At 38.7% G+C, this 144179-nt stretch overlaps 7 long non-coding RNA genes and 2 pseudogenes across 8 annotated transcripts; 4 read left to right on the top strand and 5 right to left on the bottom strand.

The window, feature by feature from the left end:
• The first annotated feature begins 14142 nt into the window (after positions 1 to 14142).
• LOC141547325 (olfactory receptor 5p57-like) lies at positions 14143 to 15935 on the top strand (annotated as a pseudogene).
• A 6312-nt stretch (positions 15936 to 22247) lies between these two features.
• LOC141546033 (creatine kinase B-type pseudogene) lies at positions 22248 to 23485 on the bottom strand (annotated as a pseudogene).
• Positions 23486 to 41489: 18004 nt separating this feature from the next.
• Positions 41490 to 45818, top strand: LOC141545582 (uncharacterized). Its single transcript, XR_012483077.1, has 3 exons — positions 41490 to 41512; positions 44457 to 44564; positions 45250 to 45818. It is a non-coding gene; the product is annotated as an uncharacterized LOC141545582 (long non-coding RNA).
• LOC141545583 (uncharacterized) lies at positions 43663 to 67318 on the bottom strand. 2 transcript variants are annotated; one of them, XR_012483079.1, is made up of 5 exons: positions 66758 to 67318; positions 46683 to 46806; positions 45240 to 45400; positions 43858 to 43979; positions 43663 to 43776 (listed from the first exon to the last, which is right to left on the bottom strand). It is a non-coding gene; the product is annotated as an uncharacterized LOC141545583 (long non-coding RNA). The 2 variants fall into 2 exon arrangements; XR_012483078.1 differs by lacking the exon at positions 46683 to 46806 and adding an exon at positions 66444 to 66567 and having other exon boundaries at positions 66758 to 67285.
• An 8643-nt stretch (positions 67319 to 75961) lies between these two features.
• On the bottom strand, positions 75962 to 79830 carry LOC141545581 (uncharacterized). Its single transcript, XR_012483076.1, has 4 exons — positions 79301 to 79830; positions 78974 to 79097; positions 77533 to 77693; positions 75962 to 76278 (listed from the first exon to the last, which is right to left on the bottom strand). It is a non-coding gene; the product is annotated as an uncharacterized LOC141545581 (long non-coding RNA).
• A 73-nt stretch (positions 79831 to 79903) lies between these two features.
• Positions 79904 to 87249, top strand: LOC141545578 (uncharacterized). Its single transcript, XR_012483073.1, has 4 exons — positions 79904 to 79929; positions 82875 to 82982; positions 84430 to 84537; positions 86445 to 87249. It is a non-coding gene; the product is annotated as an uncharacterized LOC141545578 (long non-coding RNA).
• Positions 87250 to 97373: 10124 nt separating this feature from the next.
• LOC141545580 (uncharacterized) lies at positions 97374 to 111999 on the bottom strand. Its single transcript, XR_012483075.1, has 3 exons — positions 111470 to 111999; positions 111143 to 111266; positions 97374 to 97677 (listed from the first exon to the last, which is right to left on the bottom strand). It is a non-coding gene; the product is annotated as an uncharacterized LOC141545580 (long non-coding RNA).
• A 2250-nt stretch (positions 112000 to 114249) lies between these two features.
• LOC141545577 (uncharacterized) lies at positions 114250 to 118119 on the bottom strand. Its single transcript, XR_012483072.1, has 4 exons — positions 117584 to 118119; positions 117257 to 117380; positions 115817 to 115977; positions 114250 to 114567 (listed from the first exon to the last, which is right to left on the bottom strand). It is a non-coding gene; the product is annotated as an uncharacterized LOC141545577 (long non-coding RNA).
• Positions 118120 to 124308: 6189 nt separating this feature from the next.
• On the top strand, positions 124309 to 128632 carry LOC141545579 (uncharacterized). The gene is made up of 3 exons (XR_012483074.1): positions 124309 to 124331; positions 127277 to 127384; positions 128064 to 128632. It is a non-coding gene; the product is annotated as an uncharacterized LOC141545579 (long non-coding RNA).
• The last annotated feature ends 15547 nt before the right edge of the window (positions 128633 to 144179 follow it).

Genomic DNA, 144179 nt, shown 5'->3' with positions numbered 1-144179 from the left:
CAGTGTCCCAGTTTTCCCACATCCCCTCCAACATTCATCATGATTTGTTCCTGTCATCTTAGCCAATCTGACAGGTGTGTAGTGGTATCTCAGAGTTGTCTTAATTTTCACCTCTCTGATCAGTAGTGATTTAGAACACTCTTTCATATGAGTGGATATAATTTCAATTTTATCATCTGAGAATTGTCTATTCATATCCTTTGACCATTTATCAATTGGAGAATGGTTTGATTTCTTATAAATTAGGGTCAGTTCTCTATATATTTTGGAAATGAGACCTTTATCAGAACCTTTAACTGTAAAATATTTTCCCAATTTGTTACTTCTCTTCTAATCTTGTTTGCATTAGTATTGTTTGTACAGAAACTTTTTAGTTTGATGTAATCACAATCTTCTATTTTGTAGTCAATAATGATCTCTAGTTTTCCTCTGATGATAAATTCCTTCCTCCTCCACAGGTCTGAGAGGTAGACTATTCTCTGTTTCTCTAATCTATTTATGATCTCATTCTTTATGCCTAAATCATGGACCCATTTTGATCTTATCTTGGTATATGGTGTTAAGTGTGGATCCATATCTAATTTCTGCCATACTAATTTCCAGTTTTCCCAACAGTTTTTTTCAAATAATGAATTTGTATCCCTAATGTTGGTATCTTTGGGTTTGTCAAAGACTAGATTGCTATAGGTGTATCCTTTTTTGTCCTTTGTACCTAATCTGTTCCACTGATCTACTAGTCTATTTCGTAGCCAATACCAAATGGTTTTGGTGATTGCTGCTATATAATATAGCTTTAGATCAGGTACACCTAGACCACCTTCATCTGACTTTTTTTCATTACTTCCCTAGCAATTCTCGGCCTTTTATTCTTCCATATGAATTTTTTTATTTTTTTCTAGGTCATTAAAATAGTTCCTTGGGAGTCTGATTTGTATAGAACTAAATAAATAGATTAGTTTGGGGAGTATTGTCATCTTCATTATATTCGCTCAGCCTATCCAAGAGCACTGAATGTCTTTCCAATTATTTAAATCTGACTTTATTTTTGTGGCAAGTGTTTCGTAATTTTGCTCAATTAATTCCTAACTATTATTTTGTAGATGGATTCCCAAATATTTTATACTCTCAACATTTGTTTGGAATGGAATTTCTCTTTGTATTTCTTGTGGTTGGATTGTGTTGGTGATATATAAAAATGCTAAGGATTTATGTGGATTTATTTTATATCCTGCAACTTTGTTAAAATTCTGAATTATTTCTAAGAGCTTTTTAGCAGAGTCTTTGGGGTTCTCTAAGTATACCATCGTGTCATCTGCAAAGAGTGATAGTTTGATTTCCTCATTTCCTACTCTAATTCCTTGAATCTCTTTCTTGGCTCTTATTGCCGAGGCTAGAGTTGCTAGTACTATATTAAACAGTAATGGTGATAGTGGGCAACCTTGTTTCCCTCCTGATCTTACTGGGAAAGGTTCCAGTTTATCTCTATTGCATATTATGCTTACTGACGGTTGTAAATATATGCTCCTGATCATTCTAAGGCATAGTCCATTTATTCCTATACTCTCAAGCGTTTTTAGTAGGAATAGATGTTGGATTTTATCAAATGCTTTTTCTGCATCTATTGAGATGATCTTATGGTTTTTATTAATTTGATTATTGATATGGACAATTATACTAATAGTTTTCCTAATATTAAACCAGCCCTGCATTCCTGGTATAAATCCTACTTGATCATAGTGCATTATCCTGGGTATGATTTTCTGAATTCTTTTTGCTAATATCTTATTTAAAATTTTAGCATTAATATTCATTAAGGAAATTGGTCTATAATTTTCTTTCTCAGTTTTCGATCTACCTAGTTTAGGTATCAGTACCATGTCTGTGTCATAAAAAGAGTTTGGTAGGACTCCTTCATCCCCTATTTTTTCAAATAATTTATATAACATTGGAGTTAGTTGTTCTTTAAATTTTTGGTAGAATTCACATGTAAATCCATTTAGTCCTGGGGATTTTTTCCTGGGGAGTTGATTGTTCTATTTCTTTTTCTGAAATGGGACTATTTAAGCAATTTATCTCCTCCTCTGTTAATCTAGGAAGCCTATATTTTTGGAGGAAGTCATCCATTTCACTTAAGTTATCAAATTTATTGGCATAAAGTTGGGGAAAGTAACTCATTATTTCTCTAATTTACTCTTCATTGGTGGAAAGATCTCCATTTTCTTTTGTAAGAATAACAATTTGATTTTCCTCTTTCCTTTTTCTGGTCAGATTTACCAAAGGTTTATCTATTTTATTGGCTTTTTCATAAAACCAACTCTTGGTTTTATTTATTAATTCAATTGTTTTTTACTTTCAATATTATTGATTTCTCCTTTTAATTTTTGTATTTCAAGTTTGATTTTTGGTTGGGGGTTTTTAATTTGGTCTTTTTCTAGCTTTTTAAGTTGCAGGCCCAATTCATTAATCTTCTCTTTCTCTATTTTGTTCAAATAAGCCTCTAAAGATATAAAATTTCCCCTTATTACTTCTTTAGCTGCATCCCATAGATTTTGGTATGATGTCTCATCATTGTCATTATTTTGGGTGAAATTATTGTTTCTATAATTTGCTGTTTCACCCAGTCATTCTTTAAGATGAGATTATTCAGTTTCCAATTACTTTTTGGTCTGTTTACCCCTAACTTCTTTCTGAATGTAGCTTTTATTGCATTGTGATCTGAGAAGAAGGCATTTATTATTTCTGCCTTCCTGCATTTAATTTTGAGATCTTTTATGTTTTAATATATGGTCAATTTTTGTATAGGATCCATGAACTGCTGAGAAGAAAGTATATTCCTATCGCCGTTCAGTTTTCTCCAAAGGTCTATCATACCTAGTTTTTCTAATGTTCTATTTACTTTTTAAATTTCTTTCTTATTTGTTTTGTGATTTGATTTGTCTAAATCTGAGAGTGCAAGGTTGAGATCTCCCACTATTATAGTTTTACTGTCTATTTCTTCTTGCAACTCTCTTAACTTTTCCTTTAGAAAGTTAGATGCTATACCACTTGGTGCATATGTGTTTAGTATTGATATGGTTTCATTGTTTATGCTACCTTTTAGCAGGATATAGTTTCCTTCCTTATCTCTTTTAATTAGATCAACTTCTGCTTTTACTTGATCTGAGATAAGGATGGCTACCCCTGCTTTTTTGGCTTTACCTGAAGCATAATAGATTCTGCTCCAAACTTTTCCTTTTACCTTTACTCTGTATGTATCTCCCTGCTTTATGTGTGTTTCCTGTAAACAACATATTGTAGGTTCTGACTTTTGATCCAGTCTGCTATCCATCTCCGTTTGATGGGAGAGGTCATCCCATTCACATTTACAGTTAAAATTACTAATTCTGTATTTCCTGCCATCATATTATCCCCAGATTATGCTTTTTCCCTTGACCCCCCTGAAACCTTTCCCCAATATTTAATTTATAGACCCCACTTGTGATGCACAGTCCTCCCTCTCTTAGTATCCTTCCTCCCTCCTTCCAAGTCCCTTCCCTTATTCCCCTTTTCTTTTTCTCTTTTCCTCTCCCCCCTTTTAATGAGGTGAGAGAGAATTCTCTGAAAAACAAATATGTCAATTATTTACTCTTTGAGCCTATTCTGATGAGAGTAAGATTCACAAAATGTTTCTCCCCCTCTCTAAATTCTCTCAGATATGGTATATTTTCTATGCCTCTTCCTGGGATGTAGTTTCACTCTTTTTATCACTCCTTCCCCTTTTTCTGATACTACCCCCTTCCCTTTACTATTCTCCCTTTTTTATGTCAGTAAAATCAAATTATCCACGTGGACTTTCTATATATCCACAACAGAGATACAGTTCTCAAGAGTTATTTTTACTTTTTTCTGTTTCTCTTCAGTCTTGTGGATGTAGATCAAATTTTTTGTTTAAGTCTGTTTTTTTTTCTTAGAAACAAATGGAATTCCTCTGTTTCATTGAATGACCATCTTCTTCCATGGAAAAAACTGCTAAACTTAGCTGGGTAGTTTATTCTTGGTTGCAATCCTTGATCTTTTGCCTTTCGGAATATCAGGTTCCAGGCTCTTCGATCTTTTAATGTGGAGGTAGCCAGATCTTGAGTGACCCTTATTGTGGCCCCTTGATATTTGAATTGCTTTTTTCTAGCTGCTTGCAATATTTTTTTCCTTTGTGTGGTAATTCTGCAGCTTAGCCACAATATTCTGTGGAGTTCTTTTTTTAGGGTCTTTTTCAGAAGGTGTTCAATGAATTCTTTCCATGCCTATTTTCCCTTCTGTTTCTATTATCTCTGGACAGTTCTCTTTGATGATTTCCTATAAAATCGAATTGAGGCTCTTTTTTTGGTCATAGTTTTCGGGAAGTCCACAGATTATCTCTCCTAGATCTATTTTCCAGGTCTATAGATTTTCCCAGTAAGTATTTGACGTTATTCTCCAGCTTTTCATTTTTTTGGATTTTTTTGTTTTGTTTGACTGATTCTTGGGTTCTCAATGAATCATTTCTATTTGTTCCATCCTGATTTTTAATGAGTTATTTTCTTCATTCACATTTTTTAGTTCTTTTTGTATATGCCCAATTGAGTTTTTAAATGAATTATTTTGCTCTATTGATTTTTTTTTCCATTTCCCTAATTTTTAGAGAATTATTTTCTTTTTCCAATTCAGAAATCCTACTTTCTTGAGACTTTTTTATCTTTTCCAATTCAGGAATCCTACTTTCCTGTGATTTTTTAACCTTTTCTAATTCACAAATTTTTCCCCCCTGCATCTCCTGTGAATTCTTTATTTTTTCCAACTCAAATTTCAGAACGTTGTTTTTCTCTATCATAGCTTCTCTTTCCTTTCCCCATTTTTCTTCAAAGTCTCTTAATTTTTTAATAGTCTTTTCTAGGAGAGAGTTATGTGATGGGGGGCAGGTATCATTCCCCTTTAGGCTGTTATCTGCTGACTCTCTGCTGTTAACTTCCTCGGGGTTGGATACCTGTTCTTTCTCTGTATAGAAGGTATCAATAGTTCTCTTTAGCTTTTTACTCATGGTTAAAAATCTTTTGTGGTCTGCCCTTGGGGTAAGAAGTTTAATTATTTATTTCTTTACCAGATTCCTCCCAGACCGGATGGATGCAGCGGCTCCTGTGCCTGAGCTAAGAGAGAGCTCTGGGACAGAGTCCCCCTCCCCCTCCCAGGAAGTGCCTTAGAGGCAATTAGTATGACTGCAACTTCGCTTTGAGGGTTGCCCAGTGAAGGATCCCTCTGTGTCCTAGAGACTTCCCTGAGGTTTAAGACTGAACAGTAAAGGCAACACAAAGCCCAGCCAATGCATTCCATGGGAAGTAGATGTCAGCAGCTGATGTGAAAAGCCCCTGCGCTCAAACTGGAAGTGTCTGTCCAGAAACAGTGGTCCCTATTTCAAAGGTTCTGATTCTCTGGGACTTCTGTGGCTGAGTTCCACAGCCTCCAGCCAAGCCCAGCACTATGTGAATTAGATGTCCCCATTGTTCAAGCTGTCCTTGGGCTGTGTCCCCACTGTTCAAGCTCTTAACTACCCCCAGGTGAAGCCGGGCAGCAGAAAGCGGCTGCACAGCCTTGCCAACATCTGTTAGCTCACTTCTGGATTGGGGTGGTTCTAGGATCTGGCTTTATATTTTAAAGTGGCTTGATTTCTCTTCTGAACTGCTGTTTTATAAGCAGAGAAGAGCTAACAGCCTGTGTCAGATTCTTCTATCTCAGTGGCTTCTCTGATCCCAGAGTTCTCCCCAGCCTGATCGGCACAGTGTGCTAGCACTTAACCCTGTCTGTGCTGGCCTTTTTTCTTCCTCCCCTGGGAACTGACCTTTTCTGTTGAAACTCTAGATTCTCTTCAGCTGGTAAGTCGTGCTTCCAGACTTGTGGTTTCTATCAGTCCAGCGTTATTTTTGAGGCTGATTTAACTAATTCATAATGAGGGACAAAGGGAGCTTACAGATTCACGTGTATCTTCTCCGCCATCTTCGCTCCGCCCCCGGCAACCTATATTTTTGAAGGTATTTATCCATTTTATTTATCAAATTTATTGGCATAAAGTTGGGCAAAGTAACTCTTAATTATTGCTCTAATTTCCTATTCATTAGTGGAAAATTCTCCCTTTTCATTTTAAAGACTAACAATCTGATTTTCCTCATTCCTTTTTCTAATCAAATTTACCAAGGTTTTATCTATTTTGTTAATTTTTTTCATAGAACATACTCTTGATTCAACAGTTTTTTTTACTTTCAATTTTATTAATTTCTCTTTTTATTTTTAGAATTTCAAGTTTAGTTTTTGATTGGGGGTTTTACATTTGCTCTTTTTCCGGCTTTTTTAGTTTCAAGCCTAATTCATTGATTCTTTCTTTCTCTATTTTATGCAAGTAATCCTCAGAGATATAAAATTTCCCCTTATTACCACTTTGGCTATATCCCACACATTTTGGTATGTTGTCTCATTATTGTCATTCTCTTTGGTGAAATTATTAATTGTGCCTATGATTTGCTGTTTCACCCATTAATTCTTTAGGATGAGATTATTTAGTTTCCAATTACTTTTTAGTCTATTTTCCCCTGGCTTTTTATTGAATGTAATTTTTATTGCATCGTGATCTGAAATGGATTTTTTTTTTACTATTTCTGCCTTTCTGAATTTGAATTTGAAATCTTTATGCCCTAATATATAGTCAATTTTTGTATAGGTTCCATGGTCTGCCAAGAAAAAAGTGTACTCCTTTCTGTCTCTATTTAGTTTTCTCCAAAGATCTATCATACCTAACATTTCTAGTGTTTTCTTTATCTCTTTAACTTCTTATTTATTTTATGATTTGATTTATCTAGTTCTGAGAGTGCAAGGTTGAGATCTCCCACTACTATAGTTTTGCTCTCTATTTCTTCTTGCAGATCTCTTAACTTCTCCTTTAGGAATTTAGATGCTATACCACTTGGTGCATATATGCTTAGTATTGATATTGCTTCATGATCTATGCTGCCCTTTAGCAAGATATAGTGCCCTACCTTATCTCGCTTTTTTTTAAAATAGTTTTTATTTACTAAATATATGTATGGGTAATTTTACAACATTGACAATTGCCAAACCTTTTGTTCTAATTTTTCCCCTCCCTCCTCCCTACCCCCAGATGGCAGGTTGCCTTCCTTATCTCTTTTAATTAGATCGATTTTTGCTTTTGCTTAATATGAGATCAGGATGGCTACCTCTCTTTTTTTGACTTCACCTGAAGCTAGTAGATTCTGCTCCAACCTTTACTTTTTTTTTTTAATCTTTATTTACCTTTACTCTATATGTATAGCCCTGTTTCAAGTGTGTTTCCTGTAAACAACATATTATAGGATTTTGGCTTTTAATACAGTCTGCTATCTGCCTCTGCTTTATGGGGGAGTTTACCCCATTCACATTTATGGTTAAGATTACTATTTCTGTATTTTCTGCCATGTTGTTAACCCCACATTATGCTTTTTTCTTTTTTCCCTTATCCTCTCTCCCCAGTATTAAATTTATGAGCACCACTTGCCTTACACAGCCCTCCCTCTTTAGGATCCCCCGCTTAGAGTCCCTCCCCTTTTCTTAAACCTTTACCTTTCAATTTCTGTGTTCCCTTCTATTTATCCTACCCTTTCCCTTTTCGCTCTTCCCCTCCCAATTTTTAATGAGGTAGGAGAAGTTTCTCTATAAACCAAATATGTCTACTATTTTCTCTATGAGAATTCTGATGAGAGTAAGATTCACACTTCCCTTCTTTCCCTCTTCATGAATTATAGTTTCTCTCTTTTTATCTCCACTTTTCCCTTTTTCTGGTACATTTTCCTTTCCACCTCTAGATTATTTTTTATGTTATAACAGTACACCAAATTATACATGTACTCTTTATGTAAGCAATAACAGAAATACAGTTTTCAAGAGTTCTTTTTAGCTTTTTATGCTTCTCTCAAGTTCTATATTTGGGGGTCAAACTTTTTGTTTAGCTCTGGTTTTTTTTTGTCAGAAATATATGGAATTCACCTATTTCATTGAATGTCCATCTTCTTCCTTGGAAGAAAATACTCAGTTTTGCAGGGTAGTTTATTCTTGGCTGCATATCAAGTTCCTTTGCCTTTAGGAATATCAGATTCTGGGCCCTTTGATCTTTTAATGTGGAAGCTGCTAGATCCTGAGTGATCCTTATTGTAGTTCCTCAGTATTTGAATTGTTTTTTTTCTAGCTGCTTGTAGTATTTTTATTGTGGTCTGATAGTTTTGGAATTTAGCCACAATATTTCTTGGAGTTTTAATTTTGGAATCTCTTTCTGTAGGTGATCAATGAATTCTTTTAATGTATATTTTATCTTCTGTTTCTATGACATCTAGGGAGTTCTCTTTGATGATTTCCTGAAAAATAGTGTCTAGGCTCTTTTTTTTCATCATGTATCTCTCTCTTTTTCTCTCCCTGTTTCCTTCTTTCCCTCTCTCACCCCCTTCCTTTCTCCTCTTCTTCTTCTCTCTCTCTTCCTCCTTCCCTCCCTCCTTTTTGCCTCCTCCAAAGTAAGATGAATTCCTGGATTTTGTCTTGATGTTTCTGATCCATTATAATAACATGCAAAATGTTAAGTATTTGGAAGTGAGGTGTATTCATTTAGGATTATTATAGTATATTAGTAAGTAAAATTCTGGTCTTTCACAAGTCGTATAATATACTCTGAAACTACGAACAGTAAATATATGATTGTATATGGTTAGGTAAGGAAAAGTTAGGTAAATTTTGTTAGGTAAATACACACACAGACACAAGACATGCACACATTTTTGTTACTTGATATAATTAATGGAAAGAAAATTAGATTTAGCTTCAAGACAACTAAGTTTGAGTCCCACATGTGAGTTTCACTGTCTCTGACTGTAACTGTGGTTGAGTGAACTGTGCTTCTGTGATCCTTAGTTACCACACCTTTAAAATTAGCATAATATATTTTTTAAAATTGTGGGGGGAAAGTAATTTATGAAATATAAATCACCATATCTTATTATTTATATTTCTGTTGTGTGATGATTTTGATTATTGCATCAAAATAAATGAGACTTGAGGGTTTCAAAAGTAGTTTTGTTGTCTTGCATTCAGCTGATATTTTGAGATGCACACTATGCAGAGTGTCTGGTCCCAGGAACTGGAATGAAAAGAATAAAATGCAAAATAGCCCTTAATCTCAGGCTATAATTTCACTAATTTCCTCCATCCCAGGGTTCAAGACTGGGAATAGGGATCATGTGACTCTCTGAAACCGAAGCCCAAGGTGTCATCTTCCTGCTCTGGGAATAGGGATTATGTGATGTAGGCCCAGTCTTAATACTGAGAAATACTTTAATCAGTCCCATTCACAAGGAAGAAGAGGTGCAAACCTGAGTTGGGGTGTGTGTGTGTGTGTGTGTGTGTGGTGTGTGTGTGTGTGTGTGTGTGTGAGAGAGAGAGAGAGAGAGAGAGAGAAAGAGAGAGAGAGAGAGAGAGAGAGAGAGAGAGAGAGAGAGAGAGAGAGAGAGAGAGAGAGAGAGACTATTTGAATGGATATAAGAGAAAATGTGATAAATGTGGATATAGAAGTGACAAGATTTGGCAACTGAGTAATTGGGGAAAGGAAAGATAGAAGAGTGAAGATAATTTCATGATTAAAAATCAGGCTACAAAGAAGGATGGGAGCTGTACAGAAAGAAGAAATTATGGTGATAAGTTTTTTTAATTGCTAATTGAGGAGAAGATAAGATATTTTTTGAACTTTTGAGTTTGAAATGCTTTTGTGACATTTAGGTACAATTGTCCAGCTATTGGTAGTGTGTGGATTGGAGTTCAGAGGTGGATGCATAAACTTGGGCTTTGTCTGAATAGAGAAGTTAATGGTACTGGAACTAAATAAGTTCATTGATAAGATATAGAAAAGAAGATAGGACCTAGGACAAAAGCAGAGGAACATGTAGGATTAAGAGACTGCATAAACCTCAAGATCTGGCAAAACAAGCTGAGAAAAAAAGATCAGAAAGATCTATTAAAAATGCATGATGAGTTGGTGGTCCTCCTTGTCATGTGCTAGGTAGAGACCAAAAATAAATCAGTTATCCAGTATATATTTAGCATCTACTATTTTCCAGCCACTTTCCTACATGCTAATAATAGAAACACTAAGTCTGTTATAATCCCTACCCCCCCCCCCCAGGAGTGAATCTATCTATCTATCTATCTATCTATCTATCTATCTATCTATCTATCTATCGAGGCAATTGGGGTTAACTGACTTGTCCAGGATCATGCAGCTAAAAAGTGTAAAGAGTCTGAAGTCAGATTTGAACCTAGGTCCTCTTGATTTCAGGGCTGGTGTTCTAGCTGCCCCCTCCTAGGAATTTAAATGAAGATTTTGAAAATATTAGAATTTTCAAACTAAAAAAAAATTGGTAATGTTGTAGAGATACTTCCTGTGTAGGAATGGGGTCAGAAACAAGACTATAATGGATTAATTAACATGTGACGAATAGGAGCGGAAGTAGTCTACAAAAAGATTAGTTTTTTTTTTTTTTTTCAGAGAGGTTCTTGGAAAAGTGAAGATGTATAATATGATCAGTAGAAAGAATATCAGGGTGAACTGAAAATATTCACAGGTTTGAAAAGATTTGTGCCCATTTTTAAGAAGAAGAAGAAAACCTATAGATTAAAAAATTTAAATTTAAAGGGATTTTTTCATGGGGAAAGGTTAGGGTTGAAATAGGAATGATGGAATGAATGTAACAATGAAAGAAATTTACATTGGACCAAAAAAGAACTATCTCTTTCTCAGAGATTGTTGCAAAGGCAATAGTGGATGAGATTGAAAAGTTTTGAATTGTAGAAGAGAAAGAAAGGGGCAGTGTAGGGAAAGCCTTTCTTTTGTCAGAAAAGTAGGTTGCAAAGTGCTCTTTTAAGAGAAAAGGATGAAGTTGCAGATGTTGAAATGTTGACTTAGCACTCTACTAATTAGTAGATACTATTTTTCTTGTGATCATAAAAAAAGAGTTGGACAATATATCCATAAATGAGCAATAAATCCATAAATATCAGTTGAACAGTATCTCAATATTTTCCATCCTTATTGGACAGAGAAGAAAAGAAAAATGAATTTAGAGTTGGGAGTAAAAAGAACATTTCAGAGAAAAGGTAATATTTAAGATAATTTCTTCTGTTTCAGTATCAATAGGCATCAATAAATGCTTGGATAGCTAAAAGATGTATGACATGTATACAAGTAAAGTTAAACTTTTCTTTTGACTTTTTTTTTTTTGCATTTTGAAAATATTTTCTTGTTACTCTTTCACTTCCCCATGTCTATCACTACCTATTTGGGTACTTGTCCATCCTCACAGTGTTGGCCCTTCTTGTAAGTGATATGTATCATCAAGGAATAGAGATCAATAGTTCAGTCATATCAGAAAATGTTTGTGTCATTCTGTACCTCTAGTTTGTCTTGTTTGAAATTGAATGAAAAGGTAAACTGAGGCAACTCTCTGGGCAAGGCAACATTTATTAACAGAGCCAAGCTGCTTATAAATAAATTGATCCATGGTTTACTTCTATTAATATGAATGTCCCGGAGGAAGTGGACAGTTCCTCTTTTACAGATTTGGAGGTATATAAAACCAAAAAGAGAATAGAGTAATTGACATCCTGGGATTAAGGGCAATATGATTTATAACGAGCTGTCGTCTCTAGAAGCTGCCGGATCACTCTCTGGGAAGAGATCTGCTGTGTCTTCTACTCAAATCTCTCCGACAGATTCTTCTTCCTGTAACGAACCATTGTCTCCAGGCAGTTGCTGTTAACTCTTGTCCAGAGAAGTGACTTCCCTTCCTGCAGAGAGCCCCGTCAAGCCTGATGCAATGCAGAGTCCTCTCCTTGAATCTCCTCCAGCTCTTATCCTTCTCCATGTAGACTCACTTTCCAGGCCCACTGTTGCTTTTTATCCTCCCAGAGAATGGGCGTGGGATAATGCAAGGGCTTCTGGGAAGAACCACTTCAGCCAATGAGCTTGCTCCTTCTATCAAGTCAACCTGAGTTCTCACCTTGTAATTGTCCAGAAAACCTGAATTCTCACCTTGTCACTGTCCAGACAACCTGAGTTCTCACTTAGTAATCCTAACAATGATTGGTTCCAGAGCTGAGGTGCAGGGAGCAGCATGTTTGGTTGGAAGTTTGGTAATTAGGACAAGCAATGACAACCCTTATGTCCTCATGAAAATAAGAAATATTCTTAGAGTGCAAGTTTGAGATAGTTTTAAAAAGGAAAGAAGACATTCTTGAGAGATAACTTGATAATGTAGAGGGCTCAGGACCCACTCCTTTGCTTTCTCAAATATTTCTCAAGTCAGCTAAATTCTCTGAGGCAAGAATATATCAGTGATTAGTAGGGAACCTGAATTTCTAAAATTAAGCTATTACAGGCCATATGAATTTTGAAATGATTTTTTTAAAAAAAACATGACTTAAGTAACTAAAGAACAAAAGCAATTACAGGATAAAACCAACCAATTTTTATTAGAACATTAAATAAGTGATAAATACTTAATTTTAATCTTTTCAAGTCTGTCACCTCTCTGCCAAGTGGTGGTATGTAACATTTTCTCCTTGGTCTCTTGAAAACACTATTTGTCACTATTTTGGTACAAGTTATAAGGTCTTTCAAAGTTGTTTTAATTGTCATATTATTGTGGTCATCAAATTAATTCCTTTACTGAATTTTTTATGTATCAATTAATAAACATGTTCCTATGTTCTTCCAAAGCAGTCATAGTCATCATTTCTTATGCCACAATAATTTAATACTTGTTTCCTGTATCAGAGTTCACTTATATTTTCTACATCTGAAGGAAGCAATTGCAAACAGAATATGGTTACAGCAGACTGAGCAAGTGGGTTCTATTGTTTTACCTAGAATCAGTGAAGTTCCAGTAGAAAATATCCCATAATTTTTCAGGCTGGCAATATCTAATGATAGTCCCCTCCCCCCCAAGTAATGTCAAGTTCTAGTAGCAAAGTAAAATGGGAAGACTTAGAATCCAGATTTCTCATTCCTCTTCTTTTGTGATTTTGGAACACAAGTAATTGAAAACTAGGACTTCTATCATGATCAGTTATCATGTGATCTATAACATATTCACATGTAGAAGGTGGTCATTTAAGAATTTTGGAATTACCAGAGAAGGAACACTGGGAATTGAATGTAAAATATTAGCACTACTGTCTATCTACCCAGGTTACTTATACCTTCAGAATCCAATACTTAATGGGCAACAAGAAAATTGGATTTACACACATATATTATATCTAGGTTATACTGTAACACATAAAAAATATATGAGATTGCCTGTCATCTAGGGGAAGGAGTAGAGCGAGGGAGGGAAAAATCTGGAAAATGAATACAAGGGATAATGTTATAAAATTACTCATGCATATATACTGTCAAAAGTGTATAATTATAAAATTAATTAAAAAAGAATTTTGGAATCACAAAGCAGATTGTATTTCTTTGGAAGAGGTTAACATTTATAGTTACTTGGCAGAATAGCATTTAAATATTTGAGCATAGCCTCTACAAAGAGTTAAGAAATGTTCCCAAGTTACAAATTCAACTATTCTCTTCAATCTTCTATAATTTTTTACATTGTCAAAATGGAAAATATGACATTGGAGTAATTGTTGGTTTATGGGAAAGAACTGGGATGAAACCAATTCATTCCTTCCTGCTTTGCTAATTGATATTCTGCCATGGTGCATAGGACCAAAGTATGGGAGAATAGTAGGAATGGTATGTAGGAGATAGTCAGTGAATACATCGATAGAAATATCCAAAGTTTAAATCTGTTTTTAAATGTTGAATCTCCTTTTGTTCTTATAGGTACTCTTTCCAAGACATATCTGACAACAATTGCACTTCTGTGACTGATTTCATTCTTTTGGGGTTAACAGATGTGCCAATTCTTTGTGTGGTCCTCTTTGTGATATTTCTGTTACTATAACTGGTATAGTTATATACTACAGTGTATACTGTTACTATAATTGGTAACCTTGGCATAATTATATTGATCATAAAGAGCTCCCAACTTCACTCACACTCCAATGTATCTTTTCCGTAGTCACTTGGCTTTTTTTGGACTCTCCATATTCCTCATCTATCACCCATCTTAAGCTCAAGAACTTCTTTGTAGACAAAACCATAATACCTTTTGAAGGCTGTGTGACCCAGATGTTCTGTGGAGCCACCTTTGGGGCAGCTGAGAACTTTCTTCTGGCTGTCATGGCCTATTATTGGTACATGGCCATCTGTAACCCTCTACTCTACTCCATTAACATGTCTCCCATGGTCTGCACTTTGTTACTCAGCATATCCTACCTAGGTAGTTGTATTAATGGTTGGATCTTCATTAGTTGCTTATTGATTTGGTCCTTTTGTGGACCCAATAAGATTAATAATTTTTTCTGTGATTACTCACCACTTTTGAAACTTTCCTACTCAAAAGATAATCTTGCTGAAATTCTATCTTCTGCCTCTGTTGGGTCAGAATTTTGATCACTTTGCTAATTATCATAATCTCTTATGTATACATATCCTTCTTTGTCCTGAAGATAATAAGCTCTGTTGAGGGGAGATCCAAAACTTTCTCAACTTGTATCTCCCATCTTATGGTAATCATTCTCTTCTATGGCTCTGCTACATTCATTTATATGTTGCCTAATTCAAGCTACTCAATGGATCAGAATAAGGTGGTGTCTGTTTTCTACTGTGTAATGATTCCAATGTTAAACCCCCTGATCTACAGTCTTAGGAACAATGAAGCAAAAGCAGCTCTGAGAAAAATGATAAGTAGGAAAACATGCTTTTTCATGAATTCAACTCAATACAAGTATTTATTAAGTACATGCTATATATCAGGCACTGAAGTAACTTTTGAGAAAAAAAGTGTCTTTGCTCATAATGGGTTAATTTTATACTAACTTAATTGCTAGGATGAGATAATATAGTATATACAATTGTGCTTTAGAAAAAAATATATTTTTATTTGATGGGTTGTCAATTTAAATGTTTTTTTTGAAAGGTCTGAAAATACATTCAATATTTGAGAAATGTGATCCCCCACTTTAGCATTGGAATAGTGAGACATGTTTTCTTATTGGTCTTCTTTGAATCTGTGATTTTTAAAAAATCTGATAATATGTATTTCCTATTAATGTATGGGGGATGTTCTTTAAATTTATAGTCTTATAGTCATTGTATTGTAGTTTTATTGGCTCTGCTATCATCATTCTGTATCAGATAATGTAAATCTTTGCTATGAATTAATTATAGTTATTCTGAATTAATCATAGTTATTGTTGTTTTTTTATAGCACTGTAATGTTTCATTTTGTTCAAGGATCACCATTTGTTTAGCCATTACTCAAGCATAAGACATCTGCTTTATTTTCAGTTTTTGCTATAAAAAAATTGGTCCTATAAATATTTTGATATATGCAAGGATTTTTCTTTTATTATGGACCAGTTTTGTGGCATAATATACATGGAAAAATGTATTGTTTTTTTTTCCTATGGGATAACTCTTTATATGATGTGGGAAAGGTGAAGTAGTAGAAGAAATTTAGTTTGTGAAAATCAAAATATATCAACAAAGAATCATTTAAAAATCCCCACAACTTGACCTTATACATATACCTTTCCATTCTTATACTTCCTTCTATGGAGTGTTTAATCTAGTTATGGTGGACTGTGTACCTTTCCCCACACATGACACTCCATCTTCTGTGTCTCACAGGCCTGAATATTTTGATTGCCCAGCTCTGCCAATTAATTTCTCTGGTTTTTCTGAGGACAGTTTACATTTTGCTTTTTGCAGCATCCCTCCCAATACAACATGAGCTCCTGAAAAGTTGGAATTGTTTTTTTTTTTTTTTTTTTTTTTTTTGCTTTTCTTTGTAATCCAAGTTATAACATAGAGCTGGCATATAGTTACTCTTTAAAATCCTTTTTGACGGGTCTACAATTTGATCATCCTCCTTTGGATATTTTCCAGGTTTTCAATATTTTCTTAAAATTAGGAGGACAAGATTGAAAACAGTGTTCCATATTTATCCTTATTAAGGCAGAATACAATGATATCATCACCCTTCCGGTTAAAAAAAATCTTGTGCTTTTCAATTACAGTTAAATTTTTAAACGTTCATTTTTCAAAATTTTGGTTTCCAATTTTTCTCCCTCCCTTACTGCCATATTCCCTTAGTAAGAAATGAAGCAATTTGATATAGGTTATACACAAACAGTTATACAAAAAACTACTTCCATATTAGTCATATTTTAAAAGAACATACAGACTCTGTCTCAAATTCCTCCAAAAAATAAAGATTAAAAAGTGTGTGTTTTGATCTGCACTCAGACTCCATATTTTTTCTCTGCAGATGGAGAACATTTTTCATCATAGGCATTTATGAATTCTTAGATTACTATATTGCTCAGAATAGCTGTTATTCACAATTCATCATTGTACACTGATCATCAGTTAATATAAGTGTTTCCAGGGTTTCCTAATTTTCCCCTTAGACCTTCCTCCTCCTCATTTCTTAGAATACAATAGTATTCCATCCCAATCATTTACCACAACTTGCTCAGCCATGCCCTAATTGATGGGAGTCTTCTCAACTTAGAATTTTTTTTGCCACCAAAAAATAAAGCAAAAACAAAAATAATGTAAACATTTTTGAATGTATAAGTTTTTGTACTTTCTGATCTTTTTGGAGTATAGATATGTGTTTCTGGGTCAAAGGGCATGCAGAGTTTGGAAATAGTTTCAAATTACTCTTTGGAATGGCTATATAAATTCAAAACTTCATCAACAATGCATGAGTATCCACTTTTCCCTCAGAATATTTGCCATTTTTCTTTTCTGTCATATTAGCCAATCTGGTAAGTGTGACCTCAAAGTTTTTTTTTTTTATTTGCATTTCTCTAATCAAGTGATTTTCATATTACTATAGATAGTTTTTATTTCCTCTTCTGCAAAATACCTGTTTATGTCTTTTTAATATTTATCTATTGGGGAATGAATTGTATTCTTTTAAATTTGCCTCAATTTTCCATATATTTGAGAAAAGAGACCTTTATTAGTGATACTGTGAAAATTATCCTCTCCCTTTTTTTTAGCTTTCCTTCTGATCTTGTCTGTATGATTTTTGTTTTTGTAAAAATGTTTTAATTTAATGTAATAACAATTAACCATTTAATATCACATAATGCTCTCCTCTTGCTTGGTCATAAATTTCATGGATAAACTATTTCAGGTTTCCTTAATTTGCTTATGATATTACTTTTTATTTTTAAATCTTGTGCTCATTTTGAACTTATCTCTTTACCTACTTTCTACCAAATTGATTTCCAGTTTGCCCAACTTATTGTCAAATATTGAGCACTTTTCCCAAAATCTTGGATCTTTGGATTTCTCAAACAACTGATTACTGTAGTGATCCCTAATCTATGGAACTGATTTACTGCTCTGTTTCTTCCACTGCAGCAGATTGTTTTGATGATTGCTGATTTGTAATACAGATGATACCTATTATAGGTATGAACTTCTTTCACTTTTTAATTCTCTTGATATTCTTGACCTTTACTTCTTCCAAATGTATTTTATCATTTTCTACCTCTATAAAGACATTTTTTGGCAGCTTTGTTGGTATGGCAATGGATAAATTAATTAATTTAGGTAGCACTATCATTTTATTCTGTTGGTTTATTCTGTCTACAAGCAATAAATGTTTTTTCCAATTGTTTAGATCTGAGTTTATTTGTGTGAATAGTGTTTTGTAATTGTGTTGATGTAACTGAGCCCATCTTGGCAGGTAGAATCCAAAGTATTTTATATTGTCTACATGTATTTTAAATGGAATTTCAGTCTCATTCAATTGCTATTTAACATTTGGATGTAATATGGTAGAGGAAATTGGTATATAAAAATTGTGTCAAGCCTTAACCTACTTTTCTCCAGGGACCCAGATGATATAAAAGACAGTATGTACCTCTTCTAGGAAGTAGTAAATAATGAATCTTGGTTCTTCTGTGGTTGCTATATCTGCCAAGTAAGTGCCCTTTTGTAAAATCTCATTGATATTAATTGGACAGATGGAACTGAAGCAATAATCACTTTCAGCTAACAAGAGAGGGACACAAAACAATGGGAACTTAAGAACCCACCAAATTACATTAGATAAATAATATACAGTGAGTAATCATTGTAATCTAGTGTCTGAAAAATCCCAAATCCAAGCTTTTGGAATAAGAAATAATTATTTGACTAAAATATTTGGGAAAAATTTAAAAAGCAATTTGTCAGAAACAAGATATAGATCAATATCTCAACATCCATGAAATAAGGTCAAAATAGCTACATGATTTTAGACATAAATTGTGTTCTCATATGCAAATTAAGGGGGACATGGAATGGGGTTGTTCTCAGATATATGGAAAAGGGAAGATTTTATGATAAAAAAAGATGTAAACAGCATTACAGGATTTCCTTGCCTTCAGCTGCTCCATGAAAATTTTTTGCATCATATATTATAGATGCTCTTATATTCCACTGAAATTTTATCAGGAGCCTTGAAAAGATTGTCAATATTGTCTTTTCATTTGCATAATTGTCCTCACGAGGAACAGTACTTTTCTTCCAGGATCTGTGGTTTTTACTAAGCTGAGTTTCATCTTTCAGTTTAAGTCTTGTATATGGGTAATAAGTAGAGGGTTATGATTTGACCAAAATGAATCTGGTGAGGTGATGAAGATCAATTTTTATACTTTGTGAACACTGTCACAACCAATAACAAATTATATGTATATAAAATTGGGAAGATACAGTGCTCCATTTCAGAGAGACTTCTTCCTGAAAGACATGTTGACATGTCATGGAAATGTCTTGAAGAAATTTAGAGCAAGTAGAGCCATTCTTTAACTATTTTATGTAAATGGTAAAGAGGGAACTCTTTGATTTGCTATTAGAATTGGGGTAAATTTTAAAAATCTCTATGTTCATTCTCTTAACTTTGGCATTATTTGGATTTGCTGACATTGTAGATAGAGGTTCCTGAAGACCTATAGGTGAGAGATGTATGTCAGGTCATATCTTGCTCAGAGTTAGTATAAAATCTAGAATACATAGCCCATCCTTGTGCATTTAAAAAAGGCAAGTGAGTGAACCATGTGAATGTCTAATGGCGAATCCCATAAGAGTATGAGCCAGTGAATCTAGCATCTAAGTTCTAAGGAAGGACCTTCAAGACCTAACCATTTGGATGGTCCAAATGGATGTGAACATGATAGGAAAGACTGCTATGTATAAATTATATAAGGCCTTAGTCTACTTTCCATAGTGACTAAGATGACATAGCATGATTCTCCTCCAGGGCTTAGGGAGCAAGGAATATTGGTATTTGTGTGCTTATTTCTGTGCTTGTTATATGCTCCAAGTAAACATCTTTTTGTAAAATTTCATTGAAATTATCTGGATAATGGCAGAAACTAGGCATAGACCCACATTTAACACCACATACTAAGATAAGATCAAAATGGGTCCAAGATTTAGGCATAAAGAACGATATCATAAATAAATTAGAGGAACATAGGATAGTTTACCTCTCAGACTTGTGGAGGAGGAAGGAATTTGTGTCCAAAGGAGAACTAGAGACCATTATTGATCACAAAATAGAAAATTTTGATTACACCAAATTAAAAAGTTTCTGCACAAACAAAACTAATGCAAACAAGATTAGAAGGGAAGTAACAAATTGGGAAAACGTATTTACAGTTAAAGGTTCTGATAAAGGCCTCATCTCCAAAATATATAGAAAATTGACTTTAATTTATAAGAAATCAAGCCATTCTCCAATTGATAAATGGTCAAATGTTAGGTTCTTACTAAGTGCTAATGAGATAATGAGATATTAGGTTTTTAATAAGTGCAAAGTAGGTACTTGAGAATTCTCTAGTTCTGGCCTTTACTGGGAGTTTTTACTTGTGAATTCCTGGAGAAGAGCTTGCATGCTTAGGAGGAGCAAGTTCATTGGTTGAAGTAAATTTTCCCAGAAGCCCTTGCATTATCCCACGCCCATTCTCTGGGAGGATAAAAGAGGGAAGTCAGTACTCTGGACCAGAGTTAACGACCACTGTCTGGAGACAACGGTTCACTACAGGAAGAAGAATCTGTCCCAGAGATTTGAGTTGACACAGCAGATCTCCTCCCAGAGAGCAATCGGCAGCTGCTGGAGACAACAGCACATTACATATTGGTGCCCAACATGGGGCAAGGACTTTTGCTTATCCTGACAAGGACTTATTCTGAGCCTTGTTCAGAGCAGGTAGACTGGACCATCGCAATTTGGCACCCGAACAGGGACTTGAACCCTGGACCAGAACTAGAAAATTGTCATGTACCGACTTAGCACTTAGTAAGAACCTAATATCTCATTATCTCATTAGCACTTAGTAAGAACCTAACAGTCAAAGGATATGAACAGACAATTTTCAGATGATGAAATTAAAACTATTTCCACTCATATGAAAGAGTGTTCCAAATCACTATTGATCAGAGAAATGCAAATTAAGACAACTCTAAGATACCACTACACACCTGTCAGATTGGCCAAGATGACAGGAACAAATAACGATGAATGTTGGAGGGGCTGTGGGAAAACTGGGACACTGATACATTGTTGGTGGAGTTGTGAAAGAATCCAGCCATTTTGGAAAGCAATCTGGAATTATGCCCAAAAAGTTATCAAAATGTGCATACCCTTTGACCCAGCAGTGCTACTACTGGGCTTACATCCCAAGGAAATACTAAAGAAGGGAAAGGGACCTGTATGTGTCAAAATGTCTGTGGCAGCCCTTTTTGTAGTGGCTAGAAACTGGAAAATGAATGGATGTCCATCAATTGGAGAATGGTTGGGTAAATTATGGTATATGAAGGTTATGGAATATTATTGTTCTGTAAGAAATGACCAACTGGAGGAATACAGAGAGTCTTGGAGAGACTTACATCAACTGATGCTGAGTGAAACAAGCAGAACTAGGAGATCATTATACACTTCAACAATGATACTGTATGAGGATGTATTCTGATGGAAGTGGATATCTTCAACATAGAAAAGAGCTAATCCAATTCCAATTGATCAATGATGGACAGAATCAGCTACATTCAGAAAAGGAACGCTGGGAAATGAGTGTAAACTGTGAGCTTCTTTTTTTTTTTTCCTTTCCCAGAGTATTTTTACCTTCTGAATACAATTCTTCCTTTGCAAAAACAACAACAAAATTCGGTTCTGCACATATATATTGTACCTAGGATATACTATAAGATATTTAATCTGTATGGGAATGCCTGCCATCTAGGGGAGGGGGTGGAGAGAAGGAGCGGAAAAATTTGGAACAGAAGGTAGTACAAGGGATAATGTTGTAAAAAAAATTACATATGTACTGTCAAAATATTATAATTATAAAAATTAATAAAAATACTTCACAGACTAAAAAAAAATTATCTGGATAATGGAATTGAGACAGAAATCATTATCAGGTAATAGTGGAAGAACACAAAACAATGAAGGCTCAAACCCACAGATTTACATTAAAATATCCCCATAATCATTAGACTGGAACTTAAAAGAATGAAGGGAAATTGTAGCTGGCATAGATCTGGATCACTAAGGCCAAAGCATGACTATGTATAAATTGTGACTTAACTATTATTACTCCAAATGCAATAGAATCATAGGATCCTTGTCCAGTGATCAACAGGTGGATACAATTCTGGAAAAGAGATGAATCCTATCATGCACTTTTGCTAAAAATTAAACCAAAATACAAAAGGAAGTTATAGTTAAATGGGAACATAGTTTTGAAATTGTTTTGAAGAAGCAACAAAGGGGATTAGTGTAACAGATGTTTTCTTATGCCCAATGGAAAAGAAACATTTGTGAGGCTTTTACCATTTTATATTGTAGATCCTTTTTTTATTTTTTATTTATTTATTTTTTTTGGAGTCAGGCCAAAACAATAGTTTTATTTCAGCATTCAGCAATTTCAGCCATCAAAAAATAAAACTCTAACACCAAAGGATGGAAGGAAGACTTCTCTACAGCATGATTTAGGTGGGCTGCATCCGGAACCCCCCCCAACCCCCCCGCCTCTGGGCACCACAGGCAGGAAGGATGGTGGTTATTCATTCATCCAATAAATTAGGAAGCGAAGAATTCAGGGGGCCAACTGCTCATTTCTGGGCTGGCATAAGGTCATCGATGGACTGGCCCTGCTCCAAACGCTTCTCTATCTCAATGAGCAACTTCACACCATCCACCACCATCTGCACCAGCTCTACCTCTGAGAAGCCCAGTAGATCAGCATTGGAGATGTCAAAGACACCACCCACAGCTGCTGTGTCCACTCCACCTGTGCCCCTTTTCTGCAGTCTCAGCTTCTTCAGCACCTCGCCAAACTTCTCATACTTGCCCAGGTGGGGAAGTTTGATGTGGACACCTGCACGCAGGCCTGTGCCCAGGTTGGAGGAGCAGGTCAGGATGTAGCCCAAGTGGGGGTTCCACATGAACTCGTAGTTCTTGGTCTTAAAAAGGGTTTCAATCTGGGTGAGCCCTGTTCAGAACCTTGTGAACACCTCTTTCATGTTACCCCCCTTCTGCATGGAGATAACCCTCAGATGATCTTCCTCATTAATCCACACCAGAAAGGTCTTGTTGTCATTGTGCCAAATGCCCCTGCCATCAGGCCAGTCTCGGGCCATGCCAGATGCCAAGAGGAGGGGGGAGACGGGCTTGTCGAAGAAGAAGTGGTCATCAATCAGCTGCTGCTGTTCCTGCTCAGTCATGTTCTTCAAGGCGTAGTACTTCCCATTCAGGTCACCTTCCAGGCTGGCCAGAGCTTCCACAGAGAGTTTCTCTACTGCACGGCGCTCGCCCCGGCTACAATGTGGAGGCAGGCAGAACCCCCGGATGCTACGACCAGTTCGAACACGAGAACTCAGCACATAGTTAGGCTCCAGGTCATCACCACCCTGCAGATTGTCAGGGTTAAGATCAGTCTTATGCTCATCTGAAGGCTTGTAGCCACCATGGCGGTCCTCAATGATGGGATCAAAGAGTTCCTTGAACACCTCATAGCTCTCTTCATCTCCAGCCACACAGCCCACAGTCATGATGAATGGGTGCCCTGGGTTGTCCACGCCGGTCTGAATGACATCATCCAGGGTAAAGCCGCTGGATGTAGCCTTATCCCGGAGTTTCAAGTAGAGCTCCAGTGTCAGCACCTTCGCCATGTGGTTGTTGTGGTCGGAGAGGTCGGGGTACTCCTCCTCCTCGGAGCAGCGGGACTTCATCGTGTTGTGGCTGTTGGAGAATGGCATGGTGGCAGGAGGCGCGGTCGTTCCCGAAGGTCGCAGAGGGAAGGAGCTTCAAAAGATGCTGCGGCTGCTGCACCGAGATCTCAGGCCACCTAAGCGGAGCCCAGTCAACGAGTCCGTAGATCCTTTTTTTAAAACAAAATGGCAAGGGAGAATGGTAGGAAAGAGGATAGGAGAGAGATCTTTGGAAGGGCAATAGATTAGGTAATAGGAAAGAGCAAGACTGTAGGTAGAAATAAAATAAAGGACTCAAGAAGTGAAGAAAATAAGTCATACAAACACAATAACAAAGATCAAGAGTAAAATTTATTGGGTTAAAAAAAAAAAGCAGAGATAGTAATTATGACCTTGGACAAGTTAAAACAAAAATACATTTAAAGAAAAGAGAAAAATGCAAAAACCACACTAAATATGAGACATTAATTAGTATAGTTTTTGACTAATTAAAATAGGTGAAATATTGCTGTAAAGTTGGAAATGATGAGTTTCTGTACATAGAAAAATATGTAAAGGTTTGGACTTATGAAGAAAGATGTTATCTACCTTCAGAGAAACAAGACAAACAAAAAGAGTACTTGTCCTATATAGATGTATATGAATGTACATATATATATGTATGTGCATGATTATAGATATCTATGTGCATGTATATATAAATATATCTGTACTAAATTGCAGACTTCTTGGGGGCAGAGAAGGGAAGAAAGGGAGAAAATAAATAAAGTAACAAATTCAGCAGAGAAAAAAGAAAACCTATAAGGAAGCAAGGAAGAGATAAAGAGCTCTGAACACAATGTATAGTAGTTATTATATGGACTGTCTTTAAATGGAAATTTATTGCTTCATATTTTGAATCATTTCTTACATTGTGCTATGGACATGGGGATTGGTTTTCTTTAAAGTTTTAAATAAATATTTTTTTTAAAAAATTACCTCCACAAAACCATGAATCACCAAGAAGACTTTTGTATCTTATGTGTTACAAGTTTTTAGACAAAAATTATCATTTATGTATTTCAGTGTATAGCCAAATGAGATTAAAGGAGAAATTCTGTGTAAAATAACTGCAGATAATATTAAATGTTTGGAAGTCTAGCAGACAAGACAAACCCTGCAATTCTATTAATAAAATCCTCAAATCCTTTACAAACCAATTAAGTTATATCTAAGGAATGGAGAAATATTAATTAGTCTGGGTAAATTTAGTAAAAATTACAATTAACCTAAATGAATTTACTCATTCAATGCCATATGAATAAAATTACCAAAGAATTGTTTTATAGATAGAAAAAATAAGGACAAAATTAATCTGGAAGAATAAAAGGTCAGGAATATTGCGAATAAAAATAACTTAACAGTATCCCATCTGAAATTGTATCACAGAGTGATAATCATCCACATATTATAATATCACCATATATTATAATATCACCTTAGAAATAGAGAAATAAGAGGCACACAGCTGCTTGAGCTCCGTGTTTTCTCTCAGAATTTACTTAATGACAAGCCTCGGAATTAATGCTTGACCAGAAAAGAAACCCACAAATAATCACCAACAGAAGACATCCTTGAAATTCGCCAGAAAAGGTCTGTGTTTGCTCTGGGGAGGGGACGAACAGACTAGGCGCAGCCTGTGGGCAATCAGTGAGAGCCAGACAGGCAGCTCATACAGCCCGGACCTTAGGGGGTGGCATGGGATCTCTGCCATTTCTGTGAAACGACCTTTAACCCAGTGTGGATATTCCGTCTTGGCAGCAAGCCAGGAGAAGCAGAAAAGGTGTAAGTACTGGAGGAAAAGAATAAAACCCCGGAAAGATAACATCTCTCTCAGGACTCAGTCACAGCCACCCCACCCCCACCCCCACCCTGAGTAACTCAGCTTAAATTTAAATGATAATCAAAAGGGGGACATCTCTTCTGACATGTAAACAAACTTACTTAAAGGATAATGAAAATTTTACAAAAACATTGTAGGTCTAAAAGCAGCCAAAGCTCAAATTAACATATTATTTAATCCCAAAAATTCATCAAAATCCCTAAAATTAATATTGGACAATTCTGTAATGATATAGAAGATATAATGCTAATATCAGTAACATGAACAAATTCTCCTTGCATAAACATAATTTAGCCTGGAACAACCACTTCTACTTAATCAAATAAATAGCCGCATCCACACACTAGCACCTTATTACAATTATTGTTAACCCAACTCAGGTATGCACTTAAGGAAAGATTAAAAGGAATAAAAAGAACTCGGCAAACACAAACCCCGCCTGTTTACCAAAAACATTACCTCTAGCATTTACCAGTATTAGAGGCACTGCCTGCCCGGTGAGTTTTTACTTTAACGGCTGCGGTATCCTGACCGTGCAAAGGTAGCATAATCACTTGTCTTTTAAATAGGGACTAGTATGAATGGTATCAAGAGGGTTTAACTGTCTCTTATTCCCAATCAGTGAAATTGACCTTCCCCTGCAGAGGTGGGAATACCAATACAAGATGAAAAGACCCTATGGAGCTTAAGACACATAACTCAACGCATACTCCCATCAAACCTATTAGAACAAAAATGTATAATGCCCTGAGTTGTAGTCTTTGGTTGGGGTGACCTCGGAGTATAAAACAACCTCCGAATGAAATAACCTAGATTAACTTATCTAAGTGTATAAATACCAGTAATTGACCCATTTTTTGATCAACGGAACAAGTTACCCCAGGGATAACAGCGCAATCCTATTTGAGAGCCCATATCGAAAATTAGGGTTTACAACCTCAATGTTGGATCAGGACATCCAAATGGTGCAGCTGCTATTAATGGTTTGTTTGTTCAAGGATTAAAGTCCTACGTGATCTGAGTTCAGACCGGAGAAATCCAGTTCGGTTTCTATCTGTAAGTGATTTCTCCCAGTACGAAAGGACAAGAGAAATGGGGCCAACATCCCTAATGAGCCCTAGAACTAACATATGAATTCATCTTAATATTCTATTTCAACTTTTTTCCCCCCAAGAACAGGGTTGTTAAGATGGCAGAGTTGGTAATTGCATAAAGCTTAAGCCTTTAATCCCAGAGGTTCAAATCCTCTTCTTAATAGATGTTCATTTTAAACCCACTACTATATATTATCCCTATTCTCCTGGCCATTGCCTTCCTCACTCTCATTGAACGTAAAGTGTTAGACTACATGCAGTTTCGAAAAGTACCAAACATCGTAGGACCTTACGGCCTCTTACAACCATTTGCAGATGCCGTAAAACTATTTACTAAAGAACCTCTACGCCGCCTAACCTCCTCCATTTTAATATTCATCCTCGCCCCAATTTTAGTTCTCTCCATTGCCCTAACAATCTGAACTCCACTACCCATACCTAACTCACTGCTAGACCTAAACCTAGGACTTCTTTTTATCCTATCCCTTTCAGGACTCTCAGTATACTCAATTCTATGATCTGGATGAGCATCAAACTCAAAATAGGCCCTAATCGGAGCTCTACGAGCAGTTGCACAGAACATTTCATATGAAGTATCTCTTGCCGTTATCCTCCTATCCGTTATATTAATCAACGGATCCTTTACCCTAAAAACCCTTTCAACCACCCAAGAAAACTGATGATTAATTATCACAAACATGGCCTTTGGCTATAATATGATATATCTCCACACTAGCAGAAACCAACTGAGCACCTTTGGACCTAACCGAAGGAGAATCTGAACTAGTCTCAGGCTTCAACATAGAGTACCCAGCCGGCCCTTTCGCTATATTATTCTTAGCCGAATATGCAAATATCATTGCAATAAACGCTATTACAACAACTCTGTTCCTAGGATCCTCCCTTACCACAAACTTAACTCACATCGATTCCATCTCTTTCATATTAAAAACACTTTTCCTCACTATAGCCTTCCTATGAGTCCGAGCCTCATACCCACGATTCCATTATGATCAGCTCATGCACCTTCTATGAAAAAATTTTCTTCCACTAACACTAGCACTCTGCCTATGATTCATTTCCCTACACATTGCCCTATCATGCATCCCCCCCACAAATATAGAAAATAGAAATATGTCTGACAAAAGAGTTATCTTGATAGGATAAATAATAGAGGTGTAAGCCCTATTATTTCTAGAATGATAGGATTTGAACCTATATTAAAGAACTCAAAACCCTTTGTGCTCCCATTACACCACATCCTAGTAAGGTCAGCTAAATAAGCTATCGGGCCCATACCCCGAAAATGTTGGTTCACACCCTTCCCATACTAATGTCCCCATATGTATTAACCATTTTATCACTAAGCCTCTTGATCGGCACATGTCTCACCTTATTCAGTAATCACTGATTCACAGCTTGAATAGGCTTAGAAATCAACACACTGGCAATCATTCCCCTAATAACCCTACCTAACAACCCTCTCACCACAGAAGCCGCAACAAAATACTTCCTTACACAAGCCACCACCTCAATAGTGATAATATTCGCTATTGTGTACAACGCATGAACAACCAACCAATGAACATTATTTCAACTCTCTGATCAATGAGCCACTACCTCTATAACTCTAGCCCTTTCTATAAAACTAGGACTAGCCCCTTTCTACTTCTGAGTGCCAGAAGTTACACAAGGAATTTTACTCCTATCTGGAATAATTCTTCTAACATGTCAAAAAATTGCCCCTACAGCCATTATTTACCAAATTGCCCCTTGTCTTGACATAAACATTCTCATCACCTTCGCACTTCTATCAACCATTTTAGAAGGATGAGGAGGCCTAAACCAAACCCACATAGGGAAAATTCTGGCCTACTCCTCTATAGCGCACGTAGGCTGAATAGTAGTTATTGTTCACATTAAGCCAACAATAACAGTACTCAACCATCTATATTATAGCCACACTGACCACATTCATAACCCTCAACATTACTAACACCACTAAAGTAAAATCACTTGGTGGCCTGTGAAACAAATCCACCCCAACAACTATCATTCTCCTAACACTTTTATCCTTAGGGGGTCTTCCACCACTCACCAATTTATGCCCAAATGACTTATTCTTCAAGAACTAATCAACAACGGAAATTCACCACCACTACCATTATAGCTCTTTCTGTCCTACTAAACCTATTTTTCTACATACGAATCATTTATGCATCAAGCCTTACTATGTTTCCATCTACTAATAACTCAAAAATGCAATGATTTAACCACCCAATAAAACCCACTACACTTATCCCTAAAGCCGCTATCATCTCTTCACTATTACTCCCACTCACCCCTATATTTATTACACTCACATAACTAAGAACTACAAGACTATCTTGCATCACTCAAACGCAAATCGAGCACTTTAATTAAGCTAAGTAAGCTCTCACCCCAGGCCTCGGCAGCACTTAAGCTATTTTTTTGAATTTGCAATTCAACGTAATATATACTTCAAAGCCAACCTAAAGGCTTAGGTTCAAACTAGACCAAAGGCCTTCAAAGCCTTAAGCAGGTGTTAAATCACCTAGCCTTTGAATACAACCTGAGACTCCCCGCCTTGTGAAAAAAAAAAGCCTCAGATCCCAGATGCAGCCAGCAGCCATCACTGTCCTGCTAGTGCCTTGCTGCTGTCTCCCACGGTCTGTGGAGGAAGCCTAGTAACACCATTCAGCCCCCTCCCCTCCAGAAACAGACCAATTGTTTCTCTTGTCAATTTGTTTTCTTCCATTCCCGCTCTGACAAAATGAACAAAACATTTAAAAGGGCCCTAACCATTGACAACTTCTGTATGGAGAGAGAGCAGACTTCAAACCCTGAGGAGACTAAAAGCAGACTGTCTCCAGAGGAATCCCTTAAAGGGGATATGATCTGATCCTCAATACACAAAATTCTCATAGAGGACATCAAAAAGGCTCTCACAAAAGGAAGAGAAACGGGAAAAGGAAAGGGAAGCTTGGCAAGAGAGTCTGGAGAAGTCATCCCATGCATTTAAAGACAGAGTGGATAAAGAAAACAAATCATTAAGGAATAAAATTAGTTAGTTGGAAAAAGAAAACAGCTCTCTAAAAAATAAAATTGATGAAATGGAAAAAAATTCCATAGAAGATAAAAACTCAATTGGACAATTACAAAAAGATATAAAAAAGTGAGTGAAGAAAACATTGAAAATTAGACTTGAACAAGTAGAAATGAATGACTCAAGGAGAAACCAAGAAGTAGTCAAGCAAAAGCAGAAAAATGAAACAATTGAAAAGAATGTCAAGTACCTTATTGGAAAGACAACAGACCTGGAAAACAGATCCAGGAGAGACAATTTGAAACTAATAGGACTTCCTGAAAAAATGTGAGGAAAAAAAGAGCCTGGACACTATTTTCCAAGAAATTATCAAAGAGAACTGCCCAGACGTTTAGGAAACAGAGGGTGAAATAGACATTGAAAAAATTCATCTATCACCTACTGAAAGGGACCCTAAAATCAAAATGCCAAGAAATATACTGGCCAAGTTCAAGACCCATCAGACGAAGGAAAAGATATTGGAAGCTGCTAGAAAAAAGCAATTCAGATATGGAGGAGCCACAATAAGGATAACCCAGGATCTAGCAGCATCCACATTAAAGGAATGAAGGCCCTGGAATATGATATTCCAAAAGGCTAAGGAACTTGGTATGCAACCAAGAATAATTTAACCAGCAAAAATGAGCAGTTTTCCAGGGAAGAAGATCGACATTTAACGAAATAAATGAATTCCATCTTTTCTCGATGAAAAAAACATATCTACACAAAATGTTTGATCTTCAAATACAGAACTCAAGAGATTTCTAAAAAGGTAAAAAGAAATCATGAGAACTATATTTTATCCATAAAGATATGTAAAGAACACATGTATAATTTGTCCTAGAAACTAGAGGTGGAAAGAAATTATATCATAAAACAGGGTAAAGTGGTGGTACTATATCTCATGAAGAGGCAAAGGTAACCTATTATATCTGAGAGAAAGAAAGGAGGGGGATGTACATAGTGTGTATCAATAGACATATTCAATTTATGGTGAAACTTCTTCCACTTCATGGAAAAGTGAGAGGGAAGGAGTAAGCTAAGGGGAAGGGAATACAGAAATTGTGAGGAAAAGGGGTAAAATAGGGGGAGGAACTTTAAGGTGGAGGAGGGATACTAAAAAGGGAGGGCTGTGAAAAGCAAGTGGTGCTCACAAGTTCAATACTGGGGAGGGGGTAAGAGGGAAGGAAAGGATAAAAGCATAAGCAGGGGTTAACAGGATGGCAAGCAATATAGAATTAGCCATTCTAACCATAAATGTGAATGGGGTAAACTCCCTCATAAAGAGGAAGCAATTAGCAGACTAGATTAAAAGCCAGAATCCTACTATCTGTTGTTTACAGGAAACACACCTGAAACAGGATAATACATTCAAAATAAAAGTAAAAGGGTGGAGCAGAATCTACTATGCTTCAGGTGAAGCCAAAAAAAGCAGGGGTAACCATCCTCATCTCAGATAAAGCAAAAAAAAAAAATTGATCTAATTAAAAGAGATAAGGAAGGGCACTATATCCTGCTAAAGGGTACCATAGATAATGAAGCAGTATCAATATTAAACACCTACGCACCAAGTGGTACAGCATCTACATCCTTAAAAGAGAAATTAAGAAAGCTACAAAAACAGCAAAATTATAACAGTGGGAGATCTCAACCTTGAGCTCTCAGAATTAGATAAATCAAACCACCAAATAAATAAGAAAGAAGTCAAAGAGGTAAATAAAATACTAGAAAAGTTAGATAAGATAGATCTTTGATGGAAGCTAAATGGAGACAGAAAGGAGTACACTTTCTTCTTAGCAGTTCATGGAAACTATACAAAAATTGATCATATCCTAGGACATAAAAAACTCAAAATCAAATGCAGTAAGGCAGAAATAGTAAATGCATCCTTTTCAGACCACAATGCAATGAAAATTACATTCAATAAAAAACCAGGGGAAAGTAGACCAAAAAAATAATTGGAAACTAAATAATCTTATACAAAAAATGATTAGGTGAAACATCAAATCATAGACATAATTAATAACTTCACCCAAGAAAATGACAATAATGAGATATCATACCAAAATGTGTGAGATACAGCCAAAGTAGTAATAAGGGGAAGTTTTATATCTCTACAGGCCTACTTGCATAAAATAGAGAAAGAGAGGGTCAATGAATTGGGCTTACAACTAAAATTGCTAGAAAAGGAACAAATTAAAACCCCCCAGAAAAACATGAAACTTGAAATTCTAAAAATAAAAGGTTTGATTAATAAAATTGAAAGTAAAAAAAAAAAATTATTGAATTAATTAATAAAACTAAGAGTTGGTTCTATGAAAAAACCGACAAAATAGACAAACCCTTAGTAAATCTGATTAAAAAAGGAAAGAGAAAAAGCAAATTCTTAGTCTTGAAAATGAAAAGGGAGAACTCACTACTAATGAAGAGGAAATTAGAACAATCGTTAGGAGCTACTTTGCCCAACTTTATGTGAAAAAATTCGATAACTTAAATGAAATGAAATAATACTTTCAAAAATATAACTTTCCCAGATTAACAGAGGAAGAAGTAAATAGTCTAAATAGTCCCATTTCAGAAAAAGAAATAGAACAAGCTATTAACCAACTCCCTAAGAAATAATCCCCAGGACTAGATGGATTTACACGTGAATTCTACCAAACATTTAAAGAACTACTAACTCCAATGCTACATAAACTATTTGAAAAAAATAGGGATTGAAGTAATCCTACCTAATTCCTTTTATGACACAGACGTGGTACTGTTACCTAAACCAGGTAGGCTGAAAACAGAGAAAGAAAATTATAGATCAATCTCCCTAATGAATATTGATTCTAAAATCTTAAATAAAATGTTAGCAATAAGACTACAGAAAATCATCCCCAGGAAAATACCCTTTGAACAAGTGGGATTTATACCAGGAATGCAGGGTTGGTTCAATATTAGGAAAACTATTAGTATAACTGAATATATCAATAACCAAATTAACAAAAACAATATGATCATCTCAATAGATGCACAAAAAGCATTTGATAAAACCCAACATAGATTCCTCCGAAAAATACTTGAGAGTATAGGAATAAATGGACTATTCCTTAAAATAATAAGGAGCATATATTTAAAACCATCAGTAAACATCATATGTAATTTTGATAAACTGGACCTTTCCCAGTAAGATCAGGAGTGAAAAAAGGTTGCCCACTATTGCCATTACTATTCAATATTGTACTAGACACACTAGCCTCGGCAATAAGAGCCGAGAAAGAGATTCAAGGAATTAGAGTAGGAAATCAAAATAGCCCTCTTTGCAGATGATATGATGGTATGCTTAGCTAACCACAAAGACTCTGCTAAAAAGCTATTAGAAATAATTCAGAACTTTAACAAAGTTGCAGGATACAAAATAAATCCATATAAATCCTCAGCATTTTTATACATTACCAACACAATCCAACAGCAAGAGATACAAAGAGAAATTCCATTTAAAATAACTGTCGATAGTATAAAATATTTGGGAATATATCTAACAAAGGAAAGTCAGGAAATATATGAGCCAAATTTCAAAACACTTGCCACAAAAATAAAGTCTTATTTAAATAATTGGAAAGACATTAAGTGCTCTTGGGCAGGCCGAACAAATATATTCAAGATGACAATACTTTCTAAACTAATCTATTTATTTAGTGCTATACCATTCAGACTCCCAAGAAACTATTTTAATGACCTAAAAAAATAACAACAAAATTCATAGGGAAGACCAAAGGTCAAGAATTTCAAGGGAAGTAATGAAAAAAAAAATCAAATGAAGGTAGCCTAGCTGTACCTGATCTAAACTATATTATAAAGCAGCAGTCACCAAAAGCATTTGGTATTGGCTAAGAAACAGACTAGGTGATCAGTGGAATAGGTTAGGTTCACAGGGCAAGACAGTGAATAAAAATAGCAATCTAGTTTTTGACAAACCCAAAGATCCCAACTTTTGGAACAAGAATTCATTATTTGACAAAAACTGCTTAGGAAAACTGGAAATCAATATGGCAGAAACTAGGCATGGACCCACACTTAACACCACATACTAAGATAAGATCAAAATGGGTCCATGATTTAGGCATAAAGTACGAGATGATAAATAAATTATCGTAAATAAAAATCGTTTAGCTATAGGTTAGATGATTGGAATATGGAAATATATACACACACATACACAAATATATAATGAACACTTAGAGGTAACACGATAGTATTAACAGGATCTGTTTGAATCTTGTCTCTGCAATTTACAACCTGTATGCGCTGGGACAATATACTAAATATACTAAACCTCCCTGAGTCTCAGTGACTTTCTCTGTAAAATATGGAAGTAGAAACCCTGAAATATTGCTGCCAGCTCAAAATCCACGATGCTGTGACTCTACTTGAAAACAAATAGTTCTCAGAGGCTTATCCTCTGTGGAGCAAACATGATTGTATCATTCCCATTTTACAGATGAGGAAATTGAGGCAAACACAGATTAAGTGACTTGCCCAGAGTCCTACAGCTGGTGTTTGAAATCAGTTGCTAATTCAAGTGAGGTCCAACAGTGTCACAACTGTACCAGCCAGCTGCCAATTATTTTAGAAAAAGTCTTCATCTATATGTAATTGAATTCAACAAGCATTTATGAAACCTCTAATATGAGCAAGTCATCTTTTTTCTGGGAACCAGCCATAGGATGAGGAAAAAGAAAACAGTTTCTGAACTCAAAGAATCTGCTTTTGATTGATTGATTGTTTTTAAAGGTAGGCTCTCTATTTCCCAGATTATTTGTACTTCTAGTATATATAGGGCTAGTCAGCAACCTGGCCCTACCTTGAACTCCATATTAACACTGACTGCAGGAGGGAAGCTGCAGATAGATTATCTCTATTTAGCTGCTTTATCTTCATGAACATGCTAAATATTATTTTAAGTAGATCCCGAGGCCCGAATATGTGTTCAATAGTGCCAGAATCTGGTTCAGTATCTCCTCTGCTTCAGCAATGGCTTATAGGATGCCTGAAAAGGTAAAATGTTACAGCATAAGTGAAAGATATGTGTCCAATTGATCTACTGGAATAACCATCCACAAACGGCAATTTTTTTGGGGGCTATGGGGGAAGAGGGGAGGAAAGAGAAGTCAATATTTCCCAAGCCAGATAGAAAGCAACCATTTTAGCTTCTATAATATTGAAGGATAAAATATACTAGTTTAATACTGACGTGAAGGCAGTCTCAATCTTTGACAGCAGCCCTTGATATGATGCTGATGAGGGCCAGAAAGGATCTCTCTATCCAGTAATTTATTTACTGATTTACCTAACCCTCCATTGACTCATTCATTATCGATGTATAATTTAATCCAACTATTCATTCTCTTCTGCCTATAAATCTCTTTTCTACCTATAAATCTCTTTTCTACTTATAAATCCCTTTTTTATCTAAAAATCTCTTTTCTACTTATAAATCACTTTAATTATTATAAATATCTTTTCTACCTATAAATTGCTTTTTTTCCTATAAATCCCTTTTCTACCTATAAATCACTTTTCTTCCTATAAATCACTTTTCTACCTATAAACATTTTTACTATAAATCTATTTTTTCACTTATCTATCCATCATTATATTTTTAACTATGCATCAAGTGTATCTATTCAATCTATTTGTTTTTACTTCCTTTGCTGTCAGGATCCAACTGGGTTGTTGTGGCGAGATCATCACCTTTAAGTCAGAAAACCTTGGGTGTTCTCAGGCGTGTCACAATGAGCATCACACAATGAGGTCTCTATGGCCAAGGTAAGCAAGTCAACTGCTCATCAGATGAGGATTGTGCTCAGGCTTTATGCAGAGGTTTTCTTTTAAAAATATTTTTTAGGAAACCTCTTTATGTAGAAAACATACACAGGGGCAAGTTTTCAACACTGAGCCTTGCGAAACCTCCTGTTCCAACATTCCCCCTCCTTCCTTCCACCTCCTTCCCTAGATGACTGGTACTTACATGTTAAATATGTGAAAATATAATATAAATCCAATGTATATAAAAATATTTATACAATTATCTTGCTTATGCAGAGATTTTCTTCCTAGTTGTTTTTGTTGACATCATTTTCTGCAATAATATAAAACTTTGAGGGCAAGACCATTTTGATTTTATCTTTATGTCTCCAGGGCCTAGTATAATATCTGACCCCTATTAAGTATGTAATATATGTTTGCTCCTTGTTTAATTGAGCTTTGCTGATTGAGTAGTTTAAGGCTGATGGATGAGGTGGGCTACCAAATGAATGATACAGTCACAAAAGACCCAGGGACCAGAATCTGGGGACATGAGTAGAAGCACCAGCGGGAAAGGGAGCTAAGCCCACATATTGCTCTTGGGATGGAGCTTAGGGTTTGGCTGAAAAGCAGAAGGATCTAGGGCCACGGTTAAGACCCCAGACCGCTTCATCAGGTAACTTTCATCATGTAGATTTTGGAAAACACCCCATTGAACGCTGCAGATCTAGAATCCCCTTGTTAATTAGGCCAGGGTTGTCTGTACAAGACAAGATCTGTTTCAATCTCGCCTCTATTTTGCTGACCTGTTGCCTCAGTTTCTTTATCTGAGAGAGTGGATAATAGCACCTACCTCCCAGTGATGTTAAGGAGAGAATATGTGTAAAGTGCTTAGCACAGTGCTTGGTACATAGGAGTTTAATAAATGCTTGTTTCCTTAATAAATATTGGTAAATCGGAAGTGATTCGAAGTGGAAAAATGGCAGAGCTACCAAGGAAAAACTCCAACAGTTCTTGCCCTCAAGAAGGTGGTTTTCTGTAGATGAGACCCTCCAAGCCCAAGCCCAGAAGTGGAAAGCCCAAGATGGAGGATGAGAAGGTGCTGTCAGAGAGCAATCCAGACCTCCTCCTCTTCCACCCCCTGGGAGGATTCCCAAGGCCAAGCTAAGGACTAGCTCTGGAAGCCGGCTTGACTGGCTTGTCCAGGGTCTTCTGGGGCCCTTCAGCCAATTAAGGCTGCATCCTGCTTGGGAGTTAGTTTGGTTTCATTTTCTTGCCAGAGCCTGTACATCAATTCCCAAGAGGTATTGTTCCAGCTTTATCAATCAGTGCAAACATCTTTTGTGGCTAACCTGACCTTTGCCACTATCTATGGAATCAAATCAGACGGGGTTTTCCCATCTCCAATCTTGCCGTCTCCAGAGCACCCATTTGCTTTTCTAGCACTCTTACTATCCCCCTTCTTCATCCAGGGGATTTAGGTTCCCAGCTTCTGAAGAAAGGTTAGATTTTCAGAAACAGAAGTTTGACATTTCAGTCATATAGATTATAATGAGCACAAGTCAGGCAGAAGAAACTTCAAAGGGGGAATGGGGGGCTCTAGCACAAGCCTGTGGGGACACCAATTATTTTCTGGCTCAGCCTTCCCCTAGAGCTGAGGGGAAGCACCTGGATGCAAATCTCTAAGCCAGTCCCTTGTCATTCTGAATTGCCCTCCTGGTGGAGAATGGCTGCTCTGCTCCTCCAGGAAGATCCAAAAGACTTCAGCAGGGCCAGTTCCGAGCTTCTCTGGAACTTCTCTGGCTAGAACACAACAGCCCTGCTGCTTGTTAACCCCCACTACCTCTTTGCTCCCAGACTTTCAGACGGTCCCCAGCCTCTGATGGCAAAGGGCCTGCTTACAGTTTTTTCACAATCTCAAAGAAGAACAAATCTGCCTCCCTCTCTTATTCCCAAACCCAGATAGGATAGCCAGCTTTACCCATCAGCAGTATGGGCTAGCTGCAAATAAGGGAAAAATGTTGTTTACCCAATAAGTTTGCCAACAAGTATTTCTTTAGGATTAACCAGCTGGCAAATATAATCATCAGATAGTAAAGAAGAAACTGGGAAATATCACTAATCATGTGGGAGCTGAAAGAATGACAACTTGAAACTTTTGGAAACAGAAAAAAAACATTTTTTATTTTTCAAACACATCAAACTCAGAAACATCATCTCTCCCCTTCTGCCCACCAGTACAATAAACTCCAAAGTATAGATATCAAAACTCCCCAACAATCAAACTCAGAAACATCATCTCTCCCCTTCCCCCCAACAGTACAATAAACTCCAAAGTAAAGGTATCAAAACTCCCCAACAATCAAACTCAGAAACATCCTCTCTCCCGTTCCGCCCACCAGTGCAATAAACTCCAAAGTATAGATCAAAACTCCCCAACAACAATCTAAATCCCGTTTTAAGTAGATTTCCAAAGACATGTTTTCAATATCGCCAGAATCTGGTCACTCTGGCTTCAGTATCTCCTTTGCTTCAGTACTGGCTTATAGGTTGCCTGAAAAGATAAAATGTTAAAGCATAAGTGAAAGATATGTGTCCATTTGATATACTGGAAAAACCATCCACAAACTGCAATATTTTGGGTGGGGCTTGTATGTATATTTTAATCCAGCTATTCATTCTCTTCTGCCTATAAATCTCTTTTCTACTTCTAAATCCCTTTTTTTAATCTAAAAATCTCTTTTCTACCTATAAATGGCTTTTCTTCCTATAGAGCTGTTTGCTACCTATAAATCACTTTTCTTCCTATAAATCACTTTTCTACCTATAAACTTTTCTACTATAAATCTATCTTTTCACTTATCTATCCATCATTATCTTTTTAACTATGCATTAAGTGTATCTATTCAATCTATTTGTTTATCTTCTCTATCCCATTCATCCATCACCAGGAATCTATGTATCTAGTCTATCAGTCTATTAGTCCACTCATGCATTCTTCTATTCACATACTACTCCCTTTTCCTGTCAGGATCCAACTGGGTTGTTGGGAAGAGAACATCACCTTGAAGTCAGAAAACTTTGGGTGTTCTCCGGCATGTCACAATGAGCATCACACAATGAGGTCTCCATGGCCAAGGTAAGCAAGTCAACTGCTCATCTGATGAGGATTGTGCTCAGGCTTTATGCGCAAGTCTTCTTTTAACAATATTTTTTAGGAAACCTCTTTATTTAGAAAACATATGGACTTCCGGACAAAGGAGTAGTGGCAGTAGTAGGAGGTGGAGGCGTAGAAGAAGTAGGAGTAGTATGAGTAGTAACAGTAATAGGAAGAGGAATAAAAGTAGTGATAGAAGTAGTAAAAAGAGTAGTAATGATAAAAGTAATAGTAATGGTAGTAGTATTAATAATAATAGGAGTAGGAATAATAGTAGTAGAAGAAGTAGTAATAGCAACAGTAATAATGATAGGAATAGGAGTGACACTAGTAGGAGTAGGAGTAGGAGTAGCAGTACTAGTAGGAGTAATAGAAATAGTAAAAGTGGTAGTAGAAATAATAGTAGTAGTGGTAGTAAAAGGAGTATTAATAGTAATAGGAGCAATGATAGTACTAGTAGCAGGAGGAAGAGATCTAGAAGGAATAATAACAATAATAAGAGTGGCAGTAATTGTAGTAGTTGGTGGAAGAGTAATAGTAGTAATCGTAGGAGTAATACTAATAGGAGTAGGAAGAGGAGTAATAGTAGAAATAGTAGTAATAATAATAGGGGTAAGAGTACAAGTAATAATAGTAGTAGTAAGAGAATTATCTGACCTTTACACAGTGCTTCACCATCTCCCGAATTCTATAGATCATCTCCTCAAATGCTACCCCTAAGGCTCAGACCAAGTCTTGTGGGAACAGCCAGACTCTCCCATCCTTGGGCCAGGGAGATGCATGTCCTGTTATTTCGGGTTCGGTACCTGTGTTCCAGGCTTCAGGGAAGAAACGAGATCTTTCAACATTTTGGCTCCTGATATCGTCACCCCACCAACCACAAAGAGGATCTGGAGTGGATGGTCACCGGGATGAGGGCGGCTCACCTCTAACAGTCACCACAACAAGGATGGGGTCAGCCCTCAGAAGGGAATGCCAGGTTAATGTTGCTACAAATGAACTATATAAAATCCAAGAGAAAATATATGACTCATTAATGATCAAATACAGATCTTACATTAGGACACAATGTTGCTAGATTTTCACTGTGGAATCACAATTTTAGAACTGGAAATGTAGTTTCCTAGTGGTCATGGAGCTCAACTATCTCATTTAACATGTGAGGAAACTGAGGCTCAGGGAGTTTAAAGTGATAATATAAAGTCATGAAAGTAAGAAATAAACAGCAGAGCAAAATACCACTTGTTTAATGTTACTTTATTACAGTGTCTTTCCCCTACCCCATCCCACCACTTTTTTTTTTTTTAAAGAGTAAATATGTTTAGTTATAGGTTAGAAGATTGGAGTATGGAAATATACACACACATATATGGACACCCATACACCCATATATAATGAACACTTAGAGGTAACACGATAGTATTAACAGGATCTGTTTGAATCTTGTCTCTGCCATTTACATCTTGTATGCGCTTGAACAATATATTAACTATACTAAACCTCCTTGTGTCTCAGTGACTTTCTTTGTAAAATATGGAAGTAGAAACCCTGAAATATTGCTGCCAGCTCAAAATCCACGATGCTGTGACTCTACTTGAAAACAAATAGTTCTCAGAGGCTTATCCTCTGTGGAGCAAACATGATTGTATCATTCCCAATTTACAGAGGAGGAAATTGAGGCAAACACAGATTAAGTGACTTGCCCAGAGTCCTACAGCTGGTGTTTGAAATCAGTTGCTGATTCAAGGGAGGTCCAACAGTGTTATCCACTGAACCAGCCAGCTGCCTATAATTTTAGAAAAAGTCTTCATCTATATGTAATTGAATTTAACAAGCATTTATGAAACCTCTAATATGAGCAAGTCATCTTTTTTCTGGGAACCAGCCATAGGATGAGGAAAAAGAAAATAGTTTCCGAACTAAAAGAATTTGCTTTTGTTTGTTTGTTTGCTTTTAAGTGTAGGCTCTCTATTTCCCAGATTATTTGTACTTCTAGTTTATATATAGGGCTAGTCAGCAACCAGGCCCTACCTTGATCTCCTATTAACACTGACTGCAGGAGGGAAGCTGCAGGTACATTATCTCTATGTAGATGCTTTACCTTCATGAACAGGTTAAATCCCGTTTTAAGTCGATCCCGAGGCTTAAGATGCGTTCAATATCGCCAGCATCTGGTCACAACTGGTTCAGTATCTCCTCTGCTTCAGCAGTGGCTTATAGGATGCCTGAAAAGGTAAAATGTTACAGCATAAGTGAAAGATATGTGTCCAATTGATCTACTAGAATAACCATCCACAAAATGCAATTTTGGGGGGGGCGTGGGGGAAGAGGGGAAGAAAGAGAAGTCAACAATTTCCCAAGCCAGATAGAAAGCAACCATTTTAGCTTCTATAATATTGAAGAATAAAATATAATAATTTAATACTGACGTGAAGGCAGTCTCAATCTATGACAGCAGCCCTTGGTATCATGCTGATGAGGGCCCAAATGGATCTCTCTCTCCAGTAATTTATTTACTGATTTACCTAACCCTCCATTGACTCCTTCATTATCTATGTATAATTTAAGGCAGCTATTCATTCTCTTCTGCCTATACATCTCTTTTCTACCTATAAATCTCGTTTCTTCTCCTAAATCACTTTTTTAACTATATATATCTCTTTTCTACCTATGTATCGCTTTTTTCATATAAATCTCTTTTCTAACTATAAATCACTTTTTTTTCCTATAAATATCTTTTCTACCTATAAACTTTTCTACTATAAATCTATCATTTCACTTATCTACTGATCATTATCTATTTAACTATGCATCAAGTGTATCTATTGAATCTATTTGTTTACCCTATCTATCCCATCTATCTATCAGCACTTATCTATGTATCTAGTCTATTAGTCTATTTGTCCACTCATCTATTCTTCTATTCACATACTACTCCCTTGGCTGTCAGGATCCAACTTGGTTGTTGGGGAGAGAACATCCCCTTTAAGTCAGAAAACCTTGGGTGTTCTCAGGCGTGTCACAATGGGCATGACACAATGAGGTCTCCATGGAGAAGGTAAGCAAAGCAAATGCTCATCAGATGAGGGTAGTGCTCACCTGGTATGTGGGTTTTTTTTCTTTTTAAAAATTGTTTGAGGAAAGCTTTTTATTTACAAAACATATGAAGGGGTAAGTTTTTAACACTGACCCTTGCAAAACCTTCTCTTCCAACTTTTCCCCTCCTTCCTTCCACCTCTTCCCCTAGATGACAGGGAAGATGACAGGGGATTCACATGTTAAATATATGAAAATATATGCTTAATCCAATGTATGTAAAAATATTTATACAATTATCTTGCTTATGCATAGATTGTCTTCCTAGTTCTTTTTGTTGACATCATTTTCCCCAATAGAATATAAACTTTGCGGGCAAGACCATTTTGTTTTTACCTTTATGTCTCCAGGGTCTAGTGAAATATACGACCCCTAGTAAGTATGTAATAGATGTTTGCTCCTTGTTTAATTGAGCTTTGCTGATTGAGTAGTCTAAGGAAGATGGATGAGGTGGGCTACCAGATGAATGATATGGTCACAAAGGACACAGGGACCAGAAACTGGGGACATGAGTAGAAGCACCAGCGGGAAAGGGAGCCAAGCCCACATATTGCTCTTGGGATGGAGCCTAGGGTTTGGCTGCAAAGCAGAAGGAGCTAGGGCCACGGTTAAGACCCCAGACCGCTTCATCCGGTACCTTTCATCATGTAGAATTTGGAAAACACCCCATTGAACGCTGCAGATCTAGAATCCCCTTGTTAATTAGGCCAGGGTTGTCTGTACAAGACAAGATCTGTTTCAATCTCGCCTCTATTTTGCTGACCTGTTGCCTCAGTTTCTTTAACTGAGAGAGTGGATATTAGCACCTACCTCCCAGTGATGTTCAGGAGAGAATATGTGTAAAGTGCTTAGCACAGTGCTTGGTACATAGGAGTTTAATAAATGCTTGTTTCCTTAATAAATATTGGTAAATCGGAAGTGATTCGAAGTGGAAAAATGGCAGAGCTACCAAGGAAAAACTCCAACAGTTCTTGCCCTCAAGAAGGTGGTTTTCTGTAGATGAGACCCTCCAAGCCCAAGCCCAGAAGTGGAAAGCCCAAGATGGAGGATGAGAAGGTGCTGTCAGAGAGCAATCCAGACCTCCTCCTCTTCCACCCCCTGGGAGGATTCCCAAGGCCAAGCTAAGGACTAGCTCTGGAAGCCGGCTTGACTGGCTTGTCCAGGGTCTTCTGGGGCCCTTCAGCCAATTAAGGCTGCATCCTGCTTGGGAGTTAGTTTGGTTTCATTTTCTTGCCAGAGCCTGTACATCAATTCCCAAGAGGTATTGTTCCAGCTTTATCAATCAGTGCAAACATCTTTTGTGGCTAACCTGACGTTTGCCACTATCTATGGAATCAAATCAGACGGGGTTTTCCCATCTCCAATCTTGCCGTCTCCAGAGCACCCATTTGCTTTTCTAGCACTCTTACTATCCCCCTTCTTCATCCAGGGGATTTAGGTTCCCAGCTTCTGAAGAAAGGTTAGATTTTCAGAAACAGAAGTTTGACATTTCAGTCATATAGATTATAATGAGCACAAGTCAGGCAGAAGAAACTTCAAAGGGGGAATGGGGGGCTCTAGCACAAGCCTGTGGGGACACCAATTATTTTCTGGCTCAGCCTTCCCCTAGAGTGAGGGGAAGCACCTGGATGCAAATCTCTAAGCCAGTCCCTTGTCATTCTGAATTGCCCTTCTGGTGTAGAATGGCTGCTCTGCTCCTCCAGGAAGATCCAAAAGACTTCAGCAGGGCCAGTTCCGAGCTTCTCTGGAACTTCTCTGGCTAGAACACAACAGCCCTGCTGCTTGTTAACCCCCACTACCTCTTTGCTCCCAGATTTTCAGACGGTCCCCAGCCTCTGATGGCAAAGGGCCTGCTTACAGTTTTTTCACAATCTCAAAGAAGAACAAATCTGCCTCCCTCTCTTATTCCCAAACCCAGATAGGATAGCCAGCTTTACCCATCAGCAGTATGGGCTAGCTGCAAATAAGGGAAAAATGTTGTTTACCCAATAAGTTTGCCAACAAGTATTTCTTTAGGATTAACCAGCTGGCAAATATAATCATCAGATAGTAAAGAAGAAACTGGGAAATATCACTAATCATGTGGGAGCTGAAAGAATGACAACTTGAAACTTTTGGAAACAGAAAAAAAACATTTTTTATTTTTAAAAACACATCAAACTCAGAAACATCATCTCTCCCCTTCCCCCCACCAGTACAATAAACTCCAAAGTATAGATATCAAAACTCCCCAACAATCAAACTCAGAAACATCCTCTCTCCCCTTCCCCCCACCAGTGCAATAAACTCCAAAGTATAGATCAAAACTCCCCAACAACAATCTAAATCCCGTTTCAAGTAGATTTCCAAAGACATGTTTTCAATATCGCCAGAATCTGGTCACTCTGGCTTCAGTATCTCCTTTGCTTCAGTACTGGCTTATAGGTTGCCTGAAAAGATAAAATGTTAAAGCATAAGTGAAAGATATGTGTCCATTTGATATACTGGAAAAACCATCCACAAACTGCAATATTTTGGGTGGGGCTTGTATGTATATTTTAATCCAGCTATTCATTCTCTTCTGCCTATAAATCTCTTTTCTACTTCTAAATCCCTTTTTTTAATCTAAAAATCTCTTTTCTACCTATAAATGGCTTTTCTTCCTATAGAGCTGTTTGCTACCTATAAATCACTTTTCTTCCTATAAATCACTTTTCTACCTATAAACTTTTCTACTATAAATCTATCTTTTCACTTATCTATCCATCATTATCTTTTTAACTATGCATTAAGTGTATCTATTCAATCTATTTGTTTATCTTCTCTATCCCATTCATCCATCACCAGGAATCTATGTATCTAGTCTATCAGTCTATTAGTCCACTCATGCATTCTTCTATTCACATACTACTCCCTTTTCCTGTCAGGATCCAACTGGGTTGTTGGGAAGAGAACATCACCTTGAAGTCAGAAAACTTTGGGTGTTCTCCGGCATGTCACAATGAGCATCACACAATGAGGTCTCCATGGCCAAGGTAAGCAAGTCAACTGCTCATCTGATGAGGATTGTGCTCAGGCTTTATGCGCAAGTCTTCTTTTAACAATATTTTTTAGGAAACCTCTTTATTTAGAAAACATATGGACTTCCGGACAAAGGAGTAGTGGCAGTAGTAGGAGGTGGAGGCGTAGAAGAAGTAGGAGTAGTATGAGTAGTAACAGTAATAGGAAGAGGAATAAAAGTAGTGATAGAAGTAGTAAAAAGAGTAGTAATGATAAAAGTAATAGTAATGGTAGTAGTATTAATAATAATAGGAGTAGGAATAATAGTAGTAGAAGAAGTAGTAATAGCAACAGTAATAATGATAGGAATAGGAGTGACACTAGTAGGAGTAGGAGTAGGAGTAGCAGTACTAGTAGGAGTAATAGAAATAGTAAAAGTGGTAGTAGAAATAATAGTAGTAGTGGTAGTAAAAGGAGTATTAATAGTAATAGGAGCAATGATAGTACTAGTAGCAGGAGGAAGAGATCTAGAAGGAATAATAACAATAATAAGAGTGGCAGTAATTGTAGTAGTTGGTGGAAGAGTAATAGTAGTAATCGTAGGAGTAATACTAATAGGAGTAGGAAGAGGAGTAATAGTAGAAATAGTAGTAATAATAATAGGGGTAAGAGTACAAGTAATAATGGTAGTAGTAAGAGAATTATCTGACCTTTACACAGTGCTTCACCATCTCCCGAATTCTATAGATCATCTCCTCAAATGCTACCCCTAAGGCTCAGACCAAGTCTTGTGGGAACAGCCAGACTCTCCCATCCTTGGGCCAGGGAGATGCATGTCCTGTTATTTCGGGTTCGGTACCTGTGTTCCAGGCTTCAGGGAAGAAACGAGATCTTTCAACATTTTGGCTTCTGATATTGTCACCCCACCAACCACAAAGAGGATCTGGAGTGGATGGTCACCGGGATGAGGGCGGCCCACCTCTAACAGTCACTACAACAAGGATGGGGTCAGCCCTCAGAAGGGAATGCCAGGTTAATGTTGCTACAAATGAACTATATAAAATCCAAGAGAAAATATATGACTCATTAATGATCAAATACAGATCTTACATTAGGACACAATGTTGCTAGATTTTCACTGTGGAATCACAATTTTAGAACTGGAAATGTAGTTTCCTAGTGGTCATGGAGCTCAACTATCTCATTTAACATGTGAGGAAACTGAGGCTCAGGGAGTTTAAAGTGATAATATAAAGTCATGAAAGTAAGAAATAAACAGCAGAGCAAAATACCACTTGTTTAATGTTACTTTATTACAGTGTCTTTCCCCTACCCCATCCCACCACTTTTTTTTTTTTAAAGAGTAAATATGTTTAGTTATAGGTTAGAAGATTGGAGTATGGAAATATACACACACATATATGGACACCCATACACCCATATATAATGAACACTTAGAGGTAACACGATAGTATTAACAGGATCTGTTTGAATCTTGTCTCTGCCATTTACATCTTGTATGCGCTTGAACAATATATTAACTATACTAAACCTCCTTGTGTCTCAGTGACTTTCTTTGTAAAATATGGAAGTAGAAACCCTGAAATATTGCTGCCAGCTCAAAATCCACGATGCTGTGACTCTACTTGAAAACAAATAGTTCTCAGAGGCTTATCCTCTGTGGAGCAAACATGATTGTATCATTCCCAATTTACAGAGGAGGAAATTGAGGCAAACACAGATTAAGTGACTTGCCCAGAGTCCTACAGCTGGTGTTTGAAATCAGTTGCTGATTCAAGGGAGGTCCAACAGTGTTATCCACTGAACCAGCCAGCTGCCTATAATTTTAGAAAAAGTCTTCATCTATATGTAATTGAATTTAACAAGCATTTATGAAACCTCTAATATGAGCAAGTCATCTTTTTTCTGGGAACCAGCCATAGGATGAGGAAAAAGAAAATAGTTTCCGAACTAAAAGAATTTGCTTTTGTTTGTTTGTTTGCTTTTAAGTGTAGGCTCTCTATTTCCCAGATTATTTGTACTTCTAGTTTATATATAGGGCTAGTCAGCAACCAGGCCCTACCTTGATCTCCTATTAACACTGACTGCAGGAGGGAAGCTGCAGGTACATTATCTCTATGTAAATGCTTTACCTTCATGAACAGGTTAAATCCCGTTTTAAGTCGATCCCGTGGCTTAAGATGCGTTCAATATCGCCAGCATCTGGTCACAACTGGTTCAGTATCTCCTCTGCTTCAGCAGTGGCTTATAGGATGCCTGAAAAGGTAAAATGTTACAGCATAAGTGAAAGATATGTGTCCAATTGATCTACTAGAATAACCATCCACAAAATGCAATTTTGGGGGGGCGTGGGGGAAGAGGGGAAGAAAGAGAAGTCAACAATTTCCCAAGCCAGATAGAAAGCAACCATTTTAGCTTCTATAATATTGAAGAATAAAATATAATAGTTTAATACTGACGTGAAGGCAGTCTCAATCTATGACAGCAGCCCTTGGTATCATGCTGATGAGGGCCCAAATGGATCTCTCTCTCCAGTAATTTATTTACTGATTTACCTAACCCTCCATTGACTCCTTCATTATTTATGTATAATTTAAGGCAGCTATTCATTCTCTTCTGCCTATAAATCTCTTTTCTACCTATAAATCTCGTTTCTTCTCCTAAATCACTTTTTTAACTATATATATCTCTTTTCTACCTATGTATCGCTTTTTTCATATAAATCTCTTTTCTAACTATAAATCACTTTTTTTCCTATAAATATCTTTGATAGCTATAAACTTTTCTACTATAAATCTATCTTTTCACTTATCTACCCATCATTATCTATTTAACTATGCATCAAGTGTATCTATTGAATCTATTTGTTTACCCTATCTATCCCATCTATCTATCAGCACTTATCTATGTATCTAGTCTATTAGTCTATTTGTCCACTCATCTATTCTTCTATTCACATACTACCCCCTTGGCTGTCAGGATCCAACTGGGTTGTTGGGGAGAGAACATCCCCTTTAAGTCAGAAAACCTTGGGTGTTCTCAGGCGTGTCACAATGGGCATGACACAATGAGGTCTCCATGGAGAAGGTAAGCAAAGCAAATGCTCATCAGATGAGGGTAGTGCTCACTTGGTATTGTTAGGATTACTAGGTGAGAACTCACGTTGTCTGGACAGTGACAAGGTGAGAATTCAGGTTGTCTGGACAATTACAAGGTGAGAACTCAGGTTTACTTGATAGAAGGAGCAAACTCATTGGCTGAAGTGGTTCTTCCCTGAAGCCCTTGCATTATCCCACGCCCATTCTCTGGGAGGATAAAGGAGGCAACAGTGGGCCTGGAAAGTCAGTCTGCCTGGAGAAGGATAAGAGCTGCAGGAGATTCAGAGCCAGGATTCAAGGAGAAGACTCTGCACTACATCTGGCTTGATGCAGCTCTCTGCAGGAAGGGAAGTCACTTCTCTGGACAAGAGTTAACAGCAACTCCCTGGAGACAACAGTTCACTACAGGAAGAAGAATCTGTCTGAGAGATTTGAGTAGACACAGCAGATCTCTTCCCAGAGAGCGATCCAGCAGCTTCTGGAGACGACAGCACGCTACATTTGGCATCCACACGTGGGGCAAGGACTTTTGCTTATCCTGACAAGAGGAGCTAGACCAGACCTTCGCAATTTGGCGCCCGAACAGGGACAGACACGGTCCTGATTCCAGTGGAAAAGCCTCCCATCCAGATCTCAGTCTCTCTGAGCCAGAACTGTGAGTAACGAGGAAACTTTGTTAAAGATTAAGTGAGCGTGCTAATAGATAAATAAGGAACTTAACTTGTTAAGGGCTAAACCAGGAATCTCTTATAGCTGAAATGGGGCAGATGTTAGCTATATTCAATCCCTGGACCTCAGCCGACTCATCCCCAGCCCCAGAAGCAACCTCAGCTCCACCCCCATTCAGGAGTGGTACTATAGAGAGTATAATCAAGATAATTGAGGAGCAGAGTTTACTTGTAACATGGGTACAGATTGCTAAACTCTTGGCTGCATTAAGACGCACATCCCCTTGGTTCTTAGAGGAAGAAAAGATAGATGTAGATAAATGGAAGCTAGTGGGATTTGAAATGAAAGAATTTTATGCAAAAAATGGGCCTCGTTCAATTTCTGCAGAAGTATTTTATATCTACAACATAGTTCAATTAACCTTAAACTATCAAGCAAGTTGTTGGAGAAGGAAAAGTTTTAAAAAGGAACAGAGGAGGAAGTGTGAGGAAAAAAGGAAAGATCAAGATCTTGCCTTAGAGCAAGAGGATTTAAATGAGGAATTATGGTATGATTCTCTTGAAGAAGCTTCAACCCTGCCTAGAGAACAGATTATTGGCAGGCCCACATCCACCCCACCTTCAGAGGTGGAGGAAGAAGGAGGGGAAGAGGCAGAAACACAAACAGAATTGCCTGTGAAGCAGCCTAAGCCTATGACAAGATTAGAAAAAGCATTGGTTAAAGCTAAGAGAGAAGGACAGGATATAAGTGATTTTATACATGCATATCCTGTGATTGAAAATATTGACTCTGTAGGTCAAAAAAGGAGAAGATATGCACCTTTAGATTTGAATAAAATTAAAGATTTGAAAAAAGGTTGTACCCTTTATGGGGCTACATCAGCTTATGTTAAAATGTTACTAGATGGTTTGTCTTATGAAGTCCTAACCCCAAATGATTGGAAATCCATAGCAAGGACATGCCTGGAACCTGGAGAAAATTTATTATGGCTTGTGGAATTTCATGAATTATGTAAAATTCAAGTCAGATGCAATTTGGAAATAGGAGTTAACACACAATTCACTTTTGAGCACTTGGCTGGTGAAGGTTGTTATGGAGAGAATTCAGAACAGATTAATTATACCATGACAATATATGAGCAAATTGCTAAGGCTGCAATAAAAGCTTGGGGTGTCCTTCCTGGACAGAAAGATCGTGGAGAGGCTTTCACTAAAATACAGCAAGGTCCCAATGAACCTTTTGCAGATTTTGTGGGACATTTGCAAACTGCTGTCAAAAGAACTATTGGAGAAAATTCAGCTACAGAAATAATGACCAGACATCTGGCTAAGGAAAATGCCAATGAGATTTGCAAAAGAATTATATGGGGATTAGACAAAGATGCTCCTTTAGAGGAGATCATAAGACGCTGTGCTACAGTGGGAACAAATGCTTTTTACACCCGGACAATGATGAGCGTGGAAAGACAGGGTCCCTCCTGGCAAGGGCCTTCTAGAGAAACTCGGCGATGTTTTCAATGTGGAAAAATTGGGCATCTAAGAGCTCAGTGTAGATATGGAGATACAGTGAGAAGACAGGGTGAGAGAAGACCTAAAACTCCATGTCCAAAATGTCACAAGGGCCTCCACTGGGCCTCCGAATGTAGATTGACACAGGGAAATGACAGGTGGGGCCCAGCTTCAGCCCCCGAAGTGGGGCATGATGGCAGCCGAGGTTACATCCAGAGAATTTTAAGACATGATCAATCAGCCAAAAGGCAATCAGATGGAAGAAAGGGATTGAAATTAGGAAAAATAGACTTGTGTGCAGTAGAGACTACCGAGATACTCCCTGGAGAAGTGAAATCTGTTCCTGTTGAGCCTATGGATCCTTTGCCTCCAGGCACAGTAGGCTTGACCATTTCACCTTCTGAGAGTGCCTACAAAACAGTGTCCATCCATACACTGATGTGGGAAACTGGAGAACGTGTATCTAATATCCCAGTCACTAACACAGGCAGACAACGTGTGATTTATCAACCAGGAGAAGTAGTAGCATCAGGCATATTGTTACGTACCCCTAATAAGCAACCTCGTGATAGTCGCCTAGATTTTGACTCCAATGAACAAAATCCAGGAATATATTGGACAGCAGCTGTGACAGCTGACCGACCTATGCTTACTATTTATATAAACGGAATACCATTTGAAGGATCGGTAGACACGGGTGCAGATCGTACAGTTATTAGAGGTGCCAATTGGCCCGGTCACTGGCCAAAGATTAAAGCAGACATGTCTGCTATATGTCTGGGGTGGGAGGATCAATAGCCCCAGAAGTTAGTGCTAGGCCTTTGAGATAGGTATTTGAAGGAGAAACAGGAGCTTTTACTCCTTTTGTGGTTGAAAAAATCCCCATCAATCTGTGGGGAAGAGACATTTTACAGCAGATAGGATTACAAATAAGCACTTCAGCTTTTTAGGCAGGGCTGCTGTTGAAGGCCTACCTGCACTTTCACCAGTTCCTATTCAGTGGAAGACTGATTCACCAGTGTGGGTAGAACAGTGGCCCTTAAGAAGTGATAAAATTCAGGCCTTATTAGACATAGTGCAAGAACAACTTGACCAAGGACACTTGCGGCCTTCTCTAAGTCCTTGGAATTCCCTAGTATTTGTGGTGAAAAAGAAATCTGGAAAATGGAGGATGTTAACTGATCTAAGAAGAGTAAATGAACAGATGGAAACTATGGGAACTCTTCAGCCTGGACTTCCATCTCCTACTCAGTTGCCAAGAGAATGGCCTCTATGGGTTATAGACATTAAGGATTGTTTCTATTCTATCCCTCTAGATAAGGAGGGTATGAAAAGATGTGCTTTTTCAGTGCCTAGTGTTAATTTGGCTGAGCCTTATAAAAGATATGAATGGACAGTTTTGCCACAGGGAATGAAAAACAGCCCTACTATGTGCCAAATGTATGTTGCTGCTGCTCTTGCTCCAGTAAGAAAAGCCTTTCCAAAAGTAGTATTGTTACATTATATGGATGATATTTTGGGATGTGTACCTGAGGAACAAATGTTAGAAGCATGTCTACAAAGGACCATGGAAACATTAAAGTACTACAAACTGCATATAGCTACAGAAAAAATTCAAAGACAGGCTCCTTTTCAATATTTAGGATATCAAGTATATCCTAAGACACTCACAGTACAAAAGCTTTCTTTAAGAACAGAGAAGTTGAACACCTTAAATGACTTTCAAAAATCAATAGGAGATATCCAATGGATGCGTCCAGTGTTAGGCTTAACTACCAATCAACTACAACCTCTATATGACATTTTAAGGGGAGACAGTGCTTTAAATTCACCACGCCAGCTTACAAAAGAAGCACAAAATGTGGTTGAAAGAGTCACTCAAAAACCCTTGGAAATATCAGTTTTTGCTACAAAAGAGGCACCCACAGCAGTCCTTCATCAAGGAGACAGAGTGATTGAGTGAATGAACCTCCCAGCACAACCAGAACAAAGCCTTACACCTTACCCAGTGCTTGTGGCTAGGATTTTATTAAAGGCTATTAAGAGAGTAACACAATTATCTGGAATAAGTCCTGAAAAAATATACACATTCTATACTAACGCACAAATTAATGTATGCTGTGAGACCATCCCAGAATGGCAAATTTTATTGGCCACCGCTCCAAATTTTGCACATGGATCTCCATTAAAGATTACCCGGCTACTACATAATTGGCGATGGATCTTTGAAGAAAAGGTTTCCAAGGTTCCTCTTAAAGGACCAACAATCTTTACAGACGCCTCCAAAGAAAATATTTGTGCTGTATACTCTCATGATTTAACCATAAAGAGAGTAATCAGGACTCCTTTTCAATCCACTCAACAGAATGAATTATTTGCTATCATGCTAGCTCTTACTTATTACCCAGGAGACGTAAATATAATTACTGATTCAGCTTATTCTGTAGGTGTAGTACAAAGAATTGCCACAGCCCAAATAAAATTTGCAGCCTCTAATATTTATCAGCTCTTTAAGGAACTTCAAGAGCAAGTGAGAAAACATCCAGGCAAGATTTATATCTTGCATGTCCACTCACATAGTGGACTTCCAGGTCCCATTTTTGTTGGAAATTCAAAGGCAGATAGCCTTCTAACGATGTTAGCCAGTAGTCCTTTATTTCAGGAAGCACAAGAATCTCATTCTAAATATCATCAGGCTGCTCGAGCTTTACGTTTACAATTTGGAATCACAAGAGAGGAAGCTAGGAGCATAGTAAAAAGCTGTACAGCTTGTCTTCCTTGCCATGCTCCTACACTCCCTCCAGTGAAGAATCCTCGTGGTTTGAGACCCAATGAAATCTGGCAAATGGATGTGACCCATTATAAATCTTTTGGTCGTCTATCTTTTATCCATGTCGTGGTAGACACCTTTTCAGGATTCACATTTGCAGTGCCAGCAGCAAAAGAGACAGCCCGAGTGGTCACTGAATTCCTTATACAAGCATTTGCAATTATGGGTGTGCCACAAGCAATAAAAACAGACAATGGACCTGCATATACGTCCAAACATTTTACACACTTTTGTGCACAGTATAAGATTTTACATACCACGGGCATACCCTTTAATCCTCAAGGGCAGGCAAGAGTAGAGAGAAGAAACAGAGATATTAAGACACTCCTCCAAAAACAAAAGAAAGGGGGAGCCACAGGTAACCCTAGAGAACTTCTAAATTTAGTTCTCTATACCATTAATTTTCTAATTTTTGACAAAGATGCACTGGCTGCGGCAGACAGGTTTTATAACCCACCAGAAGGGCAGTGTCCAGTGCGAGCAGCTCCACTGTCCTTAGATAATCGCCAGGTGATGTGGAGAGATCCAGAAAGTGGTGAATGGAAGGGACCAGGTAGGTTAACTGCCTGGGGGAGAGGGTTTGCTTGTATTTCTTCAGCAGGAGAAGGAATCAGATGGGTGCCAACGAGTCATATTCGCCTTGTCCATCAGAGAGAGACAGAAAAAGAGAAAGACCTCAAAATAAAGGAGAAGATCTAAGAAACATCTTACACCGAAAGAGCATGGCTAATAAAAAGACTGTTAAAGAAGTTTAAAACCAGCAGGAATCATTGGACTTCCTCACACAAGATGAGACTAATGGACAATGGATTTATGGACATTTATAAATTTTCAATTTATGATTATTTGATTATGTTATATACTTCTAGCATGTGTTATGTTACTATGTTACTATGTGCTTATGTAATTTATGTAATTATCTGTAATACTTCCCATATTGATGGCTTTAGGTTTCAAGGTCATGACTGTCCTATGTTCTAAATCAAAAGAAAGGGGGAGATGTTAGGATTACTAGGTGAGAACTCACGTTGTCTGGACAGTGACAAGGTGAGAATTCAGGTTGTCTAGACAATTACAAGGTGAGAACTCAGGATGCCTTGATAGAAGGAGCAAGCTCATTGGCTAAAGTGGTTCTTCCCAGAAGCCCTTGCATTATGCCACGCCCTTTCTCTGGGAGGATAAAAGAGGCAACAGTGGGCCTGGAAAGTCAGTCTGCCTGGAGAAGGATAAGAGCTGGAAGAGATTCAGAGCCAGGATTCAAGGAGAAGACTCTGCACTAAGTCTGGCTTGATGCAGCTCTCTGCAGGAAGGGGAGTCACTTCTCTGGACAAGAGTTAACAGCAACTACCTGGAGACAACAGTTCACTACAGGAAGAAGAATCTGTCTGAGAGATGTGAGTAGACACAGCAGATCTCTTCCCAGAGAGTGATCCAGCAGCTTCTGGAGACGACAACACGCTACATGGTATTATGGAGTTTTTTCTTTTAAAAAATTATTTGAGGAAAGCTTTTTATTTACAAAACATATGAAGGGGTAAGTTTTTAACACTGACCCTTGCAAAACCTTCTCTTCCAACTTTTCCCCTCTTTCCTTCCACCTCTTCCCCTAGATGACAGGTAATTACATGTTAAATATGTGAAAATATATGCTTAATCCAATGTATGTAAAAATATTTGTACAATTATCTTGCTTATGCATAGATTTTCTTCCTAGTTCTTTTTGTTGACATCATTTTCCCCAATAGAATATAAACTTTGCGGGCAAGACCATTTTGTTTTTACCTTTATGTCTCCAGGGTCTAGTGAAATATATGACCCCTAGTAAGTATGTAATGTATGTTTGCTCCTTGTTTAATTGAGCTTTGCTGATTGAGTAGTCTAAGGAAGATGGATGAGGTGAGCTACCAGATGAATGATATGGTCACAAAAGACACAGGGACCAGAAACTGGGGACATGAATAGAAGCGCCAGCGGGAAAGGGAGCCAAGCCCACATATTGCTCTTGGGATGGAGCCTAGGGTTTGGCTGAAAAGCAGAAGGAGCTAGGGCCACGGTTAAGGCCCCAGACCGCTTCATCAGGTACCTTTCATCATGTAGAATTTGGAAAACACCCCATTGAACGCTGCAGATCTAGAATCCCCTTGTTAATTAGGCCAGGGTTGTCTGTACAAGACAAGATCTGTTTCAATCTCGCCTCTATTTTGCTGACCTGTTGCCTCAGTTAGCACCTACCTCCCAGTGATGTTAAGGAGAGAATATGTGTAAAGTGCTTAGCACAGTGCTTAGTACAAAAGAGTTTAATAAATGCTTGTTTCCTTAATAAATATTGGTAAATCGGAAGTGATTCGAAGTGGAAAAATGGCAGAGCTACCAAGGAAAAACTCCAACAGTTCTTGCCCTCAAGAAGGTGGTTTTCTGTAGATGAGACCCTCCAAGCCCAAGCCCAGAAGTGGAAAGCCCAAGATGGAGGATGAGAAGGTGCTGTCAGAGAGCAATCCAGACCTCCTCCTCTTCCACCCCCTGGGAGGATTCCCAAGGCCAAGCTAAGGACTAGCTCTGGAAGCCGGCTTGACTGGCTTGTCCAGGGTCTTCTGGGGTCCTTCAGCCAATTAAGGCTGCATCCTGCTTGGGAGTTAGTTTGGTTTCATTTTCTTGCCAGGGCCTGTACATCAATTCCCAAGAGGTATTGTTCCAGCTTTATCAATCAGTGCAAACATCCTTTGTGGCTAACCTGACGTTTGCCACTATCTATGGAATCAAATCAGATGGGGTTTTCCCATCTCCAATCTTGCTGTCTCCAGAGCACCCATTTGCTTTTCTAGCACTCTTACTATCCCTCTTCTTCATCCAGGGGATTTAGGTTCCCAGCTTCTGTAGAAAGGTTATTTTCAGAAACAGAAGTTTGACATTTCACTCATATAGATTATAATGAGCACAAGTCAGGCAGAAGAAACTTCAAAGGGGGAATGGGGGGCTCTAGCACAAGCCTGTGGGGACACCAATTATTTTCTGGCTCAGCCTTCCCCTAGAGCTTAGGGGAAGCACCTGGATGCAAATCTCTAAGCCAGTCCCTTGTCATTCTGAATTGCCCTCCTGGTGGAGAATGGCTGCTCTGCTCCTCCAGGAAGATCCAAAAGACTTCAGCAGGGCCAGTTCCGAGCTTCTCTGGAACTTCTCTGGCTAGAACACAACAGCCCTGCTGCTTGTTAACCCTCACTACCTCTTTGTTCCCAGACTTTCAGATGGTCCCCAGCCTCTGATGGCAAAGGTCCTACTTACAGTTTTTTCACAATCTCAAAGAAGAACAAATCTGCCTGCCTCTCTTATTCCCAAACCCAGATAGGATAGCCAGCTTAGCCCATAGCTTTACCCATCAGCAGTATGGGCTAGCTGGAAATAAGGGAAAAAGGTAGTTTACCCAATAAGTTTGCCAAGAAGTATTTCTTTAGGATTAACGAGCTGGCAAATGTAATCACCAGATAGTACAGAAGAAACTGGGAAATATCACTAATCATGTGGGAGCTGAAAGAATGACAATTTGACACTTTTGGAAACAGAAAAAAAAAAAAAAAAACATTTTTTATTTTTAAAACCACATCAAACTCAGAAACATCATCTCTCCCCTTCTGCCCACCAGTACAATAAACTCCAAAGTATAGATATCAAAACTCCCCAACAATCAAACTCAGAAACATCATCTCTTCCCTTCCCCCCACCAGTGCAATAAACTCCAAAGTGTAGATCAAAACTCCCCAACAACAATCTAAATCCCATTTTAAGTACATCGTAGCAATATCGCCAGAATCTGGTCACTCTGACTTCAGTATATCCTTTGCTTCAGTATTGGCTTATAGGTTGCCTGAAAAGGTAAAATGTTACAGCATAAGTGAAAGATATGTGTCCATTTCATATACTGGAAAAACCATCCACAAACTGCAATATTTTGGGGGGGGGTGTATGTATATTTTAATCCAGCTATTCATTCTCTTCTGCCTATAAATCTCTTTTCTACTTCTAAATCCCTTTTTTTAATCTAAAAATTTCTTTTCTACCTATAAATCACTTTTCTACCTATAAACTTTTCTACTATAAATCTATCTTTTCACTTATCTATCCATCATTATCTTTTTAACTATGCATTAAGTGTATCTATTCAATCTATTTGTTTATCTTCTCTATCCCATCCATCCATCACCAATAATCTATGTATCTAGTCTATCAGTCTATTAGTCCACTCATCCATTCTTCTATTCACGTACTACTCCCTTTGCTGTCAGGATCCAACTGGGTGGTTGGGGAGAGAACATCACCTTTAAGTCAGAAAACCTTGGGTGTTCTCAGGCGTGTCACAATGGGCATGACACAATGAGGTCTCCATGGCCAAGGTAAGCAAGTCAACTGCTCATCTGATGAGGATTGTGCTCAGGCTTTATGCGGAAGTTTTCTTTTAACAATATTTTTTAGGAAACCTCTTTATGTAGAAAACATATGAAGGGGCAAGTTTACAACACTGAGCCTTGCGAAACCTCATGTTCCAACATTCCCCCTCCTTCCTTCCACCTCCTTCCCTAGATGACCAGTCATTACATGTTATATATGTGAAAATATAGGATAAATCCAATGTATATGAAAATATTTATGCAATTATCTTGCTTATGCAATGATTTTCTTCCTACTTTTTTTTTGTTGACATCATTTTCCGCAATAATATATAAACTTTGAGGGCAAGACCATTTTGTTTTTATCTTTATGTCTCCAGGGTCTAGTGTAATATCTGACCCCTAGTAAGTATATGTAATATATGTTTGCTCCTTGTTTAATTGTGCTTTGCTTATTGAGTAGTCTAAGGCCTGATGGATGAGGTGGACTACCAAAGGAATGATACAGTCACAAAAGACACAGGGACCAGAATCTGGGGACATGAGTAGAAGCAGCCAGCGGGAAAGGGAGCCAAGCCCACATATTGCTCTTGGGATGGAGCCTAGGGCCAAGTTTATGTCCCCGGACCTCTTCATCAGGTACCTTTCATCTTGGACAATTTGAACACTGCAGATCTTGGATCCTTTTGTTAATTAGGCCAGGGTTGTCCGTACAAGACACATCCAATCTTAGGCCAAGGTTATCATGTTAGATCCATAGGATAGTAAGTCTGGAAGAGGTCACGAGCAACATGCCCTGAGAACAACATCTGCTTAATACACCAATAAATCTAATGTTGCAACAACTGGGGGAAGAGATTGAAGCTCACATTAAACAGAAGCATTTGCTTTGAGAAATTGTAGGGTAAAGACCCTTTTCAATGAAATAAAACGATGTGTTCCAATCGTCAAGCAGCCGAGTTCCCTGAATAAATCCAACCAATTTAAATCCAAGGCTAGGAACAGGCCAGGATGTCTGCTAAACTTTGCATGTATCCCAATTGGATCCTCCTCTCAAACCTGGAAGTGGAGGTATTCTTTTTTTCCCCCTTTCAAAAATGAGCTAGCTGGGCCCCCTCTCCCTTGGTGACAAGGCCAGTGAGCCTGAGGCCACATCTGGCTTCAGGCCTGGGATCTGTCTGCTGCACTGGGCATTTGATGAATGCTTGGTGACTAAAACCCAAGAACATTACCATTGCCTCACTGGCTCAGACCTCCAACTTACCCCTCCCCTCAGTAACCTGTCTCTGCCCCGTGAAGCCCAAGAGTGTGCCATGAACACTGGAGCGGCTACATCTCCTGGTAAGCAATGCACAATGAAGGAAAAGCACTCAGCGCCTTCCCATGCTAGTATCCCGGCAGCCGGGGAGCTCCTTCTCTGATCAGTGAGCATGGGTAAGATTTAGAGCCTTCCAGGTTGAGGAAGGGGCTCTAAGCTGTTTGCAGATACCCTCCTTAAAGGGTGCCAGGGTGACTCCCTACAATTATTGACCATTCTTTTATGCTTCATGATTGTCCTGAGTAATGGAATTTTTGAGTTTGCAGACTAAGAGGGATTAGAGCTTGGTGCTGTGGGATGCAAGGCCTCCCTTTGTTTGTCTGTGTGTGCCTTACATCCCAGGAAGTGCATTCGGTGGATCTATGAGAAATTATTCTGTCTGTATTAATAAATACACCCAGGCTTTTAAAGAAGTAATTGGCAACAGAGAAGCAACAAGTGCCTCTGGCATTGCCCACAGAAATAGAACTGTTTCTTCACCAGCTCCAAGGTGGAGGCTGATAGTTCTGTATGGGTTCCTCACAGAACCACAGTTCAAGTAACCAAGGAGTAGGCCTGGGGAGACTCAGCCAGGTCTATTCCTCCTTCAGTTTCCCAAGGAATTCAGAGCAACTTCAGCTTGGAACAGAGTGTCCTCATAAAGAATGGAGACATTTCCAGGAGTGGAGAGAGGGGGAAAATTCCAAGTTCCTAGTGCACAGGTTCTCAACCTGGGATATATCACGTTTATTTTCAAAACTAATTTTAATAATGAATGTCGAAAACTGTCTTTACCTGTATTTGGAAAAAATAAAATACTATTGAGAAAAAAACATTTTAAAACAGCATTTCAGTAATAGTGATTCCCTCGTTATCCTGTTCCTTTGTTTTAAGCATTTAAAAACGTCTATTCCTAGAAGAGGCATTCAGCAGTAAGTCAAAAAAGTCCATGATCCAAAAAAGTTAAGAAAGAAAAGATGATTAAAAGAAGTCAGGACTCGACTTTAGACTCTGTCTACTACTGTGTGCCTGTAGTTGTCTGTATTTGAAACAAAAATTGTTAGTCTTAAAAATGAAAAGGGAGAACTCACCCCTAATGAAGAGGAAATTAGAACAATAGTTAGGAGCTACTTTGCCCAACTTTACGGCAATAAATTCGATAACTTAAATGAAGTGGAAGAATACCTTCAAAAATAAGCTTGCCCAGACTAACAGAGGAAGAAGGAAATAGTCTGAATAGTCCCATTTCAGAAAAAGCAATAGAAGAAGCTATTAACCAACTCCCTAAGAAAAAATAATCCCCAGCACCAGATGGATTTACATGTGAATTCTACCAAAAATTTAAAAAACAACTCCAATGTTATAGAAACTATTTGAAAAAATAGGGATTGAAGGAGTCCTACCAAATTCCTTTTATGACACAGACATGGTACTGATACCTAAACCAGGTAGGCTGAAAACAGAGAAACAAAATTATAGACCAATCTCCCTAATGATGCTAAAATCTTAAATAAAATATTATCCAAAAGACTACAGAAAACCCTCCCCAGGATGATAAACTATGGCCAAGTGGGATTTATACCAGGAATGCAGGGCTGGTTCAATATTAGGAACACTATTTGTATAATCAACTATATCAATAACCAAATTAACAAAAACCATATGATCATCTCAATAGATGAAGAAAAAGCATTTCATAAAATCCAACATCCATTCCTACTACAAACCTTTGAGAGTACAGGAATAAATGGACTATTCCTTAAAATCATGATTATATATTTAAAACTGTCAGTAAACATCATATGTAATGGTGATACACTGGAACCTTTCCCAGTAAGATAAGGAGTGAAACAACGGTTGCTCACTATCACCATTACTATTCCATATTGTATTAGAAATGCTAGCCTGGGCAATAAGAGCTCAGAGAGATTCCAGGAATTAGAGTAGCTAATGAGGAAATCAAACTATCACTCTTTGCAGATGACATGATGGTATACTTAGAGAACCCCTAAGACTCTGCTAAAAAGCTATTAGAATTAATTCAGAACTTTAGCAAAGTTTCAAGATACAAAATAAATCCACCTAAATCCTCAGCATTTTTACATATTACCAACACAATCCAACAGCAAGAGATACAAAGAGAAATTCCATTCCAAACAAATGTTGAGAGTATAAAGTATTTGGGAATCCATCTACCAAAGAATAGTCAGGAATTATATGAGAAAAATTACAAAACACTTGCCACAAAAATGAAGTCAGATTTAAATAATTGGAAAGACATTCAGTGCTCTTGGATAAGCAGAGCGAATATTATCAAGATGACAATACTCTCTAAATTAATCTATTTATTTAGTGCTACACCAATCAGAAACTATTTTAATGACCTAGAAAAAATAACAACAACATTCATAGGAAAGAACAAAAGGTTGAGAATTGCAAGGGAAGTAATGAGAAAAAAAAATAATCAAATGAAGGTAGCCTAGCTGTACCTGATCTAAAGTATATTATAAAGCAGCAGTCACCAAAACCATTGGGTGTTGGCTAATAAATAGACTAGTTGATCAGTGGAATAGGTTAGCTTCACAGGGCAAGATATTGAATAAAAATAGCAATCTAGTTTTTGACAAACCCAAAGATCCCAGATTTTGGAATACGTATTCATTATTTGACAGAAACTGCTGGGAAAACTGGAAATTATTATGGTAGAAACTAGGCATGGACCCACACTTAACAGCAAATAGGGAGAAAAGATCAAAATGGGTCCATGAGTTAGGAATAAAGAATGAGATCATAAATAAATTAGAGGAACAAAGGATAGTTTATCTCTCAGACTTGTGGAGGAAATATAACTTGCGCAGATTAACAGAGGAAGAAGTAAGAAGTCTAAATAGTCCCATTTCGGAAAAAGAAATAGAACAATTTATCAACCAACACCCTAAGAAAAAATCCTCAGGAAGAGATGGATTGACATATGAATTCTACCAAACATTTAAAGAACAACTAACTCTAATACTATATAAACTATTTGAAAAAAAAATGAATTGAAGGAGGCCTACCAAATTCCTTTTATGCCCCAGACATGGTACTGATACCTAAAACCAGGTAGATTGTAAACAGAGAAAGAAAACTAAAGACCATTTTCCTTCTTGAATATTGATGCTAAAATCTTAAATAAGATATTAGCAAAAAGACTTCAGAGAATCATCCCCAGGATAATACACTACGATCAAGCAGGATTTATACCAGCAGTGCTGGGTTGGTTTAATATTGGGAAAACTATTAGTATAATTGTCCATATTAATAATCAAATTACTAAAAACCATATGATCTTCTCAATAGATGCAGAAAAAGCATTTGATCAAATCCAACATCCATTCCTACAAAAAAAGACTTGAGAGTATAGGAATAAATGAACTATTCCTTAAAATGATAAGGAACCTATATTTAAAACCGTCAGCAAATATCTTAGGAACTTTTCCCTGTAAGATAAGGAGTGAAACAAGGTTTCCCACTATCACCATTACTATTCAATATAGTACTACAAACGCTAGCCTCGGCAAAAAGAGCCGAGAAAGAGATTCAAAAATTAAGAGTAGGAAATGAGGAAATAAAACTATCAATCTTTGCAGATGACATTATGGTATACTTAGAGAACCCCAAAGACTCTGCTAAAAAAGCTATTATAAACAATTCAGAACTTTAGCAAAATTGCAGGATACAAAATAAATCCACAGAAATCCTCAGCATTTTTATACCTTACCAACACAATCCAACAGCAAGAGATACAAAGAGAAATTCCATTCAAAATAACTGTCGATAGTACAAAATATTTGGGAATATATCTAACAAAGGAAAGTCAGGAGCAAAATTACGAAACACTTGGCACAAAAATGAAGTCAGATTTAAATAATTAGAAAGACGTTCAGTGCTTTTGGATAGGCCGAGAGAATATAATGAAGATGACAATACTCCCTAAACTAATCTATTTATTTAGTGCTATACCAATCTGACTTCCAAGGAACTTCTTTAAAGACCTAGAAAAAATAACAACAGGATTCATATGGAACAACAGAAGTTCAAGAATTTCAAGGTAAGTAATGAAAACAAAAATGAAGGTGGTCTAGCTGTCTAGCTGTACCTGATATAGAACTATATTATAAAGCAACAGTCACCAAAACCATTTGGTATTGCTTAAGAAATAGACTAGTTGTTCATTGGAGTAGGATAGGTTCACAGGGCAAGATAGGTGAATAAAAATAGCAATCTAGTGTTTGACAAACCCAGAGATCCCAACTTTTGCCATAAGAATTCATTATTTGACAAAAACAACTGGGAAAACTGGAAATTAGTATGGGAGAAACTAGGCATGGACCCACACTTAAGATCAAAATGGGTCCATGATTTAGGCATAAAGAACGAGGTCATAAATAAATTAGAGGAACATAGGATAGTTTACCTCTCAGACTTGTGGAGGAGGAAGGATTATGTGACCAAAGGAGACCTAGAGATCATTATTGATCACAAAATAGAAAATTTAGGTTACATCAAATTAAAAAGTTATCACAGGGGGGGAAAACTAATGCCAGGAAGATTAGAAGGGAAGTAACCAATTAGGAAAACATTTTTACAGTTAAAGGTTCTGAGAAAGGCCTCACTTCCAAGATATAGAGAGAATTGATGCTAATTTATAAGAAAACAAGCCATTCTCAAATTGAAAAAGGGTGAAAGGATATGGACAATTTTCAGATGATGAAATTAAAACTATTTCCACTCACAAGTTCCAAATCACAAGTGTGAGATACCACTACACACCTGTCACATTCGTTAAGATGACAGGAACAAATAATGATGAATGTTGGAGGGGCTGTGAGAAAATTGAGAAAATGATGCCATGCTGGTGGAGTTGTGAAAGAATCCAACCATTCTGGAGAGCAATCTGGAATTATGCCCCAAAAGTTATCAAAATCTGCCAATCCGTTGACCCAGCAGTGCTACTACGGGGCTTATATCCCAAGGAAATCCTAAAGAAGGGGAAAGGACCTGTATGTGCCAAAATGTTTGTGGCAGCACTTTTTGTAGTGGCTAGAAACTGGACAATGAACGGATGTCCATCAATTGGAGAATGGTTGGGTAAATTGTGGTATAAGAATGTTATGCAATATTCTTGTTCTGTAAGAAATGACCAACAGGAGGAAAACAGAGAGGCTTGGAGAGACTTACATCAACTGATGCTGAGTCAAACGAGCAGAACTAGGAGATCATTATACACTTCAACAATGATACTGTATGAGGTTGTGTTCGAATGGAAGTGGATATCTTCAACATAGACAATAGCTAATACAAGTCCACTTGATCAATGATGGAGAGAATCAGCTACACCCAGAACCTGAACACTGGGATATGTAAAGTGAGAGCATTTTGTTTGTTTGCTTTTTATTTTTCTTCACAGATTATTTTTACCTTCCGAATACAATTCTTCCTTTGCAATAACAACAACAATAAAATTTGGTTCTGCACATATATATTGTACCAAGAATATACTATAAGATATTTAAATATGTATGGCAATGCCTGCCGTCTATGGGAGGGCCTAGTGGGGAAGTACGGGAATAATTCAGAACAGAAAGGAGTACAAGGGATAATGTTGTAAAGAAAAATATGCCAGTGTACTGTCAAAAAAAATGTGCTATAATCAAAAATCAATAAAAAATAATGATAACTTGCTGGCATTTGTACTATTTTATAATTATAATCTCATTTGACTCTCACAACAACTTAGGCAATAGAGATTATTGTAAACAACGTTTCACTATTGAGCAAACTGAGAGCAGATGTAAAATGACTTGTTTAAGGTCAAAATATATAGTAAGTTTTGGAAGAAAAATTGGAACTCTAAGTCTTCCTGCCTTGAAGCCCCTGCCCTCTATCAGCTGTACAATCTCACTTTCACCCTTTCTGGTGTTGTAATAGTTAAGTTGTCGGCTCCCTTCTAGGAGAAGAAATTGGTCATGGCACTAGAAAAATTTAACAGTACTCACAGTAGGAGTAATAATAGTAATAGAAGTAAGAGTAGCAATAGTAGTAGTAGTAGTAGTAGTAGTAGTAGTAGTAGTAGTAGTAGTAGTGGTAGTAGTAGTAGTGGTAGTAGTAGTACTAGTGGTAGTGCTAGTAGTAATTATAGTAATAGTAGGGACCAAGGAGTAGTTTTAGTAGTAGGAGGTGGAGGAGTAGAAGAAGTAGGAGTAGTATGAGTAGTAACAGGAATAGGAGTAGGAATAATAGTAGTAGAAGTAGTAGTAATAGCAACAGTAATGATGATAGGAATAGGAGTTACACTATAGTAGGAGTAGGAGTAGGAGTAGGAGGAGTAGTAGTAGTAGTAATAGTAATAATAAAAGTGGTAGTAGAAATAATAGTAGTAGTGGTAGTAAAAGGAGTATGAATAGGAATAGGAGCAATGATAGTACTAGTAGCAGGAGGAAGAGATCTACAAGGAATAATAACAGTAATAAGAGTGGCAGTAATTGTAGTAGTTGGTGGAAGAGTAATAGTAGTAATCATAGGAGTAATACTAATAGGAGTAGGAAGAGGAGTAATAGTAGAAATAGTAGTAATAATAATAGGGGTAAGAGTACAAGTAATAATAGTAGTAGTAAGAGAATTATCTGACCTTTACACAGTGCTTCACCATCTCCCGAATTCTATAGATCATCTCCTCAAATGCTACCCCTAAGGCTCAGACCAAGTCTTGTGGGAACAGCCAGACTCTCCCATCCTTGGGCCAGGGAGATGCATGTCCTGTTATTTCGGGTTCGGTACCTGTGTTCCAGGCTTCAGGGAAGAAATGAGATCTTTCAACATTTTGGCTTCTGATATCGTCACCCCACCAACCACAAAGAGGATCTGGAGTGGATGGTCACCGGGATGAGGGCGGTCCACCTCTAACAGTCACCACAACAAGGATGGGGTCAGCCCTCAGAAGGGAATGCCAGGTTAATGTTGCTACAAATGAACTATATAAAATCCAAGAGAAAATGTATGACTCATTAATGATAAAGTACAGATCTTACATTAGGACACAATGTTGCTAGATTTTCAGCTGTGGAATCACAATTTTACAACTGGAAATGGAGTTTCCTAGTGGTCATGGAGCTCAACTCTCTCATTTAACATGTGAGGAAAAGGAGGCTCAGGGAGTTTAAAGTGATAATATAAAGTCATGAAAGTAAGAAATAAACAGCAGAGCAAAATACCACTTGTTTAATGTTACTTTATTACAGTGTCTTTCCCCTACCCCATCCCACCACTTTTTTTTTTTAAGAGTTAATATGTTTAGTTATAGGTTAGAAGATTGGAGTATGGAAATACACACAAACATATATGCACACCCATACACCCATATATAATGAACACTTAGAGGTAACACGATAGTATTAACAGGATCTGTTTGAATCTTGTCTCTGCCATTTAAAACTTGTATGTGCTTGAACAATATATTAACTATACTAAACCTCCTTGAGTCTCAGTGCCTTTCTCTGTAAAATATGGAAGTAGAAACCCTGAAATATTCCTCACGGCTCAAAATCCACGATGTTGTGACTCTACTTGAAAACAAATAGTTCTCAGAGGCTTATCCTCTGTGGAGCAAACATGATTGTATCATTCCCATTTTAAAGAGGAGGAAATTGAGGCAAACACAGATTAAGTGACTTGCCCAGAGTCCTACAGCTGGTGTTTGAAATCAGTTGCTGATTCAAGGGAGGTCCAACAGTGTTATCCACTGAACCAGCCAGCTGCCTATAATTTTAGAAAAAGTCTTCATCTATATGTAATTTAATTTAACAAGCATTTATGAAACCTCTAATATGAGCAAGTCATCTTTTTTCTGGGAACCAGCCATAGGATGAGGAAAAAGAAAATAGTTTCCGAACTAAAAGAATTTGCTTTTGTTTGTTTGTTTGCTTTCAAGTGTAGGCTCTCTATTTCCCAGATTATTTGTACTTCTAGTATATATATAGGGCTAGTCAGCAACCAGGCCCTACCTTGATCTCCTATTAACACTGACTGCAGGAGGGAAGCTGCAGGTACATTATCTCTATGTAGATGCTTTACCTTCATGAACAGGTTAAATCCCGTTTTAAGTCGATCCCGAGGCTTAAGATGCGTTCAATATCGCCAGCATCTGGTCACAACTGGTTCAGTATCTCCTCTGCTTCAGCAGTGGCTTATAGGATGCCTGAAAAGGTAAAATGTTACAGCATAAGTGAAAGATATGTGTCCAATTGATCTACTAGAATAACCATCCACAAAATGCAATTTTGGGGGGGCGTGGGGGAAGAGGGGAAGAAAGAGAAGTCAACAATTTCCCAAGCCAGATAGAAAGCAACCATTTTAGCTTCTATAATATTGAAGAATAAAATACTGACGTGAAGGCAGTCTCAATCTATGACAGCAGCCCTTGGTATCATGCTGATGAGGGCCCAAATGGATCTCTCTCTCCAGTAATTTATTTACTGATTTACCTAACCCTCCATTGACTCCTTCATTATCTATGTATAATTTAAGGCAGCTATTCATTCTCTTCTGCCTATAAATCTCTTTTCTACCTATAAATCTCGTTTCTTCTTCTAAATCACTTTTTTAGCTATATATCTCTTTTCTACCTATGTATCGCTTTTTTCATATAAATCTCCTTTCTAACTATAAATCACTTTTTTTTCCTATAAATATCTTTTCTACCTATAAACTTTTCTACTATAAATCTATCTTTTCACTTATCTACCCATCATTATCTATTTAACTATGCATCGAGTGTATCTATTGGATCTATTTGTTTACCCTATCTATCCCATCTATCTATCAGCACTTATCTATGTATCTAGTCTATTAGTCTATTTGTCCACTCATCCATTCTTCTATTCACATACTACTCCCTTGGCTGTCAGGATCCAACTGGGTTGTTGGGGAGAGAACCTCACCTTTAAGTCAGAAAACCTTGGGTGTTCTCAGGCGTGTCACAATGGGCATGACACAATGAGGTCTCCATGGAGAAGGTAAGCAAAGCAAATGCTTATCAGATGAGGATAGTGCTCACCTGGTATTGTTAGGATTACTAGGTGAGAACTCACGTTGTCTGGACAGTGACAAGGTGAGAATTCAGGTTGTCTGGACAATTACAAGGTGAGAACTCAGGTTTACTTTATAGAAGGAGCAAGCTCATTGGATGAAGTGGTTCTTCCCAGAAGCCCTTGCATTATCCCACGCCCATTCTCTGGGAGGATAAAGGAGGCAACAGTGGGCCTGGAAAGTCAGTCTGCCTGGAGAAGGATAAGAGCTGCAGGAGATTCAGAGCCAGGATTCAAGGAGAAGACTCTGCACTACATCTGGCTTGATGCAGCTCTCTGCAGGAAGGGAAGTCACTTCTCTGGACAAGAGTTAACAGCAACTCCCTGGAGACAACAGTTCACTACAGGAAGAAGAATCTGTCTGAGAGATTTGAGTAGACACAGCAGATCTCTTCCCAGAGAGCGATCCAGCAGCTTCTGGAGACGACAGCACGCTACATTTGGCGTCCACACGTGGGGCAAGGACTTTTGCTTATCCTGACAAGAGGAGCTAGACCAGACCTTCGCAATTTGGCGCCCGAACAGGGACAGACAGGGTCCTGATTCCAGTGGAAAAGCCTCCCATCCAGATCTCAGTCTCTCTGAGCCAGAACTGTGAGTAACGAGGAAACTTTGTTAAAGATTAAGTGAGCGTGCTAATAGATAAATAAGGAACTTAACTTGTTAAGGGCTAAACCAGGAATCTCTTATAGCTGAAATGGGGCAGATGTTAGCTATATTCAATCCCTGGACCTCAGCCGACTCATCCCCAGCCCCAGAAGCAACCTCAGCTCCACCCCCATTCAGGAGTGGTACTATAGAGAGTATAATCAAGATAATTGAGGAGCAGAGTTTACTTGTAACATGGGTACAGATTGCTAAACTCTTGGCTGCATTAAGACGCACATCCCCTTGGTTCTTAGAGGAAGAAAAGATAGATGTAGATAAATGGAAGCTAGTGGGATTTGAAATGAAAGAATTTTATGCAAAAAATGGGCCTCGTTCAATTTCTGCAGAAGTATTTTATATCTACAACATAGTTCAATTAACCTTAAACTATCAAGCAAGTTGTTGGAGAAGGAAAAGTTTTAAAAAGGAACAGAGGAGGAAGTGTGAGGAAAAAAGGAAAGATCAAGATCTTGCCCTAGAGCAAGAGGATTTAAATGAGGAATTATGGTATGATTCTCTTGAAGAAGCTTCAACCCTGCCTAGAGAACAGATTATTGGCAGGCCCACATCCACCCCACCTTCAGAGGTGGAGGAAGAAGGAGGGGAAGAGGCAGAAACACAAACAGAATTGCCTGTGAAGCAGCCTAAGCCTATGACAAGATTAGAAAAAGCATTGGTTAAAGCTAAGAGAGAAGGACAGGATATAAGTGATTTTATACATGCATATCCTGTGATTGAAAATATTGACTCTGTAGGTCAAAAAAGGAGAAGATATGCACCTTTAGATTTGAATAAAATTAAAGATTTGAAAAAAGGTTGTACCCTTTATGGGGCTACATCAGCTTATGTTAAAATGTTACTAGATGGTTTGTCTTATGAAGTCCTAACCCCAAATGATTGGAAATCCATAGCAAGGACATGCCTGGAACCTGGAGAAAATTTATTATGGCTTGTGGAATTTCATGAATTATGTAAAATTCAAGACAGATGCAATTTGGAAATAGGAGTTAACACACAATTCACTTTTGAGCACTTGGCTGGTGAAGGTTGGTATGGAGAGAATTCAGAACAGATTAATTATACCATGATAATATATGAGCAAATTGCTAAGGCTGCAATAAAAGCTTGGGGTGTCCTTCCTGGACAGAAAGATCGTGGAGAGGCTTTCACTAAAATACAGCAAGGTCCCAATGAACCTTTTGCAGATTTTGTGGGACATTTGCAAACTGCTGTCAAAAGAACTATTGGAGAAAATTCAGCTACAGAAATAATGACCAGACATCTGGCTAAGGAAAATGCCAATGAGATTTGCAAAAGAATTATATGGGGATTAGACAAAGATGCTCCTTTAGAGGAGATCATAAGACGCTGTGCTACAGTGGGAACAAATGCTTTTTACACCCGGACAATGATGAACGTGGAAAGACAGGGTCCCTCCTGGCAAGGGCCTTCTAGAGAAACTCGGCGATGTTTTCAATGTGGAAAAATTGGGCATCTAAGAGCTCAGTGTAGATATGGAGATACAGTGAGAAGACAGGGTGAGAGAAGACCTAAAACTCCATGTCCAAAATGTCACAAGGGCCTCCACTGGGCCTCCGAATGTAGATTGACACAGGGAAATGACAGGTGGGGCCCAGCTTCAGCCCCCGAAGTGGGGCATGATGGCAGCCGAGGTTACATCCAGAGAATTTTAAGACATGATCAATCAGCCAAAAGGCAATCAGATGGAAGAAAGGGATTGAAATTAGGAAAAATAGACTTGTGTGCAGTAGAGACTACCGAGATACTCCCTGGAGAAGTGAAATCTGTTCCTGTTGAGCCTATGGATCCTTTGCCTCCAGGCACAGTAGGCTTGACCATTTCACCTTCTGAGAGTGCCTACAAAACAGTGTCCATCCATACACTGATGTGGGAAACTGGAGAACGTGTATCTAATATCCCAGTCACTAACACAGGCAGACAACGTGTGATTTATCAACCAGGAGAAGTAGTAGCATCAGGCATATTGTTACGTACCCCTAATAAGCAACCTCGTGATAGTCGCCTAGATTTTGACTCCAATGAACAAAATCCAGGAATATATTGGACAGCAGCTGTGACAGCTGACCGACCTATGCTTACTATTTATATAAACGGAATACCATTTGAAGGATCGGTAGACACGGGTGCAGATCGTACAGTTATTAGAGGTGCCAATTGGCCCGGTCACTGGCCAAAGATTAAAGCAGACATGTCTGCTATATGTCTGGGGTGGGAGGATCAATAGCCCCAGAAGTTAGTGCTAGGCCTTTGAGATAGGTATTTGAAGGAGAAACAGGAGCTTTTACTCCTTTTGTGGTTGAAAAAATCCCCATCAATCTGTGGGGAAGAGACATTTTACAGCAGATAGGATTACAAATAAGCACTTCAGCTTTTTAGGCAGGGCTGCTGTTGAAGGCCTACCTGCACTTTCACCAGTTCCTATTCAGTGGAAGACTGATTCACCAGTGTGGGTAGAACAGTGGCCCTTAAGAAGTGATAAAATTCAGGCCTTATTAGACATAGTGCAAGAACAACTTGACCAAGGACACTTGCGGCCTTCTCTAAGTCCTTGGAATTCCCCAGTATTTGTGTTGAAAAAGAAATCTGGAAAATGGAGGATGTTAACTGATCTAAGAAGAGTAAATGAACAGATGGAAACTATGGGAACTCTTCAGCCTGGACTTCCATCTCCTACTCAGTTGCCAAGAGAATGGCCTCTATGGGTTATAGACATTAAGGATTGTTTCTATTCTATCCCTCTAGATAAGGAGGGTATGAAAAGATGTGCTTTTTCAGTGCCTAGTGTTAATTTGGCCGAGCCTTATAAAAGATATGAATGGACAGTTTTGCCACAGGGAATGAAAAACAGCCCTACTATGTGCCAAATGTATGTTGCTGCTGCTCTTGCTCCAGTAAGAAAAGCCTTTCCAAAAGTAATATTGTTACATTATATGGATGATATTTTGGGATGTGCACCTGAGGAACAAATGTTAGAAGCATGTCTACAAAGGACCATGGAAACATTAAAGTACTACAAACTGCATATAGCTACAGAAAAAATTCAAAGACAGGCTCCTTTTCAATATTTAGGATATCAAGTATATCCTAAGACACTCACAGTACAAAAGCTTTCTTTAAGAACAGAGAAGTTGAACACCTTAAATGACTTTCAAAAATCAATAGGAGATATCCAATGGATGCGTCCAGTGTTAGGCTTAACTACCAATCAACTACAACCTCTATATGACATTTTAAGGGGAGACAGTGCTTTAAATTCACCACGCCAGCTTACAAAAGAAGCACAAAATGTGGTTGAAAGAGTCACTCAAAAACCCTTGGAAATATCAGTTTTTGCTACAAAAGAGGCACCCACAGCAGTCCTTCATCAAGGAGACAGAGTGATTGAGTGGATGAACCTCCCAGCACAACCAGAACAAAGCCTTACACCTTACCCAGTGCTTGTGGCTAGGATTTTATTAAAGGCTATTAAGAGAGTAACACAATTATCTGGAATAAGTCCTGAAAAAATATACACATTCTATACTAACGCACAAATTAATGTATGCTGTGAGACCATCCCAGAATGGCAAATTTTATTGGCCACCGCTCCAAATTTTGCACATGGATCTCCATTAAAGATTACCCGGCTACTACATAATTGGCGATGGATCTTTGAAGAAAAGGTTTCCAAGGTTCCTCTTAAAGGACCAACAATCTTTACAGACGCCTCCAAAGAAAATATTTGTGCTGTATACTCTCATGATTTAACCATAAAGAGAGTAATCAGGACTCCTTTTCAATCCACTCAACAGAATGAATTATTTGCTATCATGCTAGCTCTTACTTATTACCCAGGAGACGTAAATATAATTACTGATTCAGCTTATTCTGTAGGTGTAGTACAAAGAATTGCCACAGCCCAAATAAAATTTGCAGCCTCTAATATTTATCAGCTCTTTAAGGAACTTCAAGAGCAAGTGAGAAAACATCCAGGCAAGATTTATATCTTGCATGTCCACTCACATAGTGGACTTCCAGGTCCCATTTTTGTTGGAAATTCAAAGGCAGATAGCCTTCTAACGATGTTAGCCAGTAGTCCTTTATTTCAGGAAGCACAAGAATCTCATTCTAAATATCATCAGGCTGCTCGAGCTTTACGTTTACAATTTGGAATCACAAGAGAGGAAGCTAGGAGCATAGTAAAAAGCTGTACAGCTTGTCTTCCTTGCCATGCTCCTACACTCCCTCCAGTGAAGAATCCTCGTGGTTTGAGACCCAATGAAATCTGGCAAATGGATGTGACCCATTATAAATCTTTTGGTCGTCTATCTTTTATCCATGTCGTGGTAGACACCTTTTCAGGATTCACATTTGCAGTGCCAGCAGCAAAAGAGACAGCCCGAGTGGTCACTGAATTCCTTATACAAGCATTTGCAATTATGGGTGTGCCACAAGCAATAAAAACAGACAATGGACCTGCATATACGTCCAAACATTTTACACACTTTTGTGCACAGTATAAGATTTTACATACCACGGGCATACCCTTTAATCCTCAAGGGCAGGCAAGAGTAGAGAGAAGAAACAGAGATATTAAGACACTCCTCCAAAAACAAAAGAAAGGGGGAGCCACAGGTAACCCTAGAGAACTTCTAAATTTAGTTCTCTATACCATTAATTTTCTAATTTTTGACAAAGATGCACTGGCTGCGGCAGACAGGTTTTATAACCCACCAGAAGGGCAGTGTCCAGTGCGAGCAGCTCCACTGTCCTTAGATAATCGCCAGGTGATGTGGAGAGATCCAGAAAGTGGTGAATGGAAGGGACCAGGTAGGTTAACTGCCTGGGGGAGAGGGTTTGCTTGTATTTCTTCAGCAGGAGAAGGAATCAGATGGGTGCCAACGAGTCATATTCGCCTTGTCCATCAGAGAGAGACAGAAAAAGAGAAAGACCTCAAAATAAAGGAGAAGATCTAAGAAACATCTTACACCGAAAGAGCATGGCTAATAAAAAGACTGTTAAAGAAGTTTAAAACCAGCAGGAATCATTGGACTTCCTCATACAAGATGAGACTAATGGACAATGGATTTATGGACATTTATAAATTTTCAATTTATGATTATTTGATTATGTTATATACTTCTAGCATGTGTTATGTTACTATGTTACTATGTGCTTATGTAATTTATGTAATTATCTGTAATACTTCCCATATTGATGGCTTTAGGTTTCAAGGTCATGACTGTCCTATGTTCTAAATCAAAAGAAAGGGGGAGATATTAGGATTACTAGGTGAGAACTCACGTTGTCTGGACAGTGACAAGGTGAGAATTCAGGTTGTCTAGACAATTACAAGGTGAGAACTCAGGATGCCTTGATAGAAGGAGCAAGCTCATTGGCTAAAGTGGTTCTTCCCAGAAGCCCTTGCATTATGCCACGCCCTTTCTCTGGGAGGATAAAAGAGGCAACAGTGGGCCTGGAAAGTCAGTCTGCCTGGAGAAGGATAAGAGCTGGAAGAGATTCAGAGCCAGGATTCAAGGAGAAGACTCTGCACTAAGTCTGGCTTGATGCAGCTCTCTGCAGGAAGGGGAGTCACTTCTCTGGACAAGAGTTAACAGCAACTACCTGGAGACAACAGTTCACTACAGGAAGAAGAATCTGTCTGAGAGATGTGAGTAGACACAGCAGATCTCTTCCCAGAGAGTGATCCAGCAGCTTCTGGAGACGACAACACGCTACATGGTATTATGGAGTTTTTTCTTTTAAAAAATTATTTGAGGAAAGCTTTTTATTTACAAAACATATGAAGGGGTAAGTTTTTAACACTGACCCTTGCAAAACCTTCTCTTCCAACTTTTCCCCTCTTTCCTTCCACCTCTTCCCCTAGATGACAGGTAATTACATGTTAAATATGTGAAAATATATGCTTAATCCAATGTATGTAAAAATATTTGTACAATTATCTTGCTTATGCATAGATTTTCTTCCTAGTTCTTTTTGTTGACATCATTTTCCCCAATAGAATATAAACTTTGCGGGCAAGACCATTTTGTTTTTACCTTTATGTCTCCAGGGTCTAGTGAAATATACGACCCCTAGTAAGTATGTAATATATGTTTGCTCCTTGTTTAATTGAGCTTTGCTGATTGAGTAGTCTAAGGAAGATGGATGAGGTGGGCTACCAGATGAATGATATGGTCACAAAGGACACAGGGACCAGAAACTGGGGACATGAGTAGAAGCACCAGCGGGAAAGGGAGCCAAGCCCACATATTGCTCTTGGGATGGAGCCTAGGGTTTGGCTGCAAAGCAGAAGGAGCTAGGGCCACGGTTAAGACCCCAGACCGCTTCATCCGGTACCTTTCATCATGTAGAATTTGGAAAACACCCCATTGAACGCTGCAGATCTAGAATCCCCTTGTTAATTAGGCCAGGGTTGTCTGTACAAGACAAGATCTGTTTCAATCTCGCCTCTATTTTGCTGACCTGTTGCCTCAGTTTCTTTAACTGAGAGAGTGGATATTAGCACCTACCTCCCAGTGATGTTCAGGAGAGAATATGTGTAAAGTGCTTAGCACAGTGCTTGGTACATAGGAGTTTAATAAATGCTTGTTTCCTTAATAAATATTGGTAAATCGGAAGTGATTCGAAGTGGAAAAATGGCAGAGCTACCAAGGAAAAACTCCAACAGTTCTTGCCCTCAAGAAGGTGGTTTTCTGTAGATGAGACCCTCCAAGCCCAAGCCCAGAAGTGGAAAGCCCAAGATGGAGGATGAGAAGGTGCTGTCAGAGAGCAATCCAGACCTCCTCCTCTTCCACCCCCTGGGAGGATTCCCAAGGCCAAGCTAAGGACTAGCTCTGGAAGCCGGCTTGACTGGCTTGTCCAGGGTCTTCTGGGGCCCTTCAGCCAATTAAGGCTGCATCCTGCTTGGGAGTTAGTTTGGTTTCATTTTCTTGCCAGAGCCTGTACATCAATTCCCAAGAGGTATTGTTCCAGCTTTATCAATCAGTGCAAACATCTTTTGTGGCTAACCTGACGTTTGCCACTATCTATGGAATCAAATCAGACGGGGTTTTCCCATCTCCAATCTTGCCGTCTCCAGAGCACCCATTTGCTTTTCTAGCACTCTTACTATCCCCCTTCTTCATCCAGGGGATTTAGGTTCCCAGCTTCTGAAGAAAGGTTAGATTTTCAGAAACAGAAGTTTGACATTTCAGTCATATAGATTATAATGAGCACAAGTCAGGCAGAAGAAACTTCAAAGGGGGAATGGGGGGCTCTAGCACAAGCCTGTGGGGACACCAATTATTTTCTGGCTCAGCCTTCCCCTAGAGCTGAGGGGAAGCACCTGGATGCAAATCTCTAAGCCAGTCCCTTGTCATTCTGAATTGCCCTTCTGGTGTAGAATGGCTGCTCTGCTCCTCCAGGAAGATCCAAAAGACTTCAGCAGGGCCAGTTCCGAGCTTCTCTGGAACTTCTCTGGCTAGAACACAACAGCCCTGCTGCTTGTTAACCCCCACTACCTCTTTGCTCCCAGATTTTCAGACGGTCCCCAGCCTCTGATGGCAAAGGGCCTGCTTACAGTTTTTTCACAATCTCAAAGAAGAACAAATCTGCCTCCCTCTCTTATTCCCAAACCCAGATAGGATAGCCAGCTTTACCCATCAGCAGTATGGGCTAGCTGCAAATAAGGGAAAAATGTTGTTTACCCAATAAGTTTGCCAACAAGTATTTCTTTAGGATTAACCAGCTGGCAAATATAATCATCAGATAGTAAAGAAGAAACTGGGAAATATCACTAATCATGTGGGAGCTGAAAGAATGACAACTTGAAACTTTTGGAAACAGAAAAAAAACATTTTTTATTTTTAAAAACACATCAAACTCAGAAACATCATCTCTCCCCTTCCCCCCACCAGTACAATAAACTCCAAAGTATAGATATCAAAACTCCCCAACAATCAAACTCAGAAACATCCTCTCTCCCCTTCCCCCCACCAGTGCAATAAACTCCAAAGTATAGATCAAAACTCCCCAACAACAATCTAAATCCCGTTTCAAGTAGATTTCCAAAGACATGTTTTCAATATCGCCAGAATCTGGTCACTCTGGCTTCAGTATCTCCTTTGCTTCAGTACTGGCTTATAGGTTGCCTGAAAAGATAAAATGTTAAAGCATAAGTGAAAGATATGTGTCCATTTGATATACTGGAAAAACCATCCACAAACTGCAATATTTTGGGTGGGGGTTGTATGTATATTTTAATCCAGCTATTCATTCTCTTCTGCCTATAAATCTCTTTTCTACTTCTAAATCCCTTTTTTTAATCTAAAAATCTCTTTTCTACCTATAAATGGCTTTTCTTCCTATAGAGCTGTTTGCTACCTATAAATCACTTTTCTTCCTATAAATCACTTTTCTACCTATAAACTTTTCTACTATAAATCTATCTTTTCACTTATCTATCCATCATTATCTTTTTAACTATGCATCAAGTGTATCTATTCAATCTATTTGTTTATCTTCTCTATCCCATTCATCCATCACCAGGAATCTATGTATCGAGTCTATCAGTCTATTAGTCCACTCATGCATTCTTCTATTCACATACTACTCCCTTTTCCTGTCAGGATCCAACTGGGTTGTTGGGAAGAGAACATCACCTTGAAGTCAGAAAACTTTGGGTGTTCTCCGGCATGTCACAATGAGCATCACACAATGAGGTCTCCATGGCCAAGGTAAGCAAGTCAACTGCTCATCTGATGAGGATTGTGCTCAGGCTTTATGCGCAAGTCTTCTTTTAACAATATTTTTTAGGAAACCTCTTTATTTAGAAAACATATGGACTTCCGGACAAAGGAGTAGTGGCAGTAGTAGGAGGTGGAGGCGTAGAAGAAGTAGGAGTAGTATGAGTAGTAACAGTAATAGGAAGAGGAATAAAAGTAGTGATAGAAGTAGTAAAAAGAGTAGTAATGATAAAAGTAATAGTAATGGTAGTAGTACTAATAATAATAGGAGTAGGAATAATAGTAGTAGAAGAAGTAGTAATAGCAACAGTAATAATGATAGGAATAGGAGTGACACTAGTAGGAGTAGGAGTAGCAGTAGCAGTAGGAGTAATAGTAATAGTAAAAGTGGTAGTAGAAATAATAGTAGTAGTGGTAGTAAAAGGAGTATTAATAGGAATAGGAGCAATGATAGTACTAGTAGCAGGAGGAAGAGATCTAGAAGGAATAATAACAATAATAAGAGTGGCAGTAATTGTAGTAGTTGGTGGAAGAGTAATAGTAGTAATCGTAGGAGTAATACTAATAGGAGTAGGAAGAGGAGTAATAGTAGAAATAGTAGTAATAATAATAGGGGTAAGAGTACAAGTAATAATAGTAGTAGTAAGAGAATTATCTGACCTTTACACAGTGCTTCACCATCTCCCGAATTCTATAGATCATCTCCTCAAATGCTACCCCTAAGGCTCAGACCAAGTCTTGTGGGAACAGCCAGACTCTCCCATCCTTGGGCCAGGGAGATGCATGTCCTGTTATTTTGGGTTCGGTACCTGTGTTCCAGGCTTCAGGGAAGAAACGAGATCTTTCAACATTTTGGCTTCTGATATTGTCACCCCACCAACCACAAAGAGGATCTGGAGTGGATGGTCACTGGGATGAGGGCGGCCCACCTCTAACAGTCACCACAACAAGGATGGGGTCAGCCCTCAGAAGGGAATGCCAGGTTAATGTTGCTACAAATGAACTATATAAAATCCAAGAGAAAATATATGACTCATTAATGATCAAATACAGATCTTACATTAGGACACAATGTCGCTAGATTTTCACTGTGGAATCACAATTTTAGAACTGGAAATGTAGTTTCCTAGTGGTCATGGAGCTCAACTATCTCATTTAACATGTGAGGAAACTGAGGCTCAGGGAGTTTAAAGTGATAATATAAAGTCATGAAAGTAAGAAATAAACAGCAGAGCAAAATACCACTTGTTTAATGTTACTTTATTACAGTGTCTTTCCCCTACCCCATCCCACCACTTTTTTTTTTTAAGAGTAAATATGTTTAGTTATAGGTTAGAAGATTGGAGTATGGAAATATACACACACATATATGGACACCCATACACCCATATATAATGAACACTTAGAGGTAACACGATAGTATTAACAGGATCTGTTTGAATCTTGTCTCTGCCACTTACAACTTGTATGCGCTTGAACAATATATTAACTATACTAAACCTCCTTGTGTCTCAGTGACTTTCTTTGTAAAATATGGAAGTAGAAACCCTGAAATATTGCTGCCAGCTCAAAATCCACGATGCTGTGACTCTACTTGAAAACAAATAGTTCTCAGAGCCTTATCCTCTGTGGAGCAAACATGATTGTATCATTCCCAATTTACAGAGGAGGAAATTGAGGCAAACACAGATTAAGTGACTTGCCCAGAGTCCTACAGCTGGTGTTTCAAATCAGTTGCTGATTCAAGGGAGGTCCAACAGTGTTATCCACTGAACCAGCCAGCTGCCTATAATTTTAGAAAAAGTCTTCATCTATATGTAATTGAATTTAACAAGCATTTATGAAACCTCTAATATGAGCAAGTCATCTTTTTTCTGGGAACCAGCCATAGGATGAGGAAAAAGAAAATAGTTTCTGAACTAAAAGAATTTGCTTTTGTTTGTTTGTTTGCTTTTAAGTGTAGGCTCTCTATTTCCCAGATTATTTGTACTTCTAGTTTATATATAGGGCTAGTCAGCAACCAGGCCCTACCTTGATCTCCTATTAACACTGACTGCAGGAGGGAAGCTGCAGGTACATTATCTCTATGTAGATGCTTTACCTTCATGAACAGGTTAAATCCCGTTTTAAGTCGATCCCGAGGCTTAAGATGCGTTCAATATCGCCAGCATCTGGTCACAACTGGTTCAGTATCTCCTCTGCTTCAGCAGTGGCTTATAGGATGCCTGAAAAGGTAAAATGTTACAGCATAAGTGAAAGATATGTGTCCAATTGATCTACTAGAATAACCATCCACAAAATGCAATTTTGGGGGGGCGTGGGGGAAGAGGGGAAGAAAGAGAAGTCAACAATTTCCCAAGCCAGATAGAAAGCAACCATTTTAGCTTCTATAATATTGAAGAATAAAATATAATAGTTTAATACTGACGTGAAGGCAGTCTCAATCTATGACAGCAGCCCTTGGTATCATGCTGATGAGGGCCCAAATGGATCTCTCTCTCCAGTAATTTATTTACTGATTTACCTAACCCTCCATTGACTCCTTCATTATCTATGTATAATTTAAGGCAGCTATTCATTCTCTTCTGCCTATAAATCTCTTTTCTACCTATAAATCTCGTTTCTTCTCCTAAATCACTTTTTTAACTATATATATCTCTTTTCTACCTATGTATCGCTTTTTTCATATAAATCTCTTTTCTAACTATAAATCACTTTTTTTTCCTATAAATATCTTTTCTACCTATAAACTTTTCTACTATAAATCTATCTTTTCACTTATCTACCCATCATTATCTATTTAACTATGCATCAAGTGTATCTATTGAATCTATTTGTTTACCCTATCTATCCCATCTATCTATCAGCACTTATCTATGTATCTAGTCTATTAGTCTATTTGTCCACTCATCTATTCTTCTATTCACATACTACTCCCTTGGCTGTCAGGATCCAACTGGGTTGTTGGGGCGAGAACATCCCCTTTAAGTCAGAAAACCTTGGGTGTTCTCAGGCGTGTCACAATGGGCATGACACAATGAGGTCTCCATGGAGAAGGTAAGCAAAGCAAATGCTCATCAGATGAGGGTAGTGCTCACCTGGTATGTGGGTTTTTTTTCTTTTTAAAAATTGTTTGAGGAAAGCTTTTTATTTACAAAACATATGAAGGGGTAAGTTTTTAACACTGACCCTTGCAAAACCTTCTCTTCCAACTTTTCCCCTCCTTCCTTCCACCTCTTCCCCTAGATGACAGGGAAGATGACAGGGGATTCACATGTTAAATATATGAAAATATATGCTTAATCCAATGTATGTAAAAATATTTATACAATTATCTTGCTTATGCATAGATTGTCTTCCTAGTTCTTTTTGTTGACATCATTTTCCCCAATAGAATATAAACTTTGCGGGCAAGACCATTTTGTTTTTACCTTTATGTCTCCAGGGTCTAGTGAAATATACGACCCCTAGTAAGTATGTAATATATGTTTGCTCCTTGTTTAATTGAGCTTTGCTGATTGAGTAGTCTAAGGAAGATGGATGAGGTGGGCTACCAGATGAATGATATGGTCACAAAGGACACAGGGACCAGAAACTGGGGACATGAGTAGAAGCACCAGTGGGAAAGGGAGCCAAGCCCACATATTGCTCTTGGGATGGAGCCTAGGGTTTGGCTGCAAAGCAGAAGGAGCTAGGGCCACGGTTAAGACCCCAGACCGCTTCATCCGGTACCTTTCATCATGTAGAATTTGGAAAACACCCCATTGAACGCTGCAGATCTAGAATCCCCTTGTTAATTAGGCCAGGGTTGTCTGTACAAGACAAGATCTGTTTCAATCTCGCCTCTATTTTGCTGACCTGTTGCCTCAGTTTCTTTAACTGAGAGAGTGGATATTAGCACCTACCTCCCAGTGATGTTCAGGAGAGAATATGTGTAAAGTGCTTAGCACAGTGCTTGGTACATAGGAGTTTAATAAATGCTTGTTTCCTTAATAAATATTGGTAAATCGGAAGTGATTCGAAGTGGAAAAATGGCAGAGCTACCAAGGAAAAACTCCAACAGTTCTTGCCCTCAAGAAGGTGGTTTTCTGTAGATGAGACCCTCCAAGCCCAAGCCCAGAAGTGGAAAGCCCAAGATGGAGGATGAGAAGGTGCTGTCAGAGAGCAATCCAGACCTCCTCCTCTTCCACCCCCTGGGAGGATTCCCAAGGCCAAGCTAAGGACTAGCTCTGGAAGCCGGCTTGACTGGCTTGTCCAGGGTCTTCTGGGGCCCTTCAGCCAATTAAGGCTGCATCCTGCTTGGGAGTTAGTTTGGTTTCATTTTCTTGCCAGAGCCTGTACATCAATTCCCAAGAGGTATTGTTCCAGCTTTATCAATCAGTGCAAACATCTTTTGTGGCTAACCTGACGTTTGCCACTATCTATGGAATCAAATCAGACGGGGTTTTCCCATCTCCAATCTTGCCGTCTCCAGAGCACCCATTTGCTTTTCTAGCACTCTTACTATCCCCCTTCTTCATCCAGGGGATTTAGGTTCCCAGCTTCTGAAGAAAGGTTAGATTTTCAGAAACAGAAGTTTGACATTTCAGTCATATAGATTATAATGAGCACAAGTCAGGCAGAAGAAACTTCAAAGGGGGAATGGGGGGCTCTAGCACAAGCCTGTGGGGACACCAATTATTTTCTGGCTCAGCCTTCCCCTAGAGCTGAGGGGAAGCACCTGGATGCAAATCTCTAAGCCAGTCCCTTGTCATTCTGAATTGCCCTTCTGGTGGAGAATGGCTGCTCTGCTCCTCCAGGAAGATCCAAAAGACTTCAGCAGGGCCAGTTCCGAGCTTCTCTGGAACTTCTCTGGCTAGAACACAACAGCCCTGCTGCTTGTTAACCCCCACTACCTCTTTGCTCCCAGATTTTCAGACGGTCCCCAGCCTCTGATGGCAAAGGGCCTGCTTACAGTTTTTTCACAATCTCAAAGAAGAACAAATCTGCCTCCCTCTCTTATTCCCAAACCCAGATAGGATAGCCAGCTTTACCCATCAGCAGTATGGGCTAGCTGCAAATAAGGGAAAAATGTTGTTTACCCAATAAGTTTGCCAACAAGTATTTCTTTAGGATTAACCAGCTGGCAAATATAATCATCAGATAGTAAAGAAGAAACTGGGAAATATCACTAATCATGTGGGAGCTGAAAGAATGACAACTTGAAACTTTTGGAAACAGAAAAAAAACATTTTTTATTTTTAAAAACACATCAAACTCAGAAACATCATCTCTCCCCTTCCCCCCACCAGTACAATAAACTCCAAAGTATAGATATCAAAACTCCCCAACAATCAAACTCAGAAACATCCTCTCTCCCCTTCCCCCCACCAGTGCAATAAACTCCAAAGTATAGATCAAAACTCCCCAACAACAATCTAAATCCCGTTTCAAGTAGATTTCCAAAGACATGTTTTCAATATCGCCAGAATCTGGTCACTCTGGCTTCAGTATCTCCTTTGCTTCAGTACTGGCTTATAGGTTGCCTGAAAAGATAAAATGTTAAAGCATAAGTGAAAGATATGTGTCCATTTGATATACTGGAAAAACCATCCACAAACTGCAATATTTTGGGTGGGGGTTGTATGTATATTTTAATCCAGCTATTCATTCTCTTCTGCCTATAAATCTCTTTTCTACTTCTAAATCCCTGTTTTTAATCTAAAAATCTCTTTTCTACCTATAAATGGCTTTTCTTCCTATAGAGCTGTTTGCTACCTATAAATCACTTTTCTTCCTATAAATCACTTTTCTACCTATAAACTTTTCTACTATAAATCTATCTTTTCACTTATCTATCCATCATTATCTTTTTAACTATGCATTAAGTGTATCTATTCAATCTATTTGTTTATCTTCTCTATCCCATTCATCCATCACCAGGAATCTATGTATCGAGTCTATCAGTCTATTAGTCCACTCATGCATTCTTCTATTCACATACTACTCCCTTTTCCTGTCAGGATCCAACTGGGTTGTTGGGAAGAGAACATCACCTTGAAGTCAGAAAACTTTGGGTGTTCTCCGGCATGTCACAATGAGCATCACACAATGAGGTCTCCATGGCCAAGGTAAGCAAGTCAACTGCTCATCTGATGAGGATTGTGCTCAGGCTTTATGCGCAAGTCTTCTTTTAACAATATTTTTTAGGAAACCTCTTTATTTAGAAAACATATGGACTTCCGGACAAAGGAGTAGTGGCAGTAGTAGGAGGTGGAGGCGTAGAAGAAGTAGGAGTAGTATGAGTAGTAACAGTAATAGGAAGAGGAATAAAAGTAGTGATAGAAGTAGTAAAAAGAGTAGTAATGATAAAAGTAATAGTAATGGTAGTAGTACTAATAATAATAGGAGTAGGAATAATAGTAGTAGAAGAAGTAGTAATAGCAACAGTAATAATGATAGGAATAGGAGTGACACTAGTAGGAGTAGGAGTAGCAGTAGCAGTAGGAGTAATAGTAATAGTAAAAGTGGTAGTAGAAATAATAGTAGTAGTGGTAGTAAAAGGAGTATTAATAGGAATAGGAGCAATGATAGTACTAGTAGCAGGAGGAAGAGATCTAGAAGGAATAATAACAATAATAAGAGTGGCAGTAATTGTAGTAGTTGGTGGAAGAGTAATAGTAGTAATCGTAGGAGTAATACTAATAGGAGTAGGAAGAGGAGTAATAGTAGAAATAGTAGTAATAATAATAGGGGTAAGAGTACAAGTAATAATGGTAGTAGTAAGAGAATTATCTGACCTTTACACAGTGCTTCACCATCTCCCGAATTCTATAGATCATCTCCTCAAATGCTACCCCTAAGGCTCAGACCAAGTCTTGTGGGAACAGCCAGACTCTCCCATCCTTGGGCCAGGGAGATGCATGTCCTGTTATTTCGGGTTCGGTACCTGTGTTCCTATAAATATCTTTTCTACCTATAAACTTTTCTACTATAAATCTATCTTTTCACTTATCTACCCATCATTATCTATTTAACTATGCATTAAGTGTATCTATTGAATCTATTTGTTTACCCTATCTATCCCATCTATCTATCAGCACTTATCTATGTATCTAGTCTATTAGTCTAGGCAGAAGAGAATGAATAGCTGGATTAAAATATACATACAACCCCCCCAAAAAAATATTGCAGTTCGTGGATGGTTTTTCCAGTATATCAAATGGACACATATCTTTCACTTATGCTTTCACATTTTATCTTTTCAGGCAACCTATAAGCCAATACTGAAGCAAAGGAGATACTGAAGCCAGAGTGACCAGATTCTGGCGATATTGAAAACATGTCTTTGGAAATCTACTTGAAACGGGATTTAGATTGTTGTTGGGGAGTTTTGATCTATACTTTGGAGTTTATTGCACTGGTGGGGGGAAGGGGAGAGAGGATGTATCTATTCAATCTATTTGTTTATCTTCTCTATCCCATTCATCCATCACCAGGAATCTATGTATCTAGTCTACCAGTCTATTAGTCCACTCATGCATTCTTCTATTCACATACTACTCCCTTTGCTGTCAGGATCCAACTGGGTTGTTGGGAAGAGAACATCACCTTTAAGTCAGAAAACTTTGGGTGTTCTCCGGCATGTCACAATGAGCATCACACAATGAGGTCTCCATGGCCAAGGTAAGCAAGTCAACTGCTCATCTGATGAGGATTGTGCTCAGGCTTTATGCGCAAGTAGTAGTGGTAGTAAAAGGAGTATTAATAGGAATAGGAGCAATGATAGTACTAGTAGCAGGAGGAAGAGATCTAGAAGGAATAATAACAATAATAAGAGTGGCAGTAATTGTAGTAGTTGGTGGAAGAGTAATAGTAGTAATCGTAGGAGTAATACTAATAGGAGTAGGAAGAGGAGTAATAGTAGAAATAGTAGTAATAATAATAGGGGTAAGAGTACAAGTAATAATGGTAGTAGTAAGAGAATTATCTGACCTTTACACAGTGCTTCACCATCTCCCGAATTCTATAGATCATCTCCTCAAATGCTACCCCTAAGGCTCAGACCAAGTCTTGTGGGAACAGCCAGACTCTCCCATCCTTGGGCCAGGGAGATGCATGTCCTGTTATTTCGGGTTCGGTACCTGTGTTCCTATAAATATCTTTTCTACCTATAAACTTTTCTACTATAAATCTATCTTTTCACTTATCTACCCATCATTATCTATTTAACTATGCATTAAGTGTATCTATTGAATCTATTTGTTTACCCTATCTATCCCATCTATCTATCAGCACTTATCTATGTATCTAGTCTATTAGTCTAGGCAGAAGAGAATGAATAGCTGGATTAAAATATACATACAACCCCCCCAAAAAAATATTGCAGTTCGTGGATGGTTTTTCCAGTATATCAAATGGACACATATCTTTCACTTATGCTTTCACATTTTATCTTTTCAGGCAACCTATAAGCCAATACTGAAGCAAAGGAGATACTGAAGCCAGAGTGACCAGATTCTGGCGATATTGAAAACATGTCTTTGGAAATCTACTTGAAACGGGATTTAGATTGTTGTTGGGGAGTTTTGATCTATACTTTGGAGTTTATTGCACTGGTGGGGGGAAGGGGAGAGAGGATGTATCTATTCAATCTATTTGTTTATCTTCTCTATCCCATTCATCCATCACCAGGAATCTATGTATCTAGTCTACCAGTCTATTAGTCCACTCATGCATTCTTCTATTCACATACTACTCCCTTTGCTGTCAGGATCCAACTGGGTTGTTGGGAAGAGAACATCACCTTTAAGTCAGAAAACTTTGGGTGTTCTCCGGCATGTCACAATGAGCATCACACAATGAGGTCTCCATGGCCAAGGTAAGCAAGTCAACTGCTCATCTGATGAGGATTGTGCTCAGGCTTTATGCGCAAGTCTTCTTTTAACAATATTTTTTAGGAAACCTCTTTATTTAGAAAACATATGGACTTCCGGACAAAGGAGTAGTGGCAGTAGTAGGAGGTGGAGGCGTAGAAGAAGTAGGAGTAGTATGAGTAGTAACAGTAATAGGAAGAGGAATAAAAGTAGTGATAGAAGTAGTAAAAAGAGTAGTAATGATAAAAGTAATAGTAATGGTAGTAGTATTAATAATAATAGGAGTAGGAATAATAGTAGTAGAAGAAGTAGTAATAGCAACAGTTATAATGATAGGAATAGGAGTGACACTAGTAGGAGTAGGAGTAGGAGTAGCAGTACTAGTAGGAGTAATAGAAATAGTAAAAGTGGTAGTAGAAATAATAGTAGTAGTGGTAGTAAAAGGAGTATTAATAGGAATAGGAGCAATGATAGTACTAGTAGCAGGAGGAAGAGATCTAGAAGGAATAATAACAATAATAAGAGTGGCAGTAATTGTAGTAGTTGGTGGAAGAGTAATAGTAGTAATCGTAGGAGTAATACTAATAGGAGTAGGAAGAGGAGTAATAGTAGAAATAGTAGTAATAATAATAGGGGTAAGAGTACAAGTAATAATGGTAGTAGTAAGAGAATTATCTGACCTTTACACAGTGCTTCACCATCTCCCGAATTCTATAGATCATCTCCTCAAATGCTACCCCTAAGGCTCAGACCAAGTCTTGTGGGAACAGCCAGACTCTCCCATCCTTGGGCCAGGGAGATGCATGTCCTGTTATTTCGGGTTCGGTACCTGTGTTCCAGGCTTCAGGGAAGAAACGAGATCTTTCAACATTTTGGCTTCTGATATTGTCACCCCACCAACCACAAAGAGCATCTGGAGTGGATGGTCACCGGGATGAGGGCGGCCCACCTCTAACAGTCACCACAACAAGGATGGGGTCAGCCCTCAGAAAAGAATGCCAGGTTAATGTTGCTACAAATGAACTATATAAAATCCAAGAGAAAATATATGACTCATTAATGATCAAATACAGATCTTACATTAGGACACAATGTTGCTAGATTTTCACTGTGGAATCACAATTTTAGAACTGGAAATGTAGTTTCCTAGTGGTCATGGAGCTCAACTATCTCATTTAACATGTGAGGAAACTGAGGCTCAGGGAGTTTAAAGTGATAATATAAAGTCATGAAAGTAAGAAATAAACAGCAGAGCAAAATACCACTTGTTTAATGTTACTTTATTACAGTGTCTTTCCCCTACCCCATCCCACCACTTTTTTTTTTTTTTAAGAGTAAATATGTTTAGTTATAGGTTAGAAGATTGGAGTATGGAAATATACACACACATATATGGACACCCATACACCCATATATAATGAACACTTAGAGGTAACACGATAGTATTAACAGGATCTGTTTGAATCTTGTCTCTGCCACTTACAACTTGTATGCGCTTGAACAATATATTAACTATACTAAACCTCCTTGTGTCTCAGTGACTTTCTTTGTAAAATATGGAAGTAGAAACCCTGAAATATTGCTGCCAGCTCAAAATCCACGATGCTGTGACTCTACTTGAAAACAAATAGTTCTCAGAGCCTTATCCTCTGTGGAGCAAACATGATTGTATCATTCCCAATTTACAGAGGAGGAAATTGAGGCAAACACAGATTAAGTGACTTGCCCAGAGTCCTACAGCTGGTGTTTGAAATCAGTTGCTGATTCAAGGGAGGTCCAACAGTGTTATCCACTGAACCAGCCAGCTGCCTATAATTTTAGAAAAAGTCTTCATCTATATGTAATTGAATTTAACAAGCATTTATGAAACCTCTAATATGAGCAAGTCATCTTTTTTCTGGGAACCAGCCATAGGATGAGGAAAAAGAAAATAGTTTCCGAACTAAAAGAATTTGCTTTTGTTTGTTTGTTTGCTTTTAAGTGTAGGCTCTCTATTTCCCAGATTATTTGTACTTCTAGTTTATATATAGGGCTAGTCAGCAACCAGGCCCTACCTTGATCTCCTATTAACACTGACTGCAGGAGGGAAGCTGCAGGTACATTATCTCTATGTAGATGCTTTACCTTCATGAACAGGTTAAATCCCGTTTTAAGTCGATCCCGTGGCTTAAGATGCGTTCAATATCGCCAGCATCTGGTCACAACTGGTTCAGTATCTCCTCTGCTTCAGCAGTGGCTTATAGGATGCCTGAAAAGGTAAAATGTTACAGCATAAGTGAAAGATATGTGTCCAATTGATCTACTAGAATAACCATCCACAAAATGCAATTTTGGGGGGGCGTGGGGGAAGAGGGGAAGAAAGAGAAGTCAACAATTTCCCAAGCCAGATAGAAAGCAACCATTTTAGCTTCTATAATATTGAAGAATAAAATATAATAGTTTAATACTGACGTGAAGGCAGTCTCAATCTATGACAGCCGCCCTTGGTATCATGCTGATGAGGGCCCAAATGGATCTCTCTCTCCAGTAATTTATTTACTGATTTACCTAACCCTCCATTGACTCCTTCATTATCTATGTATAATTTAAGGCAGCTATTCATTCTCTTCTGCCTATACATCTCTTTTCTACCTATAAATCTCGTTTCTTCTCCTAAATCACTTTTTTAACTATATATATCTCTTTTCTACCTATGTATCGCTTTTTTCATATAAATCTCTTTTCTAACTATAAATCACTTTTTTTCCTATAAATATCTTTGATAGCTATAAACTTTTCTACTATAAATCTATCTTTTCACTTATCTACCCATCATTATCTATTTAACTATGCATCAAGTGTATCTATTGAATCTATTTGTTTACCCTATCTATCCCATCTATCTATCAGCACTTATCTATGTATCTAGTCTATTAGTCTATTTGTCCACTCATCTATTCTTCTATTCACATACTACCCCCTTGGCTGTCAGGATCCAACTGGGTTGTTGGGGAGAGAACATCCCCTTTAAGTCAGAAAACCTTGGGTGTTCTCAGGCGTGTCACAATGGGCATGACACAATGAGGTCTCCATGGAGAAGGTAAGCAAAGCAAATGCTCATCAGATGAGGGTAGTGCTCACTTGGTATTGTTAGGATTACTAGGTGAGAACTCACGTTGTCTGGACAGTGACAAGGTGAGAATTCAGGTTGTCTGGACAATTACAAGGTGAGAACTCAGGTTTACTTGATAGAAGGAGCAAACTCATTGGCTGAAGTGGTTCTTCCCTGAAGCCCTTGCATTATCCCACGCCCATTCTCTGGGAGGATAAAGGAGGCAACAGTGGGCCTGGAAAGTCAGTCTGCCTGGAGAAGGATAAGAGCTGCAGGAGATTCAGAGCCAGGATTCAAGGAGAAGACTCTGCACTACATCTGGCTTGATGCAGCTCTCTGCAGGAAGGGAAGTTACTTCTCTGGACAAGAGTTAACAGCAACTCCCTGGAGACAACAGTTCACTACAGGAAGAAGAATCTGTCTGAGAGATTTGAGTAGACACAGCAGATCTCTTCCCAGAGAGCGATCCAGCAGCTTCTGGAGACGACAGCACGCTACATTTGGCGTCCACACGTGGGGCAAGGACTTTTGCTTATCCTGACAAGAGGAGCTAGACCAGACCTTCGCAATTTGGCGCCCGAACAGGGACAGACACGGTCCTGATTCCAGTGGAAAAGCCTCCCATCCAGATCTCAGTCTCTCTGAGCCAGAACTGTGAGTAACGAGGAAACTTTGTTAAAGATTAAGTGAGCGTGCTAATAGATAAATAAGGAACTTAACTTGTTAAGGGCTAAACCAGGAATCTCTTATAGCTGAAATGGGGCAGATGTTAGCTATATTCAATCCCTGGACCTCAGCCGACTCATCCCCAGCCCCAGAAGCAACCTCAGCTCCACCCCCATTCAGGAGTGGTACTATAGAGAGTATAATCAAGATAATTGAGGAGCAGAGTTTACTTGTAACATGGGTACAGATTGCTAAACTCTTGGCTGCATTAAGACGCACATCCCCTTGGTTCTTAGAGGAAGAAAAGATAGATGTAGATAAATGGAAGCTAGTGGGATTTGAAATGAAAGAATTTTATGCAAAAAATGGGCCTCGTTCAATTTCTGCAGAAGTATTTTATATCTACAACATAGTTCAATTAACCTTAAACTATCAAGCAAGTTGTTGGAGAAGGAAAAGTTTTAAAAAGGAACAGAGGAGGAAGTGTGAGGAAAAAAGGAAAGATCAAGATCTTGCCTTAGAGCAAGAGGATTTAAATGAGGAATTATGGTATGATTCTCTTGAAGAAGCTTCAACCCTGCCTAGAGAACAGATTATTGGCAGGCCCACATCCACCCCACCTTCAGAGGTGGAGGAAGAAGGAGGGGAAGAGGCAGAAACACAAACAGAATTGCCTGTGAAGCAGCCTAAGCCTATGACAAGATTAGAAAAAGCATTGGTTAAAGCTAAGAGAGAAGGACAGGATATAAGTGATTTTATACATGCATATCCTGTGATTGAAAATATTGACTCTGTAGGTCAAAAAAGGAGAAGATATGCACCTTTAGATTTGAATAAAATTAAAGATTTGAAAAAAGGTTGTACCCTTTATGGGGCTACATCAGCTTATGTTAAAATGTTACTAGATGGTTTGTCTTATGAAGTCCTAACCCCAAATGATTGGAAATCCATAGCAAGGACATGCCTGGAACCTGGAGAAAATTTATTATGGCTTGTGGAATTTCATGAATTATGTAAAATTCAAGTCAGATGCAATTTGGAAATAGGAGTTAACACACAATTCACTTTTGAGCACTTGGCTGGTGAAGGTTGTTATGGAGAGAATTCAGAACAGATTAATTATACCATGACAATATATGAGCAAATTGCTAAGGCTGCAATAAAAGCTTGGGGTGTCCTTCCTGGACAGAAAGATCGTGGAGAGGCTTTCACTAAAATACAGCAAGGTCCCAATGAACCTTTTGCAGATTTTGTGGGACATTTGCAAACTGCTGTCAAAAGAACTATTGGAGAAAATTCAGCTACAGAAATAATGACCAGACATCTGGCTAAGGAAAATGCCAATGAGATTTGCAAAAGAATTATATGGGGATTAGACAAAGATGCTCCTTTAGAGGAGATCATAAGACGCTGTGCTACAGTGGGAACAAATGCTTTTTACACCCGGACAATGATGAACGTGGAAAGACAGGGTCCCTCCTGGCAAGGGCCTTCTAGAGAAACTCGGCGATGTTTTCAATGTGGAAAAATTGGGCATCTAAGAGCTCAGTGTAGATATGGAGATACAGTGAGAAGACAGGGTGAGAGAAGACCTAAAACTCCATGTCCAAAATGTCACAAGGGCCTCCACTGGGCCTCCGAATGTAGATTGACACAGGGAAATGACAGGTGGGGCCCAGCTTCAGCCCCCGAAGTGGGGCATGATGGCAGCCGAGGTTACATCCAGAGAATTTTAAGACATGATCAATCAGCCAAAAGGCAATCAGATGGAAGAAAGGGATTGAAATTAGGAAAAATAGACTTGTGTGCAGTAGAGACTACCGAGATACTCCCTGGAGAAGTGAAATCTGTTCCTGTTGAGCCTATGGATCCTTTGCCTCCAGGCACAGTAGGCTTGACCATTTCACCTTCTGAGAGTGCCTACAAAACAGTGTCCATCCATACACTGATGTGGGAAACTGGAGAACGTGTATCTAATATCCCAGTCACTAACACAGGCAGACAACGTGTGATTTATCAACCAGGAGAAGTAGTAGCATCAGGCATATTGTTACGTACCCCTAATAAGCAACCTCGTGATAGTCGCCTAGATTTTGACTCCAATGAACAAAATCCAGGAATATATTGGACAGCAGCTGTGACAGCTGACCGACCTATGCTTACTATTTATATAAACGGAATACCATTTGAAGGATCGGTAGACACGGGTGCAGATCGTACAGTTATTAGAGGTGCCAATTGGCCCGGTCACTGGCCAAAGATTAAAGCAGACATGTCTGCTATATGTCTGGGGTGGGAGGATCAATAGCCCCAGAAGTTAGTGCTAGGCCTTTGAGATAGGTATTTGAAGGAGAAACAGGAGCTTTTACTCCTTTTGTGGTTGAAAAAATCCCCATCAATCTGTGGGGAAGAGACATTTTACAGCAGATAGGATTACAAATAAGCACTTCAGCTTTTTAGGCAGGGCTGCTGTTGAAGGCCTACCTGCACTTTCACCAGTTCCTATTCAGTGGAAGACTGATTCACCAGTGTGGGTAGAACAGCGGCCCTTAAGAAGTGATAAAATTCAGGCCTTATTAGACATAGTGCAAGAACAACTTGACCAAGGACACTTGCGGCCTTCTCTAAGTCCTTGGAATTCCCCAGTATTTGTGGTGAAAAAGAAATCTGGAAAATGGAGGATGTTAACTGATCTAAGAAGAGTAAATGAACAGATGGAAACTATGGGAACTCTTCAGCCTGGACTTCCATCTCCTACTCAGTTGCCAAGAGAATGGCCTCTATGGGTTATAGACATTAAGGATTGTTTCTATTCTATCCCTCTAGATAAGGAGGGTATGAAAAGATGTGCTTTTTCAGTGCCTAGTGTTAATTTGGCTGAGCCTTATAAAAGATATGAATGGACAGTTTTGCCACAGGGAATGAAAAACAGCCCTACTATGTGCCAAATGTATGTTGCTGCTGCTCTTGCTCCAGTAAGAAAAGCCTTTCCAAAAGTAATATTGTTACATTATATGGATGATATTTTGGGATGTGTACCTGAGGAACAAATGTTAGAAGCATGTCTACAAAGGACCATGGAAACATTAAAGTACTACAAACTGCATATAGCTACAGAAAAAATTCAAAGACAGGCTCCTTTTCAATATTTAGGATATCAAGTATATCCTAAGACACTCACAGTACAAAAGCTTTCTTTAAGAACAGAGAAGTTGAACACCTTAAATGACTTTCAAAAATCAATAGGAGATATCCAATGGATGCGTCCAGTGTTAGGCTTAACTACCAATCAACTACAACCTCTATATGACATTTTAAGGGGAGACAGTGCTTTAAATTCACCACGCCAGCTTACAAAAGAAGCACAAAATGTGGTTGAAAGAGTCACTCAAAAACCCTTGGAAATATCAGTTTTTGCTACAAAAGAGGCACCCACAGCAGTCCTTCATCAAGGAGACAGAGTGATTGAGTGGATGAACCTCCCAGCACAACCAGAACAAAGCCTTACACCTTACCCAGTGCTTGTGGCTAGGATTTTATTAAAGGCTATTAAGAGAGTAACACAATTATCTGGAATAAGTCCTGAAAAAATATACACATTCTATACTAACGCACAAATTAATGTATGCTGTGAGACCATCCCAGAATGGCAAATTTTATTGGCCACCGCTCCAAATTTTGCACATGGATCTCCATTAAAGATTACCCGGCTACTACATAATTGGCGATGGATCTTTGAAGAAAAGGTTTCCAAGGTTCCTCTTAAAGGACCAACAATCTTTACAGACGCCTCCAAAGAAAATATTTGTGCTGTATACTCTCATGATTTAACCATAAAGAGAGTAATCAGGACTCCTTTTCAATCCACTCAACAGAATGAATTATTTGCTATCATGCTAGCTCTTACTTATTACCCAGGAGACGTAAATATAATTACTGATTCAGCTTATTCTGTAGGTGTAGTACAAAGAATTGCCACAGCCCAAATAAAATTTGCAGCCTCTAATATTTATCAGCTCTTTAAGGAACTTCAAGAGCAAGTGAGAAAACATCCAGGCAAGATTTATATCTTGCATGTCCACTCACATAGTGGACTTCCAGGTCCCATTTTTGTTGGAAATTCAAAGGCAGATAGCCTTCTAACGATGTTAGCCAGTAGTCCTTTATTTCAGGAAGCACAAGAATCTCATTCTAAATATCATCAGGCTGCTCGAGCTTTACGTTTACAATTTGGAATCACAAGAGAGGAAGCTAGGAGCATAGTAAAAAGCTGTACAGCTTGTCTTCCTTGCCATGCTCCTACACTCCCTCCAGTGAAGAATCCTCGTGGTTTGAGACCCAATGAAATCTGGCAAATGGATGTGACCCATTATAAATCTTTTGGTCGTCTATCTTTTATCCATGTCGTGGTAGACACCTTTTCAGGATTCACATTTGCAGTGCCAGCAGCAAAAGAGACAGCCCGAGTGGTCACTGAATTCCTTATACAAGCATTTGCAATTATGGGTGTGCCACAAGCAATAAAAACAGACAATGGACCTGCATATACGTCCAAACATTTTACACACTTTTGTGCACAGTATAAGATTTTACATACCATGGGCATACCCTTTAATCCTCAAGGGCAGGCAAGAGTAGAGAGAAGAAACAGAGATATTAAGACACTCCTCCAAAAACAAAAGAAAGGGGGAGCCACAGGTAACCCTAGAGAACTTCTAAATTTAGTTCTCTATACCATTAATTTTCTAATTTTTGACAAAGATGCACTGGCTCCGGCAGACAGGTTTTATAACCCACCAGAAGGGCAGTGTCCAGTGCGAGCAGCTCCACTGTCCTTAGATAATCGCCAGGTGATGTGGAGAGATCCAGAAAGTGGTGAATGGAAGGGACCAGGTAGGTTAACTGCCTGGGGGAGAGGGTTTGCTTGTATTTCTTCAACAGGAGAAGGAATCAGATGGGTGCCAACGAGTCATATTCGCCTTGTCCATCAGAGAGAGACAGAAAAAGAGAAAGACCTCAAAATAAAGGAGAAGATCTAAGAAACATCTTACACCGAAAGAGCATGGCTAATAAAAAGACTGTTAAAGAAGTTTAAAACCAGCAGGAATCATTGGACTTCCTCACACAAGATGAGACTAATGGACAATGGATTTATGGACATTTATAAATTTTCAATTTATGATTATTTGATTATGTTATATACTTCTAGCATGTGTTATGTTACTATGTTACTATGTGCTTATGTAATTTATGTAATTATCTGTAATACTTCCCATATTGATGGCTTTAGGTTTCAAGGTCATGACTGTCCTATGTTCTAAATCAAAAGAAAGGGGGAGATGTTAGGATTACTAGGTGAGAACTCACGTTGTCTGGACAGTGACAAGGTGAGAATTCAGGTTGTCTAGACAATTACAAGGTGAGAACTCAGGATGCCTTGATAGAAGGAGCAAGCTCATTGGCTAAAGTGGTTCTTCCCAGAAGCCCTTGCATTATGCCACGCCCTTTCTCTGGGAGGATAAAAGAGGCAACAGTGGGCCTGGAAAGTCAGTCTGCCTGGAGAAGGATGAGAGCTGGAAGAGATTCAGAGCCAGGATTCAAGGAGAAGACTCTGCACTAAGTCTGGCTTGATGCAGCTCTCTGCAGGAAGGGGAGTCACTTCTCTGGACAAGAGTTAACAGCAACTACCTGGAGACAACAGTTCACTACAGGAAGAAGAATCTGTCTGAGAGATGTGAGTAGACACAGCAGATCTCTTCCCAGAGAGTGATCCAGCAGCTTCTGGAGACGACAACACGCTACATGGTATTATGGAGTTTTTTCTTTTAAAAAATTATTTGAGGAAAGCTTTTTATTTACAAAACATATGAAGGGGTAAGTTTTTAACACTGACCCTTGCAAAACCTTCTCTTCCAACTTTTCCCCTCTTTCCTTCCACCTCTTCCCCTAGATGACAGGTAATTACATGTTAAATATGTGAAAATATATGCTTAATCCAATGTATGTAAAAATATTTGTACAATTATCTTGCTTATGCATAGATTTTCTTCCTAGTTCTTTTTGTTGACATCATTTTCCCCAATAGAATATAAACTTTGCGGGCAAGACCATTTTGTTTTTACCTTTATGTCTCCAGGGTCTAGTGAAATATATGACCCCTAGTAAGTATGTAATGTATGTTTGCTCCTTGTTTAATTGAGCTTTGCTGATTGAGTAGTCTAAGGAAGATGGATGAGGTGAGCTACCAGATGAATGATATGGTCACAAAAGACACAGGGACCAGAAACTGGGGACATGAATAGAAGCGCCAGCGGGAAAGGGAGCCAAGCCCACATATTGCTCTTGGGATGGAGCCTAGGGTTTGGCTGAAAAGCAGAAGGAGCTAGGGCCACGGTTAAGGCCCCAGACCGCTTCATCAGGTACCTTTCATCATGTAGAATTTGGAAAACACCCCATTGAACGCTGCAGATCTAGAATCCCCTTGTTAATTAGGCCAGGGTTGTCTGTACAAGACAAGATCTGTTTCAATCTCGCCTCTATTTTGCTGACCTGTTGCCTCAGTTAGCACCTACCTCCCAGTGATGTTAAGGAGAGAATATGTGTAAAGTGCTTAGCACAGTGCTTAGTACAAAAGAGTTTAATAAATGCTTGTTTCCTTAATAAATATTGGTAAATCGGAAGTGATTCGAAGTGGAAAAATGGCAGAGCTACCAAGGAAAAACTCCAACAGTTCTTGCCCTCAAGAAGGTGGTTTTCTGTAGATGAGACCCTCCAAGCCCAAGCCCAAAGTGGAAAGCCCAAGATGGAGGATGAGAAGGTGCTGTCAGAGAGCAATCCAGACCTCCTCCTCTTCCACCCCCTGGGAGGATTCCCAAGGCCAAGCTAAGGACTAGCTCTGGAAGCCGGCTTGACTGGCTTGTCCAGGGTCTTCTGGGGTCCTTCAGCCAATTAAGGCTGCATCCTGCTTGGGAGTTAGTTTGGTTTCATTTTCTTGCCAGGGCCTGTACATCAATTCCCAAGAGGTATTGTTCCAGCTTTATCAATCAGTGCAAACATCCTTTGTGGCTAACCTGACGTTTGCCACTATCTATGGAATCAAATCAGATGGGGTTTTCCCATCTCCAATCTTGCTGTCTCCAGAGCACCCATTTGCTTTTCTAGCACTCTTACTATCCCTCTTCTTCATCCAGGGGATTTAGGTTCCCAGCTTCTGTAGAAAGGTTATTTTCAGAAACAGAAGTTTGACATTTCACTCATATAGATTATAATGAGCACAAGTCAGGCAGAAGAAACTTCAAAGGGGGAATGGGGGGCTCTAGCACAAGCCTGTGGGGACACCAATTATTTTCTGGCTCAGCCTTCCCCTAGAGCTGAGGGGAAGCACCTGGATGCAAATCTCTAAGCCAGTCCCTTGTCATTCTGAATTGCCCTCCTGGTGGAGAATGGCTGCTCTGCTCCTCCAGGAAGATCCAAAAGACTTCAGCAGGGCCAGTTCCGAGCTTCTCTGGAACTTCTCTGGCTAGAACACAACAGCCCTGCTGCTTGTTAACCCCCACTACCTCTTTGTTCCCAGACTTTCAGATGGTCCCCAGCCTCTTATGGCAAAGGTCCTACTTACAGTTTTTTCACAATCTCAAAGAAGAACAAATCTGCCTGCCTCTCTTATTCCCAAACCCAGATAGGATAGCCAGCTTAGCCCATAGCTTTACCCATCAGCAGTATGGGCTAGCTGGAAATAAGGGAAAAAGGTAGTTTACCCAATAAGTTTGCCAACAAGTATTTCTTTAGGATTAACCAGCTGGCAAATATAATCATCAGATAGTAAAGAAGAAACTGGGAAATATCACTAATCATGTGGGAGCTGAAAGAATGACAACTTGACACTTTTGGAAACAGAAAAAAAAAAAACATTTTTTATTTTTAAAACCACATCAAACTCAGAAACATCATCTCTCCCCTTCTGCCCACCAGTACAATAAACTCCAAAGTATAGATATCAAAACTCCCCAACAATCAAACTCAGAAACATCATCTCTTCCCTTCCCCCCACCAGTGCAATAAACTCCAAAGTGTAGATCAAAACTCCCCAACAACAATCTAAATCCCATTTTAAGTAGATCGTAGCAATATCGCCAGAATCTGGTCACTCTGACTTCAGTATATCCTTTGCTTCAGTATTGGCTTATAGGTTGCCTGAAAAGGTAAAATGTTACAGCATAAGTGAAAGATATGTGTCCATTTCATATACTGGAAAAACCATCCACAAACTGCAATATTTTGGGGGGGGTGTATGTATATTTTAATCCAGCTATTCATTCTCTTCTGCCTATAAATCTCTTTTCTACTTCTAAATCCCTTTTTTTAATCTAAAAATTTCTTTTCTACCTATAAATCACTTTTCTACCTATAAACTTTTCTACTATAAATCTATCTTTTCACTTATCTATCCATCATTATCTTTTTAACTATGCATTAAGTGTATCTATTCAATCTATTTGTTTATCTTCTCTATCCCATCCATCCATCACCAATAATCTATGTATCTAGTATATCAGTCTATTAGTCCACTCATCCATTCTTCTATTCATGTACTACTTCCTTTGCTGTCAGGATCCAACTGGGTGGTTGGGGAGAGAACATCACCTTTAAGTCAGAAAACCTTGGGTGTTCTCAGGCGTGTCACAATGGGCATGACACAATGAGGTCTCCATGGCCAAGGTAAGCAAGTCAACTGCTCATCTGATGAGGATTGTGCTCAGGCTTTATGCGGAAGTTTTCTTTTAACAATATTTTTTAGGAAACCTCTTTATGTAGAAAACATATGAAGGGGCAAGTTTACAACACTGAGCCTTGCGAAACCTCATGTTCCAACATTCCCCCTCCTTCCTTCCACCTCCTTCCCTAAATGACCAGTCATTACATGTTATATATGTGAAAATATAGGATAAATCCAATGTATATGAAAATATTTATGCAATTATCTTGCTTATGCAATGATTTTCTTCCTACTTTTTTTTTGTTGACATCATTTTCCGCAATAATATATAAACTTTGAGGGCAAGACCATTTTGTTTTTATCTTTATGTCTCCAGGGTCTAGTGTAATATCTGACCCCTAGTAAGTATATGTAATATATGTTTGCTCCTTGTTTAATTGTGCTTTGCTTATTGAGTAGTCTAAGGCCTGATGGATGAGGTGGACTACCAAAGGAATGATACAGTCACAAAAGACACAGGGACCAGAACCTGGGGACATGAGTAGAAGCAGCCAGCGGGAAAGGGAGCTAAGCCCACATATTGCTCTTGGGATGGAGCCTAGGGCCAAGTTTATGTCCCCGGACCTCTTCATCAGGTACCTTTCATCTTGGACAATTTGAACACTGCAGATCTTGGATCCTTTTGTTAATTAGGCCAGGGTTGTCTGTACAAGACACATCCAATCTTAGGCCAAGGTTATCATGTTAGATCCATAGGATAGTAAGTCTGGAAGAGGTCACGAGCAACATGCCCTGAGAACAACATCTGCTTAATACACCAATAAATCTAATGTTGCAACAACTGGGGGAAGAGATTGAAGCTCACATTAAACAGAAGCATTTGCTTTGAGAAATTGTAGGGTAAAGACCCTTTTCAATGAAATAAAACGATGTGTTCCAATCGTCAAGCAGCCGAGTTCCCTGAATAAATCCAACCAATTTAAATCCAAGGCTAGGAACAGGCCAGGATGTCTGCTAAACTTTGCATGTATCCCAATTGGATCCTCCTCTCAAACCTGGAAGTGGAGGTATTCTTTTTTTCCCCCTTTCAAAAATGAGCTAGCTGGGCCCCCTCTCCCTTGGTGACAAGGCCAGTGAGCCTGAGGCCACATCTGGCTTCAGGCCTGGGATCTGTCTGCTGCACTGGGCATTTGATGAATGCTTGGTGACTAAAACCCAAGAACATTACCATTGCCTCACTGGCTCAGACCTCCAACTTACCCCTCCCCTCAGTAACCTGTCTCTGCCCCGTGAAGCCCAAGAGTGTGCCATGAACACTGGAGCGGCTACATCTCCTGGTAAGCAATGCACAATGAAGGAAAAGCACTCAGCGCCTTCCCATGCTAGTATCCCGGCAGCCGGGGAGCTCCTTCTCTGATCAGTGAGCATGGGTAAGATTTAGAGCCTTCCAGGTTGAGGAAGGGGCTCTAAGCTGTTTGCAGATACCCTCCTTAAAGGGTGCCAGAGTGACTCCCTACAATTATTGACCATTCTTTTATGCTTCATGATTGTCCTGAGTAATGGAATTTTTGAGTTTGCAGACTAAGAGGGATTAGAGCTTGGTGCTGTGGGATGCAAGGCCTCCCTTTGTTTGTCTGTGTGTGCCTTACATCCCAGGGAGTGCATTCGGTGGATCTATGAGAAATTATTCTGTCTGTATTAATAAATACACCCAGGCTTTTAAAGAAGTAATTGGCAACAGAGAAGCAACAAGTGCCTCTGGCATTGCCCACAGAAATAGAACTGGTTCTTCACCAGCTCCAAGGTGGAGGCTGATAGTTCTGTATGGGTTCCTCACAGAACCACAGTTCAAGTAACCAAGGAGTAGGCCTGGGGAGACTCAGCCAGGTCTATTCCTCCTTCAGTTTCCCAAGGAATTCAGAGCAACTTCAGCTTGGAACAGAGTGTCCTCATAAAGAATGGAGACATTTCCAGGAGTGGAGAGAGGGGGAAAATTCCAAGTTCCTAGTGCACAGGTTCTCAACCTGGGATATATCACGTTTATTTTCAAAACTAATTTTAATAATGAATGTCGAAAACTGTCTTTACCTGTATTTGGAAAAAATAAAATACTATTGAGAAAAAAACATTTTAAAACAGTATTTCAGTAATCGTGATTCCCTCGTTATCCTGTTCCTTTGTTTTAAGCATTTAAAAACGTCTATTCCTAGAAGAGGCATTCAGCAGTAAGTCAAAAAAGTCCATGATCCAAAAAAGTTAAGAAAGAAAAGATGATTAAAAGCAGTCAGGACTCGACTTTAGACTCTGTCTACTACTGTGTGCCTGTAGTTGTCTGTATTTGAAACAAAAATTGTTAGTCTTAAAAATGAAAAGGGAGAACTCACCCCTAATGAAGAGGAAATTAGAACAATAGTTAGGAGCTACTTTGCCCAACTTTACGGCAATAAATTCGATAACTTAAATGAAGTGGAAGAATACCTTCAAAAATAAGCTTGCCCAGACTAACAGAGGAAGAAGGAAATAGTCTGAATAGTCCCATTTCAGAAAAAGCAATAGAAGAAGCTATTAACCAACTCCCTAAGAAAAAATAATCCCCAGCACCAGATGGATTTACATGTGAATTCTACCAAAAATTTAAAAAACAACTCCAATGTTATAGAAACTATTTGAAAAAATAGGGATTGAAGGAGTCCTACCAAATTCCTTTTATGACACAGACATGGTACTGATACCTAAACCAGGTAGGCTGAAAACAGAGAAACAAAATTATAGACCAATCTCCCTAATGATGCTAAAATCTTAAATAAAATATTATCCAAAAGACTACAGAAAACCCTCCCCAGGATGATAAACTATGGCCAAGTGGGATTTATACCAGGAATGCAGGGCTGGTTCAATATTAGGAACACTATTTGTATAATCAACTATATCAATAACCAAATTAACAAAAACCATATGATCATCTCAATAGATGAAGAAAAAGCATTTCATAAAATCCAACATCCATTCCTACTACAAACCTTTGAGAGTACAGGAATAAATGGACTATTCCTTAAAATCATGATTATATATTTAAAACTGTCAGTAAACATCATATGTAATGGTGATACACTGGAACCTTTCCCAGTAAGATAAGGAGTGAAACAACGGTTGCTCACTATCACCATTACTATTCCATATTGTATTAGAAATGCTAGCCTGGGCAATAAGAGCCCAGAGAGATTCCAGGAATTAGAGTAGCTAATGAGGAAATCAAACTATCACTCTTTGCAGATGACATGATGGTATACTTAGAGAACCCCTAAGACTCTGCTAAAAAGCTATTAGAATTAATTCAGAACTTTAGCAAAGTTTCAAGATACAAAATAAATCCACCTAAATCCTCAGCATTTTTACATATTACCAACACAATCCAACAGCAAGAGATACAAAGAGAAATTCCATTCCAAACAAATGTTGAGAGTATAAAGTATTTGGGAATCCATCTACCAAAGAATAGTCAGGTTATATGAGAAAAATTACAAAACACTTGCCACAAAAATGAAGTCAGATTTAAATAATTGGAAAGACATTCAGTGCTCTTGGATAAGCAGAGCGAATATTATCAAGATGACAATACTCTCTAAATTAATCTATTTATTTAGTGCTACACCAATCAGAAACTATTTTAATGACCTAGAAAAAATAACAACAACATTCATAGGAAAGAACAAAAGGTTGAGAATTGCAAGGGAAGTAATGAGAAAAAAAAATAATCAAATGAAGGTAGCCTAGCTGTACCTGATCTAAAGTATATTATAAAGCAGCAGTCACCAAAACCATTGGGTGTTGGCTAATAAATAGACTAGTTGATCAGTGGAATAGGTTAGCTTCACAGGGCAAGATATTGAATAAAAATAGCAATCTAGTTTTTGACAAACCCAAAGATCCCAGATTTTGGAATACGTATTCATTATTTGACAGAAACTGCTGGGAAAACTGGAAATTATTATGGTAGAAACTAGGCATGGACCCACACTTAACAGCAAATAGGGAGAAAAGATCAAAATGGGTCCATGAGTTAGGAATAAAGAATGAGATCATAAATAAATTAGAGGAACAAAGGATAGTTTATCTCTCAGACTTGTGGAGGAAATATAACTTGCGCAGATTAACAGAGGAAGAAGTAAGAAGTCTAAATAGTCCCATTTCGGAAAAAGAAATAGAACAATTTATCAACCAACACCCTAAGAAAAAATCCTCAGGAAGAGATGGATTGACATATGAATTCTACCAAACATTTAAAGAACAACTAACTCTAATACTATATAAACTATTTGAAAAAAAAATGAATTGAAGGAGGCCTACCAAATTCCTTTTATGCCCCAGACATGGTACTGATACCTAAAACCAGGTAGATTGTAAACAGAGAAAGAAAACTAAAGACCATTTTCCTTCTTGAATATTGATGCTAAAATCTTAAATAAGATATTAGCAAAAAGACTTCAGAGAATCATCCCCAGGATAATACACTACGATCAAGCAGGATTTATACCAGCAGTGCTGGGTTGGTTTAATATTGGGAAAACTATTAGTATAATTGTCCATATTAATAATCAAATTACTAAAAACCATATGATCTTCTCAATAGATGCAGAAAAAGCATTTGATCAAATCCAACATCCATTCCTACAAAAAAAGACTTGAGAGTATAGGAATAAATGAACTATTCCTTAAAATGATAAGGAACCTATATTTAAAACCGTCAGCAAATATCTTAGGAACTTTTCCCTGTAAGATAAGGAGTGAAACAAGGTTTCCCACTATCACCATTACTATTCAATATAGTACTACAAACGCTAGCCTCGGCAAAAAGAGCCGAGAAAGAGATTCAAAAATTAAGAGTAGGAAATGAGGAAATAAAACTATCAATCTTTGCAGATGACATTATGGTATACTTAGAGAACCCCAAAGACTCTGCTAAAAAAGCTATTATAAACAATTCAGAACTTTAGCAAAATTGCAGGATACAAAATAAATCCACAGAAATCCTCAGCATTTTTATACATTAGCAACACAATCCAACAGCAAGAGACACAAAGAGAAATTCCATTCAAAATAACTGTCGATAGTACAAAATATTTGGGAATATATCTAACAAAGGAAAGTCAGGAGCAAAATTACGAAACACTTGCCAGAAAAATGAAGTCAGATTTAAATAATTAGAAAGACGTTCAATGCTTTTGGATAGGCCGAGAGAATATAATGAAGATGACAATACTCCCTAAACTAATCTATTTATTCAGTGCTATACCAATCTGACTCCCAAGGAACTTTTTTAAAGACCTAGAAAAAATAACAACAGAATTCATATGGAACAACAGAAGTTCAAGAATTTCAAGGTAAGTAATGAAAAAAAAAGGAAGGTGGTCTAGCTATCTAGCTGTACCTGATATAGAACTATATTATAAAGCAACAGTCACCAAAACCATTTGGTATTGCTTAAGAAATAGACTAGTTGTTCAGTGGAGTAGCATAGGTTCACAGGGCAAGATAGTGAATAAAAATAGCAATCTAGTGTTTGACAAACCCAGAGATCCCAACTTTTGGCATAAGAATTCATTATTTGACAAAAACTGCTGGAAAAACTGGAAATTAGTATGGGAGAAACTAGGCATGGACCCACACTTAAGATCAAAATGGGTCCATGATTTAGGCATAAAGAACGAGGTCATAAATAAATTAGAGGAACATAGGATAGTTTACATCTCAGACTTGTGGAGGAGGAAGGATTATGTGACCAAAGGAGACCTAGAGATCATTATTGATCACAAAATAGAAAATTTAGGTTACATCAAATTAAAAAGTTATCACAGGGGGGGGAAAACTAATGCCAGGAAGATTAGAAGGGAAGTAACCAATTGGGAAAACATTTTTACAGTTAAAGGTTCTGAGAAAGGCCTCACTTCCAAGATATAGAGAGAATTGATGCTAATTTATAAGAAAACAAGCCATTCTCAAATTGAAAAAGGGTGAAAGGATATGGACAATTTTCAGATGATGAAATTAAAACTATTTCCACTCACAAGTTCCAAATCACAAGTGTGAGATACCACTACACACCTGTCACATTCGTTAAGATGACAGGAAAAAACAATGATGAATGTTGGAGGGGCTGTGAGAAAATTGGGAAAATGATGCCTTGCTGGTGGAGTTGTGAAAGAATCCAACCATTCTGCAGAGCAATCTGGAATTATGCCCCAAAAGTTATCAAAATCTGCCAATCCGTTGACCTAGCAGTGCTACTACGGGGCTTATATCCCAAAGAAATCCTAAAGAAGGGAAAATGACTTGTATGTGCCAAAATGTTTGTGGCAGCACTTTTTGTAGTGGCTAGAAACTGGACAATGAACGGATGTCCATCAATTGGAGAATGGTTGGGTAAATTATGGTATAAGAATGTTATGCAATATTCTTGTTCTGTAAGAAATGACCAACAGGAGGAAAACAGAGAGGCTTGGAGAGACTTACATCAACTGATGCTGAGTCAAACGAGCAGAACTAGGAGATCATTATACACTTCAACAATGATACTGTATGAGGTTGTGTTCGAATGGAAGTGGATATCTTCAACATAGACAATAGCTAATACAAGTCCACTTGATCAATGATGGAGAGAATCAGCTACACCCAGAACCTGAACACTGGGATATGTAAAGTGAGAGCATTTTGTTTGTTTGCTTTTTATTTTTCTTCACAGATTATTTTTACCTTCCGAATACAATTCTTCCTTTGCAATAACAACAACAATAAAATTTGGTTCTGCACATATATATTGTACCAAGAATATACTATAAGATATTTAAATATGTATGGCAATGCCTGCCGTCTATGGGAGGGCCTAGTGGGGAAGTACGGGAATAATTCAGAACAGAAAGGAGTACAAGGGATAATGTTGTAAAGAAAAATATGCCAGTGTACTGTCAAAAAAAATGTGCTATAATCAAAAATCAATAAAAAATAATGATTGTAGCGAGCTGTTGTCTCTAGAAGCTGCTGGATCGCTCTCTGGGAAGAGATCTGCTGTGTCTACTCAAATCTCTCAGACAGATTCTTCTTCCTGTAACGAACCGTTGTCTCCAGGCAGTTGCTGTTAACTCTTGTCCAAAGAAGTGACTTCCCTTCCTGCAGAGAGCCCCGTCAAGCCTGATGCAATTCAGAGTCTTTCTTCTTGAATCTCCTCCAGCTCTTATCCTTCTCCAGGCCGATCTGCCCTCTGCGCCCATTGCTGTCTCTTTTTATCCTCCCAGAGAATGGGCGTGGGATAATGCAAGGGCTTCTGGGAAGAACCACCCCAGCCAATGAGCTTGCCCCCTCTATCAAGTCAACCTGAGTTCTCACCTTGTAATTGTCCAGAAAACCTGAATTCTCACCTTGTCACCATCCAGACAACCTCAGTTCTCACCTAGTAATCCCAACATCTCCCCCTTTCTTTTGATTTAGAACATAGGACAGTCATGACCTTGAAACATAAATCCATCAATATGGGAAATATTACAGATAATTACATAAATGACCTTGAAACATAAATCCATCAATATTGGAAGTATTACAGATAATTACATAAATTACATAAGCATATAGTAACATAGTAACATAACGCATGCTAGAAGTATATAACATAATCAAATAATCATAAATTGAAAATTTATAAATGTCCATAAGTCCATTGTCCATTATTCTCATCTTGTGTGAGGAAGTCCAATGATTCCTGCTGGTTTTTAAAGTTCTTTAATAGTCTTCTTATTATCCATGCTCTTTCGGTGTAAGATGTTTCTTAGATCTTCTCCTTTATTTTGAGATCTTTCTCTTTTTCTGTCTCTCTCTGATGGACAAGGCGAATACGACTCGTTGGCACCCATCTGATTCCTTCTCCTGTTGAAGAAATACAAGCAAACCCTCTCTCCCAGGCAGCCAACCTATCTAATTTCCTTCTATTTATCACTTTCTAAATCTCTTCTCATCATCTGGCAATTACATTGGAATTGTTTGCACTGGATACAGCCCTGTTGGTTTAAAAGGCTTGTATTCTCCCCAAGTGTAATACATTTTTGCAATCTGATTGCCTTTTGACTGACTTATCAGGTAATCCCTTTCTGCCATGTGATTGCTTCTCTGCTGATTGATTAAATCAGAGTCCTGGCCTTCTAAAGGTTCTTTGGGTGTAACATCAGCTGCCATCATGCCCCAAGTCTTTTTCGCCTGGGGCCCTGGACCTGGGCCCCTCATCCCATTTCCCTGAATTATTCTAAACTCTGATGCCCAATGGAGTCCTCTGTTGCATTTTGGACATGGGGTTTTAGGTCTTCTCTCACCCTGTCTTCTCACTGTATCTCCATACCTACACTGAGCTCTTAGATGTCCAATTTTTCCACATTGAAAACATCGCCGAGTTTCTCTAGAAGGCCTTTGCCAGGAGGGACCCTGTCTTTCCACATTCATCATTGTCCAGGTGTAAAAAGCATTTGTTCCCACTGTAGCACAGCGTCTTATGATCTCCTCTAAAGGAGCATCTTTGTCTAATCCCCATATAATTCTTTTGCAAATCTCATTGGCATTTTCTTTAGCCAGATGTCTGGTCATTATTTCTGTAGCTGAATTTTCTCCAATAGTTCTTTTGACAGCAGTTTGCAAACGTCCCACAAAATCTGCAAAAGGTTCATTGGGACCTTGCTGTATTTTAGTGAAAGCCTCTCCGCAATCTTTCTGTCCAGGGAGGACACCCCAAGCTTTTATTGCAGCCTTAGCAATTTGTTCATATATTGTCATGGTATAATTAATCTGTTCCGAATTCTCTCCATATTGACCTTCACCAGCTAAGTGCTCAAAAGTGAATTGTGTGTTAACTCCTATTTCCAAATTGCATCTGACTTGAATTTTACATAATTCATGAAATTCCGCAAGCCATAATAAATTTTCTCCAGGCTCCAGACATGTCCTTGCTATGGATTTCCAATCATTCGGGGTTAGGACTTCATAAGACAAACCATCTAGTAACATTTTGACATAAGCTGATGTAGCCCCATAAAGGGTACAACCTTTTTTCAAATCCTTAATTTTATTCAAATCTAAAGGTGCATATCTTCTTCTTTTTTTACCTACAGAGTCAGTATTTTCAATCACAGGATATGCATGTATAAAATCACTTATATCCTGTCCTTCTCTCTTAGCTTTAACCAATGCTTTTTCTAATCTTGTCATAGGCTTAGGCTTTTTCACAGGCAATTCTGTTTGTGTTTCTGCCTCTTCCCCTCTTTCTTCCTCCATCTCTGAAGGTGGGGTTGATGTAGGCCTGTCAATAATCTGTTCTCTAGGCAGGGTTGAAGCTTCTTCAAGGGAATCATACCATAATTCCTCATTTAAATCCTCTTGCTCTAGGGAAAGATCTTGATCTTTCCTTTTTTCCTCACACTTCCTCCTCTGTTCATTTTTAGAACTTTTCCTTCTCCTACAACTTGCTTGATAGTTTAAGGCTAATTGAACTATGTTGTAGATATAAAATACTTCTGCAGAAATTGAACGAGGCCCATTTTTTGCTTGAAATTCTTTCATTTCATATCCCACTAGCTTCCATTTATCTACATCTATCTTTTCTTCCTCTAAGAACCAAGGGGATGTGCGTCTTAATGCAGCCAAGAGTTTAGCAATCTGTACCCAGGTTACAAGTAAACTCTGCTCCTCAATTATGTTGATTATACTCTCTATAGTACCACTCCTGAATGGAGCTGAGGTTGCGTCTGGGGCTGAGGTTGAGTCGGCTGAGGTCCAGGGATTGAATATAGCTAACATCTGCCCCATTTCAGCTATAAGAGATTCCTGGTTTAGCCCTTAACAAGTTAAGTTCCTTATTTATCTATTAGCACGCTCACTTAATCTTTAACAAAGTTTCCTCGTTACTCACGGTTCTGGGTCAGAGAGACTGAGATCTAGATTGGAAGCTTTTCCACTGGAATCAGGACTGTGTCTGTCCCTGTTTGGGCGCCAAATTGCGAAGGTCTGGTCTAGCTCCTCTTGTCAGGATAAGCAAAAGTCCTTGCCCCACGTGTGGACGCCAAATGTAACGTGCTGTCGTCTCCAGAAGCTGCTGGATCGCTCTCTGGGAAGAGATCTGCTGTGTCTACTCAAATCTCTCAGACAGATTCTTCTTCCTGTAACGAACCGTTGTCTCCAGGCAGTTGCTGTTAACTCTTGTCCAAAGAAGTGACTTCCCTTCCTGCAGAGAGCCCCGTCAAGCCTGATGCAATTCAGAGTCTTTCTTCTTGAATCTCCTCCAGCTCTTATCCTTCTCCAGGCCGATCTGCCCTCTGCGCCCATTGCTGTCTCTTTTTATCCTCCCAGAGAATGGGCGTGGGATAATGCAAGGGCTTCTGGGAAGAACCACCCCAGCCAATGAGCTTGCCCCCTCTATCAAGTCAACCTGAGTTCTCACCTTGTAATTGTCCAGAAAACCTGAATTCTCACCTTGTCACCATCCAGACAACCTCAGTTCTCACCTAGTAATCCCAACAAATGATAACTTGCTGGCATTTGTACTATTTTATAATTATAATCTCATTTGACTCTCACAACAACTTAGGCAATAGAGATTATTGTAAACAACGTTTCACTATTGAGCAAACTGAGAGCAGATGTAAAATGACTTGTTTAAGGTCAAAATATATAGTAAGTTTTGGAAGAAAAATTGGAACTCTAAGTCTTCCTGCCTTGAAGCCCCTGCCCTCTATCAGCTGTACAATCTCACTTTCACCCTTTCTGGTGTTGTAATAGTTAAGTTGTCGGCTCCCTTCTAGGAGAAGAAATTGGTCATGGCACTAGAAAAATTTAACAGTACTCACAGTAGGAGTAATAATAGTAATAGAAGTAAGAGTAGCAATAGTAGTAGTAGTAGTAGTAGTAGTAGTAGTAGTAGTAGTAGTAGTAGTAGTAGTAGTAGTGGTAGTAGTAGTACTAGTGGTAGTGCTAGTAGTAATTATAGTAATAGTAGGGACCAAGGAGTAGTTTTAGTAGTAGGAGGTGGAGGAGTAGAAGAAGTAGGAGTAGTATGAGTAGTAACAGGAATAGGAGTAGGAATAATAGTAGTAGAAGTAGTAGTAATAGCAACAGTAATGATGATAGGAATAGGAGTTACACTATAGTAGGAGTAGGAGTAGGAGTAGGAGGAGTAGTAGTAGTAGTAATAGTAATAATAAAAGTGGTAGTAGAAATAATAGTAGTAGTGGTAGTAAAAGGAGTATGAATAGGAATAGGAGCAATGATAGTACTAGTAGCAGGAGGAAGAGATCTACAAGGAATAATAACAGTAATAAGAGTGGCAGTAATTGTAGTAGTTGGTGGAAGAGTAATAGTAGTAATCATAGGAGTAATACTAATAGGAGTAGGAAGAGGAGTAATAGTAGAAATAGTAGTAATAATAATAGGGGTAAGAGTACAAGTAATAATAGTAGTAGTAAGAGAATTATCTGACCTTTACACAGTGCTTCACCATCTCCCGAATTCTATAGATCTCCTCAAATGCTACCCCTAAGGCTCAGACCAAGTCTTGTGGGAACAGCCAGACTCTCCCATCCTTGGGCCAGGGAGATGCATGTCCTGTTATTTCGGGTTCGGTACCTGTGTTCCAGGCTTCAGGGAAGAAACGAGATCTTTCAACATTTTGGCTTCTGATATCGTCACCCCACCAACCACAAAGAGGATCTGGAGTGGATGGTCACCGGGATGAGGGCGGCCCACCTCTAACAGTCACCACAACAAGGATGGGGTCAGCCCTCAGAAAAGAATGCCAGGTTAATGTTGCTACAAATGAACTATATAAAATCCAAGAGAAAATATATGACTCATTAATGATCAAATACAGATCTTACATTAGGACACAATGTTGCTAGATTTTCACTGTGGAATCACAATTTTAGAACTGGAAATGTAGTTTCCTAGTGGTCATGGAGCTCAACTATCTCATTTAACATGTGAGGAAACTGAGGCTCAGGGAGTTTAAAGTGATAATATAAAGTCATGAAAGTAAGAAATAAACAGCAGAGCAAAATACCACTTGTTTAATGTTACTTTATTACAGTGTCTTTCTCCTACCCCATCCCACCACTTTTTTTTTTTTAAGAGTAAATATGTTTAGTTATAGGTTAGAAGATTGGAGTATGGAAATATACACACACATATATGGACACCCATACACCCATATATAATGAACACTTAGAGGTAACACGATAGTATTAACAGGATCTGTTTGAATCTTGTCTCTGCCACTTACAACTTGTATGCGCTTGAACAATATATTAACTATACTAAACCTCCTTGTGTCTCAGTGACTTTCTTTGTAAAATTTGGAAGTAGAAACCCTGAAATATTGCTGCCAGCTCAAAATCCACGATGCTGTGACTCTACTTGAAAACAAATAGTTCTCAGAGGCTTATCCTCTGTGGAGCAAACATGATTGTATCATTCCCAATTTACAGAGGAGGAAATTGAGGCAAACACAGATTAAGTGACTTGCCCAGAGTCCTACAGCTGGTGTTTGAAATCAGTTGCTGATTCAAGGGAGGTCCAACAGTGTTATCCACTGAACCAGCCAGCTGCCTATAATTTTAGAAAAAGTCTTCATCTATATGTAATTGAATTTAACAAGCATTTATGAAACCTCTAATATGAGCAAGTCATTTTTTTTCTGGGAACCAGCCATAGGATGAGGAAAAAGAAAATAGTTTCCGAACTAAAAGAATTTGCTTTTGTTTGTTTGTTTGCTTTTAAGTGTAGGCTCTCTATTTCCCAGATTATTTGTACTTCTAGTTTATATATAGGGCTAGTCAGCAACCAGGCCCTACCTTGATCTCCTATTAACACTGACTGCAGGAGGGAAGCTGCAGGTACATTATCTCTATGTAGATGCTTTACCTTCATGAACAGGTTAAATCCCGTTTTAAGTCGATCCCGAGGCTTAAGATGCGTTCAATATCGCCAGCATCTGGTCACAACTGGTTCAGTATCTCCTCTGCTTCAGCAGTGGCTTATAGGATGCCTGAAAAGGTAAAATGTTACAGCATAAGTGAAAGATATGTGTCCAATTGATCTACTAGAATAACCATCCACAAAATGCAATTTTGGGGGGGCGTGGGGGAAGAGGGGAAGAAAGAGAAGTCAACAATTTCCCAAGCCAGATAGAAAGCAACCATTTTAGCTTCTATAATATTGAAGAATAAAATATAATAGTTTAATACTGACGTGAAGGCAGTCTCAATCTATGACAGCAGCCCTTGGTATCATGCTGATGAGGGCCCAAATGGATCTCTCTCTCCAGTAATTTATTTACTGATTTACCTAACCCTCCATTGACTCCTTCATTATCTATGTATAATTTAAGGCAGCTATTCATTCTCTTCTGCCTATAAATCTCTTTTCTACCTATAAATCTCGTTTCTTCTCCTAAATCACTTTTTTAACTATATATATCTCTTTTCTACCTATGTATCGCTTTTTTCATATAAATCTCTTTTCTAACTATAAATCACTTTTTTTTCCTATAAATATCTTTTCTACCTATAAACTTTTCTACTATAAATCTATCTTTTCACTTATCTACTGATCATTATCTATTTAACTATGCATCAAGTGTATCTATTGAATCTATTTGTTTACCCTATCTATCCCATCTATCTATCAGCACTTATCTATGTATCTAGTCTATTAGTCTATTTGTCCACTCATCTATTCTTCTATTCACATACTACTCCCTTGGCTGTCAGGATCCAACTGGGTTGTTGGGGCGAGAACATCACCTTTAAGTCAGAAAACCTTGGGTGTTCTCAGGCGTGTCACAATGGGCATGACACAATGAGGTCTCCATGGAGAAGGTAAGCAAAGCAAATGCTCATCAGATGAGGGTAGTGCTCACCTGGTATGTGGGTTTTTTTTCTTTTTAAAAATTGTTTGAGGAAAGCTTTTTATTTACAAAACATATGAAGGGGTAAGTTTTTAACACTGACCCTTGCAAAACCTTCTCTTCCAACTTTTCCCCTCCTTCCTTCCACCTCTTCCCCTAGATGACAGGGAAGATGACAGGGGATTCACATGTTAAATATATGAAAATATATGCTTAATCCAATGTATGTAAAAATATTTATACAATTATCTTGCTTATGCATAGATTGTCTTCCTAGTTCTTTTTGTTGACATCATTTTCCCCAATAGAATATAAACTTTGCGGGCAAGACCATTTTGTTTTTACCTTTATGTCTCCAGGGTCTAGTGAAATATACGACCCCTAGTAAGTATGTAATATATGTTTGCTCCTTGTTTAATTGAGCTTTGCTGATTGAGTAGTCTAAGGAAGATGGATGAGGTGGGCTACCAGATGAATGATATGGTCACAAAGGACACAGGGACCAGAAACTGGGGACATGAGTAGAAGCACCAGCGGGAAAGGGAGCCAAGCCCACATATTGCTCTTGGGATGGAGCCTAGGGTTTGGCTGCAAAGCAGAAGGAGCTAGGGCCACGGTTAAGACCCCAGACCGCTTCATCCGGTACCTTTCATCATGTAGAATTTGGAAAACACCCCATTGAATGCTGCAGATCTAGAATCCCCTTGTTAATTAGGCCAGGGTTGTCTGTACAAGACAAGATCTGTTTCAATCTCGCCTCTATTTTGCTGACCTGTTGCCTCAGTTTCTTTAACTGAGAGAGTGGATATTAGCACCTACCTCCCAGTGATGTTCAGGAGAGAATATGTGTAAAGTGCTTAGCACAGTGCTTGGTACATAGGAGTTTAATAAATGCTTGTTTCCTTAATAAATATTGGTAAATCGGAAGTGATTCGAAGTGGAAAAATGGCAGAGCTACCAAGGAAAAACTCCAACAGTTCTTGCCCTCAAGAAGGTGGTTTTCTGTAGATGAGACCCTCCAAGCCCAAGCCCAGAAGTGGAAAGCCCAAGATGGAGGATGAGAAGGTGCTGTCAGAGAGCAATCCAGACCTCCTCCTCTTCCACCCCCTGGGAGGATTCCCAAGGCCAAGCTAAGGACTAGCTCTGGAAGCCGACTTGACTGGCTTGTCCAGGGTCTTCTGGGGCCCTTCAGCCAATTAAGGCTGCATCCTGCTTGGGAGTTAGTTTGGTTTCATTTTCTTGCCAGAGCCTGTACATCAATTCCCAAGAGGTATTGTTCCAGCTTTATCAATCAGTGCAAACATCTTTTGTGGCTAACCTGACCTTTGCCACTATCTATGGAATCAAATCAGACGGGGTTTTCCCATCTCCAATCTTGCCGTCTCCAGAGCACCCATTTGCTTTTCTAGCACTCTTACTATCCCCCTTCTTCATCCAGGGGATTTAGGTTCCCAGCTTCTGAAGAAAGGTTAGATTTTCAGAAACAGAAGTTTGACATTTCAGTCATATAGATTATAATGAGCACAAGTCAGGCAGAAGAAACTTCAAAGGGGGAATGGGGGGCTCTAGCACAAGCCTGTGTGGACACCAATTATTTTCTGGCTCAGGCTTCCCCTAGAGCTGAGGGGAAGCACCTGGATGCAAATCTCTAAGCCAGTCCCTTGTCATTCTGAATTGCCCTTCTGGTGTAGAATGGCTGCTCTGCTCCTCCAGGAAGATCCAAAAGACTTCAGCAGGGCCAGTTCCGAGCTTCTCTGGAACTTCTCTGGCTAGAACACAACAGCCCTGCTGCTTGTTAACCCCCACTACCTCTTTGCTCCCAGATTTTCAGACGGTCCCCAGCCTCTGATGGCAAAGGGCCTGCTTACAGTTTTTTCACAATCTCAAAGAAGAACAAATCTGCCTCCCTCTCTTATTCCCAAACCCAGATAGGATAGCCAGCTTTACCCATCAGCAGTATGGGCTAGCTGCAAATAAGGGAAAAATGTAGTTTACCCAATAAGTTTGCCAACAAGTATTACTTTAGGATTAACCAGCTGGCAAATATAATCATCAGATAGTAAAGAAGAAACTGGGAAATATCACTAATCATGTGGGAGCTGAAAGAATGACAACTTGAAACTTTTGGAAACAGAAAAAAAAACATTTTTTATTTTTAAAAACACATCAAACTCAGAAACATCATCTCTCCCCTTCCCCCCACCAGTACAATAAACTCCAAAGTATAGATATCAAAACTCCCCAACAATCAAACTCAGAAACATCCTCTCTCCCCTTCCCCCCACCAGTGCAATAAACTCCAAAGTATAGATCAAAACTCCCCAACAACAATCTAAATCCCGTTTCAAGTAGATTTCCAAAGACATGTTTTCAATATCGCCAGAATCTGGTCACTCTGGCTTCAGTATCTCCTTTGCTTCAGTACTGGCTTATAGGTTGCCTGAAAAGATAAAATGTTAAAGCATAAGTGAAAGATATGTGTCCATTTGATATACTGGAAAAACCATCCACGAACTGCAATATTTTGGGTGGGGGTTGTATGTATATTTTAATCCAGCTATTCATTCTCTTCTGCCTATAAATCTCTTTTCTACTTCTAAATCCCTTTTTTAATCTAAAAATCTCTTTTCTACCTATAAATGGCTTTTCTTCCTATAGAGCTGTTTGCTACCTATAAATCACTTTTCTTCCTATAAATCACTTTTCTACCTATAAACTTTTCTACTATAAATCTATCTTTTCACTTATCTATCCATCATTATCTTTTTAACTATGCATTAAGTGTATCTATTCAATCTATTTGTTTATCTTCTCTATCCCATTCATCCATCACCAGGAATCTATGTATCTAGTCTATCAGTCTATTAGTCCACTCATGCATTCTTCTATTCACATACTACTCCCTTTGCTGTCAGGATGCAACTGGGTTGTTGGGAAGAGAACATCACCTTTAAGTCAGAAAACTTTGGGTGTTCTCCGGCATGTCACAATGAGCATCACACAATGAGGTCTCCATGGCCAAGGTAAGCAAGTCAACTGCTCATCTGATGAGGATTGTGCTCAGGCTTTATGCGCAAGTCTTCTTTTAACAATATTTTTTAGGAAACCTCTTTATTTAGAAAACATATGGACTTCCGGACAAAGGAGTAGTGGAAGTAGTAGGAGGTGGAGGCGTAGAAGAAGTAGGAGTAGTATGAGTAGTAACAGTAATAGGAAGAGGAATAAAAGTAGTGATAGAAGTAGTAAAAAGAGTAGTAATGATAAAAGTAATAGTAATGGTAGTAGTACTAATAATAATAGGAGTAGGAATAATAGTAGTAGAAGAAGTAGTAATAGCAACAGTAATAATGATAGGAATAGGAGTGACACTAGTAGGGGTAGGAGTAGCAGTAGCAGTAGGAGTAATAGTAATAGTAAAAGTGGTAGTAGAAATAATAGTAGTGGTAGTAAAAGGAGTATTAATAGTAATAGGAGCAATGATAGTACTAGTAGCAGGAGGAAGAGATCTAGAAGGAATAATAACAATAATAAGAGTGGCAGTAATTGTAGTAGTTGGTGGAAGAGTAATAGTAGTAATTGTAGGAGTAATACTAATAGGAGTAGGAAGAGGAGTAATAGTAGAAATAGTAGTAATAATAATAGGGGTAAGAGTACAAGTAATAATAGTAGTAGTAAGAGAATTATCTGACCTTTACACAGTGCTTCACCATCTCCCGAATTCTATAGATCATCTCCTCAAATGCTACCCCTAAGGCTCAGACCAAGTCTTGTGGGAACAGCCAGACTCTCCCATCCTTGGGCCAGGGAGATGCATGTCCTGTTATTTCGGGTTCGGTACCTGTGTTCCAGGCTTCAGGGAAGAAACGAGATCTTTCAACATTTTGGCTTCTGATATTGTCACCCCACCAACCACAAAGAGGATCTGGAGTGGATGGTCACCTGGATGAGGGCGGCTCACCTCTAACAGTCACCACAACAAGGATGGGGTCAGCCCTCAGAAAAGAATGCCAGGTTAATGTTGCTACAAATGAACTATATAAAATCCAAGAGAAAATATATGACTCATTAATGATCAAATACAGATCTTTCATTAGGACACAATGTTGCTAGATTTTCACTGTGGAATCACAATTTTAGAACTGGAAATGTAGTTTCCTAGTGGTCATGGAGCTCAACTATCTCATTTAACATGTGAGGAAACTGAAGCTCAGGGAGTTTAAAGTGATAATATAAAGTCATGAAAGTAAGAAATAAACAGCAGAGCAAAATACCACTTGTTTAATGTTACTTTATTACAGTGTCTTTCCCCTACCCCATCCCACCACTTTTTTTTTTAAGAGTAAATATGTTTAGTTATAGGTTAGAAGATTGGAGTATGGAAATATACACACACATATATGGACACCCATACACCCATATATAATGAACACTTAGAGGTAACACGATAGTATTAACAGGATCTGTTTGAATCTTGTCTCTGCCACTTACAACTTGTATGCGCTTGAACAATATATTAACTATACTAAACCTCCTTGTGTCTCAGTGACTTTCTTTGTAAAATATGGAAGTAGAAACCCTGAAATATTGCTGCCAGCTCAAAATCCACGATGCTGTGACTCTACTTGAAAACAAATAGTTCTCAGAGGCTTATCCTCTGTGGAGCAAACATGATTGTATCATTCCCAATTTACAGAGGAGGAAATTGAGGCAAACACAGATTAAGTGACTTGCCCAGAGTCCTACAGCTGGTGTTTGAAATCAGTTGCTGATTCAAGGGAGGTCCAACAGTGTTATCCACTGAACCAGCCAGCTGCCTATAATTTTAGAAAAAGTCTTCATCTATATGTAATTGAATTTAACAAGCATTTATGAAACCTCTAATATGAGCAAGTCATCTTTTTTCTGGGAACCAGCCATAGGATGAGGAAAAAGAAAAGAGTTTCCGAACTAAAAGAATTTGCTTTTGTTTGTTTGTTTGCTTTTAAGTGTAGGCTCTCTATTTCCCAGATTATTTGTACTTCTAGTTTATATATAGGGCTAGTCAGCAACCAGGCCCTACCTTGATCTCCTATTAACACTGACTGCAGGAGGGAAGCTGCAGGTACATTATATCTATGTAGATGCTTTACCTTCATGAACAGGTTAAATCCCGTTTTAAGTCGATCCCGAGGCTTAAGATGCGTTCAATATCGCCAGCATCTGGTCACAACTGGTTCAGTATCTCCTCTGCTTCAGCAGTGGCTTATAGGATGCCTGAAAAGGTAAAATGTTACAGCATAAGTGAAAGATATGTGTCCAATTGATCTACTAGAATAACCATCCACAAAATGCAATTTTGGGGGGGCGTGGGGGAAGAGGGGAAGAAAGAGAAGTCAACAATTTCCCAAGCCAGATAGAAAGCAACCATTTTAGCTTCTATAATATTGAAGAATAAAATATAATAGTTTAATACTGACGTGAAGGCAGTCTCAATCTATGACAGCAGCCCTTGGTATCATGCTGATGAGGGCCCAAATGGATCTCTCTCTCCAGTAATTTATTTACTGATTTACCTAACCCTCCATTGACTCCTTCATTATCTATGTATAATTTAAGGCAGCTATTCATTCTCTTCTGCCTATAAATCTCTTTTCTACCTATAAATCTCGTTTCTTCTCCTAAATCACTTTTTTAACTATATATATCTCTTTTCTACCTATGTATCGCTTTTTTCATATAAATCTCTTTTCTAACTATAAATCACTTTTTTTTTCCTATAAATATCTTTTCTACCTATAAACTTTTCTACTATAAATCTATCTTTTCACTTATCTACTGATCATTATCTATTTAACTATGCATCAAGTGTATCTATTGAATCTATTTGTTTACCCTATCTATCCCATCTATCTATCAGCACTTATCTATGTATCTAGTCTATTAGTCTATTTGTCCACTCATCTATTCTTCTATTCACATACTACTCCCTTGGCTGTCAGGATCCAACTGGGTTGTTGGGGAGAGAACATCCCCTTTAAGTCAGAAAACCTTGGGTGTTCTCAGGCGTGTCACAATGGGCATGACACAATGAGGTCTCCATGGAGAAGGTAAGCAAAGCAAATGCTCATCAGATGAGGGTAGTGCTCACCTGGTATGTGGGTTTTTTTTCTTTTTAAAAATTGTTTGAGGAAAGCTTTTTATTTACAAAACATATGAAGGGGTAAGTTTTTAACACTGACCCTTGCAAAACCTTCTCTTCCAACTTTTCCCCTCCTTCCTTCCACCTCTTCCCCTAGATGACAGGGAAGATGACAGGGGATTCACATGTTAAATATATGAAAATATATGCTTAATCCAATGTATGTAAAAATATTTATACAATTATCTTGCTTATGCATAGATTGTCTTCCTAGTTCTTTTTGTTGACATCATTTTCCCCAATAGAATATAAACTTTGCGGGCAAGACCATTTTGTTTTTACCTTTATGTCTCCAGGGTCTAGTGAAATATACGACCCCTAGTAAGTATGTAATATATGTTTGCTCCTTGTTTAATTGAGCTTTGCTGATTGAGTAGTCTAAGGAAGATGGATGAGGTGGGCTACCAGATGAATGATATGGTCACAAAGGACACAGGGACCAGAAACTGGGGACATGAGTAGAAGCACCAGCGGGAAAGGGAGCCAAGCCCACATATTGCTCTTGGGATGGAGCCTAGGGTTTGGCTGCAAAGCAGAAGGAGCTAGGGCCACGGTTAAGACCCCAGACCGCTTCATCCGGTACCTTTCATCATGTAGAATTTGGAAAACACCCCATTGAACGCTGCAGATCTAGAATCCCCTTGTTAATTAGGCCAGGGTTGTCTGTACAAGACAAGATCTGTTTCAATCTCGCCTCTATTTTGCTGACCTGTTGCCTCAGTTTCTTTAACTGAGAGAGTGGATATTAGCACCTACCTCCCAGTGATGTTCAGGAGAGAATATGTGTAAAGTGCTTAGCACAGTGCTTGGTACATAGGAGTTTAATAAATGCTTGTTTCCTTAATAAATATTGGTAAATCGGAAGTGATTCGAAGTGGAAAAATGGCAGAGCTACCAAGGAAAAACTCCAACAGTTCTTGCCCTCAAGAAGGTGGTTTTCTGTAGATGAGACCCTCCAAGCCCAAGCCCAGAAGTGGAAAGCCCAAGATGGAGGATGAGAAGGTGCTGTCAGAGAGCAATCCAGACCTCCTCCTCTTCCACCCCCTGGGAGGATTCCCAAGGCCAAGCTAAGGACTAGCTCTGGAAGCCGGCTTGACTGGCTTGTCCAGGGTCTTCTGGGGCCCTTCAGGCAATTAAGGCTGCATCCTGCTTGGGAGTTAGTTTGGTTTCATTTTCTTGCCAGAGCCTGTACATCAATTCCCAAGAGGTATTGTTCCAGCTTTATCAATCAGTGCAAACATCTTTTGTGGCTAACCTGACGTTTGCCACTATCTATGGAATCAAATCAGACGGGGTTTTCCCATCTCCAATCTTGCCGTCTCCAGAGCACCCATTTGCTTTTCTAGCACTCTTACTATCCCCCTTCTTCATCCAGGGGATTTAGGTTCCCAGCTTCTGAAGAAAGGTTAGATTTTCAGAAACAGAAGTTTGACATTTCAGTCATATAGATTATAATGAGCACAAGTCAGGCAGAAGAAACTTCAAAGGGGGAATGGGGGGCTCTAGCACAAGCCTGTGGGGACACCAATTATTTTCTGGCTCAGCCTTCCCCTAGAGCTGAGGGGAAGCACCTGGATGCAAATCTCTAAGCCAGTCCCTTGTCATTCTGAATTGCCCTCCTGGTGTAGAATGGCTGCTCTGCTCCTCCAGGAAGATCCAGAAGACTTCAGCAGGGCCAGTTCCGAGCTTCTCTGGAACTTCTCTGGCTAGAACACAACAGCCCTGCTGCTTGTTAACCCCCACTACCTCTTTGCTCCCAGATTTTCAGACGGTCCCCAGCCTCTGATGGCAAAGGGCCTGCTTACAGTTTTTTCACAATCTCAAAGAAGAACAAATCTGCCTCCCTCTCTTATTCCCAAACCCAGATAGGATAGCCAGCTTTACCCATCAGCAGTATGGGCTAGCTGCAAATAAGGGAAAAATGTTGTTTACCCAATAAGTTTGCCAACAAGTATTTCTTTAGGATTAACCAGCTGGCAAATATAATCATCAGATAGTAAAGAAGAAACTGGGAAATATCACTAATCATGTGGGAGCTGAAAGAATGACAACTTGAAACTTTTGGAAACAGAAAAAAAACATTTTTTATTTTTAAAAACACATCAAACTCAGAAACATCATCTCTCCCCTTCCCCCCACCAGTACAATAAACTCCAAAGTATAGATATCAAAACTCCCCAACAATCAAACTCAGAAACATCCTCTCTCCCCTTCCCCCCACCAGTGCAATAAACTCCAAAGTATAGATCAAAACTCCCCAACAACAATCTAAATCCCGTTTCAAGTAGATTTCCAAAGACATGTTTTCAATATCGCCAGAATCTGGTCACTCTGGCTTCAGTATCTCCTTTGCTTCAGTATTGGCTTATAGGTTGCCTGAAAAGATAAAATGTTAAAGCATAAGTGAAAGATATGTGTCCATTTGATATACTGGAAAAACCATCCACGAACTGCAATATTTGGGGGGGGGTTCTATGTATATTTTAATCCAGCTATTCATTCTCTTCTGCCTATAAATCTCTTTTCTACTTCTAAATCCCTTTTTTTAATCTAAATATCTCTTTTCTACCTATAAATGGCTTTTCTTCCTATAGAGCTATTTGCTACCTATAAATCACTTTTCTTCCTATAAATCACTTTTCTACCTATAAACTTTTCTACTATAAATCTATCTTTTCACTTATCTATCCATCATTATCGTTTTAACTATGCATTAAGTGTATCTATTCAATCTATTTGTTTATCTTCTCTATCCCATTCATCCATCACCAGGAATCTATGTATCTAGTCTATCAGTCTATTAGTCCACTCATGCATTCTTCTATTCACATACTACTCCCTTTTCCTGTCAGGATCCAACTGGGTTGTTGGGAAGAGAACATCACCTTTAAGTCAGAAAACTTTGGGTGTTCTCCGGCATGTCACAATGAGCATCACACAATGAGGTCTCCATGGACAAGGTAAGCAAGTCAATTGCTCATCTGATGAGGATTGTGCTCAGGCTTTATGCGCAAGTCTTCTTTTAACAATATTTTTTAGGAAACCTCTTTATTTAGAAAACATATGGACTTCCGGACAAAGGAGTAGTGGCAGTAGTAGGACGTGGAGGCGTAGAAGAAGTAGGAGTAGTATGAGTAGTAACAGTAATAGGAAGAGGAATAAAAGTAGTGATAGAAGTAGTAAAAAGAGTAGTAATGATAAAAGTAATAGTAATGGTAGTAGTACTAATAATAATAGGAGTAGGAATAATAGTAGTAGAAGAAGTAGTAATAGCAACAGTAATAATGATAGGAATAGGAGTGACACTAGTAGGAGTAGGAGTAGCAGTAGCAGTAGGAGTAATAGTAATAGTAAAAGTGGTAGTAGAAATAATAGTAGTGGTAGTAAAAGGAGTATTAATAGTAATAGGAGCAATGATAGTACTAGTAGCAGGAGGAAGAGATCTAGAAGGAATAATAACAATAATAAGAGTGGCAGTAATTGTAGTAGTTGGTGGAAGAGTAATAGTAGTAATCGTAGGAGTAATACTAATAGGAGTAGGAAGAGGAGTAATAGTAGAAATAGTAGTAATAATAATAGGGGTAAGAGTACAAGTAATAATAGTAGTAGTAAGAGAATTATCTGACCTTTACACAGTGCTTCACCATCTCCCGAATTCTATAGATCATCTCCTCAAATGCTACCCCTAAGGCTCAGACCAAGTCTTGTGGGAACAGCCAGACTCTCCCATCCTTGGGCCAGGGAGATGCATGTCCTGTTATTTCGGGTTCGGTACCTGTGTTCCAGGCTTCAGGGAAGAAACGAGATCTTTCAACATTTTGGCTTCTGATATCGTCACCCCACCAACCACAAAGAGGATCTGGAGTGGATGGTCACCGGGATGAGGGCGGCTCACCTCTAACAGTCACCACAACAAGGATGGGGTCAGCCCTCAGAAAAGAATGCCAGGTTAATGTTGCTACAAATGAACTATATAAAATCCAAGAGAAAATATATGACTCATTAATGATCAAATACAGATCTTACATTAGGACACAATGTTGCTAGATTTTCACTGTGGAATCACAATTTTAGAACTGGAAATGTAGTTTCCTAGTGGTCATGGAGCTCAACTATCTCATTTAACATGTGAGAAAACTGAGGCTCAGGGAGTTTAAAGTGATAATATAAAGTCATGAAAGTAAGAAATAAACAGCAGAGCAAAATACCACTTGTTTAATGTTACTTTATTACAGTGTCTTTCCCCTACCCCATCCCACCACTTTTTTTTTTTTAAGAGTAAAAATGTTTAGTTATAGGTTAGAAGATTGGAGTATGGAAATATACACACACATATATGGACACCCATACACCCATATATAATGAACACTTAGAGGTAACACGATAGTATTAACAGGATCTGTTTGAATCTTGTCTCTGCCACTTACAACTTGTATGCGCTTGAACAATATATTAACTATACTAAACCTCCTTGTGTCTCAGTGACTTTCTTTGTAAAATATGGAAGTAGAAACCCTGAAATATTGCTGCCAGCTCAAAATCCACGATGCTGTGACTCTACTTGAAAACAAATAGTTCTCAGAGGCTTATCCTCTGTGGAGCAAACATGATTGTATCATTCCCAATTTACAGAGGAGGAAATTGAGGCAAACACAGATTAAGTGACTTGCCCAGAGTCCTACAGCTGGTGTTTGAAATCAGTTGCTGATTCAAGGGAGGTCCAACAGTGTTATCCACTGAACCAGCCAGCTGCCTATAATTTTAGAAAAAGTCTTCATCTATATGTAATTGAATTTAACAAGCATTTATGAAACCTCTAATATGAGCAAGTCATCTTTTTTCTGGGAACCAGCCATAGGATGAGGAAAAAGAAAAGAGTTTCCGAACTAAAAGAATTTGCTTTTGTTTGTTTGTTTGCTTTTAAGTGTAGGCTCTCTATTTCCCAGATTATTTGTACTTCTAGTTTATATATAGGGCTAGTCAGCAACCAGGCCCTACCTTGATCTCCTATTAACACTGACTGCAGGAGGGAAGCTGCAGGTACATTATCTCTATGTAGATGCTTTACCTTCATGAACAGGTTAAATCCCGTTTTAAGTCGATCCCGAGGCTTAAGATGCGTTCAATATCGCCAGCATCTGGTCACAACTGGTTCAGTATCTCCTCTGCTTCAGCAGTGGCTTATAGGATGCCTGAAAAGGTAAAATGTTACAGCATAAGTGAAAGATAAGTGTCCAATTGATCTACTAGAATAACCATCCACAAAATGCAATTTTGGGGGGGCGTGGGGGAAGAGGGGAAGAAAGAGAAGTCAACAATTTCCCAAGCCAGATAGAAAGCAACCATTTTAGCTTCTATAATATTGAAGAATAAAATATAATAGTTTAATACTGACGTGAAGGCAGTCTCAATCTATGACAGCAGCCCTTGGTATCATGCTGATGAGGGCCCAAATGGATCTCTCTCTCCAGTAATTTATTTACTGATTTACCTAACCCTCCATTGACTCCTTCATTATCTATGTATAATTTAAGGCAGCTATTCATTCTCTTCTGCCTATAAATCTATTTTCTACCTATAAATCTCGTTTCTTCTCCTAAATCACTTTTTTAACTATATATATATCTCTTTTCTACCTATGTATCGCTTTTTTCATATAAATCTCTTTTCTAACTATAAATCACTTTTTTTTCCTATAAATATCTTTTCTACCTATAAACTTTTCTACTATAAATCTATCTTTTCACTTATCTACCCATCATTATCTATTTAACTATGCATCAAATGTATCTATTGAATCTATTTGTTTACCCTATCTATCCCATCTATCTATCAGCACTTATCTATGTATCTAGTCTATTAGTCTATTTGTCCACTCATCTATTCTTCTATTCACATACTACTCCCTTGGCTGTCAGGATCCAACTGGGTTGTTGGGGAGAGAACATCCCCTTTAAGTCAGAAAACCTTGGGTGTTCTCAGGCGTGTCACAATGGGCATGACACAATGAGGTCTCCATGGAGAAGGTAAGCAAAACAAATGCTCATCAGATGAGGGTAGTGCTCACCTGGTATGTGGGTTTTTTTTCTTTTTAAAAATTGTTTGAGGAAAGCTTTTTATTTACAAAACATATGAAGGGGTAAGTTTTTAACACTGACCCTTGCAAAACCTTCTCTTCCAACTTTTCCCCTCCTTCCTTCCACCTCTTCCCCTAGATGACAGGGAAGATGACAGGGGATTCACATGTTAAATATATGAAAATATATGCTTAATCCAATGTATGTAAAAATATTTATACAATTATCTTGCTTATGCATAGATTGTCTTCCTAGTTCTTTTTGTTGACATCATTTTCCCCAATAGAATATAAACTTTGCGGGCAAGACCATTTTGTTTTTACCTTTATGTCTCCAGGGTCTAGTGAAATATACGACCCCTAGTAAGTATGTAATATATGTTTGCTCCTTGTTTAATTGAGCTTTGCTGATTGAGTAGTCTAAGGAAGATGGATGAGGTGGGCTACCAGATGAATGATATGGTCACAAAGGACACAGGGACCAGAAACTGGGGACATGAGTAGAAGCACCAGCGGGAAAGGGAGCCAAGCCCACATATTGCTCTTGGGATGGAGCCTAGGGTTTGGCTGCAAAGCAGAAGGAGCTAGGGCCACGGTTAAGACCCCAGACCGCTTCATCCGGTACCTTTCATCATGTAGAATTTGGAAAACACCCCATTGAACGCTGCAGATCTAGAATCCCCTTGTTAATTAGGCCAGGGTTGTCTGTACAAGACAAGATCTGTTTCAATCTCGCCTCTATTTTGCTGACCTGTTGCCTCAGTTTCTTTAACTGAGAGAGTGGATATTAGCACCTACCTCCCAGTGATGTTCAGGAGAGAATATGTGTAAAGTGCTTAGCACAGTGCTTGGTACATAGGAGTTTAATAAATGCTTGTTTCCTTAATAAATATTGGTAAATCGGAAGTGATTCGAAGTGGAAAAATGGCAGAGCTACCAAGGAAAAACTCCAACAGTTCTTGCCCTCAAGAAGGTGGTTTTCTGTAGATGAGACCCTCCAAGCCCAAGCCCAGAAGTGGAAAGCCCAAGATGGAGGATGAGAAGGTGCTGTCAGAGAGCAATCCAGACCTCCTCCTCTTCCACCCCCTGGGAGGATTCCCAAGGCCAAGCTAAGGACTAGCTCTGGAAGCCGGCTTGACTGGCTTGTCCAGGGTCTTCTGGGGCCCTTCAGCCAATTAAGGCTGCATCCTGCTTGGGAGTTAGTTTGGTTTCATTTTCTTGCCAGAGCCTGTACATCAATTCCCAAGAGGTATTGTTCCAGCTTTATCAATCAGTGCAAACATCTTTTGTGGCTAACCTGACCTTTGCCACTATCTATGGAATCAAATCAGACGGGGTTTTCCCATCTCCAATCTTGCCGTCTCCAGAGCACCCATTTGCTTTTCTAGCACTCTTACTATCCCCCTTCTTCATCCAGGGGATTTAGGTTCCCAGCTTCTGAAGAAAGGTTAGATTTTCAGAAACAGAAGTTTGACATTTCAGTCATATAGATTATAATGAGCACAAGTCAGGCAGAAGAAACTTCAAAGGGGGAATGGGGGGCTCTAGCACAAGCCTGTGGGGACACCAATTATTTTCTGGCTCAGCCTTCCCCTAGAGCTGAGGGGAAGCACCTGGATGCAAATCTCTAAGCCAGTCCCTTGTCATTCTGAATTGCCCTTCTGGTGTAGAATGGCTGCTCTGCTCCTCCAGGAAGATCCAAAAGACTTCAGCAGGGCCAGTTCCGAGCTTCTCTGGAACTTCTCTGGCTAGAACACAACAGCCCTGCTGCTTGTTAACCCCCACTACCTCTTTGCTCCCAGATTTTCAGACGGTCCCCAGCCTCTGATGGCAAAGGGCCTGCTTACAGTTTTTTCACAATCTCAAAGAAGAACAAATCTGCCTCCCTCTCTTATTCCCAAACCCAGATAGGATAGCCAGCTTTACCCATCAGCAGTATGGGCTAGCTGCAAATAAGGGAAAAATGTTGTTTACCCAATAAGTTTGCCAACAAGTATTTCTTTAGGATTAACCAGCTGGCAAATATAATCATCAGATAGTAAAGAAGAACCTGGGAAATATCACTAATCATGTGGGAGCTGAAAGAATGACAACTTGAAACTTTTGGAAACAGAAAAAAAACATTTTTTATTTTTAAAAACACATCAAACTCAGAAACATCATCTCTCCCCTTCCCCCCACCAGTACAATAAACTCCAAAGTATAGATATCAAAACTCCCCAACAATCAAACTCAGAAACATCCTCTCTCCCCTTCCCCCCACCAGTGCAATAAACTCCAAAGTATAGATCAAAACTCCCCAACAACAATCTAAATCCCGTTTCAAGTAGATTTCCAAAGACATGTTTTCAATATCGCCAGAATCTGGTCACTCTGGCTTCAGTATCTCCTTTGCTTCAGTACTGGCTTATAGGTTGCCTGAAAAGATAAAATGTTAAAGCATAAGTGAAAGATATGTGTCCATTTGATATACTGGAAAAACCATCCACAAACTGCAATATTTTGGGTGGGGGTTGTATGTATATTTTAATCCAGCTATTCATTCTCTTCTGCCTATAAATCTCTTTTCTACTTCTAAATCCCTTTTTTTAATCTAAAAATCTCTTTTCTACCTATAAATGGCTTTTCTTCCTATAGAGCTGTTTGCTACCTATAAATCACTTTTCTTCCTATAAATCACTTTTCTACCTATAAACTTTTCTACTATAAATCTATCTTTTCACTTATCTATCCATCATTATCTTTTTAACTATGCATCAAGTGTATCTATTCAATCTATTTGTTTATCTTCTCTATCCCATTCATCCATCACCAGGAATCTATGTATCTAGTCTATCAGTCTATTAGTCCACTCATGCATTCTTCTATTCACATACTACTCCCTTTTCCTGTCAGGATCCAACTGGGTTGTTGGGAAGAGAACATCACCTTGAAGTCAGAAAACTTTGGGTGTTCTCCGGCATGTCACAATGAGCATCACACAATGAGGTCTCCATGGCCAAGGTAAGCAAGTCAACTGCTCATCTGATGAGGATTGTGCTCAGGCTTTATGCGCAAGTCTTCTTTTAACAATATTTTTTAGGAAACCTCTTTATTTAGAAAACATATGGACTTCCGGACAAAGGAGTAGTGGCAGTAGTAGGAGGTGGAGGCGTAGAAGAAGTAGGAGTAGTATGAGTAGTAACAGTAATAGGAAGAGGAATAAAAGTAGTGATAGAAGTAGTAAAAAGAGTAGTAATGATAAAAGTAATAGTAATGGTAGTAGTACTAATAATAATAGGAGTAGGAATAATAGTAGTAGAAGAAGTAGTAATAGCAACAGTAATAATGATAGGAATAGGAGTGACACTAGTAGGAGTAGGAGTAGCAGTAGCAGTAGGAGTAATAGTAATAGTAAAAGTAGTAGTAGAAATAATAGTAGTAGTGGTAGTAAAAGGAGTATTAATAGGAATAGGAGCAATGATAGTACTAGTAGCAGGAGGAAGAGATCTAGAAGGAATAATAACAATAATAAGAGTGGCAGTAATTGTAGTAGTTGGTGGAAGAGTAATAGTAGTAATCGTAGGAGTAATACTAATAGGAGTAGGAAGAGGAGTAATAGTAGAAATAGTAGTAATAATAATAGGGGTAAGAGTACAAGTAATAATAGTAGTAGTAAGAGAATTATCTGACCTTTACACAGTGCTTCACCATCTCCCGAATTCTATAGATCATCTCCTCAAATGCTACCCCTAAGGCTCAGACCAAGTCTTGTGGGAACAGCCAGACTCTCCCATCCTTGGGCCAGGGAGATGCATGTCCTGTTATTTCGGGTTCGGTACCTGTGTTCCAGGCTTCAGGGAAGAAACGAGATCTTTCAACATTTTGGCTTCTGATATTGTCACCCCACCAACCACAAAGAGGATCTGGAGTGGATGGTCACCGGGATGAGGGCGGCCCACCTCTAACAGTCACCACAACAAGGATGGGGTCAGCCCTCAGAAGGGAATGCCAGGTTAATGTTGCTACAAATGAACTATATAAAATCCAAGAGAAAATATATGACTCATTAATGATCAAATACAGATCTTACATTAGGACACAATGTTGCTAGATTTTCACTGTGGAATCACAATTTTAGAACTGGAAATGTAGTTTCCTAGTGGTCATGGAGCTCAACTATCTCATTTAACATGTGAGGAAACTGAGGCTCAGGGAGTTTAAAGTGATAATATAAAGTCATGAAATTAAGAAATAAACAGCAGAGCAAAATACCACTTGTTTAATGTTACTTTATTACAGTGTCTTTCCCCTACCCCATCCCACCACTTTTTTTTTTTTAAGAGTAAATATGTTTAGTTATAGGTTAGAAGATTGGAGTATGGAAATATACACACACACATATATGGACACCCATACACCCATATATAATGAACACTTAGAGGTAACACGATAGTATTAACAGGATCTGTTTGAATCTTGTCTCTGCCACTTACAACTTGTATGCGCTTGAACAATATATTAACTATACTAAACCTCCTTGTGTCTCAGTGACTTTCTTTGTAAAATTTGGAAGTAGAAACCCTGAAATATTGCTGCCAGCTCAAAATCCACGATGCTGTGACTCTACTTGAAAACAAATAGTTCTCAGAGGCTTATCCTCTGTGGAGCAAACATGATTGTATCATTCCCAATTTACAGAGGAGGAAATTGAGGCAAACACAGATTAAGTGACTTGCCCAGAGTCCTACAGCTGGTGTTTGAAATCAGTTGCTGATTCAAGGGAGGTCCAACAGTGTTATCCACTGAACCAGCCAGCTGCCTATAATTTTAGAAAAAGTCTTCATCTATATGTAATTGAATTTAACAAGCATTTATGAAACCTCTAATATGAGCAAGTCATCTTTTTTCTGGGAACCAGCCATAGGATGAGGAAAAAGAAAATAGTTTCCGAACTAAAAGAATTTGCTTTTGTTTGTTTGTTTGCTTTTAAGTGTAGGCTCTCTATTTCCCAGATTATTTGTACTTCTAGTATATATATATAGGGCTAGTCAGCAACCAGGCCCTACCTTGATCTCCTATTAACACTGACTGCAGGAGGGAAGCTGCAGGTACATTATCTCTATGTAGATGCTTTACCTTCATGAACAGGTTAAATCCCGTTTTAAGTCGATCCCGAGGCTTAAGATGCGTTCAATATCGCCAGCATCTGGTCACAACTGGTTCAGTATCTCCTCTGCTTCAGCAGTGGCTTATAGGATGCCTGAAAAGGTAAAATGTTACAGCATAAGTGAAAGATATGTGTCCAATTGATCTACTAGAATAACCATCCACAAAATGCAATTTTGGGGGGGCGTGGGGGAAGAGGGGAAGAAAGAGAAGTCAACAATTTCCCAAGCCAGATAGAAAGCAACCATTTTAGCTTCTATAATATTGAAGAATAAAATATAATAGTTTAATACTGACGTGAAGGCAGTCTCAATCTATGACAGCAGCCCTTGGTATCATGCTGATGAGGGCCCAAATGGATCTCTCTCTCCAGTAATTTATTTACTGATTTACCTAACCCTCCATTGACTCCTTCATTATCTATGTATAATTTAAGGCAGCTATTCATTCTCTTCTGCCTATAAATCTCTTTTCTACCTATAAATCTCGTTTCTTCTCCTAAATCACTTTTTTAACTATATATATCTCTTTTCTACCTATGTATCGCTTTTTTCATATAAATCTCTTTTCTAACTTTTTTTTTCCTATAAATATCTTTTCTACCTATAAACTTTTCTACTATAAATCTATCTTTTCACTTATCTACCGATCATTATCTATTTAACTATGCATCAAGTGTATCTATTGAATCTATTTGTTTACCCTATCTATCCCATCTATCTATCAGCACTTATCTATGTATCTAGTCTATTAGTCTATTTGTCCACTCATCTATTCTTCTATTCACATACTACTCCCTTGGCTGTCAGGATCCAACTGGGTTGTTGGGGAGAGAACATCCCCTTTAAGTCAGAAAACCTTGGGTGTTCTCAGGCGTGTCACAATGGGCATGACACAATGAGGTCTCCATGGAGAAGGTAAGCAAAGCAAATGCTCATCAGATGAGGGTAGTGCTCACCTGGTATGTGGGTTTTTTTTCTTTTTAAAAATTGTTTGAGGAAAGCTTTTTATTTACAAAACATATGAAGGGGTAAGTTTTTAACACTGACCCTTGCAAAACCTTCTCTTCCAACTTTTCCCCTCCTTCCTTCCACCTCTTCCCCTAGATGACAGGGAAGATGACAGGGGATTCACATGTTAAATATATGAAAATATATGCTTAATCCAATGTATGTAAAAATATTTATACAATTATCTTGCTTATGCATAGATTGTCTTCCTAGTTCTTTTTGTTGACATCATTTTCCCCAATAGAATATAAACTTTGCGGGCAAGACCATTTTGTTTTTACCTTTATGTCTCCAGGGTCTAGTGAAATATACGACCCCTAGTAAGTATGTAATATATGTTTGCTCCTTGTTTAATTGAGCTTTGCTGATTGAGTAGTCTAAGGAAGATGGATGAGGTGGGCTACCAGATGAATGATATGGTCACAAAGGACACAGGGACCAGAAACTGGGGACATGAGTAGAAGCACCAGCGGGAAAGGGAGCCAAGCCCACATATTGCTCTTGGGATGGAGCCTAGGGTTTGGCTGCAAAGCAGAAGGAGCTAGGGCCACGGTTAAGACCCCAGACCGCTTCATCCGGTACCTTTCATCATGTAGAATTTGGAAAACACCCCATTGAACGCTGCAGATCTAGAATCCCCTTGTTAATTAGGCCAGGGTTGTCTGTACAAGACAAGATCTGTTTCAATCTCGCCTCTATTTTGCTGACCTGTTGCCTCAGTTTCTTTAACTGAGAGAGTGGATATTAGCACCTACCTCCCAGTGATGTTCAGGAGAGAATATGTGTAAAGTGCTTAGCACAGTGCTTGGTACATAGGAGTTTAATAAATGCTTGTTTCCTTAATAAATATTGGTAAATCGGAAGTGATTCGAAGTGGAAAAATGGCAGAGCTACCAAGGAAAAACTCCAACAGTTCTTGCCCTCAAGAAGGTGGTTTTCTGTAGATGAGACCCTCCAAGCCCAAGCCCAGAAGTGGAAAGCCCAAGATGGAGGATGAGAAGGTGCTGTCAGAGAGCAATCCAGACCTCCTCCTCTTCCACCCCCTGGGAGGATTCCCAAGGCCAAGCTAAGGACTAGCTCTGGAAGCCGGCTTGACTGGCTTGTCCAGGGTCTTCTGGGGCCCTTCAGCCAATTAAGGCTGCATCCTGCTTGGGAGTTAGTTTGGTTTCATTTTCTTGCCAGAGCCTGTACATCAATTCCCAAGAGGTATTGTTCCAGCTTTATCAATCAGTGCAAACATCTTTTGTGGCTAACCTGACGTTTGCCACTATCTATGGAATCAAATCAGACGGGGTTTTCCCATCTCCAATCTTGCCGTCTCCAGAGCACCCATTTGCTTTTCTAGCACTCTTACTATCCCCCTTCTTCATCCAGGGGATTTAGGTTCCCAGCTTCTGAAGAAAGGTTAGATTTTCAGAAACAGAAGTTTGACATTTCAGTCATATAGATTATAATGAGCACAAGTCAGGCAGAAGAAACTTCAAAGGGGGAATGGGGGGCTCTAGCACAAGCCTGTGGGGACACCAATTATTTTCTGGCTCAGCCTTCCCCTAGAGCTGAGGGGAAGCACCTGGATGCAAATCTCTAAGCCAGTCCCTTGTCATTCTGAATTGCCCTTCTGGTGTAGAATGGCTGCTCTGCTCCTCCAGGAAGATCCAAAAGACTTCAGCAGGGCCAGTTCCGAGCTTCTCTGGAACTTCTCTGGCTAGAACACAACAGCCCTGCTGCTTGTTAACCCCCACTACCTCTTTGCTCCCAGATTTTCAGACGGTCCCCAGCCTCTGATGGCAAAGGGCCTGCTTACAGTTTTTTCACAATCTCAAAGAAGAACAAATCTGCCTCCCTCTCTTATTCCCAAACCCAGATAGGATAGCCAGCTTTACCCATCAGCAGTATGGGCTAGCTGCAAATAAGGGAAAAATGTTGTTTACCCAATAAGTTTGCCAACAAGTATTTCTTTAGGATTAACCAGCTGGCAAATATAATCATCAGATAGTAAAGAAGAAACTGGGAAATATCACTAATCATGTGGGAGCTGAAAGAATGACAACTTGAAACTTTTGGAAACAGAAAAAAAACATTTTTTATTTTTAAAAACACATCAAACTCAGAAACATCATCTCTCCCCTTCCCCCCACCAGTACAATAAACTCCAAAGTATAGATATCAAAACTCCCCAACAATCAAACTCAGAAACATCCTCTCTCCCCTTCCCCCCACCAGTGCAATAAACTCCAAAGTATAGATCAAAACTCCCCAACAACAATCTAAATCCCGTTTCAAGTAGATTTCCAAAGACATGTTTTCAATATCGCCAGAATCTGGTCACTCTGGCTTCAGTATCTCCTTTGCTTCAGTACTGGCTTATAGGTTGCCTGAAAAGATAAAATGTTAAAGCATAAGTGAAAGATATGTGTCCATTTGATATACTGGAAAAACCATCCACAAACTGCAATATTTTGGGTGGGGGTTGTATGTATATTTTAATCCAGCTATTCATTCTCTTCTGCCTATAAATCTCTTTTCTACTTCTAAATCCCTTTTTTTAATCTAAAAATCTCTTTTCTACCTATAAATGGCTTTTCTTCCTATAGAGCTGTTTGCTACCTATAAATCACTTTTCTTCCTATAAATCACTTTTCTACCTATAAACTTTTCTACTATAAATCTATCTTTTCACTTATGTATCCATCATTATCTTTTTAACTATGCATCAAGTGTATCTATTCAATCTATTTGTTTATCTTCTCTATCCCATTCATCCATCACCAGGAATCTATGTATCTAGTCTATCAGTCTATTAGTCCACTCATGCATTCTTCTATTCACATACTACTCCCTTTTCCTGTCAGGATCCAACTGGGTTGTTGGGAAGAGAACATCACCTTGAAGTCAGAAAACTTTGGGTGTTCTCCGGCATGTCACAATGAGCATCACACAATGAGGTCTCCATGGCCAAGGTAAGCAAGTCAACTGCTCATCTGATGAGGATTGTGCTCAGGCTTTATGCGCAAGTCTTCTTTTAACAATATTTTTTAGGAAACCTCTTTATTTAGAAAACATATGGACTTCCGGACAAAGGAGTAGTGGCAGTAGTAGGAGGTGGAGGCGTAGAAGAAGTAGGAGTAGTATGAGTAGTAACAGTAATAGGAAGAGGAATAAAAGTAGTGATAGAAGTAGTAAAAAGAGTAGTAATGATAAAAGTAATAGTAATGGTAGTAGTACTAATAATAATAGGAGTAGGAATAATAGTAGTAGAAGAAGTAGTAATAGCAACAGTAATAATGATAGGAATAGGAGTGACACTAGTAGGAGTAGGAGTAGCAGTAGCAGTAGGAGTAATAGTAATAGTAAAAGTGGTAGTAGAAATAATAGTAGTAGTGGTAGTAAAAGGAGTATTAATAGGAATAGGAGCAATGATAGTACTAGTAGCAGGAGGAAGAGATCTAGAAGGAATAATAACAATAATAAGAGTGGCAGTAATTGTAGTAGTTGGTGGAAGAGTAATAGTAGTAATCGTAGGAGTAATACTAATAGGAGTAGGAAGAGGAGTAATAGTAGAAATAGTAGTAATAATAATAGGGGTAAGAGTACAAGTAATAATAGTAGTAGTAAGAGAATTATCTGACCTTTACACAGTGCTTCACCATCTCCCGAATTCTATAGATCATCTCCTCAAATGCTACCCCTAAGGTTCAGACCAAGTCTTGTGGGAACAGCCAGACTCTCCCATCCTTGGGCCAGGGAGATGCATGTCCTGTTATTTCGGGTTCGGTACCTGTGTTCCAGGCTTCAGGGAAGAAACGAGATCTTTCAACATTTTGGCTTCTGATATTGTCACCCCACCAACCACAAAGAGGATCTGGAGTGGATGGTCACCGGGATGAGGGCGGCCCACCTCTAACAGTCACCACAACAAGGATGGGGTCAGCCCTCAGAAGGGAATGCCAGGTTAATGTTACTACAAATGAACTATATAAAATCCAAGAGAAAATATATGACTCATTAATGATCAAATACAGATCTTACATTAGGACACAATGTTGCTAGATTTTCACTGTGGAATCACAATTTTAGAACTGGAAATGTAGTTTCCTAGTGGTCATGGAGCTCAACTATCTCATTTAACATGTGAGGAAACTGAGGCTCAGGGAGTTTAAAGTGATAATATAAAGTCATGAAAGTAAGAAATAAACAGCAGAGCAATATACCACTTGTTTAATGTTACTTTATTACAGTGTCTTTCCCCTACCCCATCCCACCACTTTTTTTTTTTTAAGAGTAAATATGTTTAGTTATAGGTTAGAAGATTGGAGTATGGAAATATACACACACATATATGGACACCCATACACCCATATATAATGAACACTTAGAGGTAACACGATAGTATTAACAGGATCTGTTTGAATCTTGTCTCTGCCACTTACAACTTGTATGCGCTTGAACAATATATTAACTATACTAAACCTCCTTGTGTCTCAGTGACTTTCTTTGTAAAATTTGGAAGTAGAAACCCTGAAATATTGCTGCCAGCTCAAAATCCACGATGCTGTGACTCTACTTGAAAACAAATAGTTCTCAGAGGCTTATCCTCTGTGGAGCAAACATGATTGTATCATTCCCAATTTACAGAGGAGGAAATTGAGGCAAACACAGATTAAGTGACTTGCCCAGAGTCCTACAGCTGGTGTTTGAAATCAGTTGCTGATTCAAGGGAGGTCCAACAGTGTTATCCACTGAACCAGCCAGCTGCCTATAATTTTAGAAAAAGTCTTCATCTATATGTAATTGAATTTAACAAGCATTTATGAAACCTCTAATATGAGCAAGTCATCTTTTTTCTGGGAACCAGCCATAGGATGAGGAAAAAGAAAATAGTTTCCGAACTAAAAGAATTTGCTTTTGTTTGTTTGTTTGCTTTTAAGTGTAGGCTCTCTATTTCCCAGATTATTTGTACTTCTAGTATATATATATAGGGCTAGTCAGCAACCAGGCCCTACCTTGATCTCCTATTAACACTGACTGCAGGAGGGAAGCTGCAGGTACATTATCTCTATGTAGATGCTTTACCTTCATGAACAGGTTAAATCCCGTTTTAAGTCGATCCCGAGGCTTAAGATGCGTTCAATATCGCCAGCATCTGGTCACAACTGGTTCAGTATCTCCTCTGCTTCAGCAGTGGCTTATAGGATGCCTGAAAAGGTAAAATGTTACAGCATAAGTGAAAGATATGTGTCCAATTGATCTACTAGAATAACCATCCACAAAATGCAATTTTGGGGGGGCGTGGGGGAAGAGGGGAAGAAAGAGAAGTCAACAATTTCCCAAGCCAGATAGAAAGCAACCATTTTAGCTTCTATAATATTGAAGAATAAAATATAATAGTTTAATACTGACGTGAAGGCAGTCTCAATCTATGACAGCAGCCCTTGGTATCATGCTGATGAGGGCCCAAATGGATCTCTCTCTCCAGTAATTTATTTACTGATTTACCTAACCCTCCATTGACTCCTTCATTATCTATGTATAATTTAAGGCAGCTATTCATTCTCTTCTGCCTATAAATCTCTTTTCTACCTATAAATCTCGTTTCTTCTCCTAAATCACTTTTTTAACTATATATATCTCTTTTCTACCTATGTATCGCTTTTTTCATATAAATCTCTTTTCTAACTATAAATCACTTTTTTTTTCCTATAAATATCTTTTCTACCTATAAACTTTTCTACTATAAATCTATCTTTTCACTTATCTACCGATCATTATCTATTTAACTATGCATCAAGTGTATCTATTGAATCTATTTGTTTACCCTATCTATCCCATCTATCTATCAGCACTTATCTATGTATCTAGTCTATTAGTCTATTTGTGCACTCATCTATTCTTCTATTCACATACTACTCCCTTGGCTGTCAGGATCCAACTGGGTTGTTGGGGAGAGAACATCCCCTTTAAGTCAGAAAACCTTGGGTGTTCTCAGGCGTGTCACAATGGGCATGACACAATGAGGTCTCCATGGAGAAGGTAAGCAAAGCAAATGCTCATCAGATGAGGGTAGTGCTCACCTGGTATGTGGGTTTTTTTTTCTTTTTAAAAATTGTTTGAGGAAAGCTTTTTATTTACAAAACATATGAAGGGGTAAGTTTTTAACACTGACCCTTGCAAAACCTTCTCTTCCAACTTTTCCCCTCCTTCCTTCCACCTCTTCCCCTAGATGACAGGGAAGATGACAGGGGATTCACATGTTAAATATATGAAAATATATGCTTAATCCAATGTATGTAAAAATATTTATACAATTATCTTGCTTATGCATAGATTGTCTTCCTAGTTCTTTTTGTTGACATCATTTTCCCCAATAGAATATAAACTTTGCGGGCAAGACCATTTTGTTTTTACCTTTATGTCTCCAGGGTCTAGTGAAATATACGACCCCTAGTAAGTATGTAATATATGTTTGCTCCTTGTTTAATTGAGCTTTGCTGATTGAGTAGTCTAAGGAAGATGGATGAGGTGGGCTACCAGATGAATGATATGGTCACAAAGGACACAGGGACCAGAAACTGGGGACATGAGTAGAAGCACCAGCGGGAAAGGGAGCCAAGCCCACATATTGCTCTTGGGATGGAGCCTAGGGTTTGGCTGCAAAGCAGAAGGAGCTAGGGCCACGGTTAAGACCCCAGACCGCTTCATCCGGTACCTTTCATCATGTAGAATTTGGAAAACACCCCATTGAACGCTGCAGATCTAGAATCCCCTTGTTAATTAGGCCAGGGTTGTCTGTACAAGACAAGATCTGTTTCAATCTCGCCTCTATTTTGCTGACCTGTTGCCTCAGTTTCTTTAACTGAGAGAGTGGATATTAGCACCTACCTCCCAGTGATGTTCAGGAGAGAATATGTGTAAAGTGCTTAGCACAGTGCTTGGTACATAGGAGTTTAATAAATGCTTGTTTCCTTAATAAATATTGGTAAATCGGAAGTGATTCGAAGTGGAAAAATGGCAGAGCTACCAAGGAAAAACTCCAACAGTTCTTGCCCTCAAGAAGGTGGTTTTCTGTAGATGAGACCCTCCAAGCCCAAGCCCAGAAGTGGAAAGCCCAAGATGGAGGATGAGAAGGTGCTGTCAGAGAGCAATCCAGACCTCCTCCTCTTCCACCCCCTGGGAGGATTCCCAAGGCCAAGCTAAGGACTAGCTCTGGAAGCCGGCTTGACTGGCTTGTCCAGGGTCTTCTGGGGCCCTTCAGCCAATTAAGGCTGCATCCTGCTTGGGAGTTAGTTTGGTTTCATTTTCTTGCCAGAGCCTGTACATCAATTCCCAAGAGGTATTGTTCCAGCTTTATCAATCAGTGCAAACATCTTTTGTGGCTAACCTGACCTTTGCCACTATCTATGGAATCAAATCAGACGGGGTTTTCCCATCTCCAATCTTGCCGTCTCCAGAGCACCCATTTGCTTTTCTAGCACTCTTACTATCCCCCTTCTTCATCCAGGGGATTTAGGTTCCCAGCTTCTGAAGAAAGGTTAGATTTTCAGAAACAGAAGTTTGACATTTCAGTCATATAGATTATAATGAGCACAAGTCAGGCAGAAGAAACTTCAAAGGGGGAATGGGGGGCTCTAGCACAAGCCTGTGGGGACACCAATTATTTTCTGGCTCAGCCTTCCCCTAGAGCTGAGGGGAAGCACCTGGATGCAAATCTCTAAGCCAGTCCCTTGTCATTCTGAATTGCCCTTCTGGTGTAGAATGGCTGCTCTGCTCCTCCAGGAAGATCCAAAAGACTTCAGCAGGGCCAGTTCCGAGCTTCTCTGGAACTTCTCTGGCTAGAACACAACAGCCCTGCTGCTTGTTAACCCCCACTACCTCTTTGCTCCCAGATTTTCAGACGGTCCCCAGCCTCTGATGGCAAAGGGCCTGCTTACAGTTTTTTCACAATCTCAAAGAAGAACAAATCTGCCTCCCTCTCTTATTCCCAAACCCAGATAGGATAGCCAGCTTTACCCATCAGCAGTATGGGCTAGCTGCAAATAAGGGAAAAATGTTGTTTACCCAATAAGTTTGCCAACAAGTATTTCTTTAGGATTAACCAGCTGGCAAATATAATCATCAGATAGTAAAGAAGAAACTGGGAAATATCACTAATCATGTGGGAGCTGAAAGAATGACAACTTGAAACTTTTGGAAACAGAAAAAAAACATTTTTTATTTTTAAAAACACATCAAACTCAGAAACATCATCTCTCCCCTTCCCCCCACCAGTACAATAAACTCCAAAGTATAGATATCAAAACTCCCCAACAATCAAACTCAGAAACATCCTCTCTCCCCTTCCCCCCACCAGTGCAATAAACTCCAAAGTATAGATCAAAACTCCCCAACAACAATCTAAATCCCGTTTCAAGTAGATTTCCAAAGACATGTTTTCAATATCGCCAGAATCTGGTCACTCTGGCTTCAGTATCTCCTTTGCTTCAGTACTGGCTTATAGGTTGCCTGAAAAGATAAAATGTTAAAGCATAAGTGAAAGATATGTGTCCATTTGATATACTGGAAAAACCATCCACAAACTGCAATATTTTGGGTGGGGGTTGTATGTATATTTTAATCCAGCTATTCATTCTCTTCTGCCTATAAATCTCTTTTCTACTTCTAAATCCCTTTTTTTAATCTAAAAATCTCTTTTCTACCTATAAATGGCTTTTCTTCCTATAGAGCTGTTTGCTACCTATAAATCACTTTTCTTCCTATAAATCACTTTTCTACCTATAAACTTTTCTACTATAAATCTATCTTTTCACTTATCTATCCATCATTATCTTTTTAACTATGCATCAAGTGTATCTATTCAATCTATTTGTTTATCTTCTCTATCCCATTCATCCATCACCAGGAATCTATGTATCTAGTCTATCAGTCTATTAGTCCACTCATGCATTCTTCTATTCACATACTACTCCCTTTTCCTGTCAGGATCCAACTGGGTTGTTGGGAAGAGAACATCACCTTGAAGTCAGAAAACTTTGGGTGTTCTCCGGCATGTCACAATGAGCATCACACAATGAGGTCTCCATGGCCAAGGTAAGCAAGTCAACTGCTCATCTGATGAGGATTGTGCTCAGGCTTTATGCGCAAGTCTTCTTTTAACAATATTTTTTAGGAAACCTCTTTATTTAGAAAACATATGGACTTCCGGACAAAGGAGTAGTGGCAGTAGTAGGAGGTGGAGGCGTAGAAGAAGTAGGAGTAGTATGAGTAGTAACAGTAATAGGAAGAGGAATAAAAGTAGTGATAGAAGTAGTAAAAAGAGTAGTAATGATAAAAGTAATAGTAATGGTAGTAGTACTAATAATAATAGGAGTAGGAATAATAGTAGTAGAAGAAGTAGTAATAGCAACAGTAATAATGATAGGAATAGGAGTGACACTAGTAGGAGTAGGAGTAGCAGTAGCAGTAGGAGTAATAGTAATAGTAAAAGTGGTAGTAGAAATAATAGTAGTAGTGGTAGTAAAAGGAGTATTAATAGGAATAGGAGCAATGATAGTACTAGTAGCAGGAGGAAGAGATCTAGAAGGAATAATAACAATAATAAGAGTGGCAGTAATTGTAGTAGTTGGTGGAAGAGTAATAGTAGTAATCGTAGGAGTAATACTAATAGGAGTAGGAAGAGGAGTAATAGTAGAAATAGTAGTAATAATAATAGGGGTAAGAGTACAAGTAATAATAGTAGTAGTAAGAGAATTATCTGACCTTTACACAGTGCTTCACCATCTCCCGAATTCTATAGATCATCTCCTCAAATGCTACCCCTAAGGCTCAGACCAAGTCTTGTGGGAACAGCCAGACTCTCCCATCCTTGGGCCAGGGAGATGCATGTCCTGTTATTTCGGGTTCGGTACCTGTGTTCCAGGCTTCAGGGAAGAAACGAGATCTTTCAACATTTTGGCTTCTGATATTGTCACCCCACCAACCACAAAGAGGATCTGGAGTGGATGGTCACCGGGATGAGGGCGGCCCACCTCTAACAGTCACCACAACAAGGATGGGGTCAGCCCTCAGAAGGGAATGCCAGGTTAATGTTACTACAAATGAACTATATAAAATCCAAGAGAAAATATATGACTCATTAATGATCAAATACAGATCTTACATTAGGACACAATGTTGCTAGATTTTCACTGTGGAATCACAATTTTAGAACTGGAAATGTAGTTTCCTAGTGGTCATGGAGCTCAACTATCTCATTTAACATGTGAGGAAACTGAGGCTCAGGGAGTTTAAAGTGATAATATAAAGTCATGAAAGTAAGAAATAAACAGCAGAGCAATATACCACTTGTTTAATGTTACTTTATTACAGTGTCTTTCCCCTACCCCATCCCACCACTTTTTTTTTTTTAAGAGTAAATATGTTTAGTTATAGGTTAGAAGATTGGAGTATGGAAATATACACACACATATATGGACACCCATACACCCATATATAATGAACACTTAGAGGTAACACGATAGTATTAACAGGATCTGTTTGAATCTTGTCTCTGCCACTTACAACTTGTATGCGCTTGAACAATATATTAACTATACTAAACCTCCTTGTGTCTCAGTGACTTTCTTTGTAAAATTTGGAAGTAGAAACCCTGAAATATTGCTGCCAGCTCAAAATCCACGATGCTGTGACTCTACTTGAAAACAAATAGTTCTCAGAGGCTTATCCTCTGTGGAGCAAACATGATTGTATCATTCCCAATTTACAGAGGAGGAAATTGAGGCAAACACAGATTAAGTGACTTGCCCAGAGTCCTACAGCTGGTGTTTGAAATCAGTTGCTGATTCAAGGGAGGTCCAACAGTGTTATCCACTGAACCAGCCAGCTGCCTATAATTTTAGAAAAAGTCTTCATCTATATGTAATTGAATTTAACAAGCATTTATGAAACCTCTAATATGAGCAAGTCATCTTTTTTCTGGGAACCAGCCATAGGATGAGGAAAAAGAAAATAGTTTCCGAACTAAAAGAATTTGCTTTTGTTTGTTTGTTTGCTTTTAAGTGTAGGCTCTCTATTTCCCAGATTATTTGTACTTCTAGTATATATATATAGGGCTAGTCAGCAACCAGGCCCTACCTTGATCTCCTATTAACACTGACTGCAGGAGGGAAGCTGCAGGTACATTATCTCTATGTAGATGCTTTACCTTCATGAACAGGTTAAATCCCGTTTTAAGTCGATCCCGAGGCTTAAGATGCGTTCAATATCGCCAGCATCTGGTCACAACTGGTTCAGTATCTCCTCTGCTTCAGCAGTGGCTTATAGGATGCCTGAAAAGGTAAAATGTTACAGCATAAGTGAAAGATATGTGTCCAATTGATCTACTAGAATAACCATCCACAAAATGCAATTTTGGGGGGGCGTGGGGGAAGAGGGGAAGAAAGAGAAGTCAACAATTTCCCAAGCCAGATAGAAAGCAACCATTTTAGCTTCTATAATATTGAAGAATAAAATATAATAGTTTAATACTGACGTGAAGGCAGTCTCAATCTATGACAGCAGCCCTTGGTATCATGCTGATGAGGGCCCAAATGGATCTCTCTCTCCAGTAATTTATTTACTGATTTACCTAACCCTCCATTGACTCCTTCATTATCTATGTATAATTTAAGGCAGCTATTCATTCTCTTCTGCCTATAAATCTCTTTTCTACCTATAAATCTCGTTTCTTCTCCTAAATCACTTTTTTAACTATATATATCTCTTTTCTACCTATGTATCGCTTTTTTCATATAAATCTCTTTTCTAACTATAAATCACTTTTTTTTTCCTATAAATATCTTTTCTACCTATAAACTTTTCTACTATAAATCTATCTTTTCACTTATCTACCGATCATTATCTATTTAACTATGCATCAAGTGTATCTATTGAATCTATTTGTTTACCCTATCTATCCCATCTATCTATCAGCACTTATCTATGTATCTAGTCTATTAGTCTATTTGTGCACTCATCTATTCTTCTATTCACATACTACTCCCTTGGCTGTCAGGATCCAACTGGGTTGTTGGGGAGAGAACATCCCCTTTAAGTCAGAAAACCTTGGGTGTTCTCAGGCGTGTCACAATGGGCATGACACAATGAGGTCTCCATGGAGAAGGTAAGCAAAGCAAATGCTCATCAGATGAGGGTAGTGCTCACCTGGTATGTGGGTTTTTTTTTCTTTTTAAAAATTGTTTGAGGAAAGCTTTTTATTTACAAAACATATGAAGGGGTAAGTTTTTAACACTGACCCTTGCAAAACCTTCTCTTCCAACTTTTCCCCTCCTTCCTTCCACCTCTTCCCCTAGATGACAGGGAAGATGACAGGGGATTCACATGTTAAATATATGAAAATATATGCTTAATCCAATGTATGTAAAAATATTTATACAATTATCTTGCTTATGCATAGATTGTCTTCCTAGTTCTTTTTGTTGACATCATTTTCCCCAATAGAATATAAACTTTGCGGGCAAGACCATTTTGTTTTTACCTTTATGTCTCCAGGGTCTAGTGAAATATACGACCCCTAGTAAGTATGTAATATATGTTTGCTCCTTGTTTAATTGAGCTTTGCTGATTGAGTAGTCTAAGGAAGATGGATGAGGTGGGCTACCAGATGAATGATATGGTCACAAAGGACACAGGGACCAGAAACTGGGGACATGAGTAGAAGCACCAGCGGGAAAGGGAGCCAAGCCCACATATTGCTCTTGGGATGGAGCCTAGGGTTTGGCTGCAAAGCAGAAGGAGCTAGGGCCACGGTTAAGACCCCAGACCGCTTCATCCGGTACCTTTCATCATGTAGAATTTGGAAAACACCCCATTGAACGCTGCAGATCTAGAATCCCCTTGTTAATTAGGCCAGGGTTGTCTGTACAAGACAAGATCTGTTTCAATCTCGCCTCTATTTTGCTGACCTGTTGCCTCAGTTTCTTTAACTGAGAGAGTGGATATTAGCACCTACCTCCCAGTGATGTTCAGGAGAGAATATGTGTAAAGTGCTTAGCACAGTGCTTGGTACATAGGAGTTTAATAAATGCTTGTTTCCTTAATAAATATTGGTAAATCGGAAGTGATTCGAAGTGGAAAAATGGCAGAGCTACCAAGGAAAAACTCCAACAGTTCTTGCCCTCAAGAAGGTGGTTTTCTGTAGATGAGACCCTCCAAGCCCAAGCCCAGAAGTGGAAAGCCCAAGATGGAGGATGAGAAGGTGCTGTCAGAGAGCAATCCAGACCTCCTCCTCTTCCACCCCCTGGGAGGATTCCCAAGGCCAAGCTAAGGACTAGCTCTGGAAGCCGGCTTGACTGGCTTGTCCAGGGTCTTCTGGGGCCCTTCAGCCAATTAAGGCTGCATCCTGCTTGGGAGTTAGTTTGGTTTCATTTTCTTGCCAGAGCCTGTACATCAATTCCCAAGAGGTATTGTTCCAGCTTTATCAATCAGTGCAAACATCTTTTGTGGCTAACCTGACGTTTGCCACTATCTATGGAATCAAATCAGACGGGGTTTTCCCATCTCCAATCTTGCCGTCTCCAGAGCACCCATTTGCTTTTCTAGCACTCTTACTATCCCCCTTCTTCATCCAGGGGATTTAGGTTCCCAGC

The sequence above is a fragment of the Sminthopsis crassicaudata genome, chromosome 6 (assembly GCF_048593235.1).
Source record: "Sminthopsis crassicaudata isolate SCR6 chromosome 6, ASM4859323v1, whole genome shotgun sequence".
Lineage (NCBI taxonomy): Eukaryota > Metazoa > Chordata > Mammalia > Dasyuromorphia > Dasyuridae > Sminthopsis > Sminthopsis crassicaudata.
This window is presented reverse-complemented; position numbering and strand designations above follow the sequence as displayed.